Source organism: Amblyomma americanum, chromosome 2 (assembly GCF_052857255.1).
Source record: "Amblyomma americanum isolate KBUSLIRL-KWMA chromosome 2, ASM5285725v1, whole genome shotgun sequence".
In the NCBI taxonomy this organism is placed as follows: domain Eukaryota; kingdom Metazoa; phylum Arthropoda; class Arachnida; order Ixodida; family Ixodidae; genus Amblyomma; species Amblyomma americanum.
Genome location: NC_135498.1, coordinates 101,403,174 through 101,547,352, shown reverse-complemented (window position 1 = coordinate 101,547,352; position 144,179 = coordinate 101,403,174). Strand labels below are relative to the sequence as shown.

General features: G+C 46.0%; 4 protein-coding genes and 1 long non-coding RNA gene across 5 annotated transcripts in view; 3 read left to right on the top strand and 2 right to left on the bottom strand.

Moving 5' to 3' along the window:
• The first annotated feature begins 25,293 nt into the window (after positions 1-25,293).
• LOC144118878 (uncharacterized) lies at positions 25,294-44,321 on the top strand. Its single transcript, XM_077651661.1, has 4 exons — positions 25,294-25,414; positions 26,496-26,971; positions 42,898-43,072; positions 43,425-44,321. Exons 2-4 carry the CDS (start codon positions 26,496-26,498, stop codon positions 43,806-43,808), a joined length of 1,035 nt encoding a protein of 344 aa, XP_077507787.1. The 5' UTR covers positions 25,294-25,414; the 3' UTR covers positions 43,809-44,321.
• Positions 44,322-50,695: 6,374 nt separating this feature from the next.
• On the top strand, positions 50,696-93,973 carry LOC144118877 (uncharacterized). The gene is made up of 4 exons (XM_077651660.1): positions 50,696-50,746; positions 83,671-84,146; positions 89,707-89,905; positions 92,815-93,973. Exons 2-4 carry the CDS (start codon positions 83,671-83,673, stop codon positions 93,217-93,219), a joined length of 1,080 nt encoding a protein of 359 aa, XP_077507786.1. The 5' UTR covers positions 50,696-50,746; the 3' UTR covers positions 93,220-93,973.
• A 1,266-nt stretch (positions 93,974-95,239) lies between these two features.
• LOC144119940 (uncharacterized) lies at positions 95,240-119,761 on the bottom strand. The gene is made up of 6 exons (XM_077652440.1): positions 119,650-119,761; positions 117,477-117,712; positions 116,331-116,511; positions 98,466-98,609; positions 97,024-97,139; positions 95,240-95,512 (listed from the first exon to the last, which is right to left on the bottom strand). Exons 1-6 carry the CDS (start codon positions 119,735-119,737, stop codon positions 95,240-95,242), a joined length of 1,038 nt encoding a protein of 345 aa, XP_077508566.1. The 5' UTR covers positions 119,738-119,761.
• Positions 108,580-115,377, top strand: LOC144118876 (uncharacterized). The gene is made up of 3 exons (XR_013312176.1): positions 108,580-108,640; positions 110,699-110,828; positions 115,238-115,377. It is a non-coding gene; the product is annotated as an uncharacterized LOC144118876 (long non-coding RNA).
• An 18,484-nt stretch (positions 119,762-138,245) lies between the features above and the next one.
• Positions 138,246-144,179, bottom strand: part of LOC144118875 (solute carrier family 22 member 16-like) — a 6,291-nt gene continuing 357 nt past the window's right edge. The window contains exons 1-2 of the mRNA XM_077651659.1: positions 144,083-144,179; positions 138,246-138,863 (exon numbers count right to left, since the gene is read on the bottom strand). The exon at positions 144,083-144,179 is cut by the window's right edge and continues 357 nt beyond it. Of these exons, the coding sequence (XP_077507785.1) occupies positions 138,336-138,863; positions 144,083-144,179 (625 nt within the window). The 3' untranslated portion in view covers positions 138,246-138,335. The remainder of the gene's footprint in view (positions 138,864-144,082) is intronic.

Sequence of the window (144,179 nt, the reverse complement as noted above, 5' to 3'; positions counted from 1 at the left end):
CGGAAACTATGGTAATTTAAACCTTCCTACAGCCGAACCTTTTTGAAACCCTTTCCCATGAAAAAAAAATTGGTGAAATGAACAGAACGCAGGAAAATTAATGACAAAAGCTTGGTGATTTCATTACAGAAAAATAAAGAGATAAATCTTGTATATTTTTCTGGCAGAGTTTTATCCAAGTGTTCCTTTTTTTGGAACATTGGCAAATGGCAGTAACAAAGCTAACACAAACGCGGTTCTCTATCCTAAAACCTTCCGCGTTGCCCCGGCTTGCGTAAACGCTGTCCTACTCTGTCCGTCAAATCTGTGGTGACATTTACGGATGCTATCGGGCAGCGGTTTCGTGGACACCATCCCCAGCGTATGCTGCGTACGTTGGACCTACCGCACGACTTCGGGCTCTCATCTCCCGTTTACGTGCGCCGTCTGAAAGGCGTTTAGGGAGGCTTCACTACCACACGTCCCATCCAATGACAGCGAATATTGCACCAAGCAAAAAGAGGCGTGGAGTATCCAGGATGTGGTCACACCCCCTCACCTCCCCTCGTTTCTCTCTAGAGCGCAAACCACAAAAAGACGACGAAGCCAGTCCAAGGCACTTGCAGATGGTGGTCATGTGGTCACAAAACGGAGCCCTGAAAAAGACGTGCGGATTATAGCTGATCTTCAAAAACCATTGCTCAAGGAACGCTTTCCTGCCTCACACGGCTTCCGAAGCGCTGAATTTGATGCAGCTCGCACGGTGAAAGAAAGCACCATTCGTGCAAAGTGGTTTTTCTTTATAACTTGCTCTCTATATTTTGACAAGACATTTCCGGCAGCTATAAGGTTGTCCTCAGATATCAAGAAGAAATTCCCAATGCACAGACAATAACATCAGTTTCATATGTCATTATAAGTCTGTTTATGGGAAACTTCAATGTTCTCATAGTGAAACAAGGAAAAATATTGCGCAGTCATCGTGAAGGTTCCAAATTTTTTTGACACGAGTATTTCAGGAAGGATACATGAATTCTGAATAAAAATTTCCGCCTTCGACACTATGCTTCCGAGTACGGCGTTTAAAAGGTTAACGAAGTATGGTAAAAAAATGGCGGAGTTGACCTTCAAAGAAGTTACCGGGTTTACGTTATGTTCCACGCATAGCCTTTGCCTGCTCTTGGCGCGAGCATTTGTTTATTTTTCTTTTCTTATTCGCATAATTTTCGGTGCTATCATGTGATATAACGAAAATCAGGATATAACAGAAATGCCCCCGTTGGTAGGAGCACAGATTTTAAGTGCACGCGACGAGGCGCTCTAAGGGCCGCTGTGCGATCATTTTTTTTTTCGCATGCGCACGCGTCCTTGCGACCGTGCGCACGGGCCCAACAATGGGGCGCTCAAACGCATCCGCCTGTGCGCACTAAGTTGGTCAAGTTCAACTTTTGGACGCACGAGCGGATGGTCACATCACGCTACTGTCTGCTGTCCGCCGCGCCTCCTCAGCAAGGTGGCCGCCCGCGAAGCGCAGTGAGAAATTAGGCCAAGTAGGTGGCAGCTGTGCCCAGAAACACATTATATTGGCCGCATGGGACTATTAAGAGTGTTGACAGCGACTTCGAGTTTCGCCGCGGCGAACGGCGGCAACGGCGGCAAGCGGCAGTTTCCCTCTAGTTGTTTTGTCGCCGTCTACGCTGAGTGGACCGAGCGCCCTTCAAACCCATGCTGGGCACGCAAGACGTAAAAGTACCGTTGTCGTGAAGTGTTTATTGTTGTTCTTTGGAGCCTTTTGTGATAGTTACAAGTGTTCTTTATTAGCGCGAGCATCTTCACGAACCGCCGCGAGAAGCAGCTCCCCAGGGTGAATTTCCGTGCATACAGCAAGCTTCAAAGCGCAGCGACACGTGTCAGAGTGGTGAAAGGTATTGCAGTCGGAGCGAGTGCTTTTGCGTCAGTCAGTGATATCGCCTGCAAGTATACTTATGTTTGAAAAGCTTACTACGCGCGCCTTGTTTTACGAATGCTGAAATGAACTTAGAGCTGTACAGCAGATGCTGCTTCGGGTGCACGCGTGTGTACTCATTTTGAGAACTGCCGTGAGTGCGACGTGACGAAATCAACTTCGTGCTCTGCAGTGATTCGCAGTCATTGCAACGGTTCCAGTGATCGCGAGCACAAATCTTTGCGCTGCGGCGTAGCCATCACCAATATCGATCGTAGTTCGTGTGTACTACGTTAGACAGCGGCCGTGAGTGCGACGAGAGCATCCTGAAACTTGTGTTTTGCGTATGCGAAGCGACCTCGGCTGCACGGCCGTTGGGCTGTTTTCTGCCGGGACTACAGAAGCGTCGCTAGGATTCTGCGGCATTGTGCTTCATAAAGTGTAATTTGCGCCTGTGAGTGGCCAGATTAAGATGGTATGCCGACGACGCTGTGATATTTTTGTGAAAACATTGGTGTGCATGGCAGCTCTCACGTCTGGAGCGTCTTTTTTTATTTCCTGCCGGCTGCGCGGGCCCATATCTGCAATAAATATTTTTCGTGACAAATTGAGTGAATCCAACTTTCGCTGCTTGTGATCATGGTCTGAGCCAAAGCAGTAGTGTTAAGTTCGGGTTGTAACATGTTATCACCAGATCAGAAATACTTCTGTACGAACAAAAACCATTGTCGGAACTCATTCACCGGTGTTTCACAATGCAGAAGTCTAATATGTGTCCACTAGTGCAGCTTTTTTCTTGAGCATTTCATGTTATCTGATGCAAAAAAAGAAAAAGACCACAGCAGATGCTTACGCTTCTCAAAGCAAGCAAGCCATATTCAATTGTGCCCTTACAATATGAAAACTTTGGTTCCGGATCAGAATTGTACATACAGTTTTCCATAATAGCAAATCGTGATTAAAGATGAAAAGCATTTTCAGTAAGCTGCGGTGATTACAATTTATTTTTTGCTTAGCAGCTTGGAGTGAAGCTTGATCCTAGACAAATGTTTGCAATATTAAGTGCATTATAGTGGTTGCCATGGCCACTGGTAAAATGCAGCGATCTCGAAGTGCTCCATAAGCCATGACAGCCGGAATAGAAACTGTACTCTTTGAATCAGCCTGATCTCATATTTGTTGCTTTCACTGCACTGCTCTCACCGATGTTCTGAACAATTTGGCTTCATTGGTGTCTAACGGTTGTTAACTGAAGCTTACTAATTAAGCTGTACCAGCCTGTATGAGACATTCTCGAAGCCTTTAAAAGCATATGTCATCAATGCACATGCATACGCGGCGTTAAATTACCTGTGACTGCCTACAATGAACATTATTTGTCTGCTGGATGAAGGCGATGGTGGGCCTATGAGAGTTTATTTGCCACAAATGTAGAATGATACCTAGATTTTCTTCATCTTCTTTGTACTTGCGGCATTTATAAATTTGTTTGCTTGAGTGTAGATGCTTGTCTGCACCTTCCACAATGCTCAGCTATAGGTTTCTTGGACACACATCTGTTCACAATTGTCGTGTGGAAGTGACGGGCCATATTTGTGCGTATTGCTAAACCACGTTTAGAAGGTTTATTTTGATTTTTCAAAATGTGCTATGCGCTATTGCACTGTGGTTGGCACTGCAATGCTGACGTCGAGCCATTTCTGAAAGTCCTACAGTGCCGGTGCAGCCGTCGAGCTGTCGATGCTGAGATCGCATTTAATTTCAACCCATTTCCTTACTGCTTGGATTGTATTTGTAGACTTCCTGCTTTGCATCTGTGCTGAGTTCACCCCGGGCCCGACATGCTTTAACTCGAGTAGCTTCTTTTTTCTTGCTGTGTGCTCTGTTTAACAAACACATTTAATTAGTGTTGCAAGTAAATGTCTGTGAGATTATATCAAAAAAGGTATAAAGTCAGCGAGCGGCTTAGTTAACTTAGTTAACTTGTGCAGTTAACAAATTGAGCTAGGAAATGAGTCGCCGAGCCTTTCAATGCCAAAGATTTTGACAACAGAAAGAGGAGTGCTTTGTCACTCAGAAAGTGCAAGCGGAGACAGTCGGCATGCCTGGCAGTTCAAGGTTTAACAAAAACTGCGCGCTATGCTGCAATTGGTATGAGGGCAATTCCAGGGTGCAACAGCCATATGATTCAGCCTGTATTTGTCGCCAAACACTTCTAACTGTACTTGCGCTGTGTTTTAGTATCTGGTTACCACAGACCAGACAATCACATTGCAGTCCATATACACGACCAAAATATGCTTGTCTCAATGGGCTTTGTGCATTTAAAACCCTGTCAGTTGTCCAAACAGTAAGCTTCCATGTTAAGGCATGCATGTTTTGATTAAGTTTCATCTCCATAAAAACGGTCCATAATTCAAGCCATCATATTACAGGGTGGTTATTGACGAGGCATGGCTGCATACAGCAGATTAAGGTAATTTTTTAATTCTGATAATTTCGCAAGCATCAAATCATTGCACCATTGCTATGACCCGCATGGGTACCTAATCGTTAAAAAAACAATGTACTCTCACACTGTTAAATTGTTGTGGCTCATTATATTGTTCCTTCCAAATCGGCACGCTTTTTGAAAAACACTCCTGTGATAGCCAACTTTTCGGTTTTGTGACATGCACTTGCACCTTAGTCTCTTCTAGAAAGCATTAGATAAAATCTCTTTATAGAATAATGCCTTGCATCATAATGTTCTGAGCGGATTTAAGTGATTCTAGCTAGCGAACAGCAGTTTGCCCATGCTAACTGTTACTCCTCCGGCCTTTCTTTTTTTCGCAAACTCAGGGAACCCCAAAGATATCGTACTTGGCCCTTCCCTTTTTCTTACATTTCTTTCCTTCTTGCCGCTTGCCAAGACAAAAACATGTAAAGCACATCGTATCATGGACTTCACACGTGCCGATGACGCCTCAGTTATTGAGCATCTTGAAACATGCATTGTCGAATTTGATGGAACCGACGCCGGCGCACTCTGGAATCAGTTTAAGAAAATGTGTCACTATTGCCTTATAAATTTCATACCTGTAAAATACAAAAACATTCGCAAGCAGACGCCTTGGATGACACGCAGTATCATTCATCTCAGACGCCGAATCAAAAGGCTAAAAAAGCATCGTGCACAGCAGAGCACAATCAACCATTTAAGAGAAAACCTCGCCCTTGCTGTATGCCGTTCAAAAGATTATTATTTCAAAACAACTCTGCCGAACTTCATAAAAAACGACTCGGGTAAATTCTGGCGCCACATTAGCGAAAAAAAGCCCCTATATCAGAAATGACTATCAACGGTACAACGGTTACCAATCAGCCTGCCATTGCTGACCATTTTAACAATTACTTTCACAGTGTATTTTCTAAACCAAAACCGTACGATGCACCAAGCACAACTTCAGCCCATCCATCTGAAGTTAACTTCATCTCGTATGATGGTGTCGTTTCAATGTTACTAAACCTGAAAACTAAATCATCCCCAGGGCCCGACGATATTCCTAACGGTTTTCTTCGGAGGTATGCTGAATCTCTGGCCAGGTTTTTGGTTATTATATTTCGCGCGTCATTGTTAACCGGGTGTGTACCTTAGGACTGGAAGATAGCCCGAGTCGTACCTGTATTTAAAAAAGGCGACCGCCTTCAGGTGACCAATTATCGACCTATATCCTTAACGTCATCTTGCTGCAAATTAATGGAACATATTGTCGCAACTAGCATTAATGAATTCTAGATCGCAACAACATTCTGACAGATTACCAGCATTGTTTTCGAAAAGGGTTTTCCACAGTAACTCAACTACTTTCAGTTATCCATTCATTTGCGGCATCACTTGACAATAACAGCCAGATTGACGCGATCTTTCTAGATTTCAGTAAAGCGTTTGACAAAGTTCCACACCACAGCCTTATTCTAAAACTAAAAACTATTGGACTTCCGCCTATATTTATTTCCTGGATAAATGATTATTTAACTAACCGGAGTCAACATGTTTCAATCGGTCGTCACCAGTCTGGCTGTCTCCCAGTCACATCAGGTGTGCCACAGGGAAGCGTACTGGGGCCACTACTCTTTCTAATATACATTAACGACATCATCGGTGAAGTTTCTACTGGCGTACATATTCGATTATATGCTGATGACTGTGTTTTATTTCGCGATGTTAGCAATGAAAACGATCAGAGTGACCTACAAAATACGCTTACAAGATAAACGTTCTACAATATGCATATAAATTAGAATCATCACCATTGCAACAAGTAGCGTCCGTAAAGTACTTGGGTGTAACACTTACTAATAACCTTTCCTGGAACTCTCACATAGATAACATCTGTTCACTCGCATTCCGTAAGCTCTGTTATATAAGGCATAAACTTCGAAACGCCCCCGCTAACGTTAAGCTCTTAGGTTACAATACTCTAATTAGACCCAAGCTTGAATATGCTTGCATAATTTGGGACCCGTATACTAAATCTAACATAAGAAAGCTCGAGAACGTTCAAAGGAAAGCAATTAGATTCATATATTCAAAATATCTACCCACTGGCTCCCCCTCAGACTTGATGCATGCTAACGGTATTGAAGAACTACAGGTAAGAAGACGAAATTTTCGTTTAGATTTTCTTTCATTACTTCTTAATAATAAACTCAGACTTGACCCTTCTGCTTATCTTTCCCCAATGCCAACACGAAATACACGACACTATCACAAAGCTCTTTTAATGCCATATTTTGCCCGGACTAACTCGTTCAAGTTTTCCTTTTTCCCACGCACCATATCTGACTGGAACTCATTAACCGAACCAAATCAACCCTGAAAAACAGACGCGTTCCTCAGCCATCTTTGATATTGCGTATTATGTATTTTTTTCTGCTTTGTCTTGCATTGCTGTATTGTTGTTTTACTACATTATCTTTGCTGTATTGTTGTATTTTTGTTGCTATAGTTTTGCTTTTTGTGCACCTGTCCTTCCTGCTTGGACCTAACCATGGTCTGCCGTATGCACATAAATAAATAAAATAATTTCTTAGATTTCTTACCTTCATTTCAGTGTTTTATTTAACTAGTCTTTATTGATTGTGATATGGTCTGCCATTCCAATATCAATATCAACATTCCAACCTTCCATAACAACCATCTGCTTGCTCGCGAATGGCCTATTTGCCAATGTTAATAGGACTGCATTAATAGTTTTACTGTCAGCCATACCCGCCTATGTAACAAGCTGATATGTGTCAGTACTTCCTTTGTGCTTGTATCCTGTCCTGTTTCAAGCGAAGCAACATAGGGATTTCTATTATGGGATGTGCTTAAAATGCTAGGTGCGAATGTTTACGCATGTGACTTTTATGTGCGTGTGTCATTTAATCCTTATCCTCATCTGAAATGGCCAGCATTTACAGTGTTTATAAAAGGTGCCTCTTTCTCCTCTGTAACAAAGTTCAATTTCACACACGCTTCTGTTGTCATGAATAGAGTCAGATTACAGCTGCTGTGAATTTTGTGTGTGAATGTGATTTTCTTACATTGACTGCAGTGAAACGCATAGCAAGGCACAAACCTGTACTCAATATTAATTTATTCATAGAGTTGCTCTTTTCCTTACATTAGTAACAAGAGTTTTCATAGAAGGCCCTAAGTAGGATTAATATTTTGATGAATAATTTTGAAAAAGGAGGCCACAAAACGAGACATTTGTTTTCCTAATACATGCAGCCTTTCAAAGAGTGTTTAAATTCACATGCACTCCCTGTATGGAGCGGAGAAGTAAGTATAGCCTAGGCAAAGATATTCAAGAAGCTTAGGTTAAAGACAAAGTCATTTTAACATAAGGCATGCCTAAAGTAAAGTTTGGCAGTTTTAAAACCAAACTGGAAATGAAATAAGCTTTACTTTGCAGAAGATGTTAATAAACCACAGCTAGAATGTTCTAAAATTTTATACATGACAAGTGGGGCACACAATGCTCACTTTTATCTGCTGTGTTCGGTACCAGAATCACTGCTACAATCCCTCTTTTTTTTTCTGACCAGAAAAAAAGTTTTAAACATTACTGTAAGGCTGTATGAGAGGATATATGCATGTATTCCCTGCACACACTTATAGGCTTATTTTTTATTTCATTATAGTTTGCAACAACGCAGCTTTCACGATGTAAATATATTTCAACAAATCCTGCTTGAGATAACAGTATACATCGTCAGTGTATTCTGCTTCCCTGAATATATAGTATTCTTCCCAACCTCATCCAAGAGCCGTCAAGATGTAAGCCAGTTTACCAACTCCCACATCATGTTATGATTACACTGACGGTAAGAGACATGAAGGGCCTTTCACTAAGTACTTAGCAACGACTTTGTTTTCATTCCCATGGGCACTTGCAGAGTTTTTTGGAGTGGTACAGACAACATGGAAGCTAGTTTCTGCATGTGTTACCATTGACTGGCTCAGAGCAAAACTCTTCAGGCTTGTTTGCACTGCTGCATTCCAGCTTGTGCAATTCTCAGTGCAATATGAGCTAAGCAATGACAGTTAAACTAAAACTGGTCGCCCGCTGTCACTGTGCAAAAACAAAGCCGTGCATTTCAAAGCAGTGATAGATGTCTTGGCCCCTTTAACTGCAACAACGCTCTGCTATTTCAATTTTGGTTTTTCTAATGAACCCAATTACAATACAGAGAGAAATCAGTACTGTTGCACGGTCACTCTTCTGTGAAATGCACGACTGCTGCAGTTACAACTGATTTTACATATTCCAAATCACTGGGAATGTCATAATTTTCTCGTGTGCTTGAGTTCGTATTCGACGGCAGTGTGCAAAAATATGGAATTTTTAATGCATGCAGAATTCAGACACACACGTCTTATATCAATGAATAGATAAGCGTCTTTTTGCAATACCAGTTCAGTGGGGAGACACCAATGAGGCTTGTTTACTTGACAATGACAGTCAACGTTTATAGATGACATTTACATACTGTGCATAGATTAATAAAAAAGCTACAAAATAAAGGCAATTATATTACATGTAAAAAGAATGCAGTGAGCTAGATTGAATAACTGATGATTTAACCTGTTCCTGATCTCCGATATGTTAAGTTTCGTGTTATGTACTGCTAATCTAGCTTGTTCTAGTCCCGTGTCCTTGACTGCGAGAATTCGCGATACGAATCGCGTCGTCGTTCTTGTGTGCGTGTGTCCCCTCTGTGTCCTTGTGTGCCAGCGCTGCGATTTTATGATGTTCGACAACTACCAACTAGCCCAGCAACATATTCTGCATAAGTTCTGAAATTGTTATTGCACGTTTGGGTGTAGCGAAACTTTCAAAGAGGGCACTCTTCAATTATTGGGGGGCAAAATTTTAGATAGTAGTTAAAGCGGTTGCTATTATGGGTGGTCACAGGCGGAGTCTATCCGACATTCGGTCGAACGAGTTGTGTCACGATCGCTGTGTGATGCCTTTTTTTTACTTTCTGAAGTATAAATAGCGCAAACGTTAATTGTTTCCCGTGACGCTGCTTTAGAACCTCGCCTGCGGTGTTGCGAAGTTTTTGCGACTTTGCTCGCGAACGTCCGAAGCGGCCGCGCCGCGATCCGTGGCAATCACAGCCGATTACGGTTTTACTATACTATGAAAAATTTCATAGCTAAACATATCTCGAGTGAGGCACAATATCAATGTGTGGGTATTCGTACGGCAAGGTATCTTAGTGTTTTGCTACGGCAGATGCCAGCGCTACCGCACGGGCGCCATTAGCGAGCGCGCCAATCAAAACGCCGGCCCAAGCAGCACAAGCAATTGGCCCAACATTGGAACTGTATTGGCAAAGCTGGCCCTACAAAGGACCAAGATGGGACCATCCTGTTGCAATATTGGGCTGATGACTTGTGCTGCTTGGGGGAGTCGTCCGCTCGGTAGCATGATGCAAACTTAATCGTACAACGCCTCATCCGCAACGCGCCCTGACGCGCCCGTGCGCATGCGGAAAAAAAGGTTCGTACAGCAGCCTTAACACGCAAAAACGATCTCACATGAAGCGAACAATCGCGCACTCTTCAAGCACGCACGAGCGCTGATAATATCACATGAAACAGAGGCAACAAATTCGTGCTCTAACGATATGTAAAGAACGCGTAAAAAAGAACAACAGTTTGCGCCTTCAAAAGAACTTAATAGCCAATTCATAACTCAGCTTAAACAAACCATGTTATATTCTGGGTAGCCGACTTGCCGGTCATTGCAGAGAAGTGGGTTTGAATATCACTTTGCTCACGACACATGCTCCTCCTGGTGGGCTAGTGCCGTCGACTGTAGGAAGCGTTGGGGTGCAACACCGAGAAATAATTCGTCGGCGCAAACGCGGTAGGCAAAATATCTACACTGGTAACGATCGCTGACAGAGCTGGGGCGTATATTTCGGTGCCGCACATGCGAAAGAAGGAAAGGCGGCAGACTACGTTCCCATGCCATTGGAATTTCCTCAGCCGCGGTTTAGAACAGTCTCCAGCGCGCGGACAAGTGTCGCCGCCCACGTTCCGTTCGACCTCAACGGCCATGTGACACGTCAGCTCATGCGCTTTTATCCGCCCTACTTCGTCTTCATCTTCATCTTTTGAGCCGTTCACTTTTTTTTTGCGTAATCACGCTCTACTTTCCTTGCTGTTGCTGTTGTCTTCTTTTGGGGTTATATTCTTTTCATTCATCTTCTTCTTTTGTCTCTGACTTATCGCAGGTGGCCATCTGTAGAACATCCATTGGATCACCAATGCTTTACGTACATATTGTAGCGGATAAAATGGCTGGTCGTCGGCGGCCCAGAGCCCATATCAGTCTGCGTGCCCTTCTGTCCTCTTTTTGCACAAACTCCTCGGCGTAAACATCTTCCCGGGGGCAGATGATGGCAGCGCTTCAAGCGAGCCACATGACAACTTGTGTCTTGCGGGAACGGCGTTTATCTGTCGTCACCTTGGCGCCGACGTAATTCACGTCAGTCAGTTTGTCCAACACGACGAAGGGGCCATCGTACTTGTACAGGAACTTCTCATATAATCCTCGCTAGCGGATTGGCGTCCAAAGCCAGACAAAGTCTCCGGGAAAGCAAGTCACCGGACGATGACTCAGGTCGTAATATTCTTTTCAACGGCGTTGTGAGGCCAGGTTACGTAAGCGCGCTATACGACGGGCTTCTTCGGCACGGCATAGTATCTGGCCAACGAACGCGTTTTCGTTGGGGGAAAAAGGGGAAGATGGTATCGAGAAAAACGCGGGGCGTTCTGGCATAGAGCAAATAGAAAGGACAATACCCGGTGACCTCACGATTGGCAGTGCTGTATGCGTACGTCACATAGGGTAGCACTGCGAGCCAGTTGTGATGTTCAGACAATACGTACATGGACAACATGGTTGTCAGAGTGCGGTTGGTACGCTCGGTAAGACCGTTGGTCTGCGGGTGGTATGGTGTGGAGTGTCTGTAGTCCGATCCACAAAGCCGGAGCATTTCTTCCACGACATCAGCAGTAAATTGCCTTCCACGATCACTTATTATTACACGGGGTGCGCCATGGCGAAGAATAATAGTGTGTAAGAGAAACGTTGCAACATCACCAGCCTTTGCGGTAACGAGAACGGCGGTCTCCACGTATGTGGTGACATAGTCTACACACACAATCACCCAGCGGCGTCCCTCTAAAGACTTTGGGAAAGGACCAAGTAGGTCAATTCCAACCTTTTCAAAAGAGGAAATGGGTGGTTTGACGGGCTGCAAAGGACCGGCCGGCGTGGTGGTTCCTGCATTAAATCGTTGGCATCAATCACATGTTGCAACTTACTGCTTGATGGTCTTATAAACTTGCGGCCAATAAAAACGCTGGCGAATTCGCTGCAGAGTGCGAGAGAAGCCTAGATGTCAAGTTGTGATGTCATCGTGCATAGCGTGCAAAACTTGCACGCGGATACTTTTTTGAACGACAAAAAGCAGGGCAGCACCATCGACTGAGTAGTTCCTCTTGAACAAAGTGCCATCTTTGACAGTAAATGGCGTTGAATCTGCTCTGCCTTCTGCCGCTTCTCTAAGGGGCTGCCGTGAGTGGTCGCTACGTTGCTCTCGCCGAAAGGTCGCAATACTGGAGAACGTCGGCGCGAGCGAGGCTAAAACACCAGCTGGCTAAACCGCCAGCCATCTTTCGGGGACAGCAGAGAGGTTCGATCTGTAAGACCGGAACCCATAAGGCGCAGGTAGAAATTCTACTTTGATTTGAACCTTTTTTTCAGGTGCATTTTATTTTGCGAGTTTTCAAGTGCTGTAGATGGACGAAAAGACAACAGTGTGCGGAAAAGGTGAGGTGTAAATGCGGCCGTTAATTGCGTTTCTGCATAAAAAGATTTCCCGACGAACTAAGCGTCACGATGAAAGTTACTGTGTTGAGGTAAATTGAAGATTTAAGAAAGCAGACGTGCACCAAGCGATGCCTGTCTTGAGCCATGGTGCATTCTGTGCCACCTTTTATGCTGGCGAGAGAAATGGGTGACTGCCGCTGAGCCCATATTTAGGTGTGAAGTTCTTCGCAATGAAAAATATTACGGCTAATTTGCCCTTTGAAGCAGAGTAATCAAAATTTCTGTGTCGCCCGTCGTAGTTGTGCAAAATGTAGACTGATGTTTTGGAGGCACAAAACGTTTTGCCTCTTTTTCGTTTTTGAGGTATTAAATATTACCTCAATATTTCTTCACATATGTGATGAAGTGTGGAACATGAAATGTGTTCTATTACACCTCGATCAGTTTTCGCGGGCTCCGCATACCCGCCGCGGTGGCTCATTGGTTAGGGCGCTCGGCTACTGATCGGGTCCCGGTGCGATATGGGAATGCTGCAACTAGTAATTGCATGTATGCAATGTTTCCCTATTATTTAATTGTGTTTTTATTTCTATACCACAACCCATATTGTTTTATTTCCTTACAAAAATCGGTACACAACTGTCCCCGTATGGGTGCCCGTTGTCGGAGTATATATATCTGAGCGAATGTCGACATATGCAGCGGTCCTGAAACAGGACGGTTTTGTTTTCTGTTGTAGGATATTTTGGGGGAGAGGAGGATGAGGGGGAAAGGGATGGCACGGCACAACCATTTTTAACAACCACCCCCCTTAAATTCGAGAAACAAACTATCCCGCCATTTCGTCCCCTGACGTCAAACTCGCATAGTTCCACCTCTAGCCACCATATTGGATTGTGACATCTACACTGGCACGCGGCAGGGGACTGTTTCTACAATGTAACTGTAGATGGGACTACAAGTCTCAATGCGAGATGTGCTGTTTTCTAGTTGCTGCCACAGATGGCGCTGTGACCTCAGGGTGGTAGGAGACTCCTCGAAACGTGATGAGTAGTTGCTGCCACAGATGGCGCTCTGATTTCAGGGTGGTAGCAGACCCCACGAAATGTCGAAACGCAATGAGAAGAGCTAACGCTCTTAAAACACTTTCAGCAAATGGCTCGACGGCTATGTCGTTTTCTGCGAAAACGACATAACTGCGAAAACGTTTTCTGTTGATACTCGTGAAGAATTACCGAGGCTCGCCCCATGGGTGTAGTAGCGAGACTAACCGGGCCTGTTACCTACAGCGTGGATATCACTACTGCCAGGGATCTTTCAGATAGTTAGGACACTGGAATGAGCTGGTCCTGCATGAATCGGACGTCTGTTTTGAGGTCGGCAACCCTTCATTAAATGAGCTGTCTCCGAGAACGCTAGCAGTAAAGAGATTTCTCAAAGGCAAGCTGTGGTGCACACAGAAAAAAATACTCGTTATAAGTTTTGCCTGCACCAGCACATCAGGCGCAACCTTGCAAACCTGAAAAAAAAACGTGTCATTACGCAAAACGAACATATATGCCTCCGAAGAGGTACCTGTAGGAATAGATTCAAAGACCGTGTTATTCTCTAGACAAGAAAGGGGAATACATAATGTTCTGCTGCGCCTAGCCTATTCACCAATCATCAACAAAGAACCGAGGCAGCCTAGTCCGCCACCTCCCGAACTGCTGGAGATATCTATAGCAACCGCTGTAGACTCAAGTTCGAAATAGAAAGGTCGTTCAAAAACTAAAGCAGATTCCATGGTGGCTAGGTAATGGTAAGCACGAAAGGAATGAAATTTTGCACATTGAAGCTTTGGCATTTTGGAGATGTCACTCTATATATCATTAATTCTATTCTCTGCATTGCAGCCATCTTTGTTTCCATAAGAGGATTGTCCGTTCGCTAAAATTGTTCAGGTTGTTCATGGCACAACTTTTTACGCATGCATTGAGCTCGTTGGCATCTGGAAACTGTCTGCCGGGAAAATTTCTGAACATTTTCTCTACTTATCAAGCCTTCGTAACGACTGAGAAATCAGGAAGGTGATTCCACTTCACGAATCTGGTTGTATGCATCTGCCTTCATATGTTTTGTCCCATTTCATTCAGTACAACATCCTGGAAATTACTAAAGCATATAACTCAGGAAAATCGTTGCCTTTCTCGAGGACATTTCATTTTTCACATATGCGCAAAATGGTTTATATCAAACATATTCGTGTGACAGTTACATACATTGACTGATAAGGTAAACCGCATACTTAAGAGTTAATCTTGCACAGATTGCATTTTTTGAGACTCTGCGAAAGCTTTTGATTACGTGTTACGTAATGAGTAGTCACCTTAATCTCGATCCAAATGACTTTCGTTCAATTGATCATTCTTCCTTAATCTATAGGAATTTGTATTTGCTAATGACACTAAATAACTGCTTTAAAATCACTGTCTGGTGCTCCACAAAGCTTCGTCATGAGTCAGTCTTACTGCTTATTGATATTAATGGGCTTGCATGTACTGTATATTCTACTATCCATCCATTTGGGACGAATGTGCAATTGTTCGACAAATATGTAACTAGACCATCAAGACGCTTTCCAGTCATATCTTACACTTCTCTCTGACCTATGTAGAACGCGGGAAATATTATTAACATTAACAAATATAAGGTTATATGCGTTTCCCGATACTTAAAACTTTTCCTTCATATTCTCTGAATAGAATTCCTCTTAATGCCGTCACAGCATAAAGGTGCCTAGCCGTCCGTATCAGAAGAAGCTTACCATCGCCAACCCATATCGCATACGTTATCAGTAACGCTAACCGCATGTTAGGGCATATACGTCGCAACTTCTCTGGTGCTACATATTACCTAAAATTTTCACAATGTGAAACACTTATACAAAACACAATAAGCAGCATCAATAAGGGAGACTACGCATGAAAACCTTACAACGTTTCTTAAACAAATGAAAAATAATTTCATTTGCTTCATCCTTTCAAACCACAAGCGTACCGTAAGCATCACAGCCATGAAAACAAATATTTCCCTCCCGTCCTTACATTGTAACCATAAAAACACGTGGCCTGACTCTGTTTCACAAGGTATAACACCATGCCCTACGACACGACGATTTCATTTCACCATCCGAGCACATTTTTCGTCACATTGAACATCGTCACAGGGATGGCATCACAAAATTCCATACCGGAGCTAATTTTCGGTCATTATTTCACCGGACATCTTTCGAGTAGAGCGCCTTCACCCGATATCGCAACCATTTAAGATAACTGTTTTCGCGACGCTCTAGTTAACTTTGTTCATTCCTTAGGAAGTAGCATTCGTCTTTTAAAAGCATTCACTCTATTCCATTCATTGTTTTTGTTGTATTGGTTGTATTTAACCAACCCACGATACAAACACCATCTTTTCTATTCAGTATGACTCCCTTTGTAGTGCCGTGAGCTTGACGACACAATAATTAAATAATTATATTTTAGGAAATTTGAAACTTTGAAGCCGGGTGGCACAGTGGCTTCCGAGTGTTGTGGACGGGCAAACCCAGTAGCACAGAAAGCTCCACGGACTGCCGAAGACAATTCAAGAAATCCTTTTAAGTCGAAAACTTCCGATTTCTCGTACAGCGCGCTTCCCCATCGTGGCACAACAGTTCTTTTATTGCGCGCCGATTTTTTAACATCTGGATAGCATTCAGACGAGTAGTCTTGGAGTGTTTCTGAGTTATTCGGCTGCCTGTTCGTCCCAAAGCGCGCCACAATTTCCGTAGGATGTTTGACTGCGTTTACGAAAAAATGGAGATCACGGCATTCCATACTTTTGCAAAAAGGCGTATTCATAAGGATATTTAGCGCGTGACCACAGTTTGAACCAGGTTTTCAGGCTCGTTGTGTCACTAGAGCGTTGATTTGATATCAGAAATTCCGAATGATAATTTTTGTCAGGAACTAGAGATTCTGACTGTTTGTGATGCATTTCTACCTATAGAATTACACTTCAATAAAGAGACAAAAATCGCTCACTATATAGAAGATTTCCTTTGAAAAGGTTGTAGTTATTGGGCTGATGAGTTTTTTCTGGAATCGGAGTAAATTAAGAGCATTGTTGCTGTGCAGGCATCCAACAGCTATATTTTCTGAGTTGTCTCGTTGTTCGCCGGATATCCGGTAACCACTTCATTCTGCAACAACTGAGAGGAGACGCGTACTAAATAGAGAGGGGAGCGCTACTGAGACACGGCCTTAGATTCATCGAAGTTGTAGTTGAAGCAAGGCTCGGATGCGCTTTCAAAAATGTAAGCAATTTATCCACCCTCAGACGCATGCATACGCTTATTCGACACCCCACGCATATATTATAGTTGCCACTGTATCACCCCGAGCACATCCTGCCTACAGGGTTTCTCTTAGCTCGTCGAGGTGACAGTCCAACAGGTGCCAGATGCTTGATTTCACTCTGATACCGAAACCAGAGTGTAGAGAGAATTACAACAGAGAAGAAAGCGAACAACGTGGCTGTTGTTGCGAAACAAAAGGCTCACTGATTCAGTGGTTATCACAGCGTGTCTGACGTCTCAGTCGCGGCTTTGTTCTGATATGAATGAAAGCGGATAACGGGTCAGATAATGATTCTCCTGTTCTGGGTGACAATAGCTCTTTTACCGGAGGTAGATATGAAGCACTTACGGTCAGACGAGAAGTTTCAGTTTCACACTTTCTGCGGACCTTTGCGGACGCAAACGTGAGTATTCATTTCATTGCCAACATGTTTCATGAAGTAGAACTGAACGCTGGCGTTTTATTGATGCAAATGGGCTCCTACAGAACTCTCAGGGCGAAAGCACACAAATTTTATTCCGTTGTCATCGGCTACTTCGTCCACATCAGCTGGATGCATGCCAAAGCAAGAAAGTGTTGAAGCAATAATAACACTCTCATTGGAGATATCACCGTGATGTGCACCAAACTGTTCGGCAGAATTTAGGGCTGTCTGAAGGCTTTATACTCATGCTATTCTAAATAACAAGGATTCTAAAGGCATCAGCGGTGTGTCACCTTTCGTGGCATTGCCGGCCGCGGTTAAATGGCAAGTGGTAAATATACTGGCGACAGCGTAGATAAATACGGGTTCTTGAGACACTTGCTGAAAGCTAGTTGAAAGTGTTTTGTGTCGAAAGCGTTTCGGGACTTTAGTGTAAAGTCAGCGGTGGCTTGAAATTATGGAAAACGTGCTCAGCTAACGCTTTGAGCTTGCAATCTGTCTAAAATATGCATTTGTTCGGCTGACAGGTTGAAGCGCCTCCTTCCTCCTCTCTTCCTCTTTATGCGCACTGCAGGCCGAAGACTAATTATTTTGCTGTAGCTTCTCTGCCTATTGCCAGGCGCACGAAACATGTCTAACGATGAGGCGCTTTCCTTGTTTACCGGAACTCTGCGTAACTGAAAAAATAATGATGAATAAAGTAAGCTGCTGAGTGGCGAGAATGACTGTAAAAATTGAACCTGTTTCCTTGGCGTAATCGGTCAGTAATTGGATACGCACGTGAGCAAAGAGCAGGCAATGGGAACAACGATCCTTTTGGCTATCGGCACTAACTGTAGGCCGACCTCGCCAATAAAACAGACGCTTAATCCAGCGACGGTGACATTTCTGATTTAGGACACTGTGAGGTCAATGAAACGACTGTGATTTCCTCCAGAAAATTTTCATTGCCTATTCCTACTTCTACTTCATACCTTCTATTCTCCAAAGGTCGCGACACGTCTCGTTTAGGTCGTCGACAGTACGAGTTTCTTCATGTTTCTCGCCTGCACTTCTGCTCACCTTTTCATTGCCGCCGCTTATGCTGAGGAGCATGTTTTAGGCTTTCCTTCTACTCAAAGATTGTCAAACAGTCCGTGGACACCCTCCGCGCACCGGTGAAATAGCAGAGTGAGGGCAAGCAGCACAGTTGTTCTAGAATTGGCGTATTTTTCTGGACGCCGGCTGCACATCTTCCCTCGCCAGTACACCGTCTAGAGCTTTCAGTGCAACAAAATAATGCTGATAACAGTGTGGTGCCCGAGAGCAGAAGACGCCGAATTTCCAAGCAGCCAACTATAGTATACTAGGAGCCCCGCTTCTCTGAAATTCTCCTTGGGCTGAAGCGGTGGTGATTGCTTCATCATTAAAGCCGTAAGGTGCCGGGCGACACAAGAGCGACGCGTCGACACCTGACTGTCGCATTCCCACCAGCCATTCCAGCCGGTTGTTTCGATGACAGCGAAGAATTTGCGTCATTCGCCAATTTGAGAGGCGCAGTAAATTGTTGCGCAGTAAATTCTACAAAGAGAATCATAGCTTACAAGCTCAACGAACCGCATCGGGTCGGGCACTTCGTCGCAGACCATCAGCGCCCATGTGCGGTCGGACCAGAAAGTTTCGAAGAAAGCCGTGAGACCTTCGCGCGAAGCTAACCGCACCTATCCTCTCCCCACAACTTATTCCCGTTCTCAGCACTCAGAGCGACAAACCTCGAGTACGGGACTGCGTAGTTCGCGCATTGTGGGACATTTAGCCCACTTTGTCTCTATAATAAAGTTTTCCGCGCGATGAGCGCAGCGCATTCTTAATGTCCGAACGAGTAATTGATATTTGTGGTTCAAGACCGCGCCTTTGTGGTCTATGCGAGCAAGCTGAAGCGCCCGTGAGGACGAAGCCTCGGGGGGGGGGGGGGGGGGGGGGGGGATGTGCTCTCGAAGGTCTCCCGAATTTCTCTTTCATTCATTTTTTTTGCACCGAAAGCTGTTTATAGCATTGGTTTAACCATACAGCCCTGCACTAAACAGCCGAATTTACAAATCCAGTCGTAAAACTCTTATGCTAAGTGAATTGTGTTAATTTTAATTAATTTAGATACCTTAATTCAGTTCACTCATTTCAATTTCCATTTGCTATGGTGGACAAGTGCCATATTGGAAAGAGAGAAATCCCTGATTCCGCGTTTAACGGTGACGAGGGAGAGGGGAAGTGCGACATGGGACAGAGGGAAGGGTGACAGGCCATAAGGAGGCGACAGCTGGCATATTTGGCTGGGAGGTTAAGGCGAGAGCGCAGGAATGCGCAGCTCGAGGCTTTCTGCACGGCAGAATGCAGGGAAAATATGACTAAATCAAAGCTGCAGCAGCTTTCGCTGATTCATGCGTTAAGCCGGTAAGCCTAGCTCCAAAATTTTCAAAATTGTGTTCTACAAATTAAACGGTATTGTGAATGAAACAGCTCTGGCTCTTTGGCCTACATTGATTTTGAGTCATGCACAGCGTTCAAGAACAACAGCACTCCTAGTGGTGGCATTGATAACAACCGAGCTAGGAGCACGGCCGACTGAATCCAACGGCGCGCGCTCTCTCTTTCCAGCCTGCGCCAAGGGGGTAGTTGCCGCCTGCGGCCGCAGCTTGGAGGAGGCGCTGCTGCCCTGCCCCTCCTAAAACCCCTAGCCCCTCCCGCCCAACCACTTGCGCCGCTGCGCTTCGGAATGCATGCGCGCGTATGATGCGGCATCGAGTTTTTGAGGTTTTCGGACTCAATAGGATTGCATTGCCCGGCATGGGATAGCGGGCGTGCAAATATGAGTCATGACCGACTTTCGCTGTCTAGTATCGTACAGTTAACCTGCTACCAGCAGGGGCACTGGCGAGCATCGAAATAGTAACACAACCACTGCGCGACTTATTTTCTGGCGAGTTTAACTAATTTTTCAGTCTGGGTCATGGAATGATTTCACTGCACCGCAGTACGGTAAAGCTACCGGTAAGCGGTAACACTGCACTCAAAACTAGTGATAAAGAAGTCAAGCTCTGGCATTTCACTAAGAACGCCGATCAAAGTGTTAGAGATACATTTTATTTACAGTACCAAATTTATCACAGTAATACACTTCAATAAAATCTACTAGTACATGCGAGCTTGCTTGCGAAACATCACGACTAACATTTTTAAATGCTAAACACACAGTTACTTATTCACAACTTTGCAAAAATAAGTGCGAATAACGCTTTTATAACACTACGTTGCACTTTGCTGTAACATCTCGCATAGGAACAGCAATACATTTGGCTTACAGAACATTAGAGCCTGGAATCCTTCCATGAAGGCTTGTGAATATAAGTACATGACCTATCATTCTGATCAGTGATGATTTTCGTGTAATTAATGAGCAGTATCCTTAGAAAATTCTCAGCAATCAAGCACGCTGACCTTTTGGTATGGCTATTGTCTACCCCTTCTCGGCATCTGAGAATAGCTGACTTTTTAAGCTGCAGCTCAATTGCTGTCTGGAGAACTTCAAGAATATTAATGCGAGGCAACTGCTCCACAGCCTTTTAAAAAAAATTCACAAGTTTATCCAAAAGAGCTAAGAGCTCCGGCTTTGGATAATAAAGTCCACTTCTGTCTTGACTCTCCAGAAGCTTGAAAATCGGATCGCTCCAATTACTAGTTGTCACCAGCAGAGTGCAGGCATCGCATCCGAAGTCAGCGATTAGGTTAGATATATATACCCTCGTATATATACGAGGCCCGAGCATGTCACGGAGCGTATCGGAACAGCTGAATCATCTGTCACGCTGTTCAGGTTTTTTTAACAGAGCTGGGGACAGCGTTGCGGCCACTTTCTGGGCGTCAACTTCGAGTACCTTGATGCCTTTTGGACGTGCGATTTCTTCTTTCATAATGTGATCAAGTACTGCCGTAACGGCTCTTGCGTTTAGCATATCGTTGCCACCACGCATTGATCTATCGCTGTTAATTTTTTTTTGTGAGCACATAGTTCACACCTTGCTTCAACAGGTACCTTACTGTCTCCACAGTTGACATAGACGTGAATAGGCTTAAGATGTCTGATTAGTGAAAGTATCCTTTCCTGAGGCCATGGGAACTTTTTACATGTTTTCTAAGTAGCTGGGGATTTCGTCTTCAAGCCACAACAAACGTCGGTCATCTTCTTTAGAAATCCGCAACTTTTGGTCAGTTCCTGTTAGATATCAAACCATTTTTTATGACTTTCATGAAGTGAATCAAGAGCTTGTATCCTTGAAAATGAAGAGAGCGTGGTTAATTCGCGAGTTTTCTTGAAGATGCTCCAACGCTGCAATCACATGTGGTGAAAAAATCTGCACAGCACATAATGCATTCATGTTTTCCAAGTTCAAGGAATACACATGCTTTCTGGTTAAATCCCTTGCCAACTTTACAGACATATTTTTTTGGTACTCATAGAGCTTTTGCACAAACACACCGCTGACGAACTCTGCGCCATCCCTCAGCTCAAGCTCCAGAAATTTACTGCGAGGGTTCTTGAGCACATGGCATGGGCCAAAACTCACGAAAATAATTCGTTCCTTATCGTGAGGGTGCTCTACTATCGTCCAAAGGCAACCATTGCCCAATTGCTTGAATATATTCGTGTTCGCAGAGTAATTGTCGGTTACAATGCGGACAATAATGAACCCACATGATTCCACAGCCGATATCAGCTCTTTCGTCCACGCAAGCATGTCCCTTCCACTCAGCTGTCTGGTGAATAGTAAGCCCAAGTATTTTATAGCTGCTAGTGACACCGTGAAGAACAAAACACAAGAATCGGTTTGCTAGGCTAGCCTTTGAGGTGGATGGCAAGTTACCGTTCGGTCTTTCTTTGAAGCCAAAGACTGCGTCTGACTTTCTGTCTTAAATACAATTGGGCCTTATAGCAGCGTCGTCTATTATTAGAGACGCCATGTGCTGCTTGCTGCTATGCATTGAAGCTTCCTGCACCATCCTCTCTTGAACCGCAGAGCGTATCCCTGATAACGTTGGGGTTGTGCACATGTATCACTGGAGCGTGCATTTGGCTGGCAGCGTTAAAAGGCCAGACATTCGGGCTTGGTCATAGCCTTTTGGAGAAAAACATCGCCATATCACACACTCGCGGATGATTTACTCTGGGTAGCATGCTCTCTGCATTTCGTAACATTCCACGTGGTGTAGGAGAAATTCTCTCTTTTTGTCGCCTCTATGCGCATTCGCCACTATCTCTTGAGTGAAGTGTGGCTTTTGCTGGCACGGTAGTACTCAAACACTTTCTTTAAAGCTGTGAGATGTTGAAAGACCTTCGCGTACCCTGAACGGTGATACGTAACCTGCGAGCGAAGTCGCCCGATCATTGCGAGGTTCGACTTGCGCGCTCAGTGGCATTGTTACTAGTTTGTGTGCTTATATCGAGCATCGTGCGCTTCTCGGGGCCATCGTTGGCTGGGCTGTGAACATCATGCTCCGAATATTCTGTGTCTGCTTTCGGCTGAACTGGGCGTCGCGGGGGCATATGTTTTCGATCTGTGGGACCTCGCCGAGCTTTCTGCACGCGGTGGATTATAGGAGGGGTGCTCAACAAAAACAGTAGGCACAGCCCCCGGAAGCAGTTTCCCAATGCGACGCCTAGAATCATAATCACACTCACGAAAGTGCTTGCTTCAAACTACATTAGATGGAAAATTATTATTGATCACCAGGTTTTTTTCGAAATGTTCTGCTGCCACTTAGCACACAGTTCACTATTACTGAGTAATTTGTGAAAAGAAACTCCGGGACTCTTACCGGACATAGACTTAAAAAAAAAAGAAACACAACAGTACACCACCGCACCATCTGCAACCTTTGTTCGTAAAATTTTGAGACTGATTTATTTCCTTCTCTAGAAATAATTCCCCAAATAAAATGTTGGTGAAATGGTAGGCAAAACAGCGCTGACGGACGGGACGGAAGAAGGCGAGACAGACACATGCGCTGAACTAACAACCAAATGGTTTATTGCGAAAGAGGGGGCAATATAAAGCATAGAAGGGAAGAAGAAGTGCGGTGCAAAACATGATATGGCATACATTCGGGATATCATAACTGATTAAGAAAAGCGATCTCCTGTGGGAATAGAGCCACCGATGGTTGGCTTACACATGAGTTGCCTAATGCATGAATGTGAAAGGCCTCCGATATCAGGCGCGAGGTATGATCGTTATATTTGGCGATGATAGTTGTTTGGTTCAAAAACGCCTCACATTCTTCGTAATCTGCGAAATGAATGACCATATTATTTCGACGTGTCTTGTTTTCAATGTCTTTCGCGTGTTCGCGTAGCCGATCGTTGTTTTGCCTACCATTTCAACATGAACCAACCAGCCCGACTCAGCCCTCTCCTCAAATGTTGGTGAGTATGTGTAGCGCCATTATTTGGGCTAACCTAAGCTATTTATGTTAATTTTTGTGCCAGCCGCAAGATGTCACGGCATGTAGAAAAATACGTTGTCACAAGTCTTCTGCGCATTCTACTGTGAGTGAATGTGGAGAGATGGACGTCCATCTCGAACACCGTGTTAACATAAAATTCTGTGTGAAGCTTGGCAAGGCAGACACACAGACGTATGAGCTCCTTCGTGACGCTTACGGCAACGAGACATATCGCGGGCGCGAGTTTTCGAGTGGCACAAGAGGTTCGTTTCGGGGAGAACGCCGGTGGAAGCCGACACAAGGCAGGGGCGCCCTTCAACCTCACGGAATGAAAACAACGTGGCTTGGATCAGGGAAATCGTACAAGACCGCACCATTACAGTCCGCATGCTATCAGATGCTCTCGACATTAGTAAGACAACATGCTACCAAATTTTGCATGATAATTTGGGGAAACGAAAGCTGAATGCCAGACTTGTGCCGCACTCCCTCACACAGGACCAGAACGACACGCGGGCACCAGGGAGCGCTGATTTGATCTCCGAGGCAGAGAAGAATGCTGCATACGTCGACAGCATCATTTCTGAAGACGAAACATGGTGTTTTCAATACGATCTTCAAACAAAGAGGTAGAGCACCGAATGGCGGTCCACAAGCTCGGCGGCGTAGAGAAAGGTGCGGCGACAGAAGACCAAAACAAAGACGATGCTGATAGTTTTTTTCGATGCCAGAAGTGTCATACACCACGAGTTTGTCCCACTAGGGCGGAGGTGAATCAGGAGATTTATATCCGCGTGCTTCAACACATGCGTGATGCACTGCGACGCCGTCGCCCTGACCAATTGACATCGGGACAATGGAGCCTTCTCCACGATAACGCAAGACAGCACACTGCTCTCAGCTTGACAAAACTTCTCTCCAAGCACAGCATTACTGTATTTCCACATCCGGCATGACCACTCCCCATGCGAGTTTTTCCTGCTTCCTCGTGTGAAGAGAGCCCTAAGAGGTTGCTGGATGGGGAGCGCGGAGGCCATTAGAGACGCCACGACAAAGGAGCTGACAGCCCTGCCACAAGAAGCGTTTTCCAACTGTTTCTAAGATCTCAAGAAGCGTTGGAAGCTGTATATAGAGTGCAAGGGAGAATATTTAGAAGGGGTGCTGCACAAATGATTTCAATGTTAAACGCATTTTTTAATGGACTAAGTCTCGGAACTTTACGGACAAAGATTGTACTACAGTTCACGGTATGTGAACCACATCACACATACAGCAATAGGCGCAATTACGTCCTCGGTGCCGCAAGCTTAGGTCCCCCGCTGTTCAACTCATTCGCATCAGAAGCCGACGAAAAGCCGCTGAAAGGAAAAGGATCAATGTCACCAAGCCCGGAATGAAAAACCCGCCCACGTTCGGAGTGCCTAAAAGCTCGAAATTTGCAAGAAAGAAGCACGAGCTGAAGCCTCGCGTCCGGCTGCTGCTACGACGGCCCGACGGCTGCTGGATTGCAGGCCCATCGCGCCGTCACACGGCGGGAGGTGGCGCGAGGCGCTGAGAAAAATTTCCCTTGTCCTTCAGGCGAATGCGGAGGCCACAAGAGAGAGCGCGCGCCGCTGCATTCAGTCCGGCCGTGCTAGGAGAGGCGGAGACCATCGCGTGACAGGTGTCGCGTTTTTCCTCTTGTAACAATATTCTAGCACGCTCTTTCACGAAAAAGCTACCATGCCCTTCCTTTTTTCATAACCATCCTCTCCTCAGAGAGCGAAGGCACCTAAGACCGAATGCTTCCACAGCAGTTAACGAAGTCGACTTCACAGAAGCTTCCACGGTAATGTCAAAGTGATTTGGAAAGATATTGCACAGTGTTTTGCAAACCGAAACCAGGAATATTCCCAAGGGTATACTAAAGTTCTTTCGAGTAACGTTCCGTGTACATTAGCGAAAGAGGCTGAAGGAATCTTTCACGAATGCTATTGAAAACGACACGAGGCAGTTCCCAGAGACACCGTTACAGAACAGTATACTGCATGGTACAAGGAAGACTAAGTAATTTTCAAAAACGGGATTTTTAGGTACAAATATGGGTTTCGTGGCATGGTAATGCGTGGGTTGGCGGGCACCAGACCACAGGTGAATCATATTAACTAGTAAGCCGGTTAACAACTTCCAATAGTTAACTTTTGAACTATTAGAGTTAGGCACCTACTTGCAATTAGAGATTTGTAGCCGGTCCTTAGCTACAGTTATATCAGTATTTAAAATTTTGGAAACGCGACTAGCCTTGGCGCAGCGGCTCGACGAAATCTGGCGTTTTCGACTACTTACGTGCACTGGAGGGCTTGCTTTGCCTGCATGCTTTCGAAAGTGCATGTATTTTCACACGATGCAGCCATATTTTGTCGAGCCACAGCGGCGAGGGTAATCGCGTTTTCGAAATTCCAAAAACTCATCTCTAATCTCTCTCTAATATCTAATTACAACTAGACGCCTAACTCTAATAGGTAAAAAGTTTATTGGAAGTTAGTTAAGCATTTTACTAGTTAAGATGATTCACTGTTTTCCTGGGATCCGCCAAACCCGGCAATACCATGCCGCAAAAGACATATTCTTGCCAGAAAAATCCTATTTTTAAAAATTACTCAGTCTTCCATGCAACAACCGCTATACATATAAAATTTCAATTTTATATCTTAAGATCAGCTAAAGTTTTTTTCGCACCCATTTGTGTCCTTTTACGCGGCCAATAAGCACGCGAATGCAAAATATTCGTTTGCGTTCTTAAGAAAAGTTTTCTGAAACAGCCTTGTGTGAGACGCCAATATACCGGGCAGTAAATATTTGCATCAGGCAATGATGTGGGAACCTCGTATGTAAGGTCTTGTTGACGACATCTCTTTCCTGTTTTCCAGATGACTACGTCGACTCGGGGTAGCAGCTACAAACTGTCGGGATTCCACGAGCTTTTGTCTTGGTGCACCGTCTCCTTTAGGGAGAGTCTACCCCGGACTAAAGTCTGCAGACTCTGCGGCGTCGTCCCGCCGGTGATAAACCTCTTGCCATGCAGGCACGGCGTCTGTGACTTTTGCAAGACACTGACCTTGAAAGGCACTCCAAAATGCCCCATAGACGGAGAAAGATTCAAGGAGACGGATGTCTTAAAACTCGAATGCTCGCTAGGAGACCTCACTGAACGGGAGGTGTACTGCCCGAACAACGGCGGGAACCGTACTGGCTGCACATTCAGTGGGAAACTGCTCGACCTCTCGAAGCATCTCTCAGAGGACTGCATGAATGCCCAAGTGCAATGTCCTCAGTGTGGAGGAGGCTTTGCGAGAAGAGGTATAATTGCCCACCATTCAAGATGCGAAGGCATGAACTCGCGAAGGTGAGCTACATTACCATGTTTATTTATAGAGAAAAATCTGTGTGAACCGAATGCACAAGTATATTAATGATAGCTTCTCTCGCTAAGAGAAAAGAGAAGCATTGCGAATTACGAGACATAAAATGCTGACATATTTGGTAAGTTCTTTACACAAAGCATTGTAAAGAACACGTAAAGAGGGGTTACAAAGGCAGGATTTCCTATAATATTAAATGAAGAAGCTTGGGTAGGGCATTTAATGCGAAGGCAAGAGAACTGATGGTCCTTAAGGGCAACAGACTGGATTGCACGGGAAGGGAAGTGTAGCAGCGGGCAGTAGAAAGTTAGGCGGGTGGATGAGATTTGGAAGTTTGCGCGGATAGGGTGGCCGCAGCTGGCGCAGAATAGGGTCAGTTGGAGAGATATTAGAGAGGCATTTGTCCTGCAATGGGCGTAGTCAGGTTGACGATGATGATTGTTATTGATCAGCCAAAGGGGGGGGGGGTGTTTAGTTATTTCAAGAAAAACATCTCCAGAGAAAAAAATAGACTGTAATACATGAACACGAGGACATACCGTTTAACGAGCAATAAGGTTTTGGCCAGCTGTTGCACAAATAAAAATATCATAAGATGCCTGAGAACTTTCAACAAAAACATATAGTATTCTATACTGCGAATACTCAATTTATCAATTCTTACATTGTTTTTCTTAATTCTTTGTTCGAGGCAAGTGGCAGTCTTTCGCGCTGTCACTCGAAGTGCTGGTGTCCACATCTCATATTATGCCTTGGAGAGGCACACCAAAAAGCTGGAAACACTGAGAGATTTAGAGTTACGGAGCTTACTGCAGCGTTTTGAACATGTTCGCAATTTACCCCCAAACGGCGTGATAATATTGCGGTGAAGGCCTTGAATCAGTTGTTTCTTCAAAAATCGCGTTCATTCGCGCGCACTAGAGAGAGTGAAAGTTTCAAAAAGCTTCCTCATCATTCTAGTCTGACCGCGTCAGAACGCTTCCCAAATCATCCGGTGGATTGTTTGCCTATACTGAGTCAGATAAAGCGAGAGAAGATCCGATGCGACCGAAGATCGCGACACATCAGTGTGGGACCTCTCAAGGGCCACTTCTGTGCGGTCCTTTCTTGCGCTGGTCTTGGTTGCGCTATAGTTATTTTGTTACAACATGCATCATCTATCCCAACAAGAAGTTCTTCTAAACCATATTTCTCAAGTATCGCTGCATCAGCAGGTGCATCAGCTAGAGCGTTTCCATGAAGCATTGTCATGTTGGCTTGTGAACAGAGCACGGCACTGCAGTTAGAACCTTATGCAGTTACAACCTGCAGTTACATCCTTATGAGGATGATCCTAAATGCTTTCGTTGCCGCCGGCGACCTGTGTGCCCAGAGCAGAGTGCCGGTTGGGATGGGGCTGTAATTGTTTGCTGTGCGTCATCAATATCGAAAATTTATTGTCGTATGTGTAAAACTTGAAGGTTCCACAGTTAGTACGCAGACTTCGTGTCTCTAACCCTTAGTGGAAATTAATGTTTCTTTCAACAGCTACGGCTTCAACTATATTGGAGCACTATACCGTAGTGCAGCACCTGCCGCTTCAGTGTGTCGCACGATTGCTCGTTTAGCGCGAATGTTCGCACAAGTAGCGAAAATTAGTATATACTTTCGATTCGTATCTGATTCGATTGACATTCGAATGGGCATTATATACATTAATCTTATTCGATTCGGTTTTGAAAAAGCACTATTCGCCCAACCTATTCGCAACTATTCGCAGCTGTTCGCATAAATGAAATTTTAGATGAAACTACGATTCTGTGATGTCAGAAGCTCCGTGTAAGATAGCGATATTTGACACGCCTAGCTGGCCACTGGCTACATCGGTTGATCTTGACTAAAAGGTTGGCTCTCCTTTACGGTACCGAAATGGTTCAAGAGGATCGAATTAAGCTGTCTAATATAATAGTCGTTGAAATCTTTTTTCTTCCTGCCAAACTTATTATTCGCCACTTGACGGGAATGAACTTCTTTTCGTGTCCGTCTAATATACGTTTTAAGTTCTATAAACACACTACGAGCTGGCCCAGCGAGTAGCAGCATGGAGGGGAGCAGGCATTTGGCTATGAAAGTGCATAATGGCCCAGAACGTATTATTAACGTATAAGAAGGAATAATTATACGTGCAGACGACTGCGAAATTGCGCTTTAAAGTCAATGCTGCGGATATCGTTTCCTAGCTGTCAGGAACATTTCTGCTGCCTCCCCGCGTTTTTATTTCTGCACAAACTGACAAGGTGTGTGGAAATGAACTCATGACTATAAATTAGAACAAGGGAAGCGGAAGAGAGAGGCTATTTCTTATTTCTTACATAAAAAGAACTCAATTTTACGCTTGATGCCAACAATAGTTAGCGGTTGTTGAAGCGTCTACAAGGCTACTCGCCCCAAGACTCCCCCGATAAAAAATATCAGGCCAATCAGCGTCAGCCGTTTTGCGAGCGGAGTTGTTAAGTCCGCGTTCCTGGCATGAGTGTCCATGTGGCTGTTGTAACCGTCAGAGTGGGCGCGCAGCAAAATGGAGGTTGGAATACGCCAAAAGCGAAGAGATTATGCAATAACAGGACTAGTTATAGCATAAAGCAATCCGCGATCCGCCACCGTGAACCGCTTCCGCGAGGTGCCACTGCTTGGTGGCTGGGTTGGTTGGAAGATTGGGGCTCCGTGGGCGGTATACTGCGCGTGCGCAGATCACCCCCCCCCCCCCCCCCCCCCCCCCCCGAGAGAGCCAGACGGCGCGACGTGCCTGTCATCTGCGTGCATGCCTGCCGCATACTCTGTGGTCAAGTGTCACGGCGTCACAGTGTCACTCGTGCTCGCGAAGTTCATCACGGTGGCGGATGAGGCGGAAAGCTAGGGAGAAGGATACGGAGAGGGCGGCACAGTCTGGCAAGCTCCTTCTGTGGCGGCTGCTGCGAAAAGCGACGCTTGGGCGCGCCGCTGCGCCGATGCTTCAGCGGTAGAAGTTTAAGATGTAGATTCCTATCGTTACGGTCACCGCCGAAGCTGAGGTTGTGACGCCGTCGTTCACAACAGCGTGTTCCGTGCGCGACAGCCTATGGTTCACGTACCTAAGAGCTGCGTCCAAATACTGCACTACGAAACATCAGGACCGTTCAGGGAGGTTTTTGATGTATGGAATATACAGGGCTCGAAAATAAATTTCTATCGATGATAATGAATAGATGGCAACGGCTTCTCACAAAGAAAATTGCGTTTTGTGTCCTTCTCATTTCCTTCTGTGCAAGATGAAGTAACGGAACGTAGCCGGCGGGTAGTGGCAGAACAAAGAACGTTTATTGCTGGGTGTTGTTGGCTTATAAAGACCGGAAAGGTCACATGACACATGACTGGCATGATACGCGGCACGTGTGAAACAGTCTTGGCTCAAGCTATACATCAGCCTGCGTGCTTGATAACTTATCACGCGTACTTGATAATACTACATCCCTTCCCCCTAAGCTGGAGTAAGTGAGACGATCCGGTGGCTTCCGTGGGCGTGTCGAGCGACGTGGTGGTTGGTCTTCAGCTTGAGAGCGGACTTCCCGTGTCTCCGTCCCTTGATGATCTTCTGCCTCCTCAGAGCTACTTTGAGCTTCGTCAGGGGTCCGGACTGGGCTCGGCTTGCTAGGGGACGACCCCACGTCGAGCCGAGGCCTGACTTGGTCCACGTGGCGACGCTGCGATCCCTCCGGTGTTTCTAGAGTAACCATGCGCGCTCCCGTCGTGGACACCACAGTCGCAGGCATTCATTTCCGAGCAGACCGAAACTGGCGCGACCATACAGGCTTTCCTGGTTGATAACGTGTTGGTGATTTTGTCACTGCTGGCACAGGTTCACCGGAATCATTTTCTGTGACCTTGATGTCCGTGAGTGAAGCCGTCAGCCTGGTTCTGGGACTGAAACCCAGCAGCAGTTCCGCTGGCGATTTCCCTCGCTCCAAAGGTGTCGTTCTATAACGGAATAAAAACTTGATTAGTCGTTCTTGCAATGTCCCTGCTGAATTCTTTCGAAGCCCTTCTTTTACCGTCCGCACGGCCCGCTCCGCCAACCCATTTGACTGAGGATGGTGTGGGGCTGTTCGGACGTGTTTCACATGGCTTTCCTGCAAGTAACTAGACATGGTGGCACTTGTGAACTGTGGTCCGTTATCCGATACCAAGCAGTATGGTAGGCCAAACCGTGCGAAAACACCCGCAAGTACTTGAATGGTGGTCTCTGCTGTGGCGGTCTTTAAAGGTATGGCCTCCATCCACTTTGTCTCGGCGTCAACCAAAACGAAAATTTGGTAGCCATCGATGGGGCCTGCAAAATTCATATGCAACCTGTACCATGGTTTGTGGCTCGCTGGCCATGGAGACGGAACCTCAGCAGCTGGCATGGGCCAGCATTGAAGACATTGAGGGCAACTTTGAACTAACAATTCGATGTCCCTATCTAGTCCAGGATACCAAAATAGCGCTCGAGCTGTGCGCTTCATGGCTGTGATACCGGGGTGACTGTCGTGCAGTTCCTTTAGCATGCATCGCTGCGCCGCCTCCGGCAACACTACTCGGTGGCCCCAGTATATCAGGTCGTGGCTGGCGGCGAGCTCGTTACGGCGAGAAAAGTACGGCATCAGGTGTTGCTGTGCTGCCGATAAGTGCCGTGGCCAGCCACGTGAGATCCACTCCCTGATCCGCTGAAGCTTATCGTCCGAGCGGCTTAGGTCCGCTAGTTGCCGAGCGGAAAGGGCCATGGAATTTAGGCCCCGTGTATAAAGCACGTATTCCATTGATCCTTGCCCTTCTCGTTCACCCAAGCCCGGCAAGGGTAGGCGACTGAGCGCGTCTGCGTTAGCATTTAGGTGTCCTGGGCGGTACTCGAGATCATAATGGTAAGCCGACAGCAACAGGGCCCAGCGCTGGATTCTTCCCGCGGCCATGTGCGGAATTGGCCGTTCCCGGTGAAACAGCCTGGTCAGTGGCTTGTGATTCGTCACCTCGCTCGAAAAATCTCGAAGCCATGCCAAATAGTTCATGATGAAGTGATTTCTGCACCTTTTTGACCAATCCAGAAAACTGAATGAAAATGTTGCTTTGTTTTCTGTCACACAAAAAATAGAAGTCTGCGAGCGCTGTCGTCCCCAATTAAAGAGGAAATGATACCGCCGGCTTAGGTACAGGAAGGTGGGCAGTGACTAAATCTGAAGCGACGGTTTTTAAACACAGAAAATTGTAGCTTTCTTTCTTGCGTTTAAAATCGAATGCATCCAAACAAAAGTTGTACTGCGTACAAAACTCGAATACAAATGACTAGAAGGTTTATTAATCTAAAATGACGGCCATTTACCCTAATAGACGCCCCTGGAGCATGGAATTATAGTAAATTGAATGCAGCTAGGAATTCACGTTGTAGATTTGGCGACACTTCATTTTTTATCAGCTTGCTTTACTCGTCAGATCGTAGCACCTGCAACAAGAGACGTAACTCCTCGAGGTTTTTTTTTGTTGCCGCCTGTGCATAGCCTGAGCATTTTCTCCCCACACTGCAGGCTTGTCGCGTATAGGATAGGATAGCATACGCTTTAATGCTCTAACAAGGTCTTTCGGTCAGTCAGAGGTCTTCATCTTCCAGCAGATGTCTCCCTCCGTCCGTCTTGCAGAGGTCGGCGCCCCTATTCCAGGGCACTGCAGAGTTTAACCGCTCGCTGGGCATGGATTACCAATCCTCTTTGGAGGATTGGGCTGCCGCTGGAGAGCACACTCTCCCACTGCTCCGCACTCGGATTTTCTGATCCATGGAATGCTTTATTTTTGTCACATTCCCAAGTAACGTGGTATAGGGTGGGTGTTGCACCGCACCATGGGCAGATAGATGTCCCTGTATTGGTTCGGGAACACTTTGCTAAGGATGTGTAAATTGGGGAAGGTTCCGGTTTGAAGCTTCCTCCAGTAAACTGCTTCTTGTTGATTTAATTTGTTGTGAGGAGGAGGATTCTTAAGTCTCGTCCCTCTGTAATAATTTAGAATGCCGGAGTTTCTCGGGATTACCCTCAAGAAATACTCCGGGTGTTCATTCAAGAGGGCTCTGTTAGTGTACTCGCGAGCGACTCTATCGACCCTTTGGTTGCCTTCTATCTCGGTGTGTCCCGGTATCCAGAAAATGGTGTGTCCAATGTGATATTTGGGTAGGCCTGCGCGGAGGAGGATTTGGAGCGCTTTATGATTTATTCTGCCGTTAATGTAGTTACGGCATACCTCTTGCAAATCTGTGAGGATTGTTAAGGACTTATTCACGCGATAACCCTCCGCGGCCGCTAGAGCAACCGCCATTTCCTCTCCCTCGGTTACCGTGCAGTCCCGTGCCGACGCGCAAGTGATCTCCTTATAGTCTTAGCCTATTACTGTCGCGACGACTTTATGCTCCGTTGTTCCCCGTCTCCGGGGGTACATCACGGCGTCCATGTAGACTGTGTTCGCCTTGACTGCCAAGTACTTTTCTACATATTTCGCTCGGGCATTTCGCTTAGCTGCGTGTAAATATGGATACATATTTTGAGGGAGCGAGCCTATTTTGATGGTGTTGCGGAAATTATCAGGCAGACCCGCTGTTCTCTGCACTGCTCTAAGTGTTGCTTGATGCCCCAGTCTGATGAGGAGCGCTCTGCTAATGGTCGTCTGCTGGAGCCTGTTTCGTTGTGACTCTAGTTGCGCTTCTTTGAGTTCCTCGAACGAGTTGAGAAATCCGAGGGCCGGCAGCTTCTCCGTTGATGTGGTGACTGGCAGGTGGAGAGCTGTCTTCTGGCTTTCCTCACGATGGCGTCGGCTTGGTCCCTTTCGCCCTTGTTGGTGTTGTAGTACGGGAGGGAGAACGTGACTCGGCTAATCACGAGGCTTCTGACCAGCTTTATTGTGTCCCCCTCCCTCATACCGTTTCTTCTTTGCGATACTCGGGTGACCATTCGGGTGACTTGCGTTGTTGCTTGTTTGAGGAGGCCGATGGCGTGTGTGCATCGCTGGTTGCTTTGCACCCACATTACCAACACCCTAATTAGTCCTTTCTGCCGTATTTTTTGACCTTCGAGGATGACGTTGAGATCTTCCTCCGATCGCCTTCCTCGCCTGACTCTGACGAGCTCAGGCGTCTTCGTTGAACAGGCGAGGCCTCTTTTCTTGACGTATTCTTCTACGCACGTTGCTGCTGCTTATAGGCATTCTTCTTTTTTGCTGAGGGAGCCTTGGTTGGTCCAGACCGTGATATCGTCGGCATATATGGTGTGCTGTATGCCTTCGATGTTTTCTAGTCTACGGGCCAATCCTATCATTGCGATGTTAAACAAAATCGGTGAAATGACGGATCCCTGCGGGGTTCCTTTGTTGGGGGTGTGGAACTTGTCACTTCGCAGGTCTCCTAATCCCACTGGTTCCGTGCGATTTGAGAGGAATGCCTTCACATACCTGTGTATTTTCATGCCGCTGTTTAGACCGTCCAGCCTTTCCAGGATGGCTGCGTGGCTAACGTTGTCGAATGCGCCCTTGACATCCAGGGCCATTATCACGTTCTCTCCGTTGTATGGAATGTTGCTGAGGACTTCTTCCTTGATCTGTAGGGGGACGTTTTGCGTAGATAATTTGGTGCGGAATCCGAACATGCTGTGGGGGTACTGATCTTTGTCTTCCATGTGTTGCTGCAGTGTTCATGTTACCACCCGCTCGTGAAGCTTGCCGAGGCATGACGTAAGTGATATCGGTGGGAGATTTTCTTCTTGTAGCTTCTTCGCTGGCTTGGGTATCATTACTACTTCCGAATGTTGCCATTCTTCCGGCACTGTTCCCGCAACCCAGTGCGCATTGAGGAAATCAGTCAGCTGCGTGACTGCCTCATCGCTCAGATTGCGGATCAGTGCGTTCCTAAGCTTGTCTGCGCCCGTTGCTGTGTTCCGGGTTGATGCCTTGATAGCCGCAAGACCCGACAAACAGCGTCGCTTGCTCTGACCCTAGGGCGCCACAACATAACAAAAAGATCAGCGGCAGGCAGCAAACCGGAAGCTCTGAACAAGATGTCACATGCCTACTGATTCCGATGCTGTTTGCAGCCATCAAGGCTCTTATCCGTGCAAACCCCTCGTCAGGAAGACTCCCAGAAGTAGAAGCTGTCCTTGCAATGGAGCCGTTGGTGTCGGTCTCCTACGCTCCGCAGGGGCGTAATACCACACTTCAGTAATCATGGCTTCCACAGCGAGAACTTCACCGCAGCTGACAATCCACAACATCTTTCGTACATGCACCATTTTCCAGTGGAACGCTCGCGGGCTACGCTCTAAACTCTCAGATTTCCGACAGCTCGTGCGAGCGTACCGCTTCCCCTTCATAGTCATCTGTGAATCACGCGTCGAGGAAACTTTCCAACTCAATGGATACTATTTCCATCATTCACAACGACCAGATAAAGTCAGCAGATTACTGATAGGCTTTCGCAAGGATATCCCGGCCTCACCGGTTGATGTCCCGCCTCACAGCGACAATGAATACGTATGCGCTGTCACAGTTATTGCAGGACAACAGTACACTCTGATTGGAGTATATCTTGAGCTAGGCACGCCATTTGATGCTTTGAGACTTGAAGACTTGATAGCAAGGACGCCCTCTCCGCATATTATTTGCGGAGACTTCAGTGCTCATAATGAAATTTGGGGCAGCTCACATACATGTGCCCGAGGTGCCAAGCTTGCAAAACTTCTCTCCAAGCATTCAGTTCAGCCATTAAATGACGGCAGCATCACCTACCTCCGAGGCCCGACTACTACCAGCAGCATCGACGTGACATTTGTCACAAGTTCATTCACCCACAACTTTGGCTGGTGCACTGATTTGGAGACACGTGGAAGCGACCATTACCCAATCCTCATATCGGCTTTCCATGCGCAGAGGAACCCAAAGAAATTCCTTATAAAATCTACAGACTGGGACGCATACAAGGACGCTGTACGCAGAGGAGTTACTGCGGCAATTCGCAATGAGGAATTAGCATCGACAATTGCGTATTGCCTGAGGGCGAGTACACAACTTACAGCTAAAAATGATAACCTACCTTCAAATGATGACACATTCCAAAGGCTTTGCGCTGTACGCAGGCGAGCTGAAAGGAAAGCTCTGCGCAAAAAAAGCCTCGATGACCTACGTGCATGCCGACGGGGACAACGTCACATTCGACGCTACATGGATAAACTCAGTCGGCAAAAGTGGCGTGACTTTTGTTCTACGCTGGATGTGCGCAAACCAGTAACCAATATTTGGCGGATAGTTAGAGGTATGCGCACGCCACTTCAACAACTCCACCCCTTCGCTGCACTCTCCCTTCACGAACAAAAATCTATAAAAGAAGTCTCAGAAGAATACTGCAAGCTGCTGTCGGCAGGGTCAGGGCATTCGACACTCTCCGCAGATGGTCAAACAGGCATCCCAAAGGCGGCAGTGCCAGCGTTAGACCTGCCTTTCACAATGCAAGAACTATCCACAGCTATCGCGGAGACAAACAGGCACACGTCTCCGGGTCATGATGAGGTGACCTATGACACCATTGCAAAGCTACCCCACACCTCCCGTCTTCGACTCCTGGAGTATTACAATTCTTCCTGGATGGCTGGTGAGGTCCCCACGGAATGGAAGCTGGCGAAAATCGTGCCCGTTTTGAAACCCTGTAAGCAGCCAACAAGCTACGCATCATTCCGGCCCATTGCCCTACTGAGCTGCGTAGGTAAGCTCATGGAGCGCATGATCTGCAAGCGCATAACTTGGTTCCTAGAAAGCCGAAATGAGTTCCCCCAAGAAATGAACGGGTTCCGTCAAAACAGGTCTGCGACTGACAATATCATCGCCCTCGTCTCATCAATTGAGGAGTACCTTCATGCTGGGTACATCCCAACTGCCGTTTTCCTAGACATCAAGGCCGCTTATGACTCCGTCTTTCACCATGCAATTCTCGCAGCCTTTGGCAGTCTTGGCCTTGGAGGAAGGCTATACAAGTGGATTGGGCATTTTTTTATTACCACTCCAAACGGTCCAACACGCTTTCACGCAGTGGAGAGGGGCGTACCACAGGGAGCGGTGCTCAGCCCTCTCCTGTTCAATATTGTTCTTATTCACATAAGAAGACACCTTCCGCGAGGGGTCCGCATAACAATTTATGCTGATGATATCTGCATCTGGACCGCGTCACGTTCGCGCTATATTACCCAGCAACGTCTTCAGAGAGCACTATTGCACATTTAGATGTACCTGGCTTCCAGAGGTCTTCGTCTCTCGCCAGAAAAGAGTGTTGCAATGGCGTTTACAAGAAAAACGATGACCCGATATCCGCTGCTCCTAGGCGGACGATCGCTGCCATATGTACGATCTCAGCGATTCCTGGGTGTTGTAATCGACTATAATCTGTCATGGTCACCTCAGATAAAAAAAACTCCGTGCGAGGATTACTGCAGCATCGCAAGTGTTCAGGTTCATGGCGGGAACAAGGTGGGGTAGCAACTGCCGATCAATGCTTCTGCTTGAAAAAGCCTACGTTGAAGGAACCTTGCACTACTGTCTACCAGTGCTTCAAAGATTATCTACATCAAGCAATAAGACTCTCAATGCCGCACGGAACAACTGCCTGCGAATATGTCTTGGCCTCCCAAAGGGTTCCTCTGCATCAGGAACAGTAGCGGAGGCAGGATGTCTCCCACTAGAGGTAATTGCCGCCCAGGAAACTATGCGTACCCATCTCCGCCGTGTCCTGCAAGGGAAGAAGCACTTCCTACACCGTGTCCACCTAACTCACAGCAACTCTAGCTTTGGCCAGGCAGTGCAGCTCCTGCCCCTTCCTACTATTAATCAGCCTCAGAAACTACTACCTCTGGCCTTTCCTCCATGAACACTCTCTCCTCTAAAGGGGAAGAAGTCTGTTCCAGGTGTGAATGCAAAGAGCCGCATGCCACAGGCAGCACTTCTGCAAGCTACTCTCGCCTACTTAACCGAAGAATATACGCAGCACACCCATATCTTCACCGATGGTTCAACTACTAAAGAAACTTCTTCTTGTGGCCTTTATGTGCCCTCAACAGGCCATGCCCTTTCTTACCGGCTGCAGCGGAGGACCTCCTCTACAACAGCTGAGCTTCACGGCATTAAGGAAGCTGTTTCTTACATCCTGCGCCCAACCGCCGGCCGTTGGGTTATCTTCACCGATTAAAAAGCATCTCTGCAGATCCTGGCCAACCTGCTGAAGAAAACGAATCACCAGCCAGTTTCCCTGGACATTGGGTACATCCATCATTTAGCTATTGCCGCAGGCCACTGCATAACATTTCAGTGGGTACCTGCTCACTGTGGCATTATGGCTAATGAAAAAGCAGATGAAGCGGCCCGTAAGGGCCATCAACATCAGAGATACGTTCGAAGTTTTCTCACGAAATCTGATGCGTCCCAAATGGCTAAAAGTTTTGCGTACGAAGAAACGTATCGGCTTTGGAGTTTGCCGACACATCAGTACCAATTTCTTCACTCAATCGACCCACATCTTAGATCAAGACTCTCACCCAGAATTCCTCGACAACTCGAAACACTTTATCACCGACTTCGTCTGAATGCTGCATATACAAATGGCCTGCGATACCGTTTTGGACAAATGAACAGTCCGCATTGTGACAACTGTGCTTCGATAGAAACTGTGGAACATATCCTGCTTGAGTGCCCTGCGTATGCTAACGAGCGTGCGTACTATGGACATTGCATGCAGAAGCTCTGCCCAGTGCCCCTAACAATGGACAAAATTTTAGGCCCCTTAGCCTGCTTCAGGCAACAGAGACTTGCAATGAACTTTCTTTTTACATATTTAAAAGACATTGGACATCTCAATAAGCTCTAAATTCACTTGCAGGTTGCCTTCATGCATTCTTCTTGCAGTGAACTTCGTCAGCCCATTCGTCGGACTTTGCACTCCATCATTCCATAGGTTACATCAATACTCGCCACTGCATCCTTAGTACCCATTTCATGGCTGCATTTTATCTTCGTTTTTTTTTCACCTTTTCCACGCTGCTGTCCTTCAGTCTTTATCTCCCAAATTCCCCTCCCTACGCAGAGTAGCATGCCAGCGATATTGAAACGCCGGCTAAATTCTCTGTTTCTTCATTAAAGAGTCTCTCTCTCTCTCTCTCTCTCGCAAAGACCTCTTCCCTGGTAATCGCCCTGTCCAGGTTTGAGTTCTCCCGGCCGCGGTATTCACCCGTGTACGCTTCGGGTCGCTCGGCTTCGTAGCACTTGACAGGGACTTTTTCCAAAAGTTCTTCGTTTGTTCCTTCATATTGATGGACTAGTCTTTGAATAGCTTTGTTGCTCTCCGATTTGGTTTTTGTGGGGTACATTAAGGCTTTGAGGCTACGCCACGTTCTTGCTGTGCTTGGTGCGTATGTTCTCGGAGCTCCAATTATAATTGTTCTTGAAGGATCATTATTGCACGCGACTGCTTATAGAATGTATGGCATTGTTCACGTATCGTGCGAATTGTTTGATAAGTTCAAAAAGATCTGCAAACCACGTGTATTTTGCTACTGGCGTCTGCCAAGTGAATGAGTCGCTATCGGTGCTGCAGCTTCAGGTTAATTATTTTGTGAACAGTAGTTCCACAAATAGGCAGGTGATGTGGAACGCCAGCTTGCCCGCTTGTTGTCAAGGGCGGCTTTCCTGCCTCCGTCCTTCCTTCCTTCCTTCCTTCCTTCCTTCCTTCCTTCCTTCCTTCCTTCCTTCCTTCCTTCCTTCCTTCCTTCCTTCCTTCCTTCCTTCCTTCCTTCCTTCCTTCCTTCCTTCCTTCCTTCCTTCCTTCCTTCCTTACTTCCTTCCTTCCCTCCTTCCTTCCTTCCTTCCTTCCTTCCTTCCTTCCTTCCTTCCTTCCTTCCTTCCTTCCTTCCTTTGCTTTCTTCTCGCCACTATTTATATTAGCGACTTTCAGAATAGGAGAACCTATCGATTACGAGAATAGAAGAAAAGCGGAGCGGCAGTGTGCATGCTCAGGACAGTCATCTTACGGGCCTTAATAGGGACATTTAGATTTGGGTGACCTTATCGGTTAGGGAAATAAGGGAATAGCAGCGCGCCAGTGCGCAGGCGCTGAACAATAACGCCCCTCCCTCCGTGTATGGACTGCGCCTGCGCACTATTCTCCTATGCCCTTAAGCGATAGGGTCATCCTATTCTAAAATCTCTAAAGACTTCCGCATGCGTGTTGGCACCCCGCTATTCCGCTATCCCACTCTTCGATAGAATCCCCCAATTCTAAACGTCCATTCTGTAGACCCGCGTTGCTTTGGGCGTTAGCGGAAGAGTGTGTGTAAATGGCTGAATACATCCCATGGAGACAGTTCATAGACAGCCCGTGAACCTATGGCCCTAGGACTTCGTGGGCCTTCCTCTACAGGGCGTCTTTAGAGTGCCTCCATACAGAAGTGGACACCTATTCGTACGTGTGCAGTGGAAGAAGACTCGTTTCCAAAGTCTTGTCTGCATATATTAATGCTAAGATTAAAAAAAAAAACAATTTCTGTCAACAAGCCAGTGATATATTGTTCTTTGCGCAGATACCGCACTTTGTCTTAGAATAGTGCTTTTGGTGACATGAGCTCACTGTATCGGGTGCACGTCGACTCTTCGCCATTCGCCAGTGTAATTTCAGTGGTACGAACGATGTTTGGTTTCGCTGAGAAGGTTATAACAACCAGCGTCCGAGAGGTTCCTTTTAAATATCTGCATATATTCTGTATTTGCGAAACTTTTCTGAAAGAACAGCCTGTCGCATTCAAAAAGGGCGTGAATTTGCCTCCTAGGGATTACATGAAGTTAGTGCATAGCAGACTAAGAGACAAGTGGCAAGCTTCTTGGGAAAATGAAGGACACAACAAGCTGCATACCATAAAGCCCATTATAAAAGAATGGAAATCATGCCACCATAAAGAGCGTTTTATCGAAGTAATTTTATGTCGTTTACGCATAGGTCACACACACATCACCCATAATTTCTTATTAACAAAAAAAGACAAACCTGTGTGTGAAATGTGTGGTGAAGAGCTCACAGTAAATCACATTTTAATTTCATGTTCGCATCTCGAAGAACTTAGGCAAAAAGTTTTTACAGTATTTTACAATGAACACATTCCATTTCATCCCGCATTGCTTTTAGGCGAGCAAACACTCGTCGAATTTTCACTTGTTTGTAAGTTTCTAAAGAAAGCCAGTGTTTTAAATCTATTATAATGTAACCTCTGTACACTTGACATAGCATCATCTAACCTTGTGTTTGGCGCATGATAGCCATAGTTGCTTATGCGCCATAAAACCCCATACAACAACAACAACATCAAAAAGGGCGTAGTTCATAGCCCAAGAACCGAGGCGACTGAAATCCGTACGTGTAGACCTTTTCACTGTTCACAGCTTGCTTAGCGGAGCTGCGTGTTGGACTGTGCGGCGCATGCGCAGTTGATTCCTCTATGAAATGCGCCGATCAGAACGCTGCTGCCACATTCCAGTGGTAATATGGCTGCGCTCAAAAAGGCAAATGTGAAAAGGTCTATAGACGGTGCTGCTTTATTAAACTTATCGGAAAATGCAAGGGAGAACAACAACTAAGAGCGTAGACTCAGCGCATGGGGGACGCATGGTAGCTCCATTCGAAAACTGTTGGAAAACTATCACACTACCACGCCTTGGATTGTCATTCACACATTCCAGAGAATCCTTGTATCAGGAGGTAATCTTTTTGTTGACTCGAAAGAATTGTTGATTAGAAGAAAACAATGAGCAGTTGCAAAAGGGACAAAATATTTTTTCGACAAGATCATGGCACTTGAAGTGGGGGTGGTGCGAAAGTGTTTTCTTTACCATATTCTCCTGAAGATTTCGTGCCATGTGTGATGGGCGCAGTAACCGCGACCCTGACCTATTTGCAAATGCCACGGTGGGCGCTCCAGGCGAATATAAGTTTTACGCTTATCTAAAAGGCGTTTTTTTTTCTAACGCTCTAGCGGATTGGTGCTATTACATGCTCGATTTAAATATAGAAAAGGCTGAGGCATACAAAGTAGGCACATGCGCTATGAAAGGAAATTCTTTCTCAACAAGTTTGTTGTTAAGAGGGAGGGCAAGAAAGTATTTGTGGCACATCATACAACAAAGTATGCAAAGAAGAATGGACATCTTACTAGCATCGAATTCAGCACAGTTTGCTGCTGGAGCATTTTATATTGTTAGCTACAAAGTTCAATAAATGAATATGCTCCAAACAGGAACTTTAGAAGTAGGATGTGCATCGACGAACACGTGTGGACAGATTTTCTGAACCGTAATAGTATCAATTGCTCAGTGGTTTCGAACACCATGTTGCTCTTGGTAAAAAAGCAATTTCTCACACCACATTACCTACAGTGCCTGTCTGACAGATTATGTTTTTTCAATATCAATTTTCCAGAGATTCTGCCGCTTAGGAGGAAATAAATTTAGCTGTAGGTGTTTTGCGTCGGAAAACTGAGAGCAATAATATTGCGATGGCGATCGAATTAAAACCGCGGAGATGCTTATCCGCCTAGCTCAAAAAAAGGCAAACTAATTACGTTTCTTGTGCATTGCACAGACTATTTATATTGACGCTTTTTAATTTCTGACACATGCGGTAAAGTGCGTCTCAGTAGGGTCCAGAAACACGTTTTTATTTTGTCTCGGCAACGCACATAATTTCGCGGGAGTCGCTGAGGCGCTTTTGTTGCCTCTAGTGGCTGTCAGCAATAGTAAAACTGTTTTTATAGAAGATTAGGTTTACATCAATGTTTAATGCAGAGCACTTTTTCACTTTGAAACGCAGTGCAAGCACATCGATGCGTGGAAGGCCCCGTCCATATGAGCGCCCTATCTGCTATCAGTGGAGCGCCACTGATGGGCGCCGTACGGTGGGTTTCGAAACAATGGAGCAAGATAACGGCATTCCATGCGAAGCCGAGGACAATTTCTCGCAGCCTGAATATGCGGGACCCTCAGCGGTAAGCAAACACAGAGTGTGCACAAGCCGAGCTTCTTTCGATAACGATAGGTGTACTATACTGCAGAATGAACATGACATTTCTTTTTAGCACAAAAAAGTGGTAGGGCCTTAACGTAGCTATACCGAGCAGACGAGCGAAAGCATGTGTTTGACCAGGTTGGCTTGTGGTTTTGGTTCGCTGGTTCGTCGGTACGTCTGGCGAAGATTTTAGACTCAGGATGAGCTCTGATATAGGCTTAGCTCATCCGATCTGCTCGCTGTGCAGGTGGAACTTGATTTATTTCCCACACATGCGTGAAATGTTGCACATGAAAATTGTTTTCAACTGTCACCTCGATCGATTTTCACAGGCCCGGCATCCACCAGCGATGGAACTCGAAGGCAGGGCGGACAACAACTGCAACACAAACCACGAAACTAGATTTGTGGACTGTGTGAAAGGTGTAGTGTACAGAATCCCACTGATGTGTGGACGTCACTACGTGGGCCAGACTTCAGCATGCTTGAATGAGAGGCTAAGACAGCACCGGTGCTCGCTAGGAACAGACAAAGGAAATCTAGCAAAGCATTGCAGTCAGTGCAATGACTGCCAGCCATTGTTCCAATTTACGGCTGTGTTAGAGAACAGCGAAGACGAATTAGAGAGATTGAGAATGGAAGCGGAATACATAAATGAAGACCGTGAAAAGTGTATCAGCGACTATAACGGCTGGCTGGCTCGAGGAAATCAGTAGTCAAAATTTTCGCTCCGATCTCACGTTCCACAGACTTGACAGTACTCCAGACACCGATCATCCGTTGGTGCCAGAAAAAAGTAAGGGGTGGGGGGGGGGGGGGGTCGTCAGAAGACTTAAGGAAATTCTGCTTTTTTATGGCCACTAGGTAAAGTTGTTTGTATACTTTAAACATGAACATCTTGTCAGTTGTCTTCCTTAATCAAGTAGAAGGCGTTAGTAAATATAATTTGAGCACAATGCGGATGACCTGAGGCAAGAGTTTAGCAACGTATTTGCAAAAAGTAATATTTTTGTGTAACGGGCACCAAGTACACATGCTCACTTTCATGTTTGGCAGCGGCCTGATTGTTCTGAAATCGTCATCAAGAAAACCTGGCGGGTCAGTACGCTGTTGACCAAATTGCATATAAACAGCCGCAAGGCCCCGCAATTTCTCTTGGTCTGCAAAGACACTATGCATGTCGACACACTCTCGCAATAAACACCAGTTTTTCTTTGTTCGCTGTTGAAGTCGCAAGCTGCCTGGTTCTGAGACTGCAAAGCACGAGTACACAACACTGGCCACGAGGATGGGATTTACCAACCATGGAATCTGGAAACTCAACATCAGAAAACTAGTGTGAGCCACCACATGAGCAATCAAGTAGCATACCGACCGTCACACAGGCCAGGGCGAGCTTGAGTCGTCAGAGACACCTATCACCGTACGACGAGTCGACCACGACTAGCCGTGGTAGAAGGAAATGCTCACCTTGTACTTGCAGGTCTACCAAGTTGCCGTGTATCATTATGTAGCTCCTTTTCTGAGCCTTATACTCCCCTGAAGGCGCTGTCAGCGCTGTCAGGTAAGGCGCTGTCAGGTAAGATAAACGCCAAAATAGCTGAATTTAATGCCAAGTTTGAAGCCTTTACACGCAACATCCAAGCATTTATCGACAGTGCGATCGAAAATACAATTAAGCGCATGACTGACCCCATCATCTATCAACTCTAGGCAAGAAGTATTGAATCAGAACAAAAAGTTCAAGAAGTTAACAAAGCTCCACGCACCAAAGTGCCTAAACTTCAGGAACGCGCCCACATACTACGCCGTGGCCTAGGGTACGCACAGGATCGAGAGCCTGACATTGAATCTCTCAACCTTTAACTCTTCACCATGGCTCAAACACAGACCTAGTCTCACCCTCCTACAATGGAACTGTAAACACCACAGCAGGAGGAGGCAACCTTCGAACATAATATCGACTCCTTAGAAGTCAAACCAGACATTATAGCTGTAAAAGAAGTAAACATGGGCGCAAAATTCATGGGGTACACCACACATCAACAATGTACATCCACGTCAGTCCTAGTCAATAAGGAATTCACGGTGGCAACAAAGGACTTGAAACATGAACGGAGAACTTGAATACACGTTTATCAAAGTTTACCACACCGCAAACGGATGTCACATTTGGTGAAATATTTCTTAAAGGAGCCCCGAAAGACATTTTCAGTGCATTTTTTTGCTTGTTGGTTGCATAGAATGAGTTTTAGTGACGCTATTAGCATCGGTCGTACTACGTATACTGTGGTTTTTAATATTTTAATTAGCTCGCCAAAAGAAATTCGTGGCGCTGACGGTGTCACCATAAAGTGGCGGTTTTTAGCACCGGATATGAGATCACTTTGTGCGAGTTTGATAATTGGACAAAGAGTAAATACACTGAAAATTGGGTTAATAACTAGAAATACATTTTGTCAAGTTTTTGTGTTTTATATTACTTTAACAAAACCAGCTTGTTTGCCCTGGATAAAAGGACTGTAAATCAAGTAAAACAAGAAGACGCCACCAGAGGCACTGGCTGCTTTTTGCATCGAAGGACTTTGCGCGTGTCTGTAAACATTCTACGACCTAGCACTAAACACTTATGGCTACTCTCTATGTATCTGAGAGCGGCTTTACGGAAGCGATCCGATCGAACCATTGCACTCTATATGCGTTCGTTTCTGTCCCAATTCAAGATGCGTTCATTTCACATTTAGCAGGCAGTGCGCATCGTCAGTTTGTAGAGAATCACCGTGCGTGGGCGCCAGGTGGCGCCACGTTCTCGTCAACAGCGCGCACTCCTTGCTCGCCGTGGCCAACCAGCGCGCTAGGAGCGACGGGCGATGGTTGGCGGTAAGCAATAGCGGTACGCGCTATGCTAAATGTGTCTGATATCTTGCGCATGCTGTCACAGCGTCGCAATATCTCGCGCTCGAGTTCAGATCCATAAGTAAGGGAACGTCACTGATCAGTGTTCGGTTCTGCGCTGTCGACGTGACAGTGAAGCATAGCTGGGTCAGCTGGGCGTTCACACGGTTGTTGAAACCATACAAACAGCGCTGCCAGCCTTGGCATGAACGAGTTACAGAGAACAGGCAACCATGGAGTGCAAACTTCCGCCACGTGCTAAGATAGGCTGTTTTGATTAGTCGCCCTGAGTCTCGTCATTGGGAGAGAGAAATGGGAATGGGAAGCTGTGCTAAAATCGAGTTGAGGGCAGCATTATGTTTCCTTGTATTTTGAGATTTCTTCATTGAATAACTCCCGTTCCTATGCATCGATTCTCGTAATTCTTTTTGAGTCAGCATGTGTGACACAGAGAATCCCTTTGAAGCGTAACTGGAATCCGTTCAAACGGTGTTTAGTAGCCTTTTAAGGCTCTCCAAACTGCCCAAAATTCGACACTCCTCATAGTAGGAGACTTCAACACTAGCAGCCACTTCTGGAGACATTCAAAATAAGACAGGAAAGACAGGAAACTAGCCACAGCTGTCACAGATATGGATTTTACTATTCTAACGAACCCACGGTATCCGGCTGGACTGCACAAGAGTGTATCTAGAGACACATGGCAGCACCTCACCGTAATGAGGAAGGCGGGAAACTAAGAGTGGTGCAATACAGGAGACAAAATGGAAATGCCCATCACATTCTGGAGATTAGCCTGGAATACAACAAGTCAAGTACACCGATAAGCCAAGCTAAACTAACAGAATAGGAGACATTCCGTAAAGATAGTGCAGAGGCGCTTCCACCAATCAACAGTAACTATGACGACTGGGCCTCCTCACTGCTTCAATACAAGGACCAGCCAACCAAAACACTAAAGACCTCAGAAGAAAACCCGGCTATCGATAACCACATGCTCCACCTACGTGGGGTGCGGAGAAGCCTCACTAGGAAGTGAAAAATCCAGAAGCATAATCGCAGATTAAAACTTAGAATAGCAACGCTCACCGAAAATCTGAAAAATGCGTTGGAACTCGCTCGTAATAACTGGCTCGCCAAATGCGACTCCCTCAAGGGGAAGCTAGATGCTAAAACGATGTGGAACCTTCTCAGACTCCTTATTCACCCCCTTAGAGCTAAGGAGAAAGAAAGCAAAAACCTCCAGCTGGCATTAGACGCCCTTCGAGGCTCGGGCCAACAACTCGCATTGGAGCTTGCGAAACGATACATCTGTAACTTGCAGGACCCACCCTCCAACACAGAATACTAGGGAAAAAGCAACCCTGAGCCCGATGAGGAGTTCACTTTACAGGAAGTTCAGGCAGCACTCATGCAACTGCGGCGATGAAGAGCTTCTGGCTTAGACAAGGTGACGATGGAACTCACTGTTAACCTGGATACTACAGCACTTAGCAACTCACGGACTACTACAACAAATGTTGGAGAACAGGCATCATTCCACGAGCTTGGAATATTGCTAATGTGAATATCATTCCTAAACAAGGCACAGAAGACAGCATAGCGAACCTGCGCTCAATATCGCTTACATCGTGCGTGGGAAAACTTATAGAAACGGTGGTTCACAACCGCATGTCAAACTATCTCGAAGATCAGAGCCCCTACCAAACACTATTTTCGGTTTCGAGTTCGTCTATCAACGCAGAACATCATTCTTCAACTCAGAAAGAAGTTATCGATCCTAAATGAAAAAACAAGAGCAGAGCTATTCTGACATTAGACTTGAAAAGAGAACTTTATAACTTAAACTACTCCAAAATGCTGGACAATCTCCAAGCAGTTAACTGCGGGACACGGACATATGCTTACATCCACAGCTTACTCAATTAACAGGAGGTACAAATCAACATCGGAGCGCAATACACTAATAAAGTTAAAATGGGAACAAGAGGTACCCCGCAAGGAGCGGTGCTCTCTCCACTTCTCTTCAAAAATAGCCATGATAGATCTTACCTTCCAACTAAATCAGATTCCAGGCATACATCATGCGTTGTATGCAGATGTCATTACAATACAGACCACAACAGGCAGTATGGGCACTATAAAATTCTCTCCAGGAAGCGGGAACAATTGTTCTAAATTCAGGGCTTTTTGTAAAATGACCGCGGAAGAACCAGTACACCATAGAAATCCAGATCAACAACACCCCAATGCACGAACTGGAAATACTCAACATTCTCGGCCTTCATATCAACAACAAGGGCAATAATTTTCTCTCACTACGAAAGCTAAGTAACGTGAGTGAACAAGTTGCCCGAATAATTACCCGAATCACCGCCAGGAAACGCGGTGTGAAAGACAATAACACCCTTCGCTTTATACAGGAATTTGTTATCAGCCGTATAGTATATATTGTGGTGGAGTGCGCTGGGTAAATCGCCCTAGAATATGTCGCACACCCCTCCTAACACCGAGGACCCCCGACCTCTCTCTGTCGACGCGCCAATACACCGGGTCAGCAGCCGAAATCTTGGACTGCCCCCTGAGCATGGGCTATTGGAGCATGGGCTATGGGAGGGAGCACCATACCCTCGCCTCAAGAAACCTAATGTAAAGCATCTCGACACCACAATTAGAATGGCTTATAAAAGAGCGATGGGACTACCGATACCAAAATCAACCAAGCGACTGGTCCACTAGAGGTCCACAAAACCATCGACGAACTCATCGAGGCACACTTCACGGCTACACTCGTCCGACTGGCAACGACCCTGACATGGAGAAGGGTCCTCAGTAACCTCAATATTGAGTGCTCCCGCAACCTTCTTGCTAAACAAGCCACCCCAAGCGCCCGCAGAGGATGCTTCAAGGCTACACGCCGTGCAAAAAACATGCACCCGACGTACCCCCAGGCGCGAAGACAAGCAAGGGCAAAGGGAATCCACAAACACTACGTCATGCAAGAAGGCGTATTCTACGTCGATTTCGCGGGTCTCGAAGGTGTACTAGCTGCAGTTGCGGTTGTCCACAAAGGTCAGGCGGTCGATGGACTTACAGCAGTCAGTCACAACACAATAGCAGAAGAGGTGGCGATAGGTCTCGCGGCCACACATTCCGCTTCCAAATACATATTAACAGACTGAAAAATAGCAGACCAAGACTTCATTAAAGGTAGGATTGTCCCGCTTGCATCCTTCAGCCTCCAAAACAGACAAGCTTAAGGTGACTTCAAAGGGTATATGTGGATACCTGGCCACTAAAGCATAAAGCGGAACGAGTTCGCACACAACTCAGCCCGAGCTTTTCTCGCCCTGGACCCCGTAAGATGTACCTTGGAATTGGGCCAGTTTGATCCACTCACAACATACAAAGAGATACTGCAGCACCTCAGATTATGTGGGAGACATTCCTCACCTCCCAGAAACCTGAGCAAACATGATGAGAGTTAACTCCGTAGGCTACAGACTGAGACATTCCACAGTTCTTATACATTACACGCCATAAACCCAGATTCAATCGAATCAAACTGAAGATTTTGCGGGGAGCAGGCTTTAACATAAAAAAACCAAGCCATTGATATTATAACCCTGCCAAAGCGGGAGGGGTGGGAGACGGCACTTTCTAGTTCGGAAGAATGACATCAACTTCAGCTTATCGAACGAGCAAGAGCAGTAGCGCATGACAATAGAATTCAGTACTAAGGACACCACCCTCCTCTTCCCCAGTTTCTACCTGTACTACAATAAATATTTCCATCATCATCTGTCTCGCAACTCGTTGGTCACCTGAACGGCGCTGTAATGAAGGGATAAAGGAGGGAGTGAGAGAAGAAAGGAAGAAAGAGGTGCCATAGTGGAGGGCTCCGGAATAATTTTACCACTTGAGGACATTTCACGTGCACGGACATCGCACAGCACACGGGCGCCCTTTGCGTTTCGCCTCCATCGACACGCGGCCGCCGCAGCCGAGTTCGAAACCAAGAACTCCGGCCCAGTAGCCGAAAACCCCAATACTGAGCCACTGAGGCGGGTGCAGAGCTGCGCAGAAAAAACAGATTCAGGAAGAAGGTTTCTATACCCGGGAAAGTGTACGTCGAAGGTATTGTCGACATTAATGCCGTGAAGAGCCGCGAGCCCGACTGTGATAGTGCTTTATGGAGGTGGCGGTAGGGGTGGAGAACCAATGTCCTCTTCTTCCTCGAGGTTGGTTGTTCCGAGGTCGGCTCCAGCCAGGCCCTTCTTCTACCTTGAAGTACTGAACAAACTCCCGCCAGTGCCGGAGTGTGTCTGATGGTACGGTGTGCGATAACGGATCGATCGCATCCTGCAGGGTGCCAGGAAGGTGCCTGTCCAGGGAATGAAGTGTTCTTTTCGGTACCGCGTCAAAAGCAATGCAACTCCACAGAAGATGTTCGGTCGTGCCTCTGGCCGAGCATGCCGGGTACGGAGAGGTCGGGTTTGAGTGCGGGTTTATGAGGTGCAATTTCCTGATGGCAGAAGTTGACCAATCCGGCCTCGGCGCAGAAGTACCGCATCTACCCTTCGGAATGTGCTTGGTGGGCGGCGATATAGTTGTTCAGGGTTGAGTGTGTGCTGGAGAACACAGCGGCGATAGCGTTTTGCTTGATGCCATGTCTCGGGCCTATGCATGGGAGGCGACGACGGATGGGCAAGGTCAGCAGGAACCCAAGAAGTGGAAACGAGTGTGGATCTATGCGAAGGTGCGTAAAGAGCGGCAGCGCACGCTGCCTAGTATGCCTTTTCGTTCCCAGTGATTCCTTCGTGAGCAGGATGACTATAGCATTTGACAACTCCAGTGTAGCCCTTTTCTGGCAGGCGACGGGCTCCTCTTCGAATAGTGTTAAGAACGGCACAGTGTTAAGAACGGAATAGCATACACCCCTGCACGGCAGGCGGTGTTCGCTACTTGTGAATCAGTGTGAACGTGGTAGGTGCAAGGAGCCAGATCCTGTCCTCCTACTATTCGAGTAATGGCATGGCTTATGGCAATGAGCTCCAAATTAGTGACAGCGTGTCCCTCAGAAAGCCGTTGAACAATAGTCGTGACAAGCTATGGCGGCACAATGTTGGAAATGAGCGGCGTCTGTGTCTAGTTGGATGGCTCCTTCCTCGGCTAGCTTGTGTGACATCCTCTCGTGACATTTAGCGGCAGCTTCGTGCCTTTGCGGATTAGCTCAAGGATCTGTATGCAGCGTTCAACGGTAGAGGTGTTGTACCGGCGATATTTTTTCTGCTGCCTGACCACTGCTAATGTTTTCAAGGGCCTGTTTAGACAACAGTTGCTCATCTAAGAGGCCTGCACTCAGATATGTGTACAGGAGATCACCTGGACACGCCGAGTACAAAAGCTAAGGCCTCTATGTCAACTTTCAGTCAGGAGGACAGCATCAGTTCTGTTTAAGCAGGTATAAAAGAACAAAACAGGTCAAAACACTGGTTTTTGCAAAAAAAGGAGGTCGTGTAACTCCTTCTGTGATTAAGAGTGTATGCCGCACAAGCATTCTAAAACTCCGCATATCACTGCTGAACGGAATATGCTATTCTGGGAAATGCTCCGTGAAATGCCTGCCGCGACATGGGGACTTGGACATGAGAAAGATGCCTTTAAAGCATTTCAAACCAGCCAGCAACAACAGCACGAAGACTTCAAGTGTTCGCAGTCAGGTCTTCACTTGAGCACCGCGAAACAGTTTGTTTGCGCAACACCAGATGCTCTAGTCTCTGCAGCTCCTGTGGCAAGGATGTAGTTGGGTTTAAATGCCCGTATTTCGTACGGAACGCAAAGGCTCTGGCAGAGCTCACAGCTGACAATTCGTGCCTTTGCATCATCAAAGGCGCCGTGCAGAAGTGAAGGCACCATGCTTATTATTTCGAGGTTCAGGCTCAAATGGCAGTGTGCCAAGCGGCCTACTGCTATTTTGTCATTTGGACTCCCAACCTTCTTTACACACAGATAATCATGAAGGATAACGAGTTTTGCAATAGCATGATGGCTACTGCAAAAAACTTCTTAAAGCCATCCTTCCAGAGCTATTTCGCCGCTATTTTACCAGACATCCAAAACTACATATGCGATGGCCAGTGAGAACGCCTAGTTCTTCCCCCGTGGGACAGAGACGGGAAAATGATTGCATGTGACAGCAGCTCCTACCAATATAAATAGCTTCATTTTTCATGTGTCGCCTTGAAGAAAGCGCCAAAATCAAAATGTTCGTATTTCCCTTAATGCAAAGGTGCCAAGGATACCGCTGAACCTTAACGTTCCTGAAGCAAATAATGACAGCACAGCGGTCTACACTTTTCCTTCCTCACTGGAACTGTTCATCAAGACAGCTAGCAACCAAGGATGGTGCAGAGTGCGGGGAGTGACATTTGAGAGTTTGTGTGTGCCAGCCATGAGTGGCAGGAATAGAGAGTTTTGAAAGCCTACACTGTTGTCTACAACATTTCTGCTCCATTATGACTATTATCCAAATAAATACAAACTGCAGTTAGGCCCCATACCTCTTGGACATATATCTGCAGTGCTCCTACTCATTAGACTGTATCAGCACTCATGCGGCCTGCACTTGGGAGCCACAAGCATGCAAGGCCAAACTGCCTTAATACCACTGGTTGCTCCTATGTGAGTTAGAATAATACCGAGGCCTGCGCACAAGTTAACACTTTTATGTTCGATTCCTGCGCCTGTTTTGATGTTGAAAACACTTGTAAATTATTATGAAGTCGCATGCTTGGCAATTCTGAAAGCGTGAAAAGATGCTGTACCGCAGTTTATTATACCTTAACATAGAGGACGTGGAAGAAATGGCTTAGCAAGTTTGTATTTTCAGGTCGCTTTTAGATGTTAATTCTACCATATCTTCAAGCACTTCTCCAGAATGGAAAGCCTGCTGCCCCGCAAAAAGCCCTCAAGAAGAGTTTACCACTGATCCCAACGTTCCTTCTCAGCTGTACAGTGACCCAGAAGTTGCATTGTTGCCGTGGGAATTCAAGTAGTAACTGAAGAGAAGTTTTCATATCTTTCTGTTAAAAATATCCCTCTGCTCTGAAGGTTTTAGGAAATGAATACAAGTGCACCTCCACTTGTATTTGTATTGTCGACAAATTCAAGGAGTTCACAGGATTTTATATTAAGCAAAGCACAGATATTGTAAAAAGTCACTCGCAATCATTCAGTCTCAACCATGTCACGACATGCTTCTAGTGTTACGCTATGGAACTTGAAAGGTTTCGCTATCAATCAATATTCTACTCTTTTTACTTTCACATTGTCTCCACAGCAAGTTTCCTCTCAGCCATCTAATAGTGACAACTGACATGCACTCGTTTCTAAAAGCACGGTTTCTGCCATAACAGCACAGATATCAAATAACAGAAGTCAAGGTAGAAAATAATCAAACAGCTGTAAAACAAAGTGTTCAACGTTTGGTTATTTAGCACAATGTACTAAAACCGTTAGTCTCCTCCATGAGACATGCATAAGTGATAGCAGACATTACGTTTTTCATCAAGCACGCTATTTTATATTCAAAGTAATGTTTGCTGAGATGCTTCCTGTAGTTGTCTCACTTCGTTTCTGGAATCCCAAGAAATTCAGCCATTAATGTTCTGCACATGCTACGACAAACTGAAAACAACTATTCCATACAGTGTCGAAGCGTGGTAACATGGGTATCGCAGTGGCACCTGAAGCGTGTGGTACTTGGTATCACTAATCCTCGGGCGTTGCTACACCGTTTTCACCATGGTTCTTTACTCCTGCAACTACAAGTTGCAGAGAGCACAGCACACTGTCAAAATTTTCTCCAGTGATGTCAGTTTATACACCTCACGAAAAACAACATAGTTAATAGGTACAGTAGACTTCAAGAGCGCAAACGTATTTCTGATAATACCAATAATTCGCTCCACGTGGGTCCTGACTTTTGCAAGCTTCCGTGTTCCTTACACATTCTCAGGGGACCGCTGCTTTTTCGCTTTCGTGTAGGCTGGGACATGGAGACGCGTACAATGAAAGCCAACACTGTCCTCTATGTTCAACCCCCCATCCACCAGGAAAACATCACCAGGGACCAAGTTGTCCAATAAGCCACAGTGCTCTTTAATATGCGAATCGCTGACCTGGCCTACCCACATTCTGAAATGTACATCACAACAGCTTGAGATGCAATTCCAAGTAGATACTTTGCAGTGCTTCTTCCTTCATATGATCACCGTGTTTCACATATACAATGTAGAGACGATGGCTTTTCAATCTTTACCCCAAAGCCGTCGATATTTACTGCGATCTTAGGCCCAAATGAATCAAAGAATGCTTGTTTCATAGCACGCTGCAGTGCCCCACGCTCTGGCTAGGTAGGTTATCTCAGATTTAAGACGACAATAGGCACCATGCAGCCGCTTGTCAAAAATACGCGACAGTGTAGCCTTCAGAAATGTTGAAGTCGAATGCCTGGTCAGTGTTCTGAATGTTCACTTTGAACCATCATAAACAGGATAAATTCCTGAAACTTTTATATAATGTTATTGGTGCCGTGGGATACAGAACTTTCCAGGAAGCTAAGAGAACAGTGAACTTGCCCATCCCCGTGTAGAACATGACCTTTTTTTCACAAACCCTCAGTGATATTTCAAAAAAATTCAAGCCGCTCTTCCTCACTACGGGCAGCATGCAGGCGCCGATTCAGTGAGATACACTGTTGCTCCAGCACCTGAATGTCCTCCATGGACATCTCTGTTTGCACTGCAACACCTGTAATGAAACCGTGTTGAGATTTAGAAGGGACGCAATCAACTTTTCTATCCACCGAAACGCTTTACAACGCTCTCGCAAGCTATTCGTCTACAAGCCGAAAGGGCCTTGATCTTCACTTTTAGAAAGCAGAAGCAGTGTTGGTCGGCCTGTATCATTTTCGTCAGCCTTGGCTTCTCCAGTCGTGGGTGGCGACAGGGGCCAATCGGCGCAAGGCTGGATGGCCGTCGCCGTCGCGTCGGCCTCGGCACGACGTTTCTTGGCTTCGGCTTTCCGCTTTTCGACTTCCGCTCACCGCTTTTAGGCGCGTCGTTTTTCATTGCGCTGGTTTCGAGATGAATCCGCGTTCTTGGTGCTGCACCCGCAAATAAGCTACGGGGCCCATTCGCGGTTCGTCTATTCCAACAACTTCGCTGGTTTCCCTGAGAACGCAAAAAGAATGACTAAGTTAAAAAGCTAACCTTTTGTTTCTCTGCTACCGCGCTGTCAACATTCAGAGGTGATTATTTACCTGTAATGAAGTGCGCGCCACAGCCACAAACTTCGTCGCTTCGTACTCAACTCCTTCCTGCGCTCACACTGATGCTCTACTATCTTCGGTATTGAGAAGCTGCAGTTCGTTGGGTTTTCCTCCCGCGAGCTTCACCGCGGTTTTAGCAACCAAATATCGCGCGTATGGCCATGGTGACACCACGGCTTTGAAGACGACGTGTCAGGCCTTGAGAAGTGTTTTTTAGACCTCTGTGCTGGAAAAAGCGAGTTAGCAGCGAGAGTTCGTTGGTGATGTTTGGCGTTGACAATGTGCTGCCATAGGTGTATTTCCATAGCCCCTGAGCGACGATATCTCCAGTTGGTACGCATGGCGTTAGGGTCAACCCCGACTATAACGCCGTCCCGTTATATATCCATGAGAAGTGTTCCAAAAAGATATATCCACTCAATATGTCGCAGTAGCGAGCGATCGGGTATAAACCGAAAAAACCAAGGCTTTTTTGTCGCCATCTAAGGTAAGGCGCACTCTCACTACCTCCTACATCTGCGTACACCCCGCGGAAGTATCAAGCTCGATGTGGGCTGCGCGCGAGAGAGCAAGAACGCGTGCCTGCCCAATGGCTAATGGAGCCTTAGATCGCCATCCTGGCCAGGACGTCGGCGCTTTATGGAAGCGATGTAGTGAGGTTTGTACGCTATTAGATTGGGCCTATTAGTGTCAGTCTCCTGAAGTAGTATAGCTAGAGTAAGCGTCGGCGTGATGGTCAGTCTCCTCCAAAGTTCTGCTTGTTTGTGACGGATTCCCAGCCAGTTTAACTGCAAGAACCATATAGTGCAGTTCGAAGCTAAATTGTCATGAGGTTTCGCCCTATGCCCGCCATTATTAAACTGGAAGGTGCGCGGAAGTGAAGGTGATGTGTGCCCAATTCTGGGCTCTTTATTCGGAGAGACATGTGGATTCCTAAGAGTTGAAGCATTTGATTGATCATCTCGGCAGGGACCATATGGTCAATATGCTTGAGCTGGTCTTCACTTAAGTGTACCGTGCTCGAGCGATGTTTCTCAATATGCGTTCCTGAGCCGTGTTGTGTAGCACGGATAGCTTCAGCATAAGCACAATGTATGCATGCTTGCTTTTGTGCCGATGTAGGATTCTCAAATGATGCTGTTGGGGAAGAAGGAGTGGTATTCCTAAGACTAATGCTCTCAGATTGTGTGGAGCGTTTGTGCGCATCTTGCCCTTCAGTTTTATGTTCTCTGCCTCGTGTCTTCGCTAACGGATTAATTTGTATAGAAGGGACATCTCATTAACAAGCACAATGGGCTCCGAGGCTCGCTGCTGTGTACTGGCAGGGATCTTGAGCATATAGTAGCCGACTTTTCGTTGCCACGTAGAAACTCGGCTTGTTGCTTGCGCGACTTTCGTAGCGATACTCGGATACGGCGACAGTGCCGTTTCTCAGGGTTTTCGTAGCTTGTCATGAGTAGGGCACTTCGGGTCTGTGGCTGCATGGCGACTTTTGCAACTTCGGCATAGTAGTTCTGTCGGAAAAACCTCGAGTATGCAATGTGCCTGGCGAGACCAGAAGCATCGACGTGGGTCCACTAGTGGACCTGAATTTGAACTGTTCCGAATAATCAGACATGCGTCACATATAACAGATTTCGGTCCATAAGGTTGTATCGGCAGGAGTATGCTGTATAGATGGATTTTTCAGGGAAGTCTGGAGCTCTCAGAAGTGATGAGAGCTCCTTCGTTCTTGCGCATGGGCCTGGCGTTAACTATCTTGTAGGAGTAGCATGAGAGGTTGGCCATGAGCTATTCTCTTGTTAACCCGTTGGCACGATATATGACACTGCAGATCTGGCCGGGGCGAATGGTTTCATAAGCCTGTATAGGTGTTGCCTTTCTAGAAATCAAGAGGGACTGTAGTCCGAGAAGATGGTCCCTGGAATCCGTATGCAATATGTCGACTGCAAATTGATTGCTTCGTTCAACAGGCTGTGCTCAAAGCCTGAGTGAAAATGAATTTTTTGAAGCTCGTCGACAGTGGCTAGGTGCAGCCAATGTGCGGGGAGTGTGACTAGTTGTCCAGGTGAGGTTAGCATAATTATCAAAGTGTGTTTAACACTTACTGGATCGGCAGCTGTAGCTCTGTCCTTTCACCTAAGGGGCTTGCTATCATCCTCTTCATAATGTTCATATTCAGCAAAGCGACCGATTCTGCCCATTTTGGTGAACATGGGCGCCAAGGCAGAGCTCTGGGAACAAACAATTCAAGGGCACTTTGACGAGCTAAAGTACGCAAGGTGAAATCCTTTCTGCACCACTTTGACTTCCTCTGCGCGCTCGCGCTGCGTTGATGGGGAAACGGGAGCGCGCTAAGGAGGCATGCGGCTGCGTCGACTGCCAAGGAACGTCTTCCATGTGCGACGAAAGGGATCACGTGACAGTGGCGCCCCTCTCGGTGCATGCGCAGTGCGAGACCGCCGCATTTTTTACTTCTGGCTACTAGTGACTTGGGTACTGGTTAATGTTGGCTATAGGCTGCTCGCTAAAGTTTCGATTATATTCAGTTTCTATTGATCACGTCATTTGAGTGACAGCTATAGTGTGACCGAACGCCGCACACCGTGAGTATGAGGCATTAGAGGATTTCACCTTAAAATGCGCATCGGCGTCTGCGAGCGGCCAAGTTTTACGCCGGGTCGTTTGTTCACAAAGCTCACGGTTTCTTGAGCTATCTCTGAATTGCTTAACCCCATCCTAGGTAGCTTGGAAAATTCCGAAAATGGAGAAGTGCAAGATCCTAAACTGAGAAGGGTTAGTTCCAGGCATGTTTCTCTTTGAAACGAGAAGTAATTGGAGACTGGTATCGCCCCAACCACTTAGCCGGAGTCTTCAATCGTCATGCTTGCGTCGGCGTCAAGCGCAGCGATAGATTGCGCTACGTTATCTGTGCCGCTGCGCAGCGATTGTGCCTCGGCGTCCTGCCGAGGCTGTCAGAGAACCATGTTGGCGGCATCGGCGTTAGCCATATCCGATATATACGGATGCTTTCCTGGGGTATCTTCGATACGGAAGCATTGAAGCCGTAGTTCAAAGATGGCGAGGAACACGATGGTTGTGGCCCAGTCATTTTTGGAAGACTAGCCCAAAAATGTTAGGCGAAGAAGCTTCAAAAAGCCGGAGTGATGGTAACGTGCGCCCGGTCGCGACGGCTGCTTGCAGCGCCAGCATAGAGGCGCCACCAAGAAAACTGTTAGGCTCACCTGCACCTGCAAATGATTGAATGGCTTGGCGGCGGCGAAAGCAACAAGCGTGCTCGGCAGTCGTCGAACAGAATGCCTGCAGTTCTTGGCTGCGCTCAATTCGAAGCTGATAGCAAACTTTCGGGATAGGGTGTGGTAAGTTACCCCAACACTCTTTAACAACGTAGAATCGGCTCCATGTGGATGCGATCAATCGAGATCGATCGAGTACCGCCATGCATCACAAAGCTATAAAGCCGCGCGCCGACAGCTTTGAAGAATGAACAAACAAATAGTGCAACGATTCGCGGCATTACTAGCTGCCCTCTGAAAGAAGCATCGACCCGATGATTTAAAACATATAAGGTGACTAGAAACAAATAAAATGGACTCGCACAATAAATACCGAAAACTAAACATTTTGACATTTGCCTGTCTGGTTGGGTTTGAAGGCTTATAATAAATTGCACATCTCAAACCAAAATTTTAACTTTTACCCAACGTTTCGAAGCCCACTCGGCTCCTTCATCAAGGGTGACTGAGGGCAGTAGCTAGCGTTTTTTAAGTATGGAGAGGAGCGGGGGGGGGGGGGGGGTGAAAAGAACGACAGCCTTGTCGCGAAAGGCGCGGGAAAAGGGGAAGGGGTTTAGGCTTTTAGTCACGCTGGCGCACTGCAGGGAGGTGTTTGTGAAAAGGGACACCACGTCGAAGGAGACAAGGCATTCGTCGGCATCAAGGGTGGCTTCAAAAGCCGACGAATGCCTTGTCTCCTTCAACGTGGTGTCCCTTTTCACAAACATCCCCGTGAAGCTTGCGGTGATCGCTACCCGTGACGCCCTACAACGCGACGACACACTCAGCGCCCGAACCCCGCTGAGTGCAAATGATGTGTGCCGCCTCCTGGTGTTGTGCCTATCAAACACATACTTCTTGTCAAACGGGAAATTGTACCGAAAAGGGAAAGGAACACCAATGGGAGCATCCACCTGTGTCGTCATGGCCAATTTAGCAATGGAACACGTCGAACAACGAGCCCTCAACTCATTCCACCCGAAACCAAAGATTTTCCTCAGGTATGTCGACGACTGTTTCGCCGTCATCAAAAAATCTGAGACTCAAAATTTCCTTCGTCATTTAAACTCCGTAGAACCTGACATTCAGCTCACGCTAGAGGTTGAACAAGAAAACTTCCTGCCGTTTTTGAACGTCCTCGTGTACGGAAACAATACCCTTCAATTCTCCGTATACCGCAAACCAACCCACTCAGGCCGGTATCTCCACTTCTCTTCGAACCACCCGACAGTCCATAAAGCATCAGTTGTGAAGACGTTGTTCAGAAGAGTTGAGACACACTGCAGCACAGAACTTGACCGAAAAAAAGAACAACCCACGATATTCAAAGAACTCATCATGAACGGTTACCCAAAAGACTTTATTCAAAAAACCATTCGACGTCAAAAACACAACATTCGTGAAGAAATAAACGCACAAAGACCAACACCACCGCCAAAATACGTCACTTTACCTTATGTCGGAGGTGTCAGCGAAACCATCGCCCGAATCCTAAAAAACTCAGGTCTCCAGGTTGTGCACAAGCCCACAAACACTGTTGCGCTTTGCCTACCTGTTCCCAAAGACCGGCCGCCGAGGGAAAGAGCCCAAGGCATTGTCTACCAAATTCCATGCACCGACTGCAACGCAAGCTACATCGGCGAAACCAAAAATTTCAAAGAAAGAATTCGGCAACATAAGAACGATGTCCGCAAATTCGCCAGAGAGCGCATTCCAGTAGCCGAACATTCCGAGGACTCCGACCATAGAATCAACTTTGAAGAAACCCGCATCATCGGAACCGAAACAAATTGCCACAAGAGGCTCCTTCTGGTATCCTGGCATATCCAAACCACCCCGAACAATATCAACCGCACAAAAGGAAACGTGCCCCCAGGATATGCCCAGGGACTTCGCTCTTCAATGCAACGAAAAAAAGTCGCCATGCAGCACCTCTCTGCAGTGCGCCAGCGTGACTAACAGCCTAAACCCCCACCCCCCAATCCCACCTCCCCTCCCCCTCCCCCGCGCCTTTCGCGACACAGCTGTCGTTTTTTTCACCCCCTCCCTCTCCCCTCCATACTTAAAAGACGTTAGCTACTGCCCTCAGTCACCCCTGATGAAGGAGCCGAGTGGGCTTCGAAACGTTAGGTTAAAGTTAAAATTTTGGTTGGAGATGTGCAGTTTATTATAAATAAATACCGAGAGTGCAAACGTAGCGTCCTTTACTGAACATAACAGAACTTTATACGGACGACAAGCACAACTTCTGATCGTGCGCGGCGTTATTAGAATGCAGTCATTGCGTCAGGGACGACTTCATAATCCAGTTCACTTAGCCGACGAAGAACCTTGCATGGGCTGAAATATCGCCGCAAAAGCTTTTCATTCAATTCACGGCGGCGAATGGGCGTCCAAACACAGACTTGGTCTCTTAGCTTCTATTTCGCCTTTCATATTCGTAGGTTGTAGCGTCTCGCGTCGGTCCGCTGCTCCTTGATCCGTAATCGGGCAAGTCTTCGGGCTTCTGCACGTTGAAGGCAGGCGGCGACGACGGCGTTCTCTACTTCGGTAACGTTGGGCAGCATGGCGTCTAGCGTGGTCATGGCCTCCCTGCCGTGGACGAGCCTGAAAGGCGTCATCTGGGTGGTCTCCTGCAATGCGGAGTTGTAGGCGAATACAGCGTCAGGCTGAAAGACGTCACAGCCCTTCTGCTCAGCATCGACATACATGGTGAGCATATCGGCGATGGTTTTGTTCAGGCTCTCCGTGAATTTGTTGGTCTGCGGATGGTATGCAGTTGTTCTCCGGTGGCTGGTTTCGCTGTAACGCAGGAAGGCGTGCGTAAGTGCCGCCGTGAATGCTGTTCCCCTGTCCGTGATAAGCACATCGGAGGTGGCGTGTCGCACAAGTAATCCACAAAGTATTTGGCAACTTCTGCTGCTGTTCCATTCGGTAGGGCTTATTCCAAGGCATGGCGGGTCAGGCAGTTGGCCGCTATGATGATCCAGTTATTTCCAGACGTTGACTTCGGGAAAGTCCATGCCGATCTTCTCAAGGGGCCTTGAGGAGGGTTGAATGAGGTTAAGAAATCCTGCTGGTCCGGTGGGAGGGGTCTTTCGTCGCTGACAATCTCAGCAGGTTTTCACATAATGGGCGATATCGGCAGACATTCGAGGCCAGTAATTGTTTTCTTGAATTCGGCGGAGGGTGCGAGAAAACCCGAGATGTCCAGCTGTCTGCTCGCTGTGTGAAGCATGAAGAACTTCGCGCAGACTTGGCGGAACAACAAGAAAGTGGGCTGTTTTACTCGCTGCGAAGTTGTTCATGAGGACATCATTCTGTACACAGAAGGAAGACAGTACTCACTCGAATGAGGCGGGTGTGAAGAAAGCTTACCTTCCATGTACTCGATAAGGCGTTTTAGGTCGGGTCCGATCGTTGCTGCTGTGCAAAGAGCTGGAGCTGATGGGTCCCATGAAGGCGTCCTCATCGTCGTCCGGCGGTGGTGTATCTACAGGTGCTCGTGACAGGCAGTCGGCGTCAGTGTGCTTGTAAACGACGGTGACGTCAAACTCCTGGTGGTGCAGACTCCATCGAGAGAGGAGGCCGGAGGGGTAGGTCTTTCAAACTGGCAAGCCAGCACAGTGCGTGGTGATCGCAGAGCACCTATCACTTCAGGCCTGCCAGAACCGTATGGATTACTCGCTGAAACGTCGCTGGTGCGGAACAGAGTCCAAATGGCATCACCTTGAACTTTGAGAGGCCATACGGTGTGGTGAACGCGGTCTTCTCTCGGTCATTATAATCGACTTCAATTTGATAGCAGGGGCTCTTGAGGTCCATCAAAGAGAATTACTTGGTGTTTCAGCTCCAGTCAAATGTGTCATCTACTCGGGGAAGGTGATAGGCCTGCTTCTTTGTTATGTTGTTAAATCGGCGGTAATTGACTCACAACTGAAATGCGCCGTCCTTCTTTCTCACCAAAACAACCGGTGCCACCCGTGGGCTCTTCAATGGCTCGATGATGTCGTCGCAAAGCACGTCTTCCACTTGGTCCTGGATGTCTTGTCGTTCTCGTGGCGACACACAGTAGGGGCTTTAGGGAAGATGGTGGGCAGGTTCGTCAGTTCCAATCCGATATTTGGCAATCAGCGTTTTAGCTGCTGCGGTGGCTCAATGGTTATGGCGTCCGTCAATAGAACCGGAGTACCCAGGTTCGAGCCCGACTACGGCGGCCACATTTCAGTGGAGGCGAAACGCAAAAGGCGCCTGTGCGCATGCGGCGTCAGTGCACGTTAATGATTCCCAGGTGGTCGAAATTTATCGGCAGATTACCGCAACGCCACCTTTTTCTTCCTTTGTTCTTTCCATCCTTCCCTTGTTTCTTTCCTTACGGCGCGGTTTGGTTGTTCACCGAGATATGTGAGACAGTTACTGCGTCATTTCCTTTCACTAAAAACCAATTTTTCATCGGCGTTTGTTGGACTTTTGATGACCAAGACAAGCACTAGTTATATATTTGAAGGAGGTTTATTATTTGATCCCTCTATGTTCCGGGGCAAGGCTGGGTTGATGTCGAAAGTTGGCATGTTCTCTTGGTTAGGCGAATCTTCTGCGGATCGGTAGGAGAGGGCGAAGGCATTCGTACGTTGGATAGTTCGTCGAAGAAAGCAATCGTCATTCCTCTGTTAACGGGCCGGTATCCTTCGGTGAAGTTCGTCAGCAGTATTTCAGTGTATAATGGGTTCCGAGCTATTGCGAAATCTGAGCCGCCTTTGTCTCGCTCGTATATCAATCCGCGCACTTTATCGAGATTCCGTGATTGCACTGTGGCAGTGACCTGGAATGATGTGCTCTGGGAACATACCACTGATAGAGCCCATGATACGTTTGTGAAGAATTTTTTATCACTGTATAAAACCTGCTTTCTCCTGAAAACATGTGCTAGGTCTAAGAAAATCCATAAGCCATGGGTATCGTCTGAACTCCTTAACCTGATTAAAAAGCTTGACCAACTTTTTCAGAAGTTTATCAGCAACAAATGCCCTGAGGGTCTCAAAGATTTTAAGACCTATAGAAATCATGTCACCAAAGACCTTCGTGCTGTTAGAAATCGTTATGACTATATTCTCCTAACTTCCTCGAATCAGCAATCTGGTGACGTCTGGCGCAGGTTAAACCAAATATTTGGCAAATCTCCAGAGATGCTTACAAAACTAGATTATAATGGCGTAGAAATTTCAGGGGTGGACTTAGCTAGTGCATTCAATGACTATTTTTTTTCTCTAACATCAGTGTCGTCCAGTGGAGACTACTTGTCTTTCATGAAACATTCCTTCCAACAAACTGCATTTCTTAAGCCAGTCTCGGAATCTGAAATATGGACCACATTTGCCAGTTTGAAAACAGCACGTCCACTGACATAATGGGTCTTCAATTAAAACCTTTAAAATATGTTGTTGACCTAATTGCACATATCTTGGCGCATATATTTAACATTTGCGTTTCTTCGGGGGTGTTTCCTCGGAGCATTCAATGTGAAAAAGTCACGGCAGTATATAAAAAAGGCGACAAGAAGGACCCGTCTAATTACCGTCCGATTTCAATACTCCCCGTTTTTTACAAGGGACTCGAAAATGTCATTCTTAAACGATTGACTTCTTTTACTGATCGCTACTACATCTTAGCTCCCGCACAGTATGTTTTTAGAAAAAATCGATCCACTGAACTGGCGCTCCTTGCTCAGAAAGAACTCATCGTTGAAAATTTTGAAAACAAAAACATGGTCCTTGGTATCCTCCTTAATGTTACAAAAGCTTTCGATTATATTAACCACAGTATACTTCTACAAAAGTTGGAGCGTTATGGTATTCGCGGTATAGCCCACAAGTTAATTTTGTGTTACCTTCAATACCGATCCCAATGCGTTGTTATAAATGGTCACTCTTCTGTCGTCAAACCGGTTAAACTAGGTGTTCCGCAAGGAAGCATCCTAGGTCCTTTTCTATTTATTTTATATATAAACGACATAGTAAACATTGACCCTAGTGCTAAGTACATAATTTATGCTGACGACACGAGCTTATTTTTTCCAGGTATTTCTGGTCTCGATTTGATTTACCATGCTAATCGAACACTTAACCTCGTTAGTACCTGGGCAGCAAGAAATGAATTAAAATTAAATATTGCAAAAACCAAGGCATAGAGATACAGGTTGTGCAGTGTTTCAAGACGCTCGGTGTTATGTTTTTGAAAATTTGTCCTGGAATGCACACATAAATGAGGTCATCAAAAAACTTTCTAAAACTACAGTTTTCGTGCGCCGACATTATTTATTGTTTCCAAGAGCAGTTATTATCATGCTTTACAACTCCTTTTTCTCATCATGTCTTAATTACGGCGTATTTGTTTGAAAAACTACTGCTAAAGACATGATTCATGAGCTCCATTTGCTACAAAAACGTGCCATCCGCACAATATGCAAAGCACCCTATTTAACTCACACGCAGGAGATGTACAAGCAGCTAAATATTGTCAGCGTAGAACTTTTGTATGACTACAGACTTTCTAAGCAATACAGATTAGAAAGAACTAAAGGGAATGATACCTTGAAGTTACTGGCAAATCTTGAAAAACACACTCCTATATACCCAATGCGCAACCAAGATGAATGAAAATTGAGCAAATGCTGTACAGGATATGGAAGCCAAATGTTAAAATTTAGACTACCAACATTGCTAAATGATTTCGCGAGGGGCAGGAATACAGATTTTGGTTCTATTTCATTGAAGAGCCTGGGGAATAATTATGTATAGGACTGAAATGCCACCACGTCTTAAATTTTGAAACTGTTTGCGTATTTACTTTTTCCTCTTTTTTCCTTTTTTTCTGTGTTCTTTACTGCTGATGTCTTTGTATCATGTATTTATGGGTAAACATATATACGCTTCACCATGTAAACTTATAATTTCATTACAATGCACTTTATTTTCATGGATGCTCATGTTTGACTTGTGTTTGTATTCTCCTATCGCACCCATTTTTTTATCTTTATTTTTAAACACTGCATCATGTAGCTGCACACTGCTTGCCATGTATTGGTGTACGGGCCTTAGTCAAGCCTTCTGGCTTCTTGCCCGTGCCCCAAATATCCCTGAGATGTTGAATAAACATTTTATTACATTGTATTGTATTGTATACCGCAGCGGCGTAGGTCAAGGCTGGAGCTTCAGCTGGAGGCGTCGATGACGGGGAGGCAACCGCATGCTGCACTTCTTAGCGGACGATTTCGCCAAGGGTCGGTACTTGAGGGTAGTTAGAAAATGGTAATAGGCGGCACGGCTCTTCCCGTAAAATTTTGCGCATCATAGCCCGCAGATTGCCTCCGAATGCTGTCGAGGGAAATGGCGCGTGCTGCCAAGGTTTATTGTATGGTGGCTGTTTCGCTGGTGAATTCAGCGGCGGTCTTCGGTGGATTGCGGGTCAGACTACCGAAAAGTGTCTCGTTAGGACCACGCATCAAAAGCTCCACCTTCTCTCTTCCGTCATTTCAGAGTCGGCACGTTGAAAAAGGTGCTACTACGAATGCGGTCACTGTCGCTTCCGGGTGCTGGATGCATGACTAGAAGCAGCTGCGCTCTTACTTTCCTAAACATGCTTGCGAATGCCTTGAGGAACTCTCGCTTGAATGATTCCCAAGTCGGCAGAGAGGCTTCCTGTTTTTGAAGCAAATTTTGGCTTTGCCTTCCAGGGCGAAGAAATTGTCGCTAACCGTTGAACGTGGGCGGCACTCGTAGCTGGTGCAAAATAATGGCTGCTGCTGTTGCAGCCATGGCTGACGTTGGCCCTGAGGAGTCCTTCTTTGCTAGCGTGCGCTGGTAGTAGTTCCTATTCAGGTGAACGCTTCAGAAAACGACGGCTGCTTCTTACTTCGTCTTCGATTGGGACGGCTTCAGTGGCTTTCTCGCGATATACTTCTTCGGGACGGCTCGGGCTGCTTTGGCGGCTCACAAAGGGTGAGGGCAACGAGGACATCCGTTAGCACCTGAACAAGGTAGCACGTAAGGGTGAGGGCAGTCCAGGTAGTGAGGAAGACAGCGGAAGTTTCTTCAAAAGAAAATTTTATGGGGCTGACCTGCGCCCACAATGGACTCAATGGCTCGGCGGCGGCATAACTAACAAGTGTGCTCGGCAGTCGTCGAACAGAATGCCTGCAGTTTTTGGCCGCGCTTAGTTCAAGGCTAACAGCGAACTTTGGAGATACAGCGTGCAAAGTTACCGCAAAAGACTGGAACAACGTAGAATCGGCCCCGCCTTGATGCGATTCCTGGAGAAATATCTGGTCGCGTATTGCATCACGAACAAAGCTATAAAGCTGGGTGCCGGCAGCTTAGAAGCATGAACAAACAAACAGTGCAAATATTCGCGGCATTAGAGAACTGTCGATTAAAGACGCCATTTTTAGCTGATTTCTGGAATGCGAAGTTGACATGTTATCGCCGTGATGTCGAGCAAAAGGGTGAGGCATGACGTGACCTGCGTGCTGACGACATCAATAGAACTGCCGCTTTACCGTCGCGGTAGCTAAACATCCCACATTTTCGTCACACTTCTGCTTCGTTTCGAGGGTTCATCGTGAACTACTACCTGTCTTAAGCGGGTGATTAGAGTAGTAAGCACTGGGCTAGCAGACGATGTTTGGTGCCGATATCAAGCTTGTCCACTTCTAGAGGCATGTAAGGTAGTGTTTTGATACCTCAGAATACACAAATGTGCTACCTAATCCAACATTCCAACAGTATATGTTGTCACGAAGCCCCAGGAGTCCACAAGTTTCTAATTCTCTCTTGTTGGCGAGTGTAAAACGTACGAGTTAGTCGTCCTGGCTCCGCATCTCCCAATCTGGGATGGGTTCGTTTTCTACGTTCTACCAAATCGGTTATCCCTATTCTAGTTGGTGGTGACTTCAACGGAGCACACACTGCGTGGGGTTACCCATCGGATTCCTCAAGGGGTTCACACATCCAAGGGAGCTTTTCGGATCATTCCTTTCAACTTTTAAACGACCCGAATACTTCTACCCGCCCACGAGGTGGCCTGTATTCACCTGATTTGACTTGGTGGTTAGGCCCCGGTAACCCGCGTTGGGCTGTTGATTCTGATACTTGGGGTAGCGATCACAGCCCTATTTTTATCTCCCTCACGCCTACGCGTCTACGGAAAGTACGCCGCACTGCACGAATAACATCATGGGACTCTGTACGCGCAGACAATCACTTATCTACATTCAACCCCTCTTCAGCACTCTCTACTCTCTCTGCTGTTCTCACTACTCACACTATTACCACTGCTGTAAATGAAGACGACCCAAACCCGGACATACATCTCTTGAATCTGTGGGCTCTTCGTCGCCAGGCGGATCTTTATGCTACTCGTCACTCGGATGACCCATCGGCTCTTCCTACTCTTCACCGCGCTACCGCACGGGCGCGGCGGTATGCAAAGCGGCTAGGCAGGCAACGCTGGGCTGCATGGTGGGCCCGCCTGTCCTCTACGCAGGGCAATTGACATCTTTGGAGAGCGTTTCACGCCATGGAGCGCCCTTCTCAGGTTGCAGATTACACAGAGAGCATTCGCCTCGCGCTAAATGTGGATGAGGACACATTTGCACAACAAGCGGCCCGTCAATTTTTTATAAATCATGACTGCACCGCTACGTCTCCACCTGACTAATCGGTTACAGAGCCCTCCGATGGGACTACTTCTGACCTCACCATGGCACAGCTGCTGGCCTCCATTGAACGTTTAAAAACTACTACTACTCCCGGGCACGACGGCATACCTAACTGATTATTCCGTAACTTGATACTTGTAAACCCTACTTGATACTTTTAACGAAGTGTGGCTTTCAGGCGTCATGCCGGGAGACTGGAAGCTTTCTATTGTGGTTCAAGTACCCAAGTCACGTCAGCCTCCAGTATCTCTCTCGGCCCTTCGTCCAATTTCCCTTACGCCTACCATCTGCAAGCTTCATGAAAACATTCTAGCCGCACGCTTGTCATGGTGGCTGGAATCCCATGATTGTTACCCAGATTCCCAAATTGGTTTCCGCCCACAAATTGGAACGGAGGACGGCCTTGCTACTTTGGCTGCTGACGTGCTTGACCACTCTCCGCAGAGTCACCTTGCACGAACCGTAATCGCTACAGAAATAAAAAAGGCATACGATAACATCCTTCACTTTGCCAATCTTGCCTCCCTTCAAACTCTTGGACTCCCTCACCGGTTCCTCCTCTCCATTCACGCCTTTTTAGCAAATCGAACCTTCAGCGTGCCTGTCCACGGAAAGCCCTTTGATACCTTCACTTCCAATAGAGGAGTGCCGCAGGGCTCCGTTCTCGCCCCCACATTAATTAATCTGGCCTTAATTCCTCTTATTCGAGCCCTAGAGTCCATCCCTTTTATCCGCGTGCTTGTGTATGCCGATGATATAACCTTGTGGTGCTGTCATCCAGATGCGTCTATTCATCAGTCGGTCCTTCAACACGCGCTGGATGTATTGACATCTCGCCTCCCACCTCTGGGTCTAACACTCTCTCCTACTAAATCATGTTTCATTCGAATTGGAAATAAATCCGGCTTACGGAAAGCTCCCCCTTTAAATTTTACGGTACATAATTCTCTGATTCCTCAGGTAGAAACTGTTCGCATTCTTGGTCTTCTCCTCCATAAATCTGGGACTGGCACCCCGTGGCTGACAGCCACCCGAAAATCGGATCACGCTGCTCTAGGTCTGATTCGTCACATAGCTATGCGCTCTGGTGGCGCACGTGCTCATACGGCCCGCCAGCTTGTGCGCTCTATCCTTCAGCCACGGATAGTTTATCAGGCACAATTTCAACCTCTCACTCGCAGACAGTGGGATTCCCTTGAAGCTATCAATCGTGAGGCTATGCGCGTCATAACATATCTGCCTCGTTTAATACCCATACCTGTGCTACAGGAGTTCGCCCAACTTAATAAACTCAGTGAAATCATCGACCAACCAACGGGTTGCAAATAGAGCTCGGAAACAGTCTCTCAAACTTCATCGTTTAAAGACACTTCCACCGTGGTCCTATTGCCAGCTCACTGACATTCGCCCCACTGTTTCCCCGTCGGTATCAGCAGCGTATCAGCCTGAAGGGTGCATATTATACACGGATGCATCACATTCTGCAGAGAGGGGAGTTACTGCTGTGTATAGTCCATCTCATCCGCATCTCAACTCTCGCGCGACGTATACTCCGGATACGTGCACTCCCCTGGCATTGGAACTTCAAGCCATTTTTAATGCCATTGCTTCCCTTCCGCTCGTTCCAACATTCAATACAGTTCATATTTACACCGACTCCCGCGCCGCCCTTAAACAGCTTAAGGCTGTTCGACGGACGTTCCAGATTTCACAATCAATTCATGTGCTTTTTCGCAAAGTATCCATGTCCTGTGCGCATACACTGGATTCGCGGCCATGCCCAGGATCCACATAACATTTAAGCGGATGCTATGACTCATCTTCATACATTAGACGATCCGCCACCTTCCCCTCTTCCCCCAGATCCGGTTCTGTCCCATGTTTCCGATTCCGAAGTTCTGCGCCAGCGAACACGCGCTCTAATTCCTCCGTGTTCGCACCCTCTCCCCCGTAGTCTTACTCGGCAGGAGGGGGTATCCGTGCGCCGGATTCGGGCAGGGGCGGCTCTGACACCATCTGTCTGTCATCGGTGGCGTGCCAAAGATCTGCCAGCACCTGACAGGTGCCCTCACTGTAGCGCTACACAGGACATTTGTGATGTGCGGCACTTGTTGTGGACGTGCCCAGCGACGGCTGCTATCAGAAAACGGCTCCTCAGGGAGGTGGGCCTGCGGTGGAACCGCGAAAGTGACTACGTGAAGTGGACTATGGACAACCGTTTCATTAACAACCTCTGCGACTACCTCAGCGCAACGGTTCTTCACTCCTTTTAACTTTCAATCCCGTGCATTTCTTCCCCCCCCCCTTCCTTTTTTCAACTTATGCCTCATGGCACACTTCTCGCATAAAAAAAAGAGTTAGCCGGCTAGCTGTGGGGCGCATGTCAAGAATACTGATCCTTTTCGGTTAAAAGTGAATTGAATTCGAGCTACTTTGATTGTTTTTTTCTTACAAACCGAAAAACCCAAAAACTACTTCTAAGGACCTCTACAGTGTTCTTCCAAGAAAAGCTTCATTATCTTGGCCACATTTTTCCGCCGGCAGCACTCATACCTCACCTGTACTAATGAAGCACTTGTGGTAGCTGTGAGAGACCCATGGAGGATGAAAGGTGAACGTGGTCTTAGTCAAAATGTTTTCTATATTCGCTCCACGGCAGATGATTGAGTGGGTTGGTGATTGGGCGATGGTCATGTGACAGAATACCATTTATATATTTGAGCCCATATTTGTTAAATAAAAATTTAGTAGCCCGACCTCTTCACTGTCTTCTTCCCTGTTTCGTGCGTGGGTCTGCTTTTAGACTCGTAATAAGCGAGTAGCTTTTACTAGAAATTCTTTAGCATAAATATTTCTATTGAATACTTATCGAAAAAGGAAGCAATCCAGTTGCTAGTACAGTCGATCCCAGTTATAGAGAACCTGACGATCACGCTTATTGCTTTCTTAGAATCCTAGGTTCATAGTATGCGGACTTGCCATGTTACAGCCAAAAGTACAAAATCAGACAGTGCAAGTATTGTATGCGGGTATATTTATTTAATGCAGACCCTACTACGCCGCTTTCCAGCTCTCTACAGCAGTAAGATACAGCTGCTAGAAAGCGCTGCTAAGAGTAAGCAGCCTTAGAGATGAGATTTAACTAATCGCGGTGGAAGCCTCCACGACTGCTGGTGCAACGTCAGCTTCCTCGTCACCGTCTTCGTCAGATTCCTGGCACTGGAGAATATTCATACTTTGCGCACTAAATTTTCTTCAGCGTGTGGCTCTCAAAAGTGGGCGTCATCATCCTCACCAAAGAAGTCTTCCCAGGTGACGTCAGGTGGGGCTAAATGCGCATCGACAACCTGTTGCCAAATTGCCGCAAATCCAAATGCGTCTGATAACGTGAGCGCAAGACAGCGTCTTTCATCGTCCCTGGCATCATAAATTGCGCCCTACAGAAACAATACTTGATGCACCCCGCAGTGAGTTCCATCCACGTGAACTTACTCCACGGCGGGGAATAAAGTTACCCGAACTTCGACGTCGGCACCTGGTCAGTCAGTTGCTGTCAGTATGCACTTGGGACGCGGCGCCGATAGGGCACTTCGAACACGTGCATTATGCTTATGTCAAGCGGTAGGTCTGGCTTGACGCGTTCGGTGGGAGAAAGGCGTGGCTGCCGCAGTCAAAGAAGTGGTGCGCCGCACGGTTATCAATCGCGAATACGACCTTCTTATATTTTTGGAGCCACTCGGCTAACAAGTCACCTCTCATTCCAATGCTGCCTCTAACATTATGCCTAGTGCAAAACCCGTCTAAAAAAAAGTCGCGCATCGTCCAGGCCTTTGTGTCATGTCTCTAGCACACAAGAACATTGCTTCCAAAGCAGTGCGCCTAGCGAGTCTTCCCGATGATGCACGGTTACGGCCGTCAGTGGTCGTGCTTAGAAAGACGGTATACGCGAAGCTTGCTGCACTTTTCACCAGCACTAGGCGCAGCTTTTCAATAATAATAATAATAATTGTTTTTTTTGGGGAAAGGAAATGGCGCAGTATCTGTCTCATATATCGTTGGACACCTGAACCGCGCCGTAAGGGAAGGGATAAAGTAGGAAGTGAAAGAAGAAAGGGAGAAAGGCGTGCCGTAGTGGAGTGCTCCGGAATAATTTCGACCATCTGGGGATCTTTACAGTCCAGAGTTTGACGGAATACAGCCTGGCGAGGGGCGAGCATTGTAGAAATAAGCATACAATCGCCAAAAGTTTCGATGAAGAAAGGAAGCATGACGTTTCAGGGTCCGTACGGGTCCCTCGTTCACATAGAGCGCCGCATAGAAGGACGGTGGCTTAAGCACAGTTAAAATTGCGTAATGTCCGATTGTAGATCTCTGGAAGATTTCCACGTGTCCTGTTAAGATCATGCTTCGTGTTATGTATATGAAAAGATTCTAAAAGAAGGCGCGATGATAAGTTTTTCTCTGTGGAAATGACTGAAGCTTCGTCCCAATCGATGGTGTGTCCCGTTGATACGCTGTGTTCCACCAAAGAATTATATGTGGAGCGGCCGTTCGTTACGTCATTCTGCGTCTGAAGTTTCCGGTTTCGCTAATGTAAGCGGCGTTACAGACTTGACACGGTATCTTGTATACCACGCCCGGGTACCTTGATAGATCTAGACGACCTTTACCCGGACCAGCTGTTGTTTTAACTTGCTGGTAGGCACACGAGTAATTTGCACGCCATAGCGTTTAAAAATGCGTGAAAGTGCTTCGCTTGTGGCGGAAGAATAAGGAATGCTCGCTCGCTTGGCTTCTCCGTTTTTCTGCTCTTGGCCAGGACGGGAGGCGTGAGCGGAGTGCTCTTGGCTTTTCATTAGCTGTTGAGGATATCCATTGATTTTCATGTCTTGCTTCACTTTGTCAATTTCGCCGCGGAGTTTTTCTTGCCTCGAGCATAGGGTGAAAGCGCGATTAAAAAGCGATTTGGTGACTGACCGCTTGTGACCAATTGGATGTGCGGACTGAAAGTTGAGGTACTTTTTGAGTTGAGGGGATCTTTAACGTGCACTGACATCGCACAGCACACAGGCGCCTTAGCGTTTTTCCTCCGTAAAAACGGAGCCGCCGCTGTCGGGTTCGAGCCCGGGAACTCCTGATCAGTAGTCGAGCCCCCTAACCACTGAGCCAACGCGGCGGGTCCGCTTTCGAACGAATGCGTTTTTGACGGCCGCATCTGCCAAAACATTTTGTGGGAGTTCCATACATCCCGTACTAATTTTCCGCCTATGTATGGTAGCATAGCTTCCTTAGAAAGGGGGGAAAAGAGGTGTCATGGAGGCTTGGAGGCGCTCGTCACTCTCTGCTCTGGCAAGAAACGGGGGTTTTCAACTTTGGTGTCGAATTTATAGCGTCTCCTCATTCGCGATAACGAGTTGCGTGGCCTCACCTGTTCGTTGTATCTGAGATGTATTGTCATTGCCCTAATACATAATTTGACGGTATCATCACTCTTGTTCTTAATAAGCGATAGTTCGTTATAACTGCGGCCGTTATACGTGGGCTCGACTTAGCATGCTAACATAACTAATTCGCATGTGTAGCTTTATTTTTTTACTTTCAACCTACGGCCGCGACGGTCGAATTTCGATGGAGGCGAAATTCTAGAGGCCCGTGTACTGTTCGATGTCAGTGCACGCTAAAGAACCCCAGGTGGTCGAAAGTTCTGGAGACCTTCAGTACGGCGTCCCTCATAGCCTGAGTCGCTTTGGGACGTTAAACCCCCGTAAAACCAAACCAAACCATACTTTCATCCTATATTGATGAAAACGAACCTTGGAAGCCCTACATGGAGTGCATTATTCATAATGAAAGTCAGCGTACCTTAGGCGAGCATTATAGAGCAGCGCCTGCAAAGCATTACACATAGGACCACACTACGCTCTGTGGCACATTGCAACTGGAGTTAACCAGCTGAGACATGCACTCATGAAATCGCCCGCCGGTGGTATGAACACCTGCATTCCCTTTTCGTGTCTTTTCTAGTTTATAAAAGCTCTGCTTTCGGTTACTGTTGTCTTTGTGTGATTTGACCGCAGTGCTTATCTATGCAAGACGACTTCTTTTCATCCTCACTTTAACTATATCTCGAGGCTTTGTGTACCACCCAGCCACCTTATTCTTCACCGCCTCCAACGTAAGCCACGCAATTCTCGGACCTCTACGACTAAGCTAGAGTTAGATTCAGACAACGTAGCAGTGATCCCCTTCTGCTCAATTTTTGTACTAATACACCGCGTGCAGAGAGCTTTAAAAAATTAAAACGATCCTGGATTCAAAATTCGCTAACCTTGACGCTATTAAGGAAGATAAATGTGCACTTATAAATGTTATCATAAATTAATAATACTGATAAGCCGTTTGATTCTAAGCAGGCGCTACTAAAAAGTGGAAATTGTTGAAATAAAACTGGAGAAACTAAAGTAGAATTAAATCCCCTTGCGCATCGTCACATCCGACTCGAAAACAACTTGCTCATCATCAGGCGTTTGTCTAAACGAAAAGAACGTTTCTAATTCGCGATGGCGGTGTACAAGTCAGCCTATAGCATATATAGAAGAGCGCCTAAACTTACAAAGAACAACTTTTTTTTTGAACGTTGCATTTATTCTGAGAACGAATACCAAATATTTTTCAACCTGAAACACTTTACTCGCACGGCGTTGCAAAATTCCATTCCATTCCTTCCATGATTATGATGCGATTGACATTAAGCTCTTGAAGAACACTTGCTTTTTTAGTTCAGTAATGCAACTTTTTCAACAGTCGCTCTACACACGAAGCATTTGTAACTAATGAAAAATCAGGAAGGTTGTTCATTTTATGGTAAGCACTCGCCTTAGAAATTTTTGTGCGATTTCACTCGACGGACTATGCTGGAAATTACTACAGCAGATAATTTTCAAGAAGACCGTTGCCTTTTTCGAGGAAAATTACTGTTGTCTACGAGATATGTTTTTCCACGACCATATTCATGTGACACTCATATACCTTCATTCACTAAGTTGCACTCGCATACCTAAAAGCTCACCTTGCACGGAGTGCAAGGTGAGGTTTTAGGTATGCGAGTGCAAGGTGAGTTTTTAGGTATGCGGTTCAGGAGTGCCTTGAACTCGGCCTCACACAGTGTTGGGATTTGAAGGCGCGGGCTCCTTTTCCAAGCCACGCACCCTGAGAAGCCGAGCACCAGGCCGGGGAATGGCTTGTACACATTTTGAGGAAACCGGTGGGTAACCGGCCGGCAGCGGGAGTCGAACCCACCACCTCCCGTAGCCGAGGCGGGTGCTCTACCACGAGGCCACGGCTGCGGTACCTAAAAACTCACCCTGCATTCTTTACACTTTGCGCAAGCTTTTGATTAAGTGTCTTATAAATTGGTCCTTCATAAGTTAAGCAATCTGAACCTCCATCCTAATGTCTTTTCATAGATTGAGTCTCTCCTTTTTAAGAGCTGGAACTTGGCATTTGCTAATGGCAGTAGCTCACCGCTTACTAACGTACTATCTGCAATGACACAAAGGTCCGTCCTTGGACCAGTATAATTCTTAATTTACAGTAATGACACTCCACCTAGTGTATATTCTACCATATATCCTTTTGAGACAATTGCGGAATTGTTCAAGAAATATGTAACGAGAACGACAGTGACACTTTCCAAGCAGATCTTGCTCTTGTCTGCAATTGGTGCAGAACGCCAAAAATGGAATTGAAGATTAATATATTTCAATTCATGCGAGTTCCCCGTCCCTCTAACATTACTCGCTCATAATATCTGATCCGCGATCCTCCTGATTCTGTCACAACATATAAGTACCTAGCCCTCCAGATCACAAGAAAGTTAACATCGCATACCCATATCGTGTGCCTTATTAATAACCCAAACCGCAGTTTAGGGTATCTGCGTCCCAACTTTTCCTGTGCTCCATATTCATTAAAGCTTCTACAATGTGAAACACTTATAGATTCTAAAAAAACAATATGGAGCATCAATATGGGGCTTTACGCAAGAAAACCTTAAAACTTTTCCTGAAATTGTACAAAGTAATTTCATTCCATTAATCCTTTCAGATTGCAACTTTATCGCAAGCGTTAAAGCCAAGAGATTTAACACTTCGCTCTCGTCCTTAGCACCTCATCGGAAATACAGTGGCTTAACTCTAACGCACAACGTATATCACTATGTCACGGTGCACAACGATTTAATTTCACCAACATATTAAATTGTCCGCCGCACTGATCGTCGTCGCAAAGCTGTCATCGCAAATTTCCATACCGAAGCTCATTTTCACTCACACCTTTGACGGACATCCTTCGAGTAGAACCGCCTTCCTCCGATATCGCAGCCACTGAAGAATAATCGTTTCCTTGATGCACTATCTAATTTCGTTCGTTCTAGAAGCGGTAGAATTCGCCTTGTGCCAACAATCACTGAATTCTCTTCATTGTTTTTATTCTATACAACCCACCCCGCTACATAACAGTGGTGCGGATGAGGCCACCGCTTTCATATTCGGTTTCAATTTTCTCTTTATAGAATCCGCTATCCTTTTTAATGTCTTGACTCTGAGAGTATTATAATAAATAAATAAATAAATAAATAAATAAATAAATAAATAAATAAATAAATAAAATTTAGTCTCGTTGAAGCAGGGTGGCACCGCGGCTTCAGAGCGGGGTGGACCGGGAAACAAAGTGGGACAAGCAACCTAGCGCGCTGCCGGCGTCAATCCAAAGAATCTCCTCTCTCTAAACACAAATACACCTATATGGGAGTAAAAAGAGAGTAAACTGTCATCCAGCGCACACCATATTATAAAGGGGTGTGCGCTAGAGGACAGTTTTACTCCATTTTTACTCCTTTTGCTTAGAGTGCACCTTCATTCGAGAGCCGTCGATTGCCCGCAGGGCGTGTTTGCCGTCGCGGCGCGCCACTTCTTTTATCGGCCGCCGATTTTGTGACAGCTGGACAGCGTTGCGACGAATAGCCCTGGAATATTTCTGAATGGTTCGGCTTCATGTTCCGCGTGAAATGCGCCGCATTTCCGGAGCATGTTAGACAGTTGATAAAAAAGGAAGCTAAAAGGATTTCGTACTTTATCGAGGCGTGTTTATAAAGAGATGAAGTGCGTGGGCAGAGTTCGAACCAGCTTTTCACACTCGTTGCATCTCTTCTTCTGTGTATTTCACATATCGTTAAATGTCAGCCACTTCGACTTTTTTTCGTGGGAGGCCTTCATGAGAAAACACTGATTTGCTATGAGAAATTCCGAGAGAGAGAGAGAGAGTGAAATTTTAATGAGAGGAAAGGAGACATTCAAAATGTAGCCTAGCATCCAGGCTCTCTCACTGTGGTAAAAACAAGGCGACCACCCAGAGCTGTGAAGTTCGCTCGCAGACCGAACACTTGGCCTTCAGCTGGGCCACACCACGCGTCTTACATTTGGTGGAGGCTGGTGTACGTTCGCCATCTCATCCTGGAGCTCCGTAGCCGCACCTTAGCTCCGTCGTCCACTATGCCGGAAGTCACTAGCCAGACAGCCGCCACTCCTTCGCCTACCATCATCTGTTTCGGCGGGCTCCGGCAGCGCGATCCCAGCGTCTTCAGTGGCGCCGACGACCACGTCATCGACGACTAACTGTCGTCGTACGAGAGCGTCAGCGCCTATAAGAGCGCCTACGACGTTTTGTACACAGCCAAGTTCCTCGTGCTCTCCCAGTGTTCTCACTATATCATTTTCGGCTGTGTCTTTCTCGCTCTTCATTATGCTATAGTCGACTATGCCCGTGCCAGCGTTGAACTGCCTCCGCTTTGTTGCCGTGCAACACCCCTCTTCCCATGTTAGTAAAATGCTGGTCGCTGAAGATGCTGACGGTCCTGCCATCTCTACATCCCTGGTGCCCCCCTCGAGCACCTGCTGTTTTGATTCGGCTGTTCTCTTCAATCCAGCTGATGCTGCTGCCCGTCGCCACTGCTTCCTCCATGCTTTCGCCCTTCTGACTATCTGCGATGGCCACAGCGCCAGTTACGTCACGAACCCTTTTTCTTGCCCATCAACGCTTCTCTTTGGCGAATGCCTGGGACGTGTCGAATCACTCGATCATGTTCCTACATGCTGAGTCTCCGACGACGCTGCCCCCCTCCAGATAGATGATATCGATTGCACTCCTGCTGCCAAATACCTGGAATCCGTTTCTGTTTTTTCCCGTTCTATCGGTGCCAGCCTTTCGATAGCCCAACGCGATCAGCTCCTCACATTGCTTCAGCGTTTCCGTTCGTCTTTCGCCAACCCGCACACCTCTGTGGGCCGCACATTCGCCGTCGCTCTCTGCATCGACACCGGCACGCATGCCCTTTGCGCCAGCGCCCGTATCGCGCATCGGCCACTTAATGCTATGTAATTACCAAAGAAAGAGATGAAATGCTCTAGCGTGGCGTCATCCAGCCTGCCAACAGCCCAGGGGCCTTCCCCTTGTCTCGTGAGGAACATGCACCAAATTCTTGGAGAAAAATTGTCAACATAGGAAAACTCTAAGGTACTGTAATGGAAATATTGAAGGTAATTGTGCATTCTTCCGACGTGTAGCAACATCCTTCCTTTAAATTGGTTCCATATCTCGCTTCGAGCAGTTAAGAATGCCCTAAAAGCCAATGGGGAATGCTTTTTAATATAGAAAAAAACACTAATAGCAAAACAAAATGCAAGCCTGCCGACAGGAGATCTGAGGATATATTCATTGTAGAGAAATCTTACAATATATGAAAAAATTACGCTCATAACTGGTTCCGATTCAAAAATGATTTTGCCCAGAATTGAAGGGCATGAGGACAGATCCTTTGGCTTCTGCGTTGATTACCTGCGACTCAACAGGATTACGCCAAAAGAATGTGTATCCACTTCCCCGTATTGACGATGCCCTCGACTGCCTGCAAAGCGAGGAATTCTCTTCCTCGCTCAACCTGTGCCCAGCCAAGAACCTGGACATGAACGACAATTCTTTTTATATAAAACCTCTCTACGAAACAGATTAACACCGCGCTACGGAACGAGGACAAAATAGAAGAAACACGTAACACCAGACGGGCGCTGACTACCAACTCTTTATTGCGCAATAAAAAACAGCACAGTTTATACCATTTTCTCGACCACATGATACACTGTCAGACAGTGGACATTGCCAAGGAACGCCTTACACGCTGGCGATTATTACACAGTGGAGATGAACTCATGACCCGTGCATGCAATAACATGCAAAGCTTTTCTATAATATATGATAAAGATAAACGGACCAGAGAAAAAAAAAGGAGCGCATGAACCAGCTACAGGCCTTAGACATTGCAACGACAGCTCTGAAACGCAAGAAAATGAGTACGGCAAACAAAGGAAATTATGAGCAATATAAATCACTTAAGAGAGGGAGAAGGCGCCAATGCATGAGGATCGCGCATGTTCCTCTGCAGTTAACATCGGCGGTGCCAGGGGCGATATCGAGCAGATGAAACGGGACGAAAAGGGGTGTAAGATCACAGCATGAAAAAAAAAGAAAAGTCTTGGTAGGCTCCGGGATAGTGCTCATTGGTACCTAGGGTTTATCTCAGCGTTGCTGACGTCTTATTCACGGCTTTCTCTGTATGACAATGATTGCGGATAACGGGTCAGATAATGCTTCTCGTGTGCTGTGTGTGCTCTTGTCGCTCCGGGCCTATCTATAACACACCTACGTCTAGGCGAGAAGTTTCTGTTTCACGCTGGTTGCGGACCTTTGCGGACGTGAAGGTAGGTATCAATTTCGTTGCTAAGGTTATTTATGAAGAGATGTTTGTAATAAGTCGCAGTGAACGCTGATGTGTCCGCTATGTAAAATGACGCCTTTCGAGGTTCAAGGCCTCAAGCATAACAAATATTATTAAATTCCTGCTAGGACATATTAGCCAGATGCATGCGATTAGAGGGAGTATTCAGGTAGCATTATAGTGTCACTGTGTATCGCGCTCTGGAGAGCATGCACCTTAACTGAACAGGTTCATTTGGCGGTTGACTTTATCAACTTATTCGTTATAAATCCTACAATAGAAAGTAGAATCCATGTGTGCAGCACAACAAATTTTGTATCATTTGTAAAAAACATAATGCAGTATAATTACAGTTTCACTCTGGTAAGCACCTATAGCCGATGTCTGGTAGTCTCTCTAGGTGTTTGAAAGTCGTTATTGTGCTCTGCTTAAGTGCAAGGACCCGTTGGCAGCGATTTACTACCAGCTCTCACAACACAGGCGACCGTTTTAGCCTTAAGTGAAAATAAATTTCAAACGGGTGCTTGAGTCACCTGCTGAGAGTTCAGTGAAAGTGTTTCGTTGTGAAAGTGTTAGAGACTCTATAGGAAAGTCAGCGGTGACTTCCAGTTTTGGGCCACATACTCTGTAACGATTTTTGTAGTCTGCATAAAAACCTTTTTAATCGGCTGAAGACTGAAGGAAGACACACACACACACACACACACACACACACACACACACACACACACACACACACACACACACACACACACACACACACACACACACACACACACACACACACACACACACACACACACACACACACACGCACGCACGCACGCACGCTTAAAAAGTTGAGACAGCTACGTTAGTCTAGTCAGCAGCGCATTTCAGGCAATCCGCGCTTGTCACTTCTGCGCATGCGCCTTAACAATGCGCCGCGCGCCGTCCCCTCGCCAGTCTCTGCGCAGCGCCGTGCCTCATGTCAGCACTTGGCTATACGCCTCACTGCGCATGCGCTGTGCTTTTAGCGGCTGTCACGCGGCGGAGGATATAAGCCGCCGAGTGGCCTCTCGCCTTGGGAGAAGGCGCAATGGAAAGAAAGAAGCGGCTGGTGGAAGGTGAAGACGCTAGGAGAGACGTTCTTCACGCACCTCGGGCGTATCTGACACGCACTTAGCTCTCCGTGCTTCATTCTTAAGTAGGCGGGCATCCTCGCTCCAGGCAATGACTTCGGGATCGGTAGAAGCAGCTTCCCGTAGGCTCTGAAGATGCCGCTTGCTACAATCGCGGCCACCAGCCGCGTCTTCTTCCACTGCGCCTTCTCCCAAGGCGAGCGGCCGCTCCGCGGCTTATATCCTACGCCGCGGCTCAGCCGCTATGAGCGTAGCGCATGCGCCCTTCCTTTCCTAAAAATTACCGGTGTCCAGAACGTTGTCAACGCCAGCGCCAATGAACACAATGAACGCCGACAGCTTTCGCTTTCTATATCCTGTATTAGCTGAGCTAATCTACATTCATTTTTTTTACGCACACGGCAACCTAAAACCTGTAGCTTCCCTTTGAAGTGTGTAACGTGCGCACATTCGTGGGCTAGCACATTAGCGAGACAGGTCTTTTTGTTTTGTCAAATATTATCGGGATGTTCATGTGAGCTAATTGCGGACAACAGTAACGATCGCTATACGGCTCTCGGAACGAACTGCAGGCCCCCTCGCCACAAAATAGAAGCTTAATGCAGCGACGATGATACTTCTGAGTTGAGGTCATTTTGAAGTAAATGAAACGATAGCGATCTCCTGCAGAAATAATTTTCCACGGCATATTCCTATTCCTACTGTATATGCTAATTCGGCAAAGTACAGCCTAATGTCTTTAGACCACGTCTGCAGCAATTCTGTGGGGTTCCCTCATATTTTGCACCCGCGCTTCTGCTTACAGTTTCATTTCCGTCCCTTGCACTGAAGATCATGTTTCTATCTTTCCAACTACTTGGAAGGCTATCATACAAAACACGCCCCCCCCCCCCCCCCCCCCCCCGCGCACCTGTACAATATTGGAGCGAAAGCGAGCAGCAGGGCTGTTCTGGCCATGGCACATTTTTTCTAAATGCCGGCGGTGCATAGGTAATTACTCACAAGTACCGTCAAGTGCTTTCCGTGCAACAAATTACGCTGATAACACGGTGGCGCTCGAGACCGCAAGGTGCAGGCTTTCCAAGCGGTGCACTAACATACTTATACACAGGCATTGCCTCCAAGAAGTTATTCAAGCTGATATTCCTCCTTGAGCTTAAGCGTTCGTATTTGATTCATCATTGAAAACATTGAGGCACCGAGTGACAATCGTGCGATGCCCGTTCACGTGTGATCTCAGCGCCAACGCCCGACTATGCCGTTCTCTCCAGCCATTCCAGCCGGTTTTCTCGGTGAAAGCAAAGAGGCGGCGTCATTCCCTAAGCTCAGAGGTGCAGTCAATTGGCGCACAGAAAATTTTAAGACAATATGATTGTTTCTTACAACCTAAGCAATTTCCATCGGATCCAGCACATCGCCACAGAACAGCAGCGCCCGCAGCGGTAGTGCCTGAGACTATCAAAAAAAAAAAAAGGGACGAGAACCTCCACACGACACGTACCGCGGCTTCCGTCTTTACAGAATACTGCCACTCGCAACACTAAGAGTCACAAAGCTCGAGTATCATACTGCGTCCATTGGGTTTTGCAGAACATTTACTGTACCCTTCTGTCTCATAAAGTTTTAGCCACCATGCGTGCAGCGCATTTCCAATGTCCATGTCAGTTATTGATATTTGTGGTCTAAAATCGCACTGTTGTGAACCATGCTTACAAGCTCACGCTGACGTGCAAAACAACTATACTCGGGAGGAAATGCTCACATATTGGTCCTGAATTTCTGTTTCAAGGTATTTTTTTCTTACAGCGAAGGCTGTAATAGCTTTCATTTAACCAGATAGCCCATCATTCTATCATTGAATTTGCAGCACCAACCGTAAAAGCTTAATTACTTAGTGAATAATTTTAATGCAACTGAATTTGAGTTGATTTAATTCAATTAAACTCACTTCCATAGCCACCTGCTAAGATGAACTGGTCGCAAAGCGGAGAGGCGGCCGAGGAAAAGTATGACAAGAAAGCGAGAGAAAGGGTGGAAAGCAACGGGTGGTCTAGTAACTTGGGAGGTTAGGAAAAAAGCAGAGGAATGCTGAGCCTGATGGTGGCTCCAACGGGAAAAATGTAGAGAGTGGCTACATTAAAAAGAGGACTTTCAAACACGTCCAAAGTTGTGAGACTAAAGATGCCTTTCTCGAGCTCCCGAAAAGCTCACGCACCTTGCTATGGTGGCCAGCTTGCAACTACAGTGAATTTATTTGAATTAATGTTATTCCCACCTTGCACCTGTACGGGATTCTTAAAGCTGTCGCGTTAATATTCGCGTCAGGCAGTAATGTGGGAACCTTGCATCTAAGGTCTTGTCACCGACAATTCTTTCCTGCATTCCAGATGACAACGTCGACTCGGGGCAGCACCTACAAACTTTCGGGGTTCCGTGAGTTTTCGTCATGGTGCCCCATCTCCTTTAAGGAGACTCTGCCAAACATTAGAGTCTGCAGACTGTGCGGCGTCGTACCTTCGGTGCTGAACCTCTTGCCATGCCGGCACGGCGTGTGTGGCTTTTGCAAGACACTGACCTTGAAAGGCACTCCAAAATGTCCCCTAGACGGAGAAAGATTCAAGGAAACAGATGTCTTAAAACTCGAATGCTCGCTAGAAGACCTCACTGAACGGGAAGTGTACTGCCCGAACAAGGGCGGGAAACGTACTGGCTGCACATTCAGTGGGAAACTAATCGACCTCTCGAAGCATCTCTCAGAGGACTGCTTGCATTGCCAAGTGCAATGTCCTCAGTGTGGAGGAGGCTTCGCGAGAAGAGCTATAATTGCCCACCATTCAAGATGCGAAGGCATGAACTCGCGAAGGTGAGTTACATTATCCAGTTTAGAGAAAATTTCCCCAGTAGAAAAAACTTCCTTTGAGGAGCAATGAGAACAGTAATTTAAGAATTGCTGTTCTCGCTAAAAAACAAAAGAAATGCATTTCGAATGACAAAATATATACTTCTCACATTTTGGGTAAGTTCATTATAGAATAGGTTGCAAGAAACTCAAGGAGAAAGGATTCACGGCGACTTCCTATAAAATCGAACAAAGGGCTGCGGGTGCACATTGTTATTGACTCCATTTTTTCACATCACTGACTGGCGATCACCAGAAGCCGATGTGTGAATAGATTTTTCCAGAACAATTCCTGAAAAAAAATAAATAAATTGCACTGCACGAATACAAGGACTGCCCCATGACAAGCACTCTTGTTTTGACCCACTTTTTTACAAATAGAGCAAACTATACTAATAGAAGACGCCGCAGAGCTTAGAACAAAACTGTTTACTATTCTAGACTGCGGTCAATGGTTTCATCAATTCTAAATTTTTTTTTCTGTGTGAATTCGTCACTTAGGGTTAAGCGGCGGTCATTCGCGCTATCACTCGTGTTAATATCTCATATTCTGTCTTTAAGAGTAACGGCATTTCATCGAATACACTCATACTTTTATATTCACGAAAATGTCTGAAGCTTTCTAAATATGTCCGTAATTTTTCTCCAAAAGCAGCATGCGTTACTGGCGTTGAAGTCCTTTCAGCAGCTGTTACTCCAAAAATCGTGTTCTTTCACGCCCATTAGTCAGGGGTAAGGTTTCAATGAATAAACTCATCATTTGAAATAATGATCTGGTCGCATCAGAACGCTGTCCGCGTTGGTAGGTGCATTGTTTCCTGTGGTGCGAGAGAAAAGAAGAGTCAAAAAGCGGTTTGAGTGGACAATGTAACAATTAAATTAGTGTGGGAGCACTCAATGGCATGCAGATTCTTAAGTACCGCTTCATCTGTAGGTGCATTTCAGCTAGAGCCCTGGCTTAATAAAGCGTGGTCATTCTCGGATGGTGAACAGAGCTCTGCTGTGCAAATTTCCGCTTCACTACTTCTGTGGCCGGCAGAGATCTGCGTGCCCTGAGCAGATAGCTGGTTTTCAGTGTCAACTGACACCGAGGCCACCAAAGTATTGGAAAGTAGTTTATGTGGTTTAACGTCCAGAAGCGACACAGGATATGAGTGATGCCGTAGTGGAGGGCTCCGGAAATTTCGAGCATCAGAGCTTCTTTCACGTGCACTGACATCGCACAGCACACGGGCCTCTAGCATTCCGCCTCCATCGGAATGTGAGCTCCGCGGCCGAGGTCGAACTCGCATCTTCCGGTCGGCGGTCCAGCACCATAACCACTGAGCCACCGCGGCGGCCAAAGGCATTAAAGAATGCCAAGCACTGAAATTAAAGACAAAATAACGAAACTTAAAAGTTACATGTTTATTTCAAGATGCAGACCTGTTGCGCGCATTGCTGCCCATAGGCTGCATCAGTTTATCTCTGCTAAAGAATTAGTACTTGTGGGAAAGTTTGGATATGGATTCTTATCTCCAAGGTCGCTGCCGAAGCAGAAGTTAACCGTCGCCGCCATTCAGTAGCGCGTGTCCTGTCCGCGATCGCCTCTATTTAATTGCTGCGCTTAAATATCGCTTCATGGGCCATCATGATCATCCAGTCAATATTTTCATGTGTTGAATAGTGGGGCTCTAAAAGGAATTTCTGTCGATAATCATCACTATGCAGCGACGCCTTCTCATTCAGGGAATTGCGTTTTGCGCCATTCTCTTTCATGTGAGAACTGCAATTGAACACCCCTCACTAGAATTCTAAAGAAGATATGCGTAACAAGGCGGAATTAAATTATTGCTGTCACCTTTCCAGCAACCAAGGAAACATTTCGATTCAGTTCACCTGTATTTTTCAACATTTCACAATGTTGGTGGTCTCCCAGGCAATAAGTTGTAGCAACAGCTTGACCAGGCCTGGCGGCCGTTGGAAGGCAACAGTGACAGCAGTGCCAAAATTCTATACAAAATATCTATTACTATACCCAAGGAATCAGTCTCTCAAAATCGTTTTGTTCTCCGTCACGAGTGTTGTGGTCATTAAATCAAGAGTATTCATTCCTACGTCTTACATGCATTAAGGTGGCCAATAATCTAACTGCATGCTAAGCGACGGTTTATGAAGGCGCAAAAATTTCGAGCTAATTTGCTTCTTGCCTTTAAAACGAATGTAACCAGAATATAGTTGTACTGCCTACAAAAATGGAATAAACACGACGAGCAGGTTTCTTGTTTACGTAGGTTGAGGGCCATGTTCGTATAATTATGTTTTTTTTTCAGAAATTCACGAGACAGATCAGGCAATACTGCGCTTTTCTGGTGTTGCTTTAAGCCGCAGGTAGTAGCTCCTGTAAGCTGAAGGTTCTTTTATATGTACAGTTTTAAAGCAGGCTTTCTTTATTGCCGCTAGTACAAAGTCTGACCATTCCATCTTCACAGTACAGAAAAAGATGCGTGTCTTTTCTGCACCCAAGCTAACTGCTGCTAAAACATCAGCACCGCACCCGAGTGCTTAAAGAGTGTTTGGCAATGCTCAAGTAACGCGCGCATTATTTAAACGCTCAAAGAGATCGGCGAGACGCAGTTTTTCTGATACTGGTGACCGCCAATTAATACCTGTGCTACACGGGCGTTTCGAATGCCTTCCAAACTAATGTCATTCGACTCGACTGCCCAGCCTGCGCTGCTACACGACGTTTTTGAACGGCATTCGGATCACATGACATTCGAGTCGACGGAGCTCCGCGGAGACATTCGAGATTTTGGAATGCCTTCGAGGCGCAAGCTCGACTACTGTCTACCGCAGCGTCTTCGCGCCATAGGTGGCAGCATAAGTTTTGAAGAGCAAATACGTTCGTTAAACGATGAAATTCTAAATACTATTTATATACACTACACTGATCTTTTCAGAAGTTTTGTTAGCAAGCAAATAATTACCGCATACTCTGGAACCCATTGTAGGAAAGAAAGGCAGCCATTTTGGCCTGGTGCCAGGTTTTTCACTTTGTGCTGTTGCTTTTGGTGTATTGTCTTTTTATTTTGTGTGAGTGTGCGTCTGTGTGTACATTTTAAGTGAGCTTTTTTTTATTCAGTGAAGTTTATTGCACTTTTTTGTTTTTTGCGACACACGCAGGAGATAGAGCCCAATGTAGCCAACAGACCGCACACAAAAAATGGCAGGGCTATGGACTTGGGCCTCTGTTATAACAGAGGCGTTTAAAAATGAATAAATAGTAAAATATATTAGAAATGACATATTACTTTTAAAAGTAGCAACTTTATAGCGGACTGTAACTATACAAATTGTTGCTGCTATATTTGTATAAAACAAAACTTGACGGCAGCAGCGCCCCTGTAGCTTGGCGGCAGAATACTGAAGCTTTCGAATGCTTTTGGAATAGTCTTGTAGCACCGTGCGGGTTCGTCCAGTCCGAATGCCATTCGAAGTTTCGAATGCCGTTCGACTCGAATGTCATTTCAACGTACCCGTGTAGCACAGGTATAAGTGTGTCGCTATCGGCCCTGCCACTGCAGAATAAATAATTTGTGCACAAAAGTTGCCTAAATAGGCTGCTCGAATTGAACTTCGCTTTGCCTGCCTATTCTCAGCGATGGCTTCCGTGCCTCTAGTCACCGCCACTGTAACTGAACTCCGTTGCTCTGAGCATTAGCGGAGAAGTGTATGTAAAAAACCTGGACACAATGAATAGAGACATTTCAAGGATAGCCGGTGAACGTATGGCCTCATGACTTCGTGGACCTTCGTATGTAGGCTGCCTTTTAAGCACGCCTTGGTAGTTTTCTACAGTGCCTGTATACGAAAGTGAATCCCCTACTCATTCGAATGTAGTGGAAGAAGGATCATTCCGTACATCTAGTCTGCTTATGTTCTTAGAAATATACAGAGTGAACCGCTTATGCCCACAATATATATTTTCTGAGAACAATTTTCTAAGAACAATTTGGCTTTGATGACATAAACTGACTGTATCGAACGTACTTCGATTATTATAAGCAGAGGCAATCGTGGCTGTAATTGCCAGCGGTACGAACGGGGTTTTGTTCCGTTGAAGCAGTTCTAATATCCAACGGCAGTCTGAATATTTTTGAAATTACCAACAGATGTTCTCTATACCGGCTTTCCTCAAGGAACCTCCTCTGGTGTTCAAACAGAGCCTAGCTGAAAGGTCAAGAGCCGTAGCGATTGAGGAATGTACATATAATCAGGACTGGTTTGGAAAAGTTATCGGACAATGCAGCGGACGATAAGATAAGAGCACAGACGCAGCGCTTGGAAGACACATGGTAACTGCATTCGAAAATTAGTGCGAAATTATCCTACCTCCACGTCACACATTCCAAAGAATCTCTGGGTCAAGAGGTAATCATTTTATTGATCGGAAAGAATTAAAGCTTAGAAGAAACCAATGGCAGTTGCAAAAGAAAAGAAAATTTCTTTGATGTGACAGCATCTAAATTGAGAATGGTGGAAAAGGTTTTTCATGAGCATAATCGCAGCAGGGTTTTGTGCCATATATGATGGCAGCAGTAACTACAACCCCGATCTATTTGAAAGTGTCATGGATCCTTCTGGTGAATATCAGTTTTGCGTGCCGCTAAAAGCCGTTTTTTTCCTCTAACGCAGTGGCGGGAGCCATTACATGCTCGAATTCAAAGTAAAAAGGCTGATGTTGGCGAGGTAAACGGGGGTGGTATTAAAAGAAATGCTTTCGCATAAATTTGTGTATTATAAGTGGAGAGCCACATAACCGTTTGTGGCACATCGGACGCAAGTGTATACAAAGCGAACTGGCGCTGAAGCGCGCTGAAGTTAGAGCCGGTATCTTGTTATCGACGAATTCAGCTCACACTGCGGCTGAGAAATTTTTTAACGTTAACTACAGAATAAAATAAATGAAATTGCCCCGAACAATAAGCTTACAAGTGTGCACTTAGACACACGTGTGCAGAGAGACATTGTCAACCGCAGCAACATCACTTCGTTCCAGGTTTTTATCATCATGAGTATATTGGAAAAAAATAATAGCAGATAGGCCTGTCAGATACACAGTCGGATTACAGTATCAATTTTTCAGTGATTGGGACGTTATGCGCAAATTTTTTACGTCTTTACAGAATTTATCAGCATGGATTTCGCATCATAAAACAGAGACCTAAAAGACTACAATGAGTGTCGAATAAGAACCCCCGTGATGCTTTCCCGCCAAGATGATAAAAGCCAAGCTAATCAACTTTCTCATTTATTTGACAGAATATTGGTATTGACAGTTTCCAGTTTGTTCACAGAAGTACTGAGGTGCGTCTGGATGCGTTCAACAAACAAGCGTTTTCATTTTCTCGGCGACGCATGGAATTTCGCGGCAGTCGTTTCGTTGCCTATGCTGGCTGTTGGCAGATGAAAAAATTGATTTTATTCACTGTAAGGCTGGCATAGATGGTTAATGTCGAGATTTTTTTCTTTCTCTTTCAAGGATGTCGACGCGTGGACGAAGCAGCCAGCAGCAAAGTGGCGAAATGCGCCGAAAGCCATATGAACAGCCTTTCGACTATGAGTGCAGCACTGCTCAAGGACGCCGTAAGGATGGTTTCGAAACAATGAAGAAACAAAACGGCTCTCCACAAGTAGCCGGGGAAAAATCCATCCAATCTGGATCTGGAGGACCCTTTCCGGTAAGCACCAAAGAGACTGACTCTGTAGATAAGCAGAGGTCATTTGGAAGCGATTGATGTATTTATACTGATTATGAACATTCTTTTAGTTGCAGCATGAAAAATATGGTAAATGAAAGGAAATATGTTGAGGAGGACGGCATTATAGTTAGAGGGGAGAAAATGACCTCTCAGAGCTCGGCGGGAGGTGAATGTGAAATCCGTTTCGCGAATCACACACCGTCGAAATCTGATGTTTTAAGGTTTTTGTTGGATGTTTTTTATATATTTAGCCTACATGTCCTGAATTTTCACGAGCTTGTATCTTCGTCGTCTTGATGCGCCGCTTAGCGTAACTTAATTAAGCATGTTAAGATCATTGTTTATGCGCCGACATCTAATATAATGCATAATTGCCAGGGAATCTTAACTGTGTAGTAATGATGTGAATGACCCAGAGTGACTTGTTGCTCCCGTCACGATAAATTAAGCAGGGGCTGCGAGCTCGTCAGGCTGTCTGAGTAGAGCTCCAAGCGTTTACATCGCGTTTACAGCCATTTTTATTGCCGAATGATTTGTACGCACTCATGAAAGGAGTAAAAGTACCGTGGAATTATTCGCAGAAAGAGAAAAATTCCGAAAATAATCATCTCCTCGTGTCCTTCGCTACACTCTTCGCTCCCTGCCTTCAAATAGGCTGGGGACTAAATCCGCGGGAATACCACTACAAGAATGTACGCGTGTTGTGCAGTGTTGTGCATTCTTATTTATTTATGCGCTCGTTTCGCTGTCAGTACTGAGGAGTCACATGACAACAAAAGCCACATAGGGTGCACACCGGACCAATTCTTTAACAGTGTAACCCAGTTGTAGAGCGTACGGCCCTACAGCGGCCGTTGACGAAGTGAGGCGACAAAACAGGGGAGTGTACGCCTATGCACATCATGCTCACACATGACCAACTCTGCATGTATGGACATTAAACCATTAGCCATCGTGTCATAGCCTAAAGGCGGAGCGCGGGCCGTGGTACGGCGGCGACTGCCTTCACGAAATTAGTGCGCAGATCCGAACGGGTGCGGCGGTGTCGCTGCGGCGGCTACGTTGAGCCATGCAGAGGTAGAATTGGCGTCTGGGTGATATCGGGTTACGTCACGCCGCAACGTGAGGTGACTGCGTTCACAAAGTGAGGTTAATTAGGTATGGTGATAAAATCGGCGGAGTTGCCTTTTAAATAAATGGTCAAGCATACATCACGTCATACAAATAGTCATCACCTGTTCTTGACGCCAACATATTTTTTGTTAATTTTCTATGTTCCGGTGGTGTCATGCGTTCCTACGAGAGTGGTCAGGCGATATAACGAAAATTCCTCTTTTGGCAGGAGCCTAGAGATTCGTTGCACGCAACGACACACTCTAAAATGCTAAGATTGGTTTGGTTTAGTGGGGTTTAACGTCCCAAAGCGACTCAGGCTATAAAATGCTAAGACTATGACATGAAGCGAAACAACGCGCACATTTTAAGCACGTGCGAGCTCGGATAATAATAAATGCAACGGAAGCCACACGCTATAGAGGACGCATATGAAATAATAGCAGCTTGTTCTTGCCAAAAGAATTATTACCCAAGTCACAGCTGAAGTTGAACAGACAGTTTTAACTCCTGGAACTGTACTTCCCAATCTGGGCAAAAAATTTAGTTCGGTTGTCATGAGCTCACAACACATGCTCGACCTGGTAGGCTGATTGCATGGACTTTAAGGAGCATTGGGGTGCTATGCTAGTAGAGAAGTCGTCAGTGAAAACGCTGTACACGTAATATCTACCCTGGTAATGGGGGCTTCCACTGCCGCGTAAACAGCAGAAAGCCGCTCCAATATGGTCCTACATGAGAAGGGCGCAGCCTCAGCTCTAGTTTAGAACAGCCTCCCGCGCACAGGCAATTGTGTCGCGGTCCACTTTTCTTTCGATCTATACCACCATTCGACATGTCAGCGCATGTGATTTTATGCCTTATGCTCCATCTTCATCATCTTCTTCTGGGCAATTCACTTTTTTGTGTAATGACACTCTACTGTGCTTGTTATTCTAGTTATTCTCCGGCGAAATCTTCTGTCTCCTTGAAGGATCACAGCGGAGCATCTGTAGAATGTCCGCTGGGTCACCAAAGTTTTAGGCAGAAAAATGAGCAGCCGCCTTTCGAGGATAGCGGTGGGGTTCGAGGCGTCAACATGGAACCGAGGAGACATGGTTTTAAATTCTCCATAAACTTGCACTTATATACGGTGTGTTTTATTTCGCGAGTTTTCTAGTCCTGTATACGGGAGCACGGAAAACAGTGTACGAAAAAGGGGAGGAGAAATGTAGACGTTAAATGTATTCCTGCCTTAAAAACACACTGAACGACTCAACGTAATGCTGAAAATATGCGGGCTCGACTGAAATGCAGGCTTAATAATAACACACGACTACTGAGAGATGCCTGGCGCAAGCCATGGAGTCTTCTGTGCTACGTTTTGTGCAGGGAAGAGGAGCAGCGGTTGGCTGTCGCTGAGCCAATTTAGGAACGAAATTCATTGCACCGTGAAAAAGAATGGATAATCTGTCTCAAGAAACCTAGCAATCAAAATTTGGCCTCGCCAGCTCTACTTCTGCTTCTACTAATTTCTACGTGGAGGCACAAAACCTTGTCTTTTCTTATTTAGTTTAACTTTTGTTATTAGATACCCAAGCAGCACAGGTAATCGGCCCAATATTGGAAGTTTATTTACAAAGACTGGTCCTACAGAGGATAAATGTGAAACCATCGCTTTCCAATACTGGGCAAATTACCTTTTCTCCTTTGGTAATAATTAAATATTTCCCCTCATATGTGATGAATTGCAACACATTATATTTTCCAACTTTCTCCTCGATCGGTTTTCGCAGGCCCAGCATCCAACACCGCTGGAAGCCCAACGCAGGGAGGACAACACCTGTAACATGAACCACGAAACTATATTTGTGGAATGTGTGAAAGGTGTGGTGTACAGAATTCCCCTGACATGTGGGCGTCACTATGTGGGCGAGACTTCAGAGTGCTTGAATGAGAGGCTCAAATGGCAGCGTTGGTTGCTAGGAACCGAGCTAGGAAATCTAGCAAAGCATTGTAGTCGATGCACAGATTCCCAGCCACTGTTCCACCTTACGGCTGTGTTAGAAAACTGTCCGAACCTGTCAGAGAGATTAGTCTTGGAAGCAGAGTACATAAAAGACGACCGTGAGAAGTGTATCAACGACTCTGACAACTCGGCGCTTCGAGCAGATGAAGAGCCGAAGTGCTCGATGCTGTAGTATCTCCCATGGACTTGACGGTACTCCGAATTTCGAGCATGTATTGGCGCCAGGAAAGGCGCCAGGAGAAGACGTCAGAAAATGTTGCGTTTTCTCGTCACTATGTAAAGTAATTTGCAAAACCCTTAACGCTGGCGTGGTCACAATAAGCTTCCTTACACGAGCAGATGACGCTGTAAGCATAATTTGAGACTTTGCTTAAGGACTGAGCTAGGAGTTTAACATGCTTAGCAAAAGTAAAAAATGGTATAGTTGGTCCAGAGTGCACATGCGCAGTCATGGGGAAATTGATGGAAATAAAATAGTGCTAAGTCTCTTCACATCCCTAAAAAGGCGGTTCACACCTTAGACCACCAGCTATTCATTAGGAAACTGTAGATCATGGAACTTCGTGGGTTGTATCAGTTGGTATCCTCTGCTTATTTTCACCAAAGACACCAGGTGGATAGAATAAATAATATATATATCCCTTTAGTGCCACTTAATTTTTGCGAGCCTCAAGAATCAAATTTGGGTCCTCTGTTTTTTAACTTATGCGCACACGAGTTCAACTGCCACTCAGTTCTACAATTTTTGAGTATGCTAATGTCACTCCGCTAGTTGTGTCAGGTTCCAACCACAGCAACACTGTTTCTCTAATGCAAAGCGACGTCAAAAAAAACTTTTCGACTGGTGTGACAGGAAGTATATTTTTGTTAATAAACAGAAGACGCTACTAATTTTCTTTTGCAAGCCTTACAAGAATATGGAGCACTCAGAGCAAATGCAGCAGCAAAATGCAGCAGCAAAATTGTGAGGATTGGGCTTGAAATATAAAAAAAACTACTCAATACGAGGGCCACATATCTGAGAATGCTTGACTTATCACTGTCTTGGACTCATCACATCATGGTAATAAAAACTAAGTGTTTCAAATGCAACTCCACAGTGATATAAGGCGCTGTGACTGGCTCTCAACATGCATCAAGAATCACTCTCGAAAAGCGGCTGCTTTTCACAGAGAGCCCTTTGCGGTTTAGTTCTTTCTTATCCTGCCTGGTGAAAGGTATGTTTGCTTTTGATTTGCAGAAGTTGCTGTTTATGCTAATTAAAAAAAATGGCTGGGGTTCAATGAGGCTTGAACCTAGTTATACGAGCGAAAGTTTTGTTAAACATGGTCTTCACTGTCTCAAATAAAATGTCAAGGTCAACAGTCGTTCAATGTGGCTTGAACCTAGTTATACGAGCGAAAGTTCGGTTAAACATGATGTCCACTGTCTTAAAATAAATGTCAAGGTCAATGGTCAAGGTCAAAAGTCAAGGTCAAAGTCAGGTACGCGATGTTCATAGTCATATGATCACGTGGTCATACTCCATAACTTGGGTCATACAACCACACAGTGAAGTTCGATTTGACCTTGTGAGTCATTGAAGGTGATTGTTTCATCCACATCGAAATCATGTTGTACCCTGATCAGTGCAGCTAGCGCTCTATAAGATTCGAAATTGTTTTTTGAGGAAAGGAAATGGCGCAGTGACTGTCTCACATCTTGGTGGACACCCGAACCGCGCCACAAGGGAAAGGATAAACGGCATGTGAGTGTAGCGCAAAACGCGACAAGGGACAAAGAAAGACACACGCAACACAGGCGCTCACAACACTCATATACCGTGGATCACCGTTACCGACTCGCCCAAGTTTCTACCCTTGCAGAAGGGATAAAGGAGGGAGTGAAAGAAAAGAGGAAGAGAGAGTTGCCGTAGTGGAGGGCTCCGGAATAATTTCGACCACCTGGGGATAATTAACGTGCGCTCACATAGCACAGCACACGAGCGCCTTTTGCGTTTCGCCTCCATCAAAACGCGGCCGCCACTGTCGGCTTCGAACCCTGGAAATCCGGCTCAGTAGCCGAGCGCTCTAACCACTTAGCCACCGCGGCGGGTTAAAATTGCAATGCAACAAACTAATACAAAGTTTCCATGTATTGCGGCGCTACCAACAATCGATTTAAACAACGGATGTATGTGTGGTCGGCCGCTACTACACCGGCGGGATGGGCACATCTTCCTCGGCGTCTTTCTTCCTGATGGAGGCGAACAGGGGGTTGCGGTAGGCCCGCGACAGGGACCGCTTGGCCCGCGCCGTGGGACTGAGCGCCGCCGGCGGCTGCCCGTCGACGTCGGGCGTCATGGCGTCGCTCTGCAGCTCGCTGATGCCCGGCGTGTTCTCTATGCTGGCGCTTCCACGGCGCCTCGAAGCCAGAAGGCTGGTCGGCGGCGCAAAATCTGAGTCCGTGCGCTCCTCTAGCATCGCCTGTTCCAGCGGACAAAAAAACAACAAATGCTTGTTAGTTAAAGCTGATAGTCCGGCTAATTTGTTGTACGCAGTGTGAGGCATCGCAGCAAATGTAAGCGAGAGTATCGTCGAGTGTGTGTGCAGTCACGGCCAGAATAATGAGTGCAGGGTGACGTCATCAAGCGTACGTAGGATGCACACAGCAAGTCGAGCACCGCCAGTTCAGAGAAATATACGGTCGTTCGTCTATATATACCCCTGTGGCTGACCTCAATGCGGCGCCTATTTACCCGACTACATTCGTACCAAAATTGTGAGCAACCGTTTGGCGTACAGCTTTCAGGTTGCTGTCATAAAATTTCTCGTCGCATATAGCTTACATGTAATAGTCATGTTGGAGGCTAGCTTGCGACAGCGATTCGAACTAACGACATTGCATCTCCAATGGTATGCTTTCCGAGACTTCACCTCTTCGCAGAAGGCGCGGTTGAGTTGTCCACCGAAGTGTGAGACAGTAAAGCTTTCGCTGTAATATTTCATCCGCGGTGATTAATGGACACAAAATAACCTCCCAATCGCATGTAATTATCCCAAAACTACAAAGCAATGTTCTGAGCAGGCTCGTGTGGTAAGCAGCTAGCAATTAATGAATTTGTTGAGCACGACACTTACTCTGTGTGTCGCTGCAGGATTTCCTCTACTCATTACGACTAGATGTCCTTCGTACCAGAGATCACGCACACTTCGATTCGGCAACGCTTTATAATGATGTCGCATATTTCTTCCACGATATGATGCACCCGTGACTTAGACAAGGCGTTCAGAGCACGCTTCACCCTGAGTGCGTGTCGTTTATTTTGGTTACATATTGTAGTTATATAGCCAATGTTTAAGTTTGCTTCACCAAGAAATAGACCGCTTTAAGTGCTGGTGTGGTGCGTTCGCGGATTTCATTGAACTCAGCGTTCCTGTGCGCAGATATTCACTTTTTCGATATAGGCAGTTTATTGATACATGGAGCTCATCCTCGGAGATAAAATGCACGCCACGATTAAATATAGCGAAAAATGCACAATTTTCGACCAGACTAACAGATACCTGAAATTATTTCTCTGCGCATTCGATGTGTGACTTGCTTACTTCCAAGATATGTGGCGACTACAAAAGATCTTGGACAAGCATGATAACAGCAGGCATCTAGGTCAGTCTCTGAAATTATCAAGACGGCAGCTTTCGCCTGACAACCTTTATTTTCTCTCTAGTTAGCAAGTCTGTGAGTATTTTTTCAAAGTGTAGTTACCGCTAGAAAACCTAAATTTTTCTACTGGTCCTCCTAACCTACATGGTCGAGATGCAAACGCGCCTGTGTATTTTGAGAATTCAGCAGAGGCTGAAGAACCACGTGTAATCTAAAATTAAGGCCTGCTGTGCCACGAAGCTAACAGTGCAGCCCTGGCACAAAATTCTTTCAGCCATTAAAGAATGCTTCTCGACCGCTTTACGCGATCGCATTTCTAAACGGAAACTACACTGGCCTTCTTTGTGGCGAGGGCGCTTCGGATGCAGCAGTAGAGGACCAGGAGCCAGGTGACGACGAACTGTATGGTGCCCGTCGCGATCAAGATGAGCGAACTGAGCGGCATCACTGCAGGGATAAAAAGTGGCTGTGGCTCTACTCAGCTGAGCCAGGATATGCAAAGAGAAAGCTCTGTTAAACATGGTTAGACACGCTTTAGCTTTGGTTCGAGACTTCAAGGCTTCAGCGACAGCAAATCACGTGATGCATCACGTGCCACAAGTTGCAAGATCGAGCGTCCAGAGCGGCGGTCGACGCAGCGGCGGACGTGACTGGCAAGCCCAAGAGCGAATCACGTGACACATCACATGCGACAACTGGCGAGGAGTGTCCGAGCAGCAGCCAGCGCAGCGGCGGACGTGACAACCAAGTGTGCAGCTGGGGTGACTAAGGTGAAGATGAAAATCAAGATCGAGGCACCGGCCACACCCGATTTTGCGCGTGTAGCGCGCCTACCGTTAGAGGTCAAATCCAAGAGCCAAATGACCTTCAGGCTCAGCATATGAGTACAGCTTTTTGCTCTAAAAGCGCATTATGGAAAATTACCAACTAGCCCGATCTTCCACTCTCCCACTGTAAAGAGCTTTTCTTTGCGGTGTCCTTCATTTTGTGTTTCGAGAGCATCTATGAGTGTAAGCGGACCAGTACTGCGCAGAAAGGCGCATTTATGATGCATTTCAAGTCTCAATAGTTTAGTTTTAGACATGTTTAACGTCCCAAAGCAACTCAGGCTATGAGGAACGCCATAGTGAAGGGCTCCGGAAATTTTGACCACTTCGGGTTCTTTTACGCGCAATGACATTGCACAGTACACCAGCCTCTAGAATAAAGTAACTATTCAGATTCAAAATCACTCCTAAGGTTCAACATAAGGATTACACAAAGAGTACCGTTTTCTTACACTGTCTCTACCGCTTTTGTTTCGTCGGTTTCGCGTTGGTAAAAGGTATTATTTGCACTTAACTTTAAAAGCTCACAATATTGAAAGCGCTGGAAAAATGGCAACTATCTATACGTCCCGAAACTTTCTCACCTCTTCAAGGTCGAGCTGCTGTTTTAGTTACTGGCCTTCGGCTCAGATTGAAAAAGCATGTTCTTTCAGTAATAGTCACAGGAAGTGAAATTGCTGCTCAATGAATTTAGGGTGACTTCCCGGAGGAAAAATGGTAGGACCGTTGGCTCTGCTTGCTTAAAATTCATGAGCTTTAACTCCTTCCCTGGCTCGTGCGTGAATAATGCGTGAATTTCATTTAGCACGTGAACAATGAGACGTGTGATTGACCGGCCAGAGAAGAACTGGCATGCTGCTGCTTCCATCACTTCATTCCTGAGCTTTCGGTTACGTGGCAAATCGGATGCCTCGAGCTCATTCCACAAAGGACACTGCATGCTCACAGCACATGGAATTTCCCAGCTGCTCCTCGTCGCTGTTGTCACCGCAATTGTTGACGTTGTCGCACTGGTAGTGCTTGTAAATGCAGCGGCCGCCGGAGATGCATTGGAATTCATGCGGCCCGCAGCCGCCGTCTCGTGCGGACGCTGCGTGGACGAGAACACAAGGAGCAGATAAGTCAAGTTTGAACACCCGCAATTAGCATATACGTATGCTACATTATGCCAACCTCATACACGTGTCGTAATGATTTAGTTTAAATAACAAGCGCACAAAGCCAGCATCGCACAACAATCATGGCAGGTATGTTTCACATGAATACGGGTAAGCACAGAAAAAGTACCAAGTTCATTTTCCTATCCGAATTTTCTAAGCGTGGCTCCGACGGCCTCTACATGTGGAAACAATACGGGACCTCAAGGAGCTTGCGCGGTTTCTTCGTCGCCTGCTGGTATACAAGGGGCGCTGAATGGAACTCAACAGGAGTGTATGATTAAAATACTAAAATGCACAATAAAAACAATTCTCTCAATGTACTCACTCTTTCGTCTGCCTTGCTCCTAAAAAGAGTGTTCAGTTCTTTGTAGGAACAATGACCAACTCGTTTAAAATTTACACGACCGTCGCTATGGGTGCCCATGAAATTTTGACGCTTTGCGGGTTTGCAGCTTGCAGCTTGCAGCAAATTAGCTCATATCAGATATTCATCGTACTTAGCTTAAGCAAGATTGGTAACTTTCACAAATGCGGGCTCAAGAAGATAAAAGAACGACGGGCAGTAGGAATTAGCACCTTCCTCCTCCAACATGCAGTCGTAAGTTGTGCAGAAGCCGAGCGACTTACCCCCCCCCCCCCCCGGTCTCACCCCTCTCCCCTCTATCTACGGCGAACGGCTCCTCCTTCTCTCAACATGAAGACAAGTATCTCCCACCGCACCGTATAGCTAACAACGGACGAGGCGAGGAATTGGCAGCAACAGACGAACACCTTTCCTAACCTACACAAATACCATATTTCCAACATAGATATGACAGAGCTCCCCAAACTAAGGAAACATCAAACCGAGGAACAGTGGAAGTCTGCCCTGCTCACCTAAGATTAGTTATGAAACCACTTTTAATTTTACCAATTTATAGGCCATAATGGGCCAAAAACGAAACAACAACAACAACGACGACGACGACAACAACGACCACAACAAAAACAACTACTACTACTATTACTTCTACTACTACTACTACTACTACTACTAGTACTAGTACTACTACTACTACTGCTACTACTACTACTACTTGACGATAACCAACCTCATGGTGGTTCGAGTGGTACCCATGGCAACTACTCTGCGTTTCCGCATTCTGACGCTCTCGCCACTCTGCGGGAACCACCAACTACCCAGTGTGGTTCTTGTGGTAACCCCTCTCCGTTTAAGCATTCATATGCTCTCTCTATACCCTCCTCCTCCTCTCACGGTAAGCATCCTCCAGCGGCAGATTATTCCGCTCTTGTACCCTCCGCCGGCCACGGTATACCGCGTAAAGTTGGTTTCGGTGGTAACTACTATCGGTTACGCATTCCTGCCATCTGCGCATACCCTCCTCTTTTCACGATAGCCATCCTTCGACTGGTTACCATGGCAACGCACCCAATAGTTACATTGATTATTACTACTGCAACACCCCAGCAAAACTCAGGATCATTCACTTAAAAGCTCTAGCTCGCTGTGAAGAAAAGACAGACACAGGAAAAGAAGCAAACAAATCAACACGAGTTTTCGGAGTCCGGAAACTCAGCGCTTATGACAGACATGGCGTGGTGCCCTCCTGCCTGGAGACAATTAGCGCTAGTGCCCACACTCCGCATTATTCTTAAAAGGACACAGAGGACGAATTGAATTTTGTTTTGCATAGTTAGATAATCACAGTCTAACGACAAAGAAGCTACTTTCAATGAAAACGAAGCTGTTATAGCCATTTCCTTTCCCCAAAAAACAATTTTCATTTTACCAATATATAGGCAACAATGGGCCAAAAACGAAGTAAAGACGTCGCCATTAGCAGCAGTTATAGCACGTAAAGAGAGCTGCGTCGATATAGTTTTTTAGGCCTGGGTGTTCAAGTCTAGGGTACATCACCATCCGCTTCCGTATGGAGATGATGGAGTTCTTTCCGGCGTAGGCATTCAACGTTTCAATGAATTGGCGGAAAAAATTTTTATTGCTATATTTTGAGAAATGAGCCTTTTGCTGCGCTACAAATAAAACATGCCCAGAAAGAGTCGTGGAATCAATTTTTGCCCAGAGAAAAAAAATGGACAAAGTTGGCCTCAGTGTTCCTCGTCGAGGAACATTCAACTGCCTTGCAAATGAACGATGAGTCACGCCCAGTACTATACACTTCCAATGACGTTGAACTGTCCCCACACACAAAAATCCACAAGAGCCCGAAATGGCCAAAACCTACCTGCAACTTATCAGTGTCAGGTCTTGGGCTTAATGCAAAAAACATTAGGGGATAGTGTTTGCGCTGCAGTTAAGTCTGCTGGGACTTAACATACCGCCCCTTGATGTAACAAGAGCCCCACCGTTTGACATTCGCTCTACATATTCAAAGCTACGACAGGGGAATGGCAGAACCGTAGGTCGATATCGCCTCCCTGTGACAAAAAAAAAGGAATTTGAGGTGTTCGCTTGGCCGCCCTAATACACCTCACTACTCATAGAAACAGGATTATTAACGGTGTACCTTCTATATTCAAAGAATCGTTTGAGGTCGGTCATGGTACTTACTAGCATCTTGGGCTTTCGGGGAAGCGTTTTATGGACACAGCTCCTTCATGTTGTAGTTGGCTGATCGACAACGAGCACCTGGTGTCCTACATTTTTCAGTTACAATTCCGTGAAGCTGTCGCATAGGACCCGAAGGCGTCGGTTTCTTTGTTTGCCTTTATTTCTAGAAATATCAGTGCATCTTTAAGTGCCCAGAAAGCACAGCGCTGCGTGCTCACCGCTCTACTTAAACGTGTTATTCTTAGATTTGTAAGATTAAAAATGCATGAACAACCAACCCTACAGTTTGTCTTAATCTTCCCGTAAATGCGTGCTTCTACAAGCGAAAAGTACAGACAAGGAAAGCGAAATAAGTACTTTAGTTTTTTTCTGAGTGGGTACAATCGCAGTGGCAACCCTTTTCTAATCCGTGCCCATGCGGATATTTACGAATCATTGGCAGTAAACTTCAACAACTTCCTCTGGCGGACACCTACCATCTAATACTCTTCCAAACACTCACTTTCCCCAGCCCCACCACCCACAGCGCATTCACCTAATTGTACCTAGATATATGTGCATGATCTGGTTATATTCCTACACTCCAACGTATTACATAAACATGCACAGCTGAACCAAACCACTTAACCGCCCAACGCGACGCTGCAGCAGCGGGAAGTGGCGCTGTCCAGCGGCATGGGACACTGGAGGCACTAGTCGCCATCGCCAAAGCGACGGCGGAATCTACTGGCATTCAGGACTTTGGACCCAACCCACAATACGCTCCTGTTATTTTTTAACTATAAAAGTTTATTCTATTTCTCTCCGCACTGCAGCTCGCACCAGGGCATACCATTACCCGTAGGTTGCGTAATCGATATCATGTAGGGGCTAATATACAAGTCTCAGTAAAGTTGAAGCGGGTTACAAGTGCGTAGTAGTGTCCGGTCATGTCCTTGACGCAACCAGAGCTGCAGTACCAGAGTATACATGCTAGCATTTGTAAATATGGAGCCCACGGTCCGTTTGACCTGTGTAGAAAGGCCTTCTGCGGGGCCGGGACGTGTACGATGCTATTGACTCCGTGAACCTGGGACTGGCTGAGCCTCACACAGTAGACCCATGCCACGCTCAACTCTACATCTTCTAGTCGATGTGACACCGCGGTGCAGTCAGTATCAGCGGCGAACAAAATTCACCCACAAGATTACAAGAAGTTGCGCATCAGATTATATCATTGCGCGAGTTGGTTGTTATGATGCATGGTGTCGAGCAGCGTGAGTATAGGGCTGAGAAGAGTACTGAACGACCGAGGCAACGGTTTTATGGACAATAGACAATTTCCAGTAGATCCTAGTTAAACTAACAGTGTCTGAATTAAAGATGTCGATGACTTTATACAAGGAGGAGGTGCAACACTTCATCCGGGGCCAAAACTAAAGGCCAGTGAGAAAGAGCGCTGGCTCCGATACCGATTGGTCATGCTCAGAGTCTGAGTGCAGCCACGCACTCCACGAGAAACGCGAAAGATATGAAGTATGCTGGGAGGTAGTGGCAGAGTTACGTGAGTATAGGATGTGTTCTGTATCTGCCCCCCCGAACTCCGGACAGTTGAGACAGTGAGCTGTATTGCGCCGAGCGAAGTTGAAAAGCATTATAGTGAGGTGATGACGGTGTTTGAGCTATACGGATAGTGTGCCTGTTCTGTGTTGATCAGTGAGATCGGTTGAGGGAAGGTTGCGCGGTTTTTCCTGAGGTTCTCGTAGCTTTCGGCTATTTGCTCTTTTTATATTTCCGCACCTCCGTTCACTTTGGGTTTTAATATGAACCTCTGTTCACATTAAATGTTACTTGCAATATATTTTCTTGCAAGTGCCCTTATTCTGCACAAGCAGCGAGCGTTTTGGTGTGTGAGTCGCTCGCTTCGCGCGTGCGATCAGACTCCTGGGCGCCGAACTTGGGCTCTTTTATGCGGCTGACATTCATGTTTCTTCGCTACCCGATCAAAACGCACGACAGAATTTTTTGTCGCGCATCTGTCGCGCGACACAATTTTGTGTCGTGCCTTGTGTCGTGCGACAAGCTTCGTGTCGTGGGTTCTTTCGCGCGACAAAGTTGTTTGTAGTAGGTTCTGCCGCACGACAGACATCTTTCCTGCATTTTGTCGTGCGAAGAAGGTCCCTGTCGCAGCATTTGTCGCGCGACAGGTTTCTGTCGCAGGTACTGTTGCGCGACAGTGGGAGTCGTGCCGCGCGACAGAGATTGCGTGCCTCAGCAAAGTTGCCTGTCGTGGGTTCAGTCGCGCGACAGACTTCTAGCGCGCCTCTTTTCACGCGACAAAAGTACCTGTAGTGCGGCCTGTCACGCGACACAACAGCTTGTCGTGGGATATGCCGCGCGACAGATACCTGTCGTGGGATGTGTCATACGACAGATTCCTGGTGAGGGTAAATATTTTACTGCAGAATTCTAGAAATACTGTTGTGCGGTCGTGTGACAGCGATAGGATCAAATTGACCAAAGATGCTTCAAAGCGCGTTCACTGTGGCGAGTCGCGAAGAGGATGCGAGGTGCTCTGGTCTGTTGGTGACGGGCACCGAGCGAAATGAAGTGCTCATTCACATTGGCGAATCGAGTTTTCAACTCGCTTCCCGCGACCTGGCTCTCTCACCGAACGAGAATTGGCTTAGAGGAGAGGCACTGCTCGAGCACTCACCTAATTTCCTTCTGTTCCCACATGACAATGTGACGAAAGTAGTGCATGCTCAAGAGTGTAATGCGGCTTTGAAAGCCCAAAATCTGTATGCACAAGCGGCGAAGCCAGCGGTGCCTGCGTATCCGCACGCTCTTGCGGTGGCGGCATGTAGCTGCAGCCACGACATCGCCTGCACACCAATCGGTGTGCGCAAGTCGAATGGCGCTACTGAAAGTATGTGTCCTCTTGGCTTCTGTGACATGTTCAAGCCATGTAACATAATTGTCCGCTACTACTATATGCTCAGAAAAAACCAAGGACACTTCTATGCGTCGCGGAAAAGGATGTCGTTAATCGTCAATCAGAGAAAATTACTCGCCATAACCATCCGGCTACACAAAGGCAGCATGTGTGTACATGCACGCAGGTCTCTGTATAAAGGTTCAAAGCAACCCCGATATCATTTTTCCGGGCGTTTCAGTTTTAAGAGCGTCAGCTCTTACTACTTACGTTTGTCAAGGACACGTCTGTCTGCAGGGAAGGTCAAATCAGCCAAGACAGTTACCACACTATGTCACATAGCAACAGCGGGCGCGTAGAGCCTCAGTTGTCACAGATACCTTCGATCCGTTTTACATATGCCAGTATAGCGGCTATCAAAGTGGAACCCCGGGGACCCCCATTTGCATCAAATACGGGGGGGTCCGTTTGACGCATAACGATCGAAGTGGTGTCATTTGACTTGTCATGTTCCTGAGGATAAAATAAATATTTAGATGAAGCCCAAAATATGTGTGGGATTCGCACCGACGACCTTTTCGCCCCCAAACCCTGCATTCCGGGGACTTCCAGACAGCCATAAGGCCTAATCGTTTGTCGCAGAGAGTTCCGGATGCAGTCAAACAATTCATCTTGTTCTAATGCACACGTTTATAAAATTCGTGAACTGATATATAAGGAGGAAACATACCGGATATAGCGAAGGTGGCTGTAAATCGCAATAGTAGTGCAAAATCTTTGATTTAGATGACGCTGCTTGTATCTTAGAACGAATGTTTCCGAAACGAAATGCCCTCAGATGTTTGTATTTGTCTTCTCCACGTTTGCTGAGCACCCCGAGCACCCTGAGCACGAGAGCACTTGAAGCTCTCGTAGCTAACGCTCTTAAGTCCAACGCTGATGCAGTGTTGGCGGAGAATTTTTTTTAGCGGCAGTGACGTGGTGCTTATCATAAAATATATAAAAAAAATACTTTACGACGTCGTTCATTGCCTTCACTGAAAATTTCATGACGGTGACACGAAAATGTCGCTAAATATAGACAGCAGCGTATGCAGCCGAAGGTGAAATGCAGCGGCCGGCGAGTTTGAACCGATTTGATTCTCGGTCGAAATGAGAATAAAGTCTTGGGACTGACATCAACCGCGCGCTTTAAAGAGTTTCACCTGCTTTGACACAGTCTAGCTCCTGTGCACCCGCTCTCGGTCCTCTAAACTACTCTGGTCCCAGTGTGACTGTGTGCTATGACAATCTGAGCGAAAAGGAGGATGTCTGGGGGTTTTGATATGCACCACGGCCATACAGTTGAGCGACATGATAACGTACAGGTGCGGCATGCCAGCCTGAATACCGGCCGCCAGCGTCAGAAAAATGCGACAGTAATGTTTGTTCAAGTCTATACTAAGCCGTCGGATGGAGTATCGTTGGCCAATATCGAGTCGTTGGTACAAGCGATAACAGGAATACAAACAAATGTCTCCCCACGGCGCCTTTAATTGCTGCTGCTCAATCGCGGCTCCCCTGGCCTCAGCTGGCTCCGCTCCTCAAGGTGTCGTGGAAACCGAGCATATCTTTGTTTTACTGTGAGACGAGGTTCACAGTAAAACGATGAGGAGAGCAGCACCTCAGCGCTAGCCAGTTTCGAAGTGCACTCAGCTGCTGCATCAATGCGAAACCGGCTAGGCTTAGCGACGACTAGGGCAGCCAGGGAGTAGCGCGTAGTTCATTGCCCGGCACGCCCGCGGGCGGCGTCGTTCCCGAAAGCTCGCCTCGCTCACTCCCGCTGGCTCACTGATTGGCTCAACAGCTTGCGACCTTCACTCGGAAGGCTGGAAAATCGAGAAGCGAGCGACTGGCGCTGCAACTGAGCGATACTTTATGCCCACGCTTGCACTACTGGTGAACAAACTTTAACGCACATATGCTTGGGTTATCGGCTGCTTTGCGGCGAGTCTTAGTTAAGATCGTCCGCGACGCCATCGTCACCGTCCGTGACGCACAGGCTGAGAACTTCAATTCCAGTACGTGCCAAAACAACTCGTATTTTTCGTAACGATGCGAGCTCGAAAACACGCCTGCTTCGATGCGCTAGTGGGCTCTTGCTTGTTAAACTACACGCGATCAGGATGCGGCAAGTGCTAGCCACTGTTGCATATTAGCTAAAGTGAGACCCAAGTATCGATGTAGTTTCGTAACGCAGTTGATATCAAAGCACTCCGCTTGTACTGGTCACCGATTAAGCTGTTAAGTTTCATGATTTCCGGTGAGCGTGCCAGTGTCGCGCAAATTAATGCATCGCAGCTACTCTCCATAGTGCCAATTGCGTTCAACTTATCCACGATATTCGCCAGCTTGAGATACGGCGCTTTTCTTCGCTGTTTTTGTCGCAACTTAGTGATTTTATCTGGCGTCAAACGAAATTGCATTCTGTCAACACCGTCGTCTGCTCCGTCGTCTGCTAGGGCATCCGGGTCACTTCAGGGGATCACAGGATCGCAGCTTCTACAAACGACATGCCAGAAAAAGTAACTGAAAGCGCTTTAGTACTCTTAAATAATCTAAAATAATTTAAAATAAATGCAGTGTCTTTGTTGTGAAGATAATATAAGTAATCATGGTTTAAAAAACAAATTTTTTTGTCGGTTGAAATTTTTCACCGACGCGAAAGCGCAGCAGTCGGCGCCATTGCAGCGCAACCGACACCAAAACGTTGACCGACACGTTGTGTTTTGTATTATTTGCCTCTTTGAGGCATTGCTTGAGTACTTGTACGGCGGACACGTGTGAAGAACTCATTCAATAGGAAGGTGAGCAGGAGTGTGTTTTGGAAGCCAACGACCAGGATTTCGGCCTGTCAACATTGGCGAGTTTCAACGGGTAAGCCATGAAGAGTGCTGCGACGTCTTTTCATCTGTTAGGGGAACGAAGACTCCTGCGCCGTTTTACTAAGCCTGGATGAATCGCATGACCGGTGAGTCCCGCTCTGCGTTTCTTTGCTAATGATCTGTATTCACACGCGCTATTTGTATGCGGCTATATAGGGATGTGAGTGGAGGCAGTATGCCTGCGGTTGCTGCAGCTATAATGCGGTGCCAAAAAAGCAGGGCCTATATCCTGCATGACAAGTGTTGTTCTCATTGTCTTTATGTGCATTTATTACTCGCGTGCCGTGGCAAATAAAAATGGCACCAGATATCACAACAGAGTTACGCTTTCGCTTGCTAGCGCTTCTACGCTTGGTGCAAAAGCATGGATTTGCACTGCGTAGAAGACGATGAGCGAGAAGTGCCGCGCGGCGAAGCGCTCGCGCTAGGCCAGCTGCGATCAGACACCGCACTATTTTGCTCAGGGTTAGTACTCATCGGATTAGTGCTTGTGCCTTAATATGCGTCATACTAAATTTTGAGACAGTGATCGCATGCGAAAGGCTAGTTCATATTCATCGCCTTGTCATTTGTAAACTTGTCTGTGCTTCCCCAGTGGAACAGGATTTGAGGCAGTGTTATGTCGAAGTTAGATCAATCTTGCGTCTCCTGAGCTGTAAACGTTGATGCTTCCTCTCCTTCTGAGCACTGCGTGCTGTCGGATATGCAACTGCACAATTATTTAGGATTTCTACCTTTTTGCTACATCCCTCGCTTTTGTGGCCCGCATTCAAGTCGTTCGCCATTGTCCATGGTTTTTTTGTTACTTATTTTCGCCTTGTTATTTATTCTTGGTTGCGTGCCATCAGCTGTGGTGCCGGCGATTCTCCGAGCTCGGAACTCTTCCCAGGCACGGGATCCTACCCACAGACCTCCCTTCGCCGCACTCACGAGTGTTCTTTAGTATTTTTTGTTTCTCTTGCCTTTACTTGCATTGCCAGTCGACAAATTTGTGCAGCTTTTAATTGTATGCAGATTTGTTAAATGCGCTAGCAATTTTTCTATGATGCCAAGCTGTGCTGTGAGATATCAAGCTTCTTGCTAGTGAAGGCATGCTTTTTTCCATTCTCTCTTCTCATTTAACCAAGGCAGACTGGTTGCAACTTTCAATTTAATACCTAGACATTGGTGCAAGGCACCATGATAGGAATTAATGAAAACCGGCACATCCTATATTCAAATTGGTGTGCGGTATTTCAGCCAGCTTATCTTTCAGTGTGGTTATAACAGTCATTGTGACTCTTCTCAAAGAATGTATATGGGTGCATTACATAAAATCTGTTCATTTGTTTTGTCATGGGCTAGCTCATTGGTTTTTTATTTACTTATATTAAGTCTAAGTTTAGTTTTTAAAGCAGTAGATGATTTCCTCTCTTGTCCTTCATGACATGGCTACAGCCACTGACAGCTGTTGCTCTTGATGTATTTATTTTCAGTTGCCAGCGGCCAGCATCTTTTGGGCCATGCGTGCTTCCTGCCTTTGGCTGTGTCATCCCTCCTGATCCGTTCATGGTAGTTATTCTTTTTCAGTGATGCATATCTTAGCTGCCTATTTAGAAAAATATTTTCAATATAGGCTTGCAGCTAGGTTTAGAAATGCATGAAACTCTACATGCACTTAACAGCAGTACCTCAGCTTATAATTACCGGAACTGTAGACTTGTATAAAATATAGTCGCTGATGTAGCTCTTGATGTAGCTGCTGTTAACATAAACGTGCTTTGACATTGCACACCTGTTGCCTGGTATGCATATGTGTCCTCGAAAAGGACCTATATGTTCATTTATCCCTTTAAAAACATTGTGCTCTACAATGATGGTTTACCAGTATTTCTGACACAGAGACCAAATTGTCAGTCAGTAATGTAACATTGCACGATGACACCAATCCTTGTATAGTATAGCATCCTTGCAATGCACTGGGCAAGCTGCTGTCAGCACAGATTTATTGCTGGTTTATTGCCATAGCATATGGTTATACTGCACAGTTTTTACCTCTACCTTCTTAAAGCTGTATACTTGAAAAATTTAAAATTAGTTGAAGGAAAATTCAAGGAAATATAACAGTAACTGTCTCACATTTTGGTGGACACTTGAACCGTGATATAAGAGAGGGATATAGAAGGAAAGTAATGAAGAGCTGATGCCCATGTTAGATGCCCCTCTTTAGTTAAACATACCTCGCAATTAACACATTTGGTGCAAAACAAACATGGGACTTGCACGCTCGCAAGCACCCTCATGTCAGTAAAACAAAGTGCCAATGTTGCCGTACTTTAGAGCTTTGCTCCTAAAAGCGCAGCTGACTGCTGCTCAAAGTTGAGAGCAAAAATGTCTACTTTTCCTCATGTGCAGTCTGCGGTGCTGGTGTCATTTGCAATGGTGATTGACACTGAGTTGCATGATGCTCAGTCTGTTCCTGGAGTTAGTCATTTTGTCTGTCGTGTGAATGTGCTGTTAAAATTAGTGCGGAATAATGGTTCTCTAGTTCATTTTAGGTAACTGTCTCCTGTGCCACATGCTACCACCCTTTTTCCTCAAATTTCCTAATCTCATTTAGCCACCTGATTGCCACCCATTCATGCATTCACCTACTCTTGGAATCCTCCCAGTGTTTTAGTGTGGTATTGCTTATATCTTCTCTGCATTACACATGCACTGCACTTCCTCTTTTTTGATTTAGTCAAGATATCTCTGTTCTGTTTCTTGCATAAGCATAAGAGGCGACTCAAGTGCACCATCTGGGCTTGTGATGCAATGTGTAGGGTGCTTCATTTTTGGGTAAAACCTGGTTTCTTCCTACTGTTGCACCAAAAAAGATTCTTAAAGATCAGGTTCAACCCAATTTCCGTGCAAATGTGCCTGTAAGAAAGTGTGTTTTGAAGGTGCACAAAGGCGAAGAACTGCTGGAGTGTAGTGGATGTCACATAATTCTTCTGACAGATTTTTTAAACAATTCTGGTTATTTTATTTCTCTTTTAATGTTTATTGTTTGTCGGTTGCTTATAATTTTTGGATATACTGAAAACTACATGTACTGACTGGTATTTCATTCCAATAATTATACCCATTATTATGAAGCTGTGTTGGAAGGTAGGTGTGCATTTAGTATGCGTGCTTTGAATTTCAGTGATTGTTTCTGCAATGCAAAATAGAGGGCAGGTCTCTGCTGTGCGAGTTTTTTGCAATGGAGTGAAAGTAGCTGGAGAAACATTTGCTACTGTGTCACCCAGCCAAAAGTTCTCCCACAGACCACTGAGCTTCTGAATACCTATGGCTTAAAGCTCGAAGCTCTGGTTGCCCTTTCCGAGGTTTTCTGCATTAACGAGTGCAAGCCCAAGGGCTCAGAGCTAACAAGCATTTGAAACCATAGAGCTATACACAGTAGTGCTGGGGCCGTGCAGCAAGTCAGTGTGAATTAGGTCGCGATAAACATTGTTTACTGTAGAAAGCTAGTGTGAAAAAATAGTTGCGCTCACAGAAACCGCGGTTTCTTTCTTAGTCGGTCATTGAAACAAAGCAATGCATGTAAAATTTTATATCTCACTGATCCCTCAATTTTTTTTCCAGCTAAAGACCAAGAGTGGCATGGAAGTTGTGCAAGCCACCAAGTTGCGTGTGATTTTTGCCAGAAACCTGGAGCAGGCTGGGAAATTAGTGGATGGCCAGTGGCATTCACTCAGTAAGGCAAGCTTTTTCTGTAAGTACAGTTTTTGGCATGGCATTGCTTAGGAACGCATGCACTAATCTGACTACTCTATGCCCGCCCATGCTTCAAGAATAATGAAGTACATGAAAAAATTGATTTCCGAAAAAAAATTGCCGCTTCTGTTATGTTTTTTCAGGAAAGTATTTGCCATTTAAAGGGCTGTGAAAACCTTAAAAATTATATGCTTGTTGTGGCTTTTTTTTCAAATTTCTTCCACGTCTATGTTGGCCTGACCTTGTAGCTTGTCTGCATGAGATTGGCTGCTACCTACAGTTTGCTTTTTTGTTGCTCCTTTATTGCCTGTCACAATCTTTACTTTGCGTGGCAGTGTCATGCAGTTAGGGAAGTAATCTGATCTTATTTCTGCATTGGCCTGTAGTGCAAGTTTTTGCATGTGGGCAGGTTTATGGTGTCCTTTTGTTCGCTGTAACTGCAGTTTGGCCATGAGGGTTAGAGGCTTAGTCCTTTTTTTATTTTGATGCAGTGTCATATACTTCATGCATAAATTAATGAAGTAAGCACTATTTTTTGTAATAAATGAACATTCATTATATCTGTGGCCATTATAAGTGCACTTGACTCTAAAATGGCTTTCTTTTGGCATTCAGTATTATATCTTAAAACCAGCCGGAAGACACAAAACAGGAGAAGAGATGAGCACAAGATGAGGCTGGTCTAACTGAAATTTTATTGAAGGAAAGTGGCAAAAGAAGACCTGCAAAGAGATTCAAGCACGCAAGGCCCCAAAGCAGTGAGAGGGCAAAAAATAACCGAAAGGCACTGACGTACTAGTAAACCATCTAAAAAACTAATTCCTTACAGTGAATGTTCACCGACGGTTTAGCCAGGCACTTGTTTTTAGCCTTACTGATGTAGTAAGCCTCAACTATATCGGGAAAGATTTATCACTTCCCTAAACCACTGATGTGCCGCAGAAATCAGGCGTGCAAAGAGAAAGGTCGTCCTCCGATTGCATTCACGACATTGAACGTGCAGTGTCAGGTGAAAATTCGCCTTCCTCTCTGTACAGTGAAAGTGCTCTCAGCCAGGCGCACATTAAGATATCTGCTTGTCTGCCCATAGTAGTTTCAGCTACGAGGCAGTGGAATGCAAAAAATCGGTTTACTTTTGCAAGTGGTGAACATTTTTTATCTGCCACTGTGCATAGCGGATGATTACCCGTAGTTGTATCAAGCCTAGTTTGAACGGAGATGCAAAGGGCTCCTACCTTACTTTTAGCGGTCAAGACAACAGCAACATCATACTTTGGTGCAACTTTCTTGGGATGGTGCGAAATGGCGTGGAGGTAAGGTATAGAGCCCGTCTTTTTGTGCTGCTCAACTACGTCAGCATCATGTGAACGGTGTTTCGTTCCCTCGAGAGAGTAACAACACACTCTGACAGGTGCACAAGATGGGCAAGTGGGAACCCAGGTGCCATTGGCTTGGAAACCTGCTCCGAGAATGCATTCTAAACACTGTGATGGCATGACTTCCATAAAGCAGTCATGATGCATGTGATTGCCAACCTGTCCTTCACCAGCCTTGAGTGGTTCAACTCGTAGCTAAGAGGCTTCCTGATCTTGGGCTTTGGCGCCAACATATGTGGTCGTCCGCAAAGCGCAGGTCTAAGTCAAGAAGCTACAAACGATTATGCTTAGTGAAATTCAGACCTAAAAGATAGGCTTTGACCACATGCCTAAAGATTTCTAAAACGTCTTGTGCCAACTTATCTGAGCCCTCCTTGTGCAAAAAAATTAGGTAGCTATCAACATAACGAAATGCTACTATGCCGAGGCCTTCCAAACAGGGCTTTGATGCGGTATCGACTCTGGACAGAAGAATGTCGCGGAGGAACAGTGCAACCTGGGACCCTCTGCATATGCCTGATTTATGATGTAAATACCGCCTTGCCAACTCACAAAAGTGAAGTTCTGTGGAGTTCTAGTTTCTTGTGGACAGCAACCTGGGCAGGTGCTCTGCAGTGAGCATCGACATGGAGGGCCTGCACTATTCATTGTCACATGATAGACCTCTGAGGTATGTGCAAACTGCATCAGGGTGAACAATGAACATGCTTTTACAGATGATTGCATGATTTCGGTTGCTGGCTTCTTGGGGGTGTTGTCCTTTTACTGCAAATCCGCATTTGTCAGTTGGCAGGGCGGTATTTACATGCAGGTCGTACCTTTGCTCAGCAACATTTTTTTTGTCTAAAGTCAATAAGGCATTAGAGGCCTGTTTGGAAGACCTTGGCATAGTAGCATTTCGTTATGTTCATGACTGTAATTTTTCTGGACATAGAAGGCTCAGATAAGTTGGCACAAGATGTTTTAGGAGTCTTTAAGGCATGCGGTCAAGGCCTGTCTTACATCAGAATTGTCTAAGCAGAACCTTTAGCAGTTTCTTGATGCAGACTTGCGCTTTGTGGACGAATATGTTTGTCGGGGCTACAGCTAAAATCGGGGAAGGCTCTTTTTAGCTACGAGTCGGACCACTCGTTGTTGGGGAAGGATGGTGAAGAGGTGTATTTGTCGCTGGTTAAGGTCAGTAAGGATGGAAACACTTGATGGGTGTGCATGACATCAGATTTAGATAAGTCATGCCATCACTGCTGAGGACGCATTCTTGTAGCAGGTTTCCAAGCAGCTGGGTTCCCACTTGCCCATCTCAACAACCTGTCATAGTATGTTTTCACTTGCTCAAGGGTAAGGAGCACATACTCCGATGATGCTGATACACCTTACCTCCACAGTATTTCACAGTCTCAAGAAAGTCGCGGGAAAGCGCAATGCTGCTGTTGTCTTAACAGCGAAGTGCAAGACAGGAGGCGTTTGCGCCGCCATTAAAAAGGCTTGATAAAACTGGGTACTTGTCCACAATGGACAGTGTCACAAAAAAAGGTTCACCACTTGCAAAAGTAATGGAGTTTATTGCGTTCCTCTGCCTTATGGCTGCAACTAATATTGGCAGACAGGCAGATATTTGAGTTTGCACTTGACTGAGCACTTTCACTCTATAGGGGGAAGGCAAATTCTAATCTGGCACTGTATGCTCAATCTTGTGAATGCAAATCTGAGGATGCCATGTCTCTTTACACGCCTAATTTCCACGACACATCAGTGGTTTATGGAAGGGATAAATCTGTCGGTAGATAGTTGAGGCTTACTACATCGGTAAGGCTAAGGACACGTGTGGCTAAGCCATCAGAAAACCTTCACCGTGAGGAATTTGCTTTTTTAGATGGTTCATTAGTATGCCAGTGACCTTTGATTGCACTTCGCCCTTTCACTGCTTTGAGTTATTGTGTGCTTGTATCTCTTCGCGGGTCTCCTTTTGCGGCTTTCCTTCAATGATGCCGCCGCAGTGGCTCAGTGGTTATGGCGCTCGGCTGCTGTCCCAAAAGACGCAGGTTCGATCCTGGCCGCACCAGTCAAATTTCAATGGAGGCAAAATTTTAGAGGCCCGTGTACTGTGCGTTGTCAGTGCACGCTAATGAACCCCAGGTGGTCGAAATTTCTGGAGCCCTCCACTACGGCGTCCCTCATAGCCCGAGTCGCTTTGGGACGTTAAACCCTCACAAATCAAATAATCAAAATCTTCAATTAAATTTTTGTTAGTCCCGCCTCTTGAGCTCATGTCTTCTTGTGTGTTCTGGCTGGTTTTAAGGTGAGTCAGTACCAACTCGGCCAATCATAAGCCTTGTTCAGTATTACGACATTTTGAATAAAGTGAGAAGTTTACTAGGCTATGTTGCCGGGGATCGTGTCCGCAGCAGTTGTGGGCTACTCAGAAGAGATAGCGTCATATGATTGGTTGTGTAATTGGCAGAGGATGATGTGAGGATGCTGCTCGGAAAGAAAATTTCATAATCGGATAATTATTTACAGCCAAAAATGTCCAAAAAGTGACTGGGCCAGAGAAAAAGTGCTGCGAAATTTGAAAACGCTGAAAGTAGGTGGAGCTACAGCGTAGTGCCAAGTTTGGAAAACTGGAAGTATGGTCAAAGCCAAAGCTTGGCGCCAAGTTTGAAAACTCGAAATGAGCAATCACGTGACCAGTGATAAGTGTCCTATACTTAACCAGGAGATAGGAAAAAGAATGATAAATTAGAGGCAATTAGGTAATTATTGAGAAGCGAAAGGCAATGAACGCGTGATTAGACTGGGCGGGTATTCAGTGAGTGGGCAGGAACGATCCGTGGAGGGAAATTTGAAAACTCGAAATCGTTGCTGGGATGAAATGAGGGTAAAATAAGAGTTAATTGATAACCAATCAAGTCAACGAGAAAACAACCATGGAGCCAAATTTGAAAGGCGACCAGTGTCGAGGAAGCATCAACGCTTTCACATTTTTTTTTGCGCAGGTAGCAGCGGTGATCTCTCTTTTTTGTTTTTTCAGCCAAGACAAAAACCATTTTTCTTGGCTCATGGGCGATGTATCTAGGAACCTGCGGCCAGGACAACGCTGGACAGCATGCATCAGCAAGCTCGAAAAAAAAGCACGAAACAGTAAATAAATATTGATCATTTTCATTTCAATTCTAGTGGTTTTGTGCACGAATTACTCTGGAAGGCACAAAGCTTGTGTTAATTGACAGGCGACCATTAACAAGCTGTGCATTTTTGTGCATAGCCTACTCCAGAACACAAATCCTGTGTTAATTGACAGGTGACAGTAACGACTGTTACACAGTGTATGAGCACTACACAAGACACACTACAGAAGACAAGGCAAACTACAGAAGACAAGACAGACTACAGAAGTCAAGACAGACTACAAAAGAGAGGACAAACTACAGAAGACAGACTATAAGATACAAGACAGACTATAAAAGACAAGACAGACTACAGAAGACAGGACTACAAAAGACAAGACAGACTACAGAAGACAAGACAGACTACACAAGACATGCCCAAAATACGACAAGACTACAGAAATTTTCTGTCTTAGAATCCTGTAGTGCGTTTTGACTGGGTAGCCTTTGCTACAACTACTGATTCGCCACATAACGCAATGATGCGAGATAAAAACGCCGTTGCTCTTAGTTCTTTTTTCTTTAGAGGGGAGTGACCGGGTTCCTTACTTATGGTACACAGACTGAGCGAGTCATAAAACGTAGGTTTCGAAAATAAAGATATTTAGCGTACCGAAGACATGCCAGCGGAGATGTAGACGGCTTTCCGGACGCTGGCTGAGCATGCGTAGGAGGGGCCCGGTAAACTGGTATACACGTACGCTGGTACGTCTTCGTTACGCTAAATCTAGGTAATAGACTTTTTTAGCATACCGGAGACGTACTAGCGGAGACGTATATCAGCTAACCGGGCTACTCATGCGCATGCGCATTGACCTTGGGGGGGGGGGGGGGCAGCAGCCGGCGTCAGGTGTACTGGCATACGTCTCCGCTAGTATGTCCCCGGTATGCTAAATCTCTTTAATTTATGCAAGGCATGAACATTGCCACGGCGCACTGTGTGTCCGCAGCGCGCACCTTCCGTGAAGCTAGTGACGACCACGACCAGCGTGTACCCGTCGAAGAAGGTGGACAGCGGAGTGCGGGAGTGCAGTCTCAGCTGCAGCGACTGCGACGTGGCGAAGTAGCTGTGCTCGCCGGAGATCACGCGCCCGCACCGCTCGTCCTTGTCGCTCGGGATGTGGAACTTGGTCACGATCTGCGTACGCAGAACGCGCTGCATGTGGTTTGGGTTTCGGGCCAGCACAGTACGAGACCCGTCGCGTAAATGGAACACTGGTTTATTCTGACATGTTTAATTTTGCAAGCATAAAACTTAATGGTTTAATTTTTCCTGGACGCTCACAGTTTCAAAAACTGAACAGCTGGCAAAGCACTACGCGGAGTTCGTATGAGTTGTGTTTTCCTTCTTCATGTTCTGTTTTCCACAAAGCGTAAAATATCTGAAAGATGAAACAATTATTAATTGTATTTCATTATCTAATCACGCTTGTAATTTATATTCAAAATTTTTCTTCCCTCTGATGTATACCATGCACGTCTCAGGAAAGCCAACAACTATTTACAAACTTATTTTTACACAGGGATATAAACGACTTTTTGCCACATCACAACACAACGAAAATAATTTCTACAACGAAACAGTAAGAATTGCCCAAGAAACAGTCCAGAGATCAAGAGACAGCGTGGTCCTTTTTCTAAGGCTCACATAACGATGAAAACCCAGACTTAACTTACATGACTAATAAAGTCTACCAATACAACTATATCCAAAGACACTCTGCAAAGGCCACCGATTTGGGAATTATTTACTGAGTTCGCTAGCTAACATGTTACGAAACTGCATGTGAGATATGCAGAGTTCTTAATTTTTCTGTAAAACCAAAGATAACAATAGCGGCACCGGCTTTTAAGAAAAAACTGCGAGTTCGCCATTTTCTTATCTGTATACGCAGCGTCCTGGAGGGCTCAGGCAATCTGTTTCATTCCTGAATTATCAAGCGCCGCAGACGCAGCCAAAGGCAGCCAACTGTGCGCTCGGTCAGCCAGTTCAAAGAGTACAGGTCAACAAAGCATTAGCCAACCCGTATGTCTACGCTGCCGTACAGACCATTCCGGTTCTTTTCACTGTACTCAAGTATGGACTACCGTCAGTATACATACATTGACGTAGTCGATGCAGGAACGGTTAAGCACCCCCGAGCGCAGGTTCATCTCGACGAGGGACACAATTAGGCCTGCCGTGCCTTTGGTCGACAGGTCGATGGAACAGCCGTCTTTGATGCTGCCTCGCATGTCGCGGAACTGGGTGGCTGTCACGATGGCGGCCGACTTGCTCTGTGATGTGTTTCGGAGGTCTTTCTTGTTCTCCTTGTTGTCGCAGAAGTCGTTCAGTGACACTGCCGGAATATAAAGACAAAGGAGACACGGCTTACTGCGAGAAGACGACCACCTTTTGTTTGCAGCCTCATTTAATATGTTTTGAGGGCTCCTTCTTGTTCACCACGAATAAATTACCCTAATCGATCCTGACATAGTCATGACCTCGCACGACTTTATACGTCTCGACTATAAAACAACTCCAGATAAATCACATGGTCAAGTTTTACACGCCTTTTTAGATTTTTTCTACAGCACGACTCCCTTTTAAATCGGTCACTACTCCCTTCATAGGGAGGTAAAGGTGGTGAACACTGTGAAAACTTTTGGAAGTCCATTTTAAGTCTTATGGAACAGGAAGCCTTCGATCATTGAACTTCGACGGACAGCATCGATTTCATGTGGTCTCGATGAGATGTAACCGTGCAGCATGAACATGTTCATATAGCACGTGCTGCTTCCAGTTTTATGCTTCTTTCTGCTAGCTGCATAGTGATTCCGGTTTCGATGTGCTTGCGACTTGCGTACCGTCCAGAGTGCCTACTTTGAATAGTCTGTACATCAAAATATCCCACTATGTAGGCTATTCTCTCCATGTCCTCAATAGATTGGTGTTTGTCAGTTCTGTGCTCTCCGTCTGCACGTCCACGCTAAAAAATCTAAGGACAATACGAGCCTTCAGTTTTGTCTTGTGCAATGACATTCGCTGACGACATTGCCTTGCTGAGTCACTCACGAGATGAGTTACAAAGCATGATCGATGGTTTAGACAGGCAGAGCAAAACGGTGGGTCTAAAAATTAACATGCCGAAAACAAAAGTAATGTTCAACAGCCTAGCAAGGGAACAGCAGTTCACAATTGGAAGCGAGGCACTGGAAGTGGTACAGGAATACATACACTTAAGCCAGGTAGTGAGAGCTGATCCGGATCATGAGAGGTAAATAACTAGAAGGATAAGAATGGAGTGGAGCGCATATGGCAAATTCTCTCAGATCATGAAGAGCAGTTTATCAATATCCCTCAAGATAAAAGTGTACAACAGCTGTGTCTTGCCGGAACTCACCTACGGGGCAGAAACGTAGAAGCTAACAAAAAGGGTTCAGCTTAAGTTAAGGACAACGCAGCGAGCCATGGAAAGAAAAATGATAGGTGTAACGTTAAGAGACCGGGAGCGGGCAGAGTGGGTGAGGGAACAAACGCGGGTTAATGACATCCTAGTAGAAATGAAGAGGAAGAAATGGGCTTTTGGAGGGCATGTGATGCGAAGGCAAGACAACCGCTGTTCTTTAAAGGTAACGGAATGAATTCTAAGAGACGGCAAGCGTAGCAGGGTGCGGCAGAAGTTTAGGTGGGCGGATGAGATAAAGAAGTTCGTAGGCATAGGGTGGGCGCAGCTGGCAAAAGACCGGGTAATGGGAGAGACATGGGAGAGGCATTTTCCCTGCAGCGGGTGTAGTCATGCTGATGATGATGATGATTATAAATGACATTTGAAGGCTTGAATACCGAGCCCCAGAAGCCATGAGTACACGCTAACGAACAGCCTCAATCCAGCAGGTTGTCTGGCGCTGCACACAATGGGCACGGGGGATATTGTTTAATACAATAACTAAACTATCAGTACCGGCCATGTTTCCAAGTTTGTGCGGTTACGCATCCTACTAAGGACTTCCAAACGCCTCGATTCGATCAGCACGCCATCCTTTAAATTATATAAGAACGTAAAAATACACCTGATGCTAATCAGGGTATTTCGCAGGCACTGCTGACACTGCCCGTTGGTCACCTTCATGCTTTCCATCCTATTCTCTTGTCATGACGCTGACTTCCAGTGCGTGCCTGTCCTGTACGACTCATGTTGGGCTAAGGCTTGAAATGACTACCGACGGACAGCTTCTGCGCAGGCTATTCAAGAATTTTAGCTCTCTTAAAAAACCATGCTCATTAACCACTCACCCAGTTCGTAGTAGCCCGGGTTAAGTGGACTGACGGAGGCTTCGGCAAGCGGGAGTGCAAGAACAGCGACCAGGACCAATGGCGGCATCTTCTTCTTCTCTCTCTATCCGTGACGTCTGCGGTAGCAACAAACCTCAACCGCGATGCAAAAAATATTAATTTGAAAAAATACGAGACACTTCTTTAATCCTCGCACTCCTTGAAAGTATTTTTATCAAGCAACCAAAGAAGGGTAATTAGTTTTGAAAAAACCACCAGCCAAATAGAGTCGCGCTCAGAAGTATGGTGAGATTTCTAGAAGATGTAAGCAAAGAAGTTCATTGAAGTGAAAAGAATGAAGGGAAAGAAGCCACAAGACTTTTGTGACAAACAACAACTTACCTGAGGACATCATTGACACCAAGTTTGTGTACAGTAGTAATAGTAAGTGGTTTTACTAAATTAATAAGAAGGAAGGAAAATATTTCTGCTAGCCCCGGCATCTGCCATTGATATTTAAGCACCCTCAGCTACGGGAGCGGAAATAAACGATAGCACGCCGAATGCAGAAATGAAATGAAAGAGGTGAGGAGACAGAAAGAGAGGATAAGGGGAGAGGTAATATACACAAACTATTTACAGCCACAAGTCTGTTTTTATCGCAGTCCGAAATTTCTTATCGGAATCAAATCGCCTACCTTGGTAACACTTTTTTTTCCAATATCATTATTATATTTACATTGATTATTCTCTTTTAACCACTCGGCTACAAATCTTAGTGTCTCTCTTGCATGCGTTGTACATTCCCCGTTTTATTTCGCCGTTTCTTTTGTTCACTTCTTTCTTCCTCAGCATTTATTTTGTTTTCGTCCATGAACAGATTTATCTGAAGGACTCTCTGTGCTCCCCAATTCTTGGCCAATCCCCCTGTGCGGGCATGTGGCATTGTGTGAGGGTAACAACAACAACAACATTGTCAACAACTCGAAAGATATTTTGGGAGAAAGAGAGAGAGAAACGTGTAATGCGTAGATGGTTTGTGTGGGTCCCATTCCACTCCACATAATCAAGAGGATTTTTTTCTGCACCGGCAGGAGCAGGCAAAGAAAACTGCGTGCAAGCGTTCCAATCCCGCTTTCTGCTTGAAGGATACCGAAAAGTTTTAGAGCATTCCTCACAGCAAAGCAGCTACATTCAGCTTTCGCCGCAGTTGACGAAATTGAAGTCGCCGTCGAATTACGTGCTAACCAAAAAAGTCGCAGGGCTTCTGCTGGGTTCCTGTGAACTTTGGTTGCGTGTCATACGTCGCCTCCCGCATCATCTGAAATCGGTGCTGTAGTGTGTTTTGGTGCTGCTGATCCTCTGACTGCCTCTGCGTCTTGTGGCCTACCGTCAACCCCTGGTGACGCCGTTCAGCGAGTGGGGGGATTTGGCGAGGTTTTTCTCTTTTGAATGTAGGCTTGATGTCTCTGTAGGCTTAGGGCTATGGCTATGTCTTCCCTTGGCGCAGGTCCGGCAACCTGGTTCGCGAGTTTGTCGGCTGAAAACATGCCGCTTGTGTCTTTTTGTCAAAACGGCGTCAAGATTTTCTCTGTTTCGCTGGTCCCTGTAGGTGATGGTGTAATTAAAATAAAAAAAAACTCGTGTGATTCAGGAGAAGCCGAAGACTGCGACTAGCCGATATGTTGAGATTTCCTAGGCGCGATCATTTGGCAAAAGAGAAATTTTGTGCAAATCAACTGACTTGCATTCTGCTGCACACTCACTGCAGTGCACCTCTTTCGCCTAACTCTTGATGAAAGCGTTTATTCCCGAGCAACCTTCCTTCGTAAAAGGAATAATCCGCGGTGTTGATAACCTCACTACACCATGGGAAATTCTCGATGACTTCCATGATGCCGATGTTGGCCTCCTCTAACTTTACCGCTGCAGTAGAGAGCCTGGAGGCTCTCGTATAGCAACTGAATCAGTTATCGCCACTTTTGCAGGCTCCACTTGAACATGTGAGATCGAAGTCTGTCCCATTTTATACCGTGTTGACCCACTGTAGCCCCGACTATTACGGAAGAACTGCTGGCGTTTTCGTCACGTCACAGTGGCAAATATTGCGAGTCGGCAACGCGCTGCCGCGTTTGTGGCGGTGATCATGCTTCAGACGCTTTCACTTCTGAGTCGCTTAGCTGCTGCCTTTGCCAAACGATCACACAGCTGACGATCCCACCTGCCCGAAGCGTGCCGATGAACAGAGTGTCTTGGACATTATTCAGCGCGACAGGTGCTCGCGTGCGAATGCTTATGCCATACTTGAAAGAAGACAGAGCTCGTACGCAAGTGTTGTCCGCACGACCGCTATCGATGTGGAGGAAAGCTTAACAAAGTCGGTTGTCGCTGCGATGGAGAAGGCCCTTGCTTGTGTACTTGACTGCATGATCAGTGCGTTCAGCGATGCGTTACCACACGTCATTTCCGCGCAGGCTGCTTCATCGACTTTAGGTCCTCGTCTACCTGTTTTCTATACTAAGCACTGTAGATAATATTCAACCATCCACCTCTTCTGCCTTCACGCCTGTGAGTGTAAATGACTCTGACCCAGTCTCCATCTCTAACATTTGTCAGTCCGATATTGAAATGACGTCTCCATCTCAGAAGCGTCATGCTTCCTCTTCTTTCAAATCTGACCATCCGCATGTCAGGACTACGAAAAGTTCGCCAGGAACTATAAAGAAACCACATAAATTTGAAAAGTCTGTTGCTACCTCATTTTTAAAGCCGTAATCATGGCGGGAATATCTGTACTCCAGCAGAATATTTGCTCTATTTCTTCTTTCCTCGACTTAGAGGAGCTTATTCTTAAATTTACCCGACATTATTTTACTACAGGAATCGTGGCTCTCTCTTAATCGTCCTTTTACAATTAAAAACTTCTCTGTTTCAGAGCTGATAGCCCAAACGGTAGCGGTGAGGGGTAGTTAACAATGATTTCACCAAAACTGTTTCGCCGTGCTAGTGTGTTTTATAAATTTGTGCGACTTGACGGTGATATTCTTGCAGTTGACATACTTCTTCAGCAGTGTTCTCCTGTTACAGTGGCAAGTATCTACTTCCCCGCAGGTGTCTGTAGAACGGATGGGCTAGCTGGTTTATTGCGCAACAACAAAAATGTAATTGTGCCTGGGGACTTCAATTCGCATCCTGTTATATTTGGTTTCAGAACAGACTACAGAGGGGATTTACTTTGGTCTCGGATGTCAGCAAATGACGTGGGCTGCTGCACGAGTTGCGCCATAACTTACATAAGCGCAAATTCTTATTTAGCTGTTGCTTTAACGTTAGCTGTTAATGGTACTGCGTATCTTCGTGGTCTACAACCGACTAAGGAAAGTCAAGTGAGAACTACCCAATCACTTTCACAATTGCGTGCAGTCCGCTTAGGATGACTGGTTACGCACAAAAATTTGTCAATAATACACCCTTCAAGAAACTTTTAGGTGAGACCTTCTCGTCTGTTGTCCCCTCTGAAAAATCTGACCGGGTTCCTCAAGTATGAACGTTTGTGTTAGACGCTACTCGGTGACCAGTCTTTAGAGTTCAGTCAGCCGGTAAAAATAAGACTCCTTCGAGTTGGTGGAATGAAGACTGCGAAAAACCTATCTTCAGAGGAAAGCCGCATGGAATGTAAATAGTATGCGTATATTACCTCTTCCCCTATCCTCTGTTCCTGTCCACTCACCTCTTTCATTTCATTCCTCCATTGTGCCTGCTATCCTTTATCGGCGCTGCCCCAGCTCTGGTGCTTCAGTATCGATGGCAGATGCCGCGGATAGCAAATATCTTTTCCTTCCTTTTTAGTATTACTTTAATAAAACCACTTACTACTTCTACTAGGGTATAACGAGTGCCCCAAAAACTGGATAAATTACAAATTCTTTGCAGTCTCTTTTAAAAGAACGATATCTAAAGCTAAGGATGAATACAGTGCAAATCTGAACCCCTATTTGTCTAACCCAGTTAGCTGGTAGTCTCTCTATAGATACACGGAACGTACTAACGTGCTGCCCTCTTCTCATATCTTTCAGTCCACACTGCAGCATTTCCCCTCGGGAAGAGAAAGACCAACTGGTGTCTATAGCTCAAGATCTTGCTGCTCGTCTTCATGCTCACACTACCTTTCCTTCAAGCTCATTTTATTTAGGTACAGACTTCGCTGAGGTCTCTATATCTGATTTAGCCTCATAAGTTCATTGTCTGCAGTCTGCTGCTCCTGGGGTTGACGGAGTAACAGTTGGCATACTGAAAATACTAATGCAAGACTTTTTCTCCGACCTCTTACAGGTTGTGAATTGATCTTTGGAAAAAGCCTGGATTCCGCAAAACGGCGAAAATTACTTTATTTCTAAAAGACCAGGCGCAGGGTTTCATCTCGACAATATTCGGTTGATTACTCTCACTTCAAATTTGGTTATGCTCATGAATCATGTTCTCTCTCTTCAAGGCTTCAGCGAGGCTCAGATTGGTTTCCGCCGTGGCTGTTTGATTTGGACCGCGCACATAGACTTGGAGAGCCGTATTAGGGTTGTTATGAGGCAAAAATAGGCATCTGCTCTGGTTACTTTAGATATTGCGAAAGCGTATGACAGCGTTGAACACAGCATTCTCTTTCAAAAATTAGCTGTTGTACTACCTCCCTCTTTTGTACGTCTTAGCGTTGATCAGAAAATTGACAAGAAATAGATCATTCTTTGGCACTAAGCGTACACTAAATTCTAACATATACGCCCAGTCTGGAGGTGTCCCAATATGCTGCGTTCTCTTTGCCCGTTGTTTAATATACTAATGCGTGATGTGCCTATCCATCCGGTCGCGAAATTTATGTGTATGTGGTTATTATTGCTTTTGTTCGCTTCTTCTAAAATATTTGTATGCTGTGTCAATTGTTTCAAGAGTATTTAAATTCTCGGGAACTTTGGCTTGACAGCCTGAAGTTAACTCTAAATGTGAACAAGTGAGCCGCCTTTGTTTTCCCACAGGCATCCCCTCTCCTCAGATTTCATTTTCGAATCACTAACGTAATCTCGCAAGTTGATTCTATTAAATACTTGGGTACAATTTATGAGCCGCAGTCAGAGTGGCGACCCAATTTAGAAGCATTGTGCTTAAAGGTGAGCTTGCGCTTAGACGGTTGGTGAGGATGAGCAACAAAAAATTACGTATGCGTCGGAACACTCCGCTCTTTCTTCATAAGTGTATGACCAATACTTGAACTCGGCTCCGTTCTCTTTTCTAGCTGCACAACCCGCCGCGGTGGCTCAGGGGCTAGGACGCTCGGCTTCTGATCCGGAGTAGCCGGGTACGAACTCGACCGCGGTGGCCGCGTTCCGATGGAGGCGAAACGCTAAGGCGCCCGTGTGTTGTGCGATGTCAGTGCACGTTAAGGATCCCCAAGTGGTCGAAATTATTCCCAAGCCCTCCACTACGGCACCTCTTTCTTCCTTTCTTCTTTTTAGAACCTCCTTTATCTTTTCACTTACGGCGTGGTTGGGGTGTCCGCCGATATGTTAGACGGATACTGCGTCATTTCCTTTCCCTAAAAAACCTGTTTTAAATTTTTTGTCCAAGGTACAATCTTTAACCACTGTTTTTATTTAGCGACGCGCTCTGTCCCTTTGGTTAGGTCTCCCAAAATTAGTGGCTAATGTTATGCTCTACTTGGAGGTGCGGATACCTTATTTAAATTCGTGGTTTCAGATTCTCACTGTGCGGACGTTTTTAATGTTTTCGGAGCCTGTTCCTGGATTGGCTAACCCCATATTTGCAACGAACCCAACTATCTTCTTTGGTACTTTTTGGCCTAGCTATAAGCTTCCTCAGGCTGTGTTCGCTTATTCCAAGCTGTAAAAAATTTCTGTATCAATCAATTCTTTAGTACTAGTTAATAACCGGTGGACTGAGACTGTAGACACCCTTGACGACACCCTCCCAAGGAATGCTAATAATCTGCCTTGTAATGTATTAAATGGGCTTACTGAGGAGTATCTACATAATTTTCCTAGCCATACTGCTGTTTTTAGAGACACCTCCCAGCAAAATGAGCTCTTTGATTGGTGTTATTCATTTTGGGCTCCTTACTATACCCTTATATTTGTCGCTGAGTTACTGGCCATTGCTTTGGCCTTAATAAGGATCCCTGCAGTAATTCTCAGGTTATTATACTTTCAGACAACCTTTCCATCTTGACCGCGCTCAAAAATCGAGGGACACTCCTTTGAGTCACTCCAATTTTTTATTCCACCACATACTACAGAAGTACGGTTTCATTGGGTCCCTCCACACTGTGGCATTGCTTCTAATGAGAAGGCTCATTTTTAGCTAAAAACGATCCCTTTGTGGGCCTATTCTCTCGTTCCTCCCAAATTACTGTATGCTTGGCTATAGCATCTTTTCAATGATTTCGGCGTCTTCACTACCTCAGCCATGAGCCTCTCCTTGCTGGAGCGGATTTTCTACACCTGGCATTTCCTTGGCGTGTGCGGATGTGCAGTTCAAGGCAATGTGAGGTGTCCATGGCCCGCCAGTGCCGCAGAATAGCCCGACTAAATATTTATTTACGTCGATCGGGTTTACCTATGACCAACGTTTGTGAGTCTTGCAACGAAATTGAGTCCATAGATTACTTTTTTCTCTTCTGCAGGCGGTTCGTTTCTCTCCGTAGAATTTACTAGGAGATCCCTCTCACTCAACTACGGGTTCCTCTATCTATTCAAATTATCCTCTCATTCGGGGCAGGAGCCGAGGAATAAGCCCTGAAACCAGTGTGCGGTTATAATCATGGCTACATAATTACATCAGGTAGTATCCTCTGCTAGAATGTGATTTCAATCCCCTTTCTTTTCCGTTCTTTTTTTCCTTTTGGTCCAAAGTTCAGTCTAGGACACAAAATTATCCAATTACTTCACTCCTTACCCAGAAGTGCGTTTGTATCCGCAACGCACCCTTGCTAATCCCCCGCCGTGGGTGTGTGCCAATAAGCCTTAGGTCATCATCATCATAATCATTAAAAAATGGGCGACTTATATTCCGCTCATCAGAGCCAGCTCCGGGTGGGACATAAGAGTGTTCCTGAATTTGCCTTTTGAGGTGGTAGGACTCATGAAGGCGTGGTGATTACGTTGTTGATTTTGAAGTTTTTGTGCTATTGTCAAGGGGGCGCGCCCTATTTACAAATACTGGCCGCTACAACAGCATATTGCCACATCGCTGGTGGCGGCGACATGACCGCAAAATACTAAGCATATTCGCGACAGGCATTCGTAGTGAATCCAGTTTTACTGAAGCCACGCTCATTTCATGCATTTACGCAAGCTTTTAAACTTCACGCTACTGGAGAGCTTTGAGTGCCGCGTAGGATAGGCACGCCATGGCTCAGTGCCGACACGGTGCCACATCCTTTTATCGGAACAAAGATCTGCCCTTTTCCGTTCCCTTACAACCTCTCACGTCGTCGATTTCACCTTGTCCTGCTAAAGACAAAATTACTCATTTTTCGCTTCAAAACTACATAAACAATTTTTACTACGTAATACTCTTACGTCGCGCCTGAATCTTAGCAATAATATAGTGGTTCGTTTATGGCACTTCTAGCACTGATTTCTCAATTTCTTAGAGTTAGAACTGAGCAGAACACCAGATTGATGCCCTCCAACTGAACCTGGCACTCTTCATACTGACTGACTGTGTACCTATTTTCAAGACTGATAAAATTGTCTAAAAAGCCTGCCAGGGTTTTAAAATGCCGACGAAAGGGTGCTCAACTTAGACGAATTGTGAAAAATAAAAAAAACGTAAAAATATCTTCTACACTGATACTATACTATTCGTGCTTGTTTATTATTTCTCGCCTTTTTGTGAGCGGATTGCTGTATTTTAGACGCTTTATGAGTACCCGTGTGGCTGTGTCCGCAATTTCTCCTCGCTGTACCACCAGTAACTAGCGTATAAAGGTATTTCAGGGTTAAAGGCGCCGTGACGGCGACTAGTTTCACACTATGTCGGCGTGTGAAATAAAAGAAGCAGAATAGGTCGTGAGTGGGCTTAGAATCCGCAGTGGCGCGAAAAGAGCTGCTTCGCTGGCTGATGTTTAGATCACCACGCAGTGTCTGCTTTTTTTATTGCCAAGGTTTTGCGCTAGAAAACATCTGAACATTCCTTTCATAGAATAAAGAAATTCCGATAACGTAATTGGCCACCAAAGCTGGCTTCAGCATACTGAAATTTTCCAAGTGTGTGCAAACACTTTAACGTTGAGAGCCAGTCAGAAATAACATCAGAAACGTTTTGTACGTCAACAAACCAGCGAATGCTTTTCCAAAAATACATGCTGGCAGGCCATGCATCCGGGCCGCAATCATAACCAGCCTTTCGGCAGCGCCAAGCACGGTGGGGACCCGTTAGCATTATTAAATGAAACTTTACACCATCCTCGTTGTCTACCGCTAGGTACCGTTTCCCGTATGTGTCTAGCGGAAATTATTTCTGGATTTTTTTATAACGTTATTTACTGACTCAGGGCATAAAGGGAATTGTTAAGGTAAAAGAAGGGGGACAAGGGGATGGCAAATGAATGGCACAAGGTTGGGGGGTTGATTTAAGGCCAAGAGGAAGCGGTCATGTGGCCTCTGGGTCCAAACAATCAATGGGGATAAGTTTGGCGAGAGAGCCGTTGCTGCTAGGCGCCGATTTCACGTTGGCTTCAGCGCCGGGCAAACCCACAAGTGGTGAATATCTTCCACAGTAGTTTGGTATTTGCAGACAGGACACCCTGGACGGGGATAGAAGTGTCGAAATTGAGGTAAGGCAACTCCGTAAGGGCAACTCCGACCAGCATCCTCCGAAGCACTACCTCCTCTACACGGGTAAGACCGCGGGGGAGGGTTATCGCCCACGGAAGGAGGAGAATACGTGTGCGGCGAATGAGGTGCTCCTTTCTTTGGAGAAGGAGGGTAGCATCATCCATGCTGAGGAGCCGAGCCATTGATGAGGGTAGGGTCGCCAAGCGAACCGCCAGACGACGTATGTTCTGGAAAATTTCTAGGCTGCGACTGACGCGTCGGAGAAGATTAGTTGCTTGAAGGGCGTCAGTGTGGATGACAGTGTGCAGTAAGGTAAGGGCGGCTGCCGAGCGGAGCGCGTCTTGGATAGCTACCAGCTCAGCACAGAAGGAGGCACCGCGAATCGAAACCTGTAGTATGATGCCCATGGTATAAGGCATTTCCTTCTAAAATCTTAACTGCTAATGGTGTGGTGTGCAATTTAAAAAATTAAGTTTTCGTTCCCAGTGGAACCTCAGTTTACATTATTCGACTCAGCACGTTACTGCTTGAGCCTCCACAGTACAAGGCCCTGTACAAAGGTTCTGGGAGAACAACGTGAGAGAAATCACGGTACAACGTTTTCTTTCAGCAGTGCGCAGGTATTGCTTGGAAAAACGCGTTTTTAAAACCCTAACGCTTGATAAAACTTCTCTGAGATACCCTGTGATACCTACTCAAAATTCTTCAGTTCCAACAAGCCAATCTGGCAACGTACGCCGCGGCTCTCACGATTTGGTAGGCCGCAACGTATGCAGCGGCCTACCAAACCGCATGTTAAGCTGCCAGTCGTTGTGGTTGTCCTCAATGAGTTAATGGTGCGTACCACTTCTGGGAATTGGAGAGGCACTGGAGGTGCCAGTCTCTCAGGACTGTTGTCGTCGTCGTCGTTGTTGTTGTTGTTTGCCTCACAAAATGGATATACCCACGAGAGGGACTGCAGCTCTGTTGCAGATATAGAGTCAAGTTTGACTACTTCGATAGGGTCCTCAGTAGAACAGGCTCTTTCTGTGCTGGTCGAGTGAATGCTGTGCTACTTCCCCGAGGCTTTATCTACACAATATTTACACAATATTCGGCCGATTGCTTTAACCTCAAATTTAGTAAAGCTAATAGAAAGAGTAGTACACAGTCGCCTCACAGAGCGTGTTCATCACGTTAACGGCCTCAGCTCCACACAGATTGGTTTTCTTCGCGGTTGTTCCATATGGTCCGCGCATGTGGATCTCGAAAGCCGAATACGACTCTCAAAGCGCAAGAGAGAAGTTGCGGCCTTGTCGACACTTGATGTTGTTAAAGCCTATGACGGCGTTGAACACACGGTTCTTATTAACAATCTTGCTCAGCTACATCCACCGCACTACATCTATGCTTGGATTTGTGAATTTTTAAAAGATAGATTTTTCTTCTGCACAGACGGATCTTTCTGTTCTAATACCTATGTTCAATCAAGGGGTGTGCCGCAAGGATCTGTTTTGTCTCCACTGCTTTTCAACATATTGGTTCGGGACATACCCGTTCATCCAAACATTACAGTTTATGTATACGCAGATGATATAGCTTTTTTCGCATCAGTAAAAGATATTCATGCACTATACGAGCGTTTGCAGGCATACCTGAATGCTATTGAAGTCTGGTTGAAACAAATTAATTTATCACTTAATGTCAGCAAATGTGGCGTGCTGGTATTTCCGCCCGACACTCCTTTGTACATCTCACTAGCATACCGCTCCAATTCAATTCGGCAGGTGGAGTCGGTTAAATACCTAGGCGTTACTTATGATCAAAGTTTGGGCTGGCGACACCATATTAAGAATAATGTTATTAAAGGGGAACGTGCTCTGGGCCGGTTGACACAAGGTGGCAATAAAAAGTTTGGCATGCGTCGTGACACGTTACTGTTCCTCTATAAGACTTATATGAGACAGATTCTGGAATTTGGTTGTGTCTTGTTTTCTGGTAGCGCTAACTACAAGCTTCAGCCATTAGCTTTACTGGAAAGGCGTGCCCTACGGCTATGCCCCGGGCTCCCAAAATCAGCTTCAAACGCGGTCCTTTATCTGGAAGCCCGTATCCCCGATCTCTTTCCCCGCTTCCAAATTCAAACAGTACGTACTTTCCTCAGGTCCTTTGACACGGCCCTCGGCGTTCGAAATCCCAATTTTCTATCCCAACCACACCTATATTTCACTCATCATTGGCCAAGCTATCAGCTTCCGCAAGTTAGGTTCACGCAGAGGCTGTTAGCCCCGCTTCAGGTTGATCTGATCTCCTTGCAACAAGTTGCAGATACGCTGGTTTACCCAGTCTTCTATTATGACCATTTTTTTCGGTCCAATGCGAAACATCTGCCCGCAAATATCCTAAATGGTGTCCTTTCTGAACACCTAAAGAATTTTAATCTTCATACTGTTATCTCCACAAATGCCTCCGCCAGCTGTGAGAAGGCGGCGGTTGGAATATATTCGCAGGAGCTGGCTTGGAGCTATTCCGTTCGTATCCCAGATTATACTCCTATATTCTTCGCAGAGTTTCTGGCCATTGGTTTGGTTCTTCTCAAACTTCCCAGGCATGTAGCACGGGTTCTTATTCTTGCAGACTGCCTTTCAATTCTAGTCTCTCTCTAAAATTCGAGAAAATTTTAATTGAATTGTTCGCTTAGGTTTTTTGTTCCACGCACTATGCGTGAGATTCTGTTTTTTGTCTGATTACCTGGGCATTCGGGTGTCTATTTTAATGAGGTGGCTGATTTTATTGGCAAGGTCAGCTCTCAGCGCTCCTGTAATCTACCCGTCCCTCACCTCATTCTGTTCGAAATTTCACATTTCCAGCGCTTCCAACATATTTCAGCCAACCTTAGCGATCCATTGCTAAATACTGTGCATTTTGTCCACTTTAAGTTTCCATGGAATATCCGGTGGTGTAAATCAAGGCTTTGTGAGGTGTCAATCACGGTTCTGCGATGCAGAATTCCTCACTTGAATTTGTACCTATGCAGATGTAGGTTCGCGGCGACAAACCTTTCTGTAGCATGTGGGCTAGTTGAAACAATAGATCATTTTCTCCTCTCTTGCCGGCGGTTCGCAGTTCAGAGAAAACAATATTTGCAGGTCCCTCTTTTGAGGTTAGGACTCCCTCTGTCTGTTCCAGTTATTATTTCGTTCGGTGCGAGCGTAAAGGGATTCCCGTTAAGGAGTGTCTGCGGCTACCTTCATGATTACGTAAGTGCAACTCATCGATTACCTTGTTAGCTGTATACAAAATTTTGTCGCATGTCCAAAAATGCTCGATTCTATTCCTGGTAATTCATGTTTCTTTAATTCATTTGACTTTTCTAATTTTTATCTTGATAAATCTTCTCACGCCTCTTTTTCCCCGCGCAAATACCTCGTTGGGATTATCTACTGAGCCTTGGCCAATCCCCCTGCGTGGGTATGTGCCATGTTTACTAAGGAGAAGAAGAACGCTTGACTGCTTATTTCATCACAAAAAAGGCTTTTGAAAGCACCATTTCGCAAGGAGGCAGCATATCACACGACGTGGTGAGGATTTAAGCTCACAAATTAAATTATCATTGGTGCGCATTTTTCACGTCAAGGGTACAGGTATAGAAGTACGGCAGGCAAGAAGACAGGGCATGCATAGCATACACTTTGCCGCATCATGTTGTGCGTTTCATGATGACTTGCCACCGGCCCCTTATTTTGGAGCGTTAGCTCGTATTAGCGCGTTCTTCATGAGCTATTCGTAACACACGTTGTAACGGCGGCGATAAAGACGAGCAACCACCGTGCTTCATTATTGTTCATATTAAGCCTGAGGTCATCATCATCATCAACATATTGCTCATGCTTCAGTGTATTACACAAAGTCACCTGTTCAGATAGAATAATTTTTCTGTGCTTAGCACCTCAGCCAAGCACAGAACCTAAGTTGTATACGGTCGTCGACACTGGTGCCATCCGTACCAAGATGATGCGCGCCACTTACCGCACGGCGTCTTTATTTTTTTACGGGAGTGGCGGTGGCTCACTCCCAGAATTCGGCAGCGTGCCAAGATGCTGCTGCGGCGTGATTAGAAAGTCAGTGAGACTGTGCGGAAGAGGCATGATGCACAAGGCGACGCGTGTTGACGACATTCTTGCATGCGTTTTGTAAAGCAAATAGCCGATTAAAGTAACAATAATTCACCTGAAATTTTCCTAATTCCAGTGTGCAATTACAGCCCGTGGAAAGAATATGAACATATACAGAGAACTAATCGAGTATCATAACGTTCTTTTTCATCCATCTTTCATTAGCGTAGGAAAAATATACAGACGCGCAGATGAGATGGTTCGGCTGGCTTGGTCTGCAGTCTGTTGCAGTACATACGTTGCTAATTTCTTCTACATTTCTTTTCAACGTTTTCTGCTGCATTTGTTTTTTCACGGGTTAATTCTGAAAACTTCAGTAGCGACCCTGAATGGTACCTAGTTATACGCACAGGAGTCTAAATGCGTTGCTTTAATGTGCGATGGACTTGCACACCTTCTCGAACTTAAGCAAAGTACAGAACTTCGATGTTGTTCGCTCTCTGAGGAGACAAAGCCAGAGCTCACGAAACCTGGCATTCCGTTGTGCCGTCGTGTTGAAATGTTATATACGAGCGTGGAACCAGGGGCTATTAAAAAGGAGGCCGCTCGAGCTTGATTGTGGAGATATCCTCACGTGTGTGTCTTCTGCGCATATTGACCGTTGTCTCACTAACATCTGGGAATTCCGTGCTACACCAGTGTTCGCCACCGTGCTCGATTTTAGATACAGATATAGATGCCACTAGTGAAAGATACTAAAGATACCACTCGTTGCACACGTTTGTTGAAAAAAATGTAACGGGTTAAAAAACCCTAAAGAAATCAATTTAGTACAGGAAATCAGTCCCTTGTAATGTAGTACATACTAGACTGATTAGAGTATATGCACTCGAGTATCGGAGAGAAGACTAGTAGTTGAGGTCAGAAAACTAAAAATTATTAGCTCTCACACCACCTCCACGTTTTTTACCCCTAAAACGACTGCGCATCCAAACACGTCGGATAAAAGCTGCGAAATTCCTGAATTCCATCAGTAATGGTCGCTTCAAAGAAATATGTAAAAGCTGACAGATATATTGGAAAATGTTACTGGAACATAACTAAACTTAGCAAACATAGGTGACTATTCATTCTCCAGGAACGAAACAATTCCGCGAAGATACGCCAGCGCATAGGCTTGATCAGGAGCAAAAACTAAAAAAATGCTTCATCCCCTGCCATTGCAGCATTATCACCACAAAGTTCAGGGTCATTTTTCGCTATGGTTAGCTATCGTACAGATATGTCTTTCAGAGAAATCTCTGCATAACTGGAAGCTGAAACTTGGACCTTGGGCCGTTCTCTGGTAAGTATGCTGAAAAAGATGCTTTTTCGAGCATGTTAGCAATTTTTCTGATTGTGTGAGCTGAAATGAAAATTATTCATATTTTTGCACTTGGTACCCGATTGATGCCGGGAAATTATAACGTGAAGATGCAGTAAATGAAGAAATTGCGCCAGCTTATCCACGGGTAGGCTCAAAAGCTTGAGAACTTGCACAGCCCTCGACGGTTTTGAAGTGCCTTAGAAAAGTGGAGCCACGCGTTAATGAAAAGGCAGTCACTCTCGCACAGAGTGTGCCAAGAATCAGATAGTACCACGTTTACATCCGGCGTCCGCAGGTGTAAAAGGAGCTTCAGACCACAGCGCAGCAGCAACACGGTCGAGACTTTTAAAAGAACGCAAAAATCGCGCCTGTGTTTGCGCCCCTTGGCCACACACCGGAGCGGTAGCCTGTATTGTTGTTGTTTTTATCCTCACTCTATTGCACATGCCCACATAGGGGCAGTGGCCAAGAATTGGGGGGCGCAGAGGGTTTTAGGTAAATATTTCCTGGATGAAAATAAAATGACTGGTAAGGAAGGAAGAAGTAAAGAAAGGAACAATAAAATGAAACGGGAGATGCAGAACGCACGCAGGAGATGTAGACTGATGTTTATAGCCGAGTAGTATAATGATAATGATAATTGTAAGAATAAAAATAATATTGAAAAAAATAAAAAATAGCAAGGTAGCCGACTTGATTCCATTAAAAAAATTTTGGACGGCTTTAAAACCAGACTTGTGGCTGTATCCAAATATGGTGGCTCCAAACGACAATATGACTGGGCTGCTCAAACAAAGAGCAAGCTGTTGTAGTGGTTTCTCTAAAAGCCGTCTTCTGATCATGGTGTATCGGCAACAGAACAACAAACAATGGTTTATGGTTTCGTGCTCACCACAGAATACACAGACGTGATTAAACGCCAACCCAGACCGGTGCAAATAAAAATTTAAGGGTGGGATCCGGCAGCGGAGCCTTGATAGAGATACCTCAAGCTGCCGTGAATGGCATGATTGGCTGCTCCACGGAGGACTCAGGTTCTTGTTATCATCAGGTCTTAAAAGAGATCCAGTTGGCATTCTTAAGACATTCTATCTCCGAAACCTCGCTCCTGTAATGTACGCTGTAGCCGGAACAATGGGTAGCACGGGGCCATTGAGGGACGGCTTTGCCGGGCAGTCCGCAACTTCATTGGCTGTCACACCGCTACGACCTGGCACCCATATCATGTGAACAAGGCTCAAATGCGAAGGGAGTATTGAATGGAAAGTGTTTAGGATTAGCGAATCTACAGCCGAAACAAGGTACGAACACAAACAAAGAGAGTCTGTAATGACAGCCACTGAAGAGAAAGCTGGCTCTAGTTTGTGAAAAGCAAGCACCACCGCCAGAAACTCCGCTTGAAAAATTGGGGTGTAGTCAGGAAGCCGCACAGATAAAGACCAATCTATAAGCGGGCAATACATTCCCGTCCCTGCCTTTTCATCACATTGGGAGGCGTCAGTAGCTATCGTTAAGCTAATAGGTAGGCTTGGTAAATGGTCGCCTGATATATTATAATAGTCTGTATATTTAAGGGCTATAGCTCCTCTTCTTTGCTCTACCGTATTCACTCTTTACCTCGGTGAGCATTTCAGGTATACACATAAACTCGGGCAGTTTCTGCGCATCTCATTTACACCTTAAAAGTTTCGTTGTTGTTGTTGTTGTTAGCCTATCAAAAGATGGCACATACCCACACTGGGGGATCGGCCAAGAATCGGGTGGCTATTCACCTGAACGCAGTTAACAAAAAGGAAAAGCACGTGGGAGCGCAACACCGGTGAATGTTTCGTCATGAACAGAAAAGGGATGAGTGTTTTGATTTTAAAATTTTAAGAATAATAATAAAGAGTGGGATTAAATATTAATGACTTAGTCAAAATGTAATAATTGATAGAAAAGAAAAGGTTGGAACACTTAGCAAGGCAGTCGGTGAGATTCTATCAGGAAATTTAGAACAGCGGTACAAACAGATCTGTGGCTGAACCCAAATGTGGTGGCGCGTTGTTTTGTAGCGAAAGCTACACTGGCCACGAACTCGCAGTTTCGCCATCCTCGCACCGCACCACGTGACCAACCACGTGACCAGTCACGGCGCCGCGCTACCGGCAGCTGCTCCGCACGACGGGACCGACCACGTGACCAATCACGTGGTCGGTGGCGGGAGCCACTGAAGCCCCCGTACACTAACTGAATAAAAGACCCTATGTCGAGGCTGGGAATCGAACTAGGTCCTTTGGCGATTGAGGCGGAGAAGCAACCACTCCACCATGACGGGTCAAGGTTTATTCGTGAATAAAGGCGCATCTAGTGAATGCACGTGGGTTTCATATATTAACTCTTCCGAACCAGATGTCACCGGGCTTTCGCTACGTATATGCTGGCCTAACAGAGCTAGGCCATCAATTTTTTTCTCTAGCATTTTAGCACTTACTTGGCCTTTTTTTATGAACTAAGCTTTGTTCAATAAATTCTATTTCTCCATGTCCTATGTCTAACCAATGATGCATTCATGAATTCTTGAGTGTCAGAGTGCGCCTCCCTCAATTTTACTGCGTGTAACCCACCCATTCAATATTCTACTTTATCTCCTTCTCTATCTCTTTGCAGCTATTTACTTCGCCACTTGTGCCGTCATGTCATGTTGAAAACAGAAAATAAAATCTCTCCACCGTCAGCGTTTCAACGGCAAATTATTCTTAATGCAGCGAAAAAAGTTTGCAAGATTTATAATTCGTGCTTTTATTATGACTTGAATTTCAACAGGTGCGCAGAAACATGAGGCCCTCATGAAGTCATATCGACTGAAGGAGGAGCCAGCGAATGATTTTTTTTCATGACCTCAATGCTAAGGAACAACATAACATTTGCATGGCGGGCATAATTTCCAATCTTAAAGCAGTAGCGCGAGCAATGTTCGTCAGTTCAAGCTGGCAATCAAATGTGCAGCGTTTTCATGAGCATTAAGATCTGTAGACACAAAGTCAAACAGGGGACAACGTAATCCGTAGTCAGGCACGTTATCTCTTGCGCCACAGGCCCAGACCTAGTATTACGTTGTCTACATATCTTATTACGTAAGAAAACGCTGCACGTTTTTTTTTCACAACGTAATCAGGGGCAACAAAGCTACTTTCAGATTCGAGCAAAGGGAAGCAAATGGGGGAAAGACGTAGTTCTCTTCATGCCAGCACAGTGAAATATGCAATTTCAACTCATTGTGGTTAAGTAGCAGAACAGTCGGTATCAATTACACCACGGCTTGTACCCTAAAATTGCTGAGAGTTTATAGATGCCACCATATGTTTGGAACGCACCAGCGGCAAACCTACTTAGAGGGATTTACATTTTAAACTAAACTCTGTGGCAAGCTAATCTCGCACGACAGCACCGGAGCCAAACAAAAAAGGAAACAAAAGTTGCCGAAGAAATCAATTCAATTTGCCACGGAGGAAAGAAATGAAATGCTTCCGAAACGTCCTCAATATGCAGGGCCTTCTATTGTTGTGCCACCGTTGCCTTCCCTTTCCGATAGCTGCGTGATTTTTTTACCTCAATGGGCGGTAGCGAGGCCTGCAGGGCGACCTTGCGTTCCTCGGGGCTCAAAATATTCTCCGGAGGTGGCACCGGCTTCTGAATGAACACTTCTGGGAGCCACTGCACCACCACAATGCTCAGCATGGTCATGACGGCCGCGTACATGTTGAAGTGAATGCCTTCTGGCTCGCTCTTCACTTTCGTGATAAATATGCCTACAAGCGACCCCAAGCCACCGAAGAACATTGAAAGGCTTATGCCGACGCTCCGAATGTTCGTGGGGAAAGTTTCTCCAGCGTAGCACATCACAACGCTGACCGACCCGGCTGCCACAGCCTTCATTGCTGCGTCTACGAAGGGAGTCACAGTAGTGTCGCTATTGAGCATCACAAGTGACTTCGTGAGGGCGATGCAACACGTGATGGCGAGGACAGCGGATAGCGTTTCGCGTACCCCACATCGGCTCAGCGCCCAAACTATTGACACGTAAACGGTCGTCGACATGACGATGGACGCTGCTTGCAAAAAATATTCAGACGTCTTCTCACTGACGACGAGCCCAAAGTACACGCCGCTCAGCGTAAACCTAGAGAAGAAGGCTGCCACAGCTCGCCGCCGCATTCTCATGGCCTCGAGGATGGCCTCCGAAGGGGAACTCGTATGCATCAGCTCGAGGCTGTTCTTTAACTTCCCCAGCTCCTCAGTCAGCACTCGGAAGCCGGCACGGACGTGGTCGACGTCTTGGCCGTTGATCTTGGCGGCCAACAGAACACCCTCCTCCGCTTCACGGAGCCGCCACTTGGCGATGAGCCAGGCAGGGGACTCCTACAGCAAGAAGCACGATACAACAAACATTGCCGCTGGCGTGATTAAAAGTCCATGGGCTAGTATCCAGCGAGGTCTGAGCAGCGCAACAATTTGCACACTCGGTGTAACTAGGGTACCCACAAGGGCCGTGTGAAGCATCAGGAAACACCAGCGCCGCGTGGGACCCGTTCCCTCGTAGAGCAGGATGAAGGTGAGGAGGTAGGCACTGTTGGCGGCTGCCATGATGAGGACGCGGTTGACAAGGAAGGAGGTGAATGTCCTCGCCACGCTGCAGCTGATCAATCCGAAAAACATCAAGAATGCCACGAACAGCGTCACCGGCTTCCTTCCCACGCGGTCAGATGCGAATCCGGCAACAGGGGACAATATTGCGTATCCGAGAGAAGATAACAAGGAAGACAGTGGGTAGAGGAATTCACGGCTGCATACCAGGTCGAATTGGCTCACGATGCTGTCGCTGTTGTCAGCAATGTCATAATCCCAGTCGTGGCAGCGTACGATGGTCCTGTTTCCCGGGCCTGTGTCCTGCAGGACACCAAAGCAGGAACGTGACCTTTACTCGATTCGAGCTGTTCGTAATTTGTATCGCGTGAGGCTATTTCAAAGCGACACAAACCAGCAGGCAAACGAACAGCCACCATTCGAGGAGCGCTGCTATTGCTAACTGGTCTGAAGTAAGAGAGCAAGACTGAAGTCTCAACAGTGACCCGAAAGTGATATGATTCGTTGCCGCTTTCATAATGTTGATGTAGTCTGCGACGAGGCATTCAACTTTGATTTTTAAATTAGTAAGATCGAGCTCTCTCTTGAAACATTTAATCTGATGTTTTGCGTATTCCGTATTTTGATATGGCACTCGCAAAACTCCATTCCGTAAAGCCAACTGTTGGACTACAGTTCTATGGCGAATTCCGCAATTGGCACGCATGTCAATTTAATATAGATTAACCGATAAGCGCTGTTTCTGCTTACACTTATTTGCTTTCGTAAAAAGGCTCATTGTAACCCATAGCAGTAACAAACTCAGTAACAAACTCTTTCCCAGGCAGTTAAAACATTACCGACACAGCTGCAAGTCATTTTTCGGCGGGGCTGCATAATCTTTAAAAGCGGGTATAGGGACACGTTTCTTCAATTTTGTATACTCGTGGCGTAAAGTGGCGCTGGTGTACTTAGTGGGTAAATACATGTTTCATAGTAGTGGATATTCCAGCTGAACGAACACATCAGCTAAACGATGTGTTGCAATTCATATCTCCGCTGTGGAGCGCAACTCGTTAAGGCCCGTTGAGGCTTCTAAAGAGGCCGCAGCTGCGGCGCAGGATTCCTGGCACTTGTTCGTTTTCGGCACAAATCCAATCTGTCCCTTTGCAATGTGTGCGCAAACAACAGCAGCACAGCTCTGAAGTGAAATGGTCTGCACGATGCGGTAACTTGCCATCAGCTGGTTGGGGAAATGAAGGTGCCGGCTGAGGACAATGTACACTTAGAAAATGGCATGACTACCTGCGCTCGACACATCTACAAGCTTCCACTCTCCTTCTAGGAGGACATCTGCATGAAGCTTGGCTGAGGATAAGGCTAAAAGATTGCCTTTTTGGAAGTTACGAGAGTTCTCATCCCAGCAGTGTGTGCACCAGAGAAAAAACACAAAAAAGTCCTCTACTGCTTAGAGGATAAAGGATGCGAGGTGAGGGGGGGGGGGGTAGTCGACTGTCCAATTATTATTTGCATTGAATTTCTCGTTTGATGTTACCGCCGCTGCAGGCACTAAACCTGCAGCGTCCCGCCCAGCAGCCGAACAGGCGTTCACTGAACTATTGCAGTGGCTCAGCACAATGTTCCCACAGACAGGCTTAGTGTGTTTATTTTATTTATATATTTACAGATACTGCTCTCCCAAAGAGACCATGCAGGGGGCATTTTTGAACAAACATCTTCTTTTCATTAACATGAAAGAATACGTATTCGCTTGTGCTGGGAATGTGCAACAGAAAAAGGAAAAGAAAAATGAACAAGTTGGCACTTTGCAAAACGATGGCATTCATATAAGAACAAAAATGCACTTGCATGATAAATATGCAGCACTGTTATTTTCACCAGCGTCAAGTTGAAAAGAAATTCGAGGCAATCGTTTTTCTAGTGTTCGTGCCAGGGTCGCATTAAATTCTGTAGTTTACTCGTATAAGTACTTTGAAGGGAACAATCAAAGAGGGATGGATCAAGGCGTTTAATGAACAATTACTGCCCTTTCTTACGCTCAAAAATGCTCAAACACCTATCATGCACATGCACAAAGGAACAGTATGATCACGATCTATGGTCACGATCAGGACTGTGATCACGGTCAGGGAGTAGTTGTTTAGAGGCCTAGACTATACCGGGTGTTCCACCTAAGACGTGGGCCTAACTTTCTACTGTTCATTTCAAGACAAAGTAGTTTTACCGCTTCTAAGTGTGGACATGGTGCTGCAGGCACTGCAATAGCGTTAGATCTTGGTGCAACTGGTGCATATTGAACTTGAAAAAAAACGGTGTGCCGGCGAGAACACACGGACGCATACACAAGGAAAAGGTTTTATACACTGAAGGACGCTGGACTTTGACAGTGTTTTATTGAAACAGACACTGCGGCACAAACCTTCCAACGCATGCGCATCCTGACATCCTCCTTTCACTTGCAATGGTGTCAACCCTTATCAGCCTGCCAGGTATGCACATTCCTTCCCTTTCAGACACGAGGAAGTTTGGCTAATGCAGTTTCTTTTCAGATTCAAGATGTGAAAGGCTTCTAATATTTCCCACTCATATCTGGTCTTTCCCTTCCCCAGAATGGTCACACGATTGAACAACGGCGCATTCTGTGAGCACTTTTCGCAGCTACGGCAGTCAGCTGGCAAATATCTACCCTGGTCCCCCCCTCCCCCAAGTGATGTGTTGTGTTCTTGCAGTCGCCTGCTAATACATCATCATGTCTGGCCTATATACACTTTACCACAGGGCAACGGAAAGCAATTAACAAATTAGAACACCAGTACTGCACTCGACAAATGGTTTCACAAGTCTGACTTTCAACTCTCTTTTCTTCCTGCCCTCATTCATAATCATCGCGTAAAGGACCGCCAGTTTGCAAGGCGCCGAAAACACAAGACCATTTCTCGCGTGCAGGACTGGTGTTGTTTATCGCTTTCCGCTAGCCTGATAAGTGTATATAGGTCAGACAGGTAGGTGTATTAATAGGCGACTGCAAGAACACAACACATCACTTAGGGCAGGTGGGGGGGGGGGGGGGCAGGGGGGTCTAGTGTAGGCATTTGCCAGCTCACTGCGAAAAGTGCGAACAGAATGAGCCTTTGTTCAATCGTGTGACAATTCTTGGGAGGGGAGGGACCAGATATGAGCGTGAAGTATTAGAAGGAACGTGCATACCAAGCGGGCTGATAAGGGTTGACATCAATGCAATTGAAATGACGACTTCAAGATGCGCATGCGTCGGATGGTTTGTGCGGGAGTGTAGGTTTCAATAAAGAGCAGTTGAAAATCCAGCGTACATCCATGTCTACCCCCTTTTTGTTGTGTATTTTGCAGGAACGCCATTTTTTTCAAGTTCAACGTAGGCACTGCGTCGCCATACAGGGAGTGTCACCTCCCACTTTAAACAAATTTTAAAGAAAGTCTTTTTGATTCAGAAGAGCTCTTTTCTTGGCAGAGCATTGTTAGTGGAAAAGTGCATCAGACTACAGCTAAGGCGTGTCAGCTAGCAGGATGGTTAACTAATACCGAATTGTTAAGTTTTAAGTATTTTTATTAGGCTCCTTAATTACTGAGAGGAGTGTACCCTACCATAAATATATTACATCCGCATCAGTTTTTTAGTTTATTTTCATACACAGTTACCCGCGGCGCTGTGGCGCGAAATTTTTTTTTATGTCGCGTCAAAATACATGCGCTTTCGAGAAGCTTGCAGGTAAAGCAACCTCTCCAGTGCACGCAACCCCTCGATATAGCCAAATTTGTTTGGCCGCAGTGCCGAAGGTATTCACGTTTTCAAAATTCTGGACACTGATATGGACATTACATACAGCGGGCTACACGCCTCTCAATAATTAAGGAGCCTAATCGAATTAGTTAAAAAATTGATTATTCAATACTCGTTAACCATCATGCTAGTTAGCACGCATTAGCTGTATTCTGATGTACTTCACAGCTTACATGCTACGCCGAAAAAAGTGCTCTTCTAACTGAAAAAGACTATTTTTAAAAATTGCGTAAATTCATAGGTCAACCACCCTCTATAACAGGCGAATATAGCAGACGAAGACCATAGTCTTCCCCTGGCAGATATTTTAACAGTTTTAGGATCACTCGTAGTGACAACAAACTAAACGAACGGAGATAGTGAGAAGAGCTCATTATGTGCCGTTAACCTTCAAAGAACTCCTGGCAGCATTCAGCATTTTTTGCAGTTCATGAAACATTCTGCCTGCTCTTGCGGTTCCCATGAGCAAAATATTCAAGCGAGGATCATACACCGGATGCGATAATTAAGCGAAACTAGTTGTATTTACTGTCTATGACTGCAATGATGCTTTTACTCTAAGTCAAGGCTTCACAGTCGTGACGAAGTTTTTTCTAGGGAGCAAAGGTGGGTGGAGCATCTCAAGGGTAAATGTGGACGGGAAGAGTAAGTTTCTTGGTGTCACTTGTGTAAGCTAATGCGTTTATACAGAGTGCCGCCCGTTACAAAATCCCGCGCAACAAACTGAAATGCTCGTGTACCGTACTGTGTACCGTGTACCGAAACCGCCCCGTCAATAAATTGCCGCTTCGCAAAGCTCCCTGTGCCAAAGCATAAAGCATGAGAGATGATATATAGTCCTGCCTAATGTACGTACGACGCTGGTAATTTGGAACAGGAAACAACTACACGCTTTATATCGTTTGAGAAGAAATTGAAAACCTATCTCGAAGGATTAGACGTGTTTTTTATACACACATACTGATCACAACTTTTGGTTTTTGTTAGAAACATGTGGTAACAGGAATGGAAATCAGGAAGGTGGACCAGGGAACATTTTACACACAATTAGAACGAAGAGATAATTGTCGACGAGCTCAGCTAACGGCGATGAAGTTAGGATCAGAAAAATTAAATGGCGCATATGTTTTCCTAGTTAAATTGACTGTTTGCGGCATACGGTTTCGTGTCAACGAAGTCATCCTGGTAGCTACTACATATATTCATAGCTGATAAAGCGTTGACTTAAGGTGTAGGCCACGAAAATTTTCGGGACTTTGCCCACACTATTCAGGGCATCTTTATCATCATAAGCTTGACTACGCCCACTGTAGAGCAAAGCCTCTCCATGTCTTTCCAATTAACCCTGTCCTTTGCCAGCTGCGGCCACCGTATCCCCGCAAACTCAATCTCCTCCGCCCACGTCACTTTCTGCCACCCCCTGCTACCCGTGCCTTCTCTTGGAGTCCACTCCATTACCGTTAAGGACCAGCGGTTATCTTGCCTTCACATTACATGCCCTGCTCAAGGCCATTTCTTCTTGATTTCGAATAGGATGCCATTAATCCGCGCTTGTTCCCTCACTCACTCCGCCCACTTCTGGTCTCTTAACGTTGCACCTATCATTAATTTTTCCATAGCCCGCTGCGTTGTCCTTAACTTAAGCTGAAACATTTACTTCCGTGAGCCAACATAAAGGAGAGAAGTGCGTGAAATTAGGGCTCACGTCCATAGTTGGGTCGAACATGGTGCACTTGCTGAAGCTGCCGTCAGCCTCGATGGGGATTGAACGATTCTTCCAGGCATCCGCGGACAGATGTCCC

Bases quoted from the DNA above. Each gene is read 5' to 3' on its own strand.
- LOC144118878 (XM_077651661.1), top strand. From the start codon at position 26,496: ATGACTACGTCGACTCGGGGTAGCAGCTACAAACTGTCGGGATTCCAC. The intron at 26,972-42,897 runs GTGAGCTACATT...TTTGAAACGCAG, and splicing joins GAAGGCATGAACTCGCGAAG to TGCAAGCACATCGATGCGTG. The intron at 43,073-43,424 runs GTAAGCAAACAC...CGATTTTCACAG, and splicing joins AATATGCGGGACCCTCAGCG to GCCCGGCATCCACCAGCGAT.
- LOC144118877 (XM_077651660.1), top strand. From the start codon at position 83,671: ATGACAACGTCGACTCGGGGCAGCACCTACAAACTTTCGGGGTTCCGT. The intron at 84,147-89,706 runs GTGAGTTACATT...TTCTCTTTCAAG, and splicing joins GAAGGCATGAACTCGCGAAG to GATGTCGACGCGTGGACGAA. The intron at 89,906-92,814 runs GTAAGCACCAAA...CGGTTTTCGCAG, and splicing joins GATCTGGAGGACCCTTTCCG to GCCCAGCATCCAACACCGCT.
- LOC144119940 (XM_077652440.1), bottom strand. From the start codon at position 119,737: ATGCCGCCATTGGTCCTGGTCGCTGTTCTTGCACTCCCGCTTGCCGAA. The intron at 116,512-117,476 runs GTATGTATACTG...CTGCGTACGCAG, and splicing joins CCTGCATCGACTACGTCAAT to ATCGTGACCAAGTTCCACAT. The intron at 98,610-116,330 runs GTGCGCGCTGCG...TCGTCCACGCAG, and splicing joins CGTCACTAGCTTCACGGAAG to CGTCCGCACGAGACGGCGGC.